Source organism: Urtica dioica, chromosome 11 (assembly GCF_054948205.1).
Source record: "Urtica dioica subsp. dioica isolate 48M chromosome 11, U.dioica_male_clone48M_v1_H2, whole genome shotgun sequence".
In the NCBI taxonomy this organism is placed as follows: domain Eukaryota; kingdom Viridiplantae; phylum Streptophyta; class Magnoliopsida; order Rosales; family Urticaceae; genus Urtica; species Urtica dioica.
Genome location: NC_142766.1, coordinates 23,556,953 through 23,697,484, shown reverse-complemented (window position 1 = coordinate 23,697,484; position 140,532 = coordinate 23,556,953). Strand labels below are relative to the sequence as shown.

The following is a 140,532-nucleotide window of genomic DNA, read 5'->3' as shown; positions in this document are numbered from 1 at the left end:
AGTAATGCATATTAATGGTAGTTCTTTATTATCAATATTGTGCATTAATGTATTGTTACTGTATGTTTACTTATTCTTTAAAACTATCTTACATCAAGGTTCTAACAATTTTTTATTTATTAACCCGTCCCTCAAATCTGAACTACAAAGGCTTGATCCTTCTCTCTCTCATAAAGAGGAGAGAGAGAGAGAGGGTATGTAGGCAGCTCAGTCTTGACTCGAGTGCAGCCACCCAATCTACTTCTTTACTTGCAGACACAACGGACAGACTACATAGCATTCCCGTCAGCTATTGCAGAGACAAGCCTCTTTTAACTTACAGTGGAAAAAAACAAGGTTTCCAAAACAAAAAGCTCCGATCTTTTAACTTTTCTTCCAATAAAGTTTGAATCTTTGGACTAATTTCACGCAATTGCTGATCGATAATCTAACTTTAGTTGCAGGGTGGTACAACAACTTGTTGGGGGACTTCTTGAAGATGACAGCTTTTGCAATTGGGAGCCTAACAAGAGAGTTCCACATGTCAGATTAGGGTTCAAGAACGCTCTGAATCGGGTACGCGACTTGCTCTTTCCCTGACATCTCTTCATATGTAGTTAGGTTATGCATCTATGCATAGTTTTAATCGGTATTCTCAGCCTTGACCTCCTGATTTAGTTCCTACATTAAGTACAAAAGGGAATATAATTTCATATAATTTCTGGCTTTCTTATTTTTTCATATATATATATATATATATATATATATATATATAATATATATATATATATATATATATATATAAAATGATTGGTTATCTTCCCCTGGCTGTTTTGACCGACTCTAAAAAAAATTATTTTTTTTTCTCTTTTTTTTTCTTTTTTCTTTTTAAGTGCCGGCCGGCCAAAATGTTTTTTTTTTAAATTTATTTTCATTTTTGGTCAGTCAAAATACAGGGGAGCATAAGCAACATATGATTTTCAAACAAAACTATATATATGTACGATTTTCAAATAAAACTATATATTTTTTTTTGCTGGAAGTATGTGTATTGTTATATTCCCCAAAATATTTTCTACCGAAGAATCTAATGTTGGAGATTGGAGTTGAAGATATTGATTAAAACTATGCATAGATGTATTGTCTTCATATATGTTGTATATTGTTTTGGCATCAGAATTCTAACATATTTTACTCGTGTCTTGTGAATATATGAACTACAATGGCTTGATCCCGAGAGGGTATGTAGGCAGCTCAATTATGAGTGCAGCCACCGTAGAAATTTCGATGTTCATGATCCATGCTGCTTGAAAAACAAGGTACCGAAAACGAAAAAGATTCCATCTTTAACTCTTTTAAACCATAAAGTTTTTATCTTTCAACTAAATTCACATAAATATTGACTTACCGTTTGATTGTTGAGTTGTATCACTGCAAGTTATAATTATGACCATTTTTTATTTCCATTTGATTTTCTTCTTTTTCTCGAATACCTATTCATCTAAGCTGATAATTTTGCTATTATGTTTGTTGATTGTTACAAGGATATCTTGACTGGAAGAGAAGTTCTAGCATAGCTGATATCTCTTTTCCTGCCCAAGCATGATGATATTCGATTTTCGTGAGTATGAAGACAATTGGCATGCTCTAACTGGAATTCCACAGAAGACCACGATAAGGTAGCTCATTCTTTTTTCCAGTCATTTTTTTCGAATACATCTTCACATCAGTACCATATTTTTTAAAAAAATTATAATTTATATATACAATAAGATTTCATATAAAAAAAATCATTGATGCATAATCTTACAACTATATTCTCCAACTTCGATCTCCTAGTTAGATACTTTCATATATTACTAAAGCGGATAAACTTTCATATAACTCAAGCTCTATTATATTTTCTTTATTTACCAAAATTTTATGAAAATTGTGTTTTTGTATTTATGCAAAAAAATATGCTTGGCTATCCTACCCCAACAGTTTTCGCTGGTTCTAAAAATATTTGTTTAGGATTTTTTTTTTAAGAGTAGAGGGTCTTAGGTTGTTTGGCCGGCCGAGTGTTTAGAGACAATTTTTAGTTTCAGCCAAAACTGTTGGGAGAGCTTAATCAGCATCTAATATTTTCCTTATAAAACTGTATGTATAAATTTTTTTTTTAATTATGCTTGAGTTATATGAAGACATATTCCTTTAAGTACTTTGTATGAAAAAATGCTGATTATGGAACCTAGTTGAAGTTATATGGTTGTTTCATTATGATTATGCATTGATGTATTATTTTTTAAAAGAATTAATTTTTTTTAAGAAGAAAAAGCTATTTTCATCAAGAATGTGCAATGATGTATTATTTTTTAAAAGAATTAATTTTTTTTAAGAAGAAAAAGCTATTTTCATCAAGAATGAGTGCAGCCAAACAATCCGAATCTCTGTGTTTCCCTTTCCTTACTTGCACGAGAAGGCACTTCAAGTCATTGTTTCTACACCTTTTCTCGGTACCTATTTTTTAACTCAACTATCTTTTTTCTCTCTATGTATGGGTTTTGGTGGGAATTTTTTGTTTGAACGATTTGTAACAAAGCAACTTCCACATAATGTGACATAGGGATTCAACGATGAAGCAACATAGGACAAAGCCTGCTTGTTACTTTTATGTTTGTTTTTCTTTTTGTTTCTCAGCACTCTATTTTGCATGGATCTCTCTCTCTCTCTCGTAATCTTTTTGTTAATTTTCTTCCTGAGAATGGTTTAAATGCCTTTTAAAGTTTAGAACTTGTCGCATTGAGATGGTAAAACAGATAAGACTTTGAAATTTATGTTATGGGTATGTTGACGGATTGCTTCATATATTCCATTGTAAAAAGAATATATGTGTTCCGTTGCCTAGTCTCCCATTTAGGAAAAGATTGCATCTTTAAGAATGCTTTTTTTTCACAATAATATAATTATATGACCTATACTGTTAAGAACATAAGAAAAAGTGTATATTTCACCAGCGAATGGTTTAAATGTGTTTATTATTTGTTGTAACGGCGCTACTTTTTCTCATAGCTCTTGTGTATGTTAATTGTTTCTTTCTTTTGACATTTGTCCGCAGGATATGATAAAGTTTTGAGATGTTGACTCCGGACTTGATTTTTTTTTTTTGAAACAATAATTTTTTTGTATTAAACAGAAGCAGTAAGCCTAATTACATAGAAAAAGAAAGAAAGGAAAACATGGTGCTCAAAAATAGGACCGAAATATCCTCCCACAAGCCAGAAAGACGGTCGAGAGCAGAAAAGAGAATACGAAAACATGATTGGAGTCAAAAGACCCTTTCTTCTAATAAGTCAAAGCTTTCAACAAATGAAGCCTCTCTTTAGCTCTTTGAAGTTACATCAAGTGTTGGATTTTCTTCGGATCGCCCGTTTTAAATTGTTGTCCGCGATTTCTTTTGAATAAGACAAAGACTTTAGGCAAAAGATTGGGTCTTGATGATAGAGACTTTATTTTGTTTTCAACTGAAAAAAGACAATAATCAACCAAAATCAATGCATCCATCTCCGCCACCTCCGTCAACTACGCTATCCCCGACACCTACGCCATCGCTTGCACCTCTGCCATTTCCGATACCTCCGCCGTCGCCGCCACCTCCGTCAACGTCGCCGCCACCTCCGTCAACTACGCTTTCCCTGACACCTACGCCATCGCTTGTACCTCTGCCATCTCCGATACCTCCGCCGCCGCTGCCACCTCCGTCAACGTCGCCATCTCCGCCACCTCTATCAACACCACCATCTCCGAAACCTACGGCATCTCCGTCAACGCCACCATATGCGACACCTCCGTCACGTCTGCCACCGCCGCCAGCATCGTCAATGACATCATCTCTAACACCTCCGCAACTGTCGCTACCTCCGTCAACGCCGCCATCTCCACCACCTATGTCAACGCTGTTGCCGGTCGTGTTCATAAATATTTTGTAATGGCGTTGACGTGAAGCAATCCTATAATGATAAATATAGAAGTTGCATGTGTAGCATAGTCCATAGAAATCGACGCAAAATTCATGTGTATGCAATGTGATATTGAAGTACAATAATTGATTTTATATTAGCAAAATACTAAGTTAATATTGGTATTGACAAGTCTCTGTCATATAGTATAGCTCGTTAGAGATATGAAAATATGTTTTCAAGTGCCTTGAGTTGTATGTCAAAGTGATCCCCACTCTCAACAAGTCAAAACTCATATGATCATATAGCTAAAGAGACTCAATAGTATAACCTTCTTCGGTAGATTTCTATGATAATTCTCGTATCCAACTTCACTGCTTCCTGCTCGCATTTAACCACCAAATGGTTCCCTACTTCGCGTGGCTTCGATTTCTGCCATTTTTTCATGTGGTCGAGTATCGGACGCAAACTGCATGCACCCTAAGAAAATCGTAGATGCTTCTTAGAGGCCTTCAACCTTTCGAATTCCTAGTAGCATCTGCTTGAAATCGGCATATTAGATATTTTATTTAGTTTTCATCTTAAAAGGACAACAATCAACCATAATCAACGTAGCCATCTCCATCACCTCCATCAACATCGCTATCTCCGACACCTTTGCTACCATCGACACATCCGCCGTCTCCTATACCTCAGTCGCCGTCGCCACCTTCATCAACGTCGTCATTTTTTCCATATCTGTCAACACTGCCATCTGCAACACATTTGTCACGTCTACCACCGCAACCACAACCGTCAACGCCACCACCTTCGCCATCTCAGATACATCCGCCGTTGCTGTCACCATATTCGCCATCTCAGATACCACCTTCGTCGGAATCGGCACCTCCATAAACGTCGCCAACTCGGACGCTACCGTCAATGCCTCCATAGGAATTTACGCTAAATTTATGTGAATGCACTGTGGTATCAGTACCGATAAGCATGTATCGTTTAGTATAGCTCGTTTGAGATATGAAAATGTGTTTTCGAGTGTCTTGAGTTGTATGTCAAAGTGTTTTCCATTCTCTACAAGTCTAATCTCATATAATCATGTAGGTAAACAGACTCAATGGTAGAACCTTCTTCGGTACATCGGCTAGGACAATTGTCGCATCCAACTTCACCGCTTCCTCACAAGCTACGCGTATCTCACATCCCTTAGAAAAGTATATTGGTAGCCGATTATAAAACTCATTAACAAAAAGAGAGAGAGAGAGAGATTGAAAATATTATGTTCAATATAATATTTTGTTCAATGTATCTAACAAAATGTATCACAATCCTCAAACAAGTGATACTACCGTTTATAAGGTTCCAAAATGGTATCCAAACAGACTTGTTTACTTAGTAAACCGCAATGATACTAACATTTATAAGGTTCCAAAATGGGAAACAATCAGACTTGTTTAGTCACTAAAAGTCATCCACATTAAAGCAAACAAAAACATTTTTCACATTAAAATGAAATGAAAACACCATTGAAAATCCAAAAAGACAGTTTTCATCGTTTCCTGACGGCACCGGAATGATACTCACATTTATAAGGTTCCAAAATGGGAAACAAACAGACTTGTTTAGTCACTAAAAGTCATCCACATTAAAGCAAACAAAAACATCTTCCACATTAAAATGAAATGAAAACACCATTGAAAATCCAAAAAAAACAGTTTTCATCGTTTCCTGACGGCACCGCAATGATACTCACATTTATAAGGTTCCAAAATGGGAAACAAACAGACTTGTTTAGTTACTAAAAGTCATCCACATTAAAGCAAACAAAAACATCTTCCACATTAAAATGAAATGAAAACACCATTGAAAATCCAAAAAGACAGTTTTCATCGTTTCCTGACGGCACCGCAATGATACTAACATTTATAAAGTTCCAAAATGGGAAACAAACAGACTTGTTTAGTCACTAAAAGTCATCCACATTAAAGCAAAAAAAAACATCTTCCACATTAAAATGAAATGAAAACACCATTGAAAATCCAAAAAGACAGTTTTCATCGTTTCCTGACGGCCCCTCGTCGATGTTGTACGCGTCTTCAATACTCTCGATCGACATCCGAATCCTCGTTGATGCTTACTATTTGCTCCTTCGAGCATTTGGTAATGCCTTTGACGTGAAGCGATCCCACGATGATTATTATAGAAGTTGCATCTGTAGCATACTCCATAGCAACCGAAGCAAAAATCATGTGCATGTATTAAGATATTTAAGTACTATAATTAATTTTAGATTAGCAAAATAATTAATAGGTTAATATTGATACCGACATGTCTCTATCATCAAGTAACGCTCGTTGAGATATATAAATGTGTTTTTGAGAACTTCGAATACTATGTCGAAGTGCTCCTCGCTATTTAGAAGTTCGAACTATATTAGTATGATAGTCATGTTAGTAGGGTGAATCATATAGTCTACAAAACTTGAAAAATACAAAACTTACCATTTCGAAAATTTTTGTGTTCGTCTCCTTTGAGTGAAAACAAAAATCGTATAAGAGCCATTTCGGTGGCTTTTATCCGTAGACTTGAATTCTAAACTCTCTAAAGAGACGAGCATAGCATATCAACGGCACAAACGGCAATGTCATATAATCTCAAATGCGCATGTAACGGAAGATGTTCAGTAGGATAACCTTTGTAGGATAGCCATCTCCGCCACCTCCATCAACATCGCTATCTCCAAATCCTTTGCTACCATCGACACATCCGACGTCTCCGATACCTCAGCCGCCGCCACCAGCTTCATCAACGTCGTCATTTTTGCCATATCTGTCAACGCCGCCATCTGCAACACATTTGTCACGTCTACCACCGTAACCACAACCGTCAACGCCGCCACCTTCGCCAGCTCACATACATCCGCCATTGCCGTCGCCACCTTCGCCATCTCAGATACCACCTTCGTCGCCGTTGGCACCTCCATAAACGTCGCCATCTCGGACGCTGCCGTCAATGCCTCCATAGGAATTGACGCAAAATTTATGTGTATGCACTGTTGTATCAGTACCGATAAGTATTTATCGTCTAGTATAGCTCGTTTGAGATATTGAAATGTGTTTTCGAGTGTCTTGAGTTGTATGTCAAAGTGTTTTCCATTCTCTACAAGTCTAATGTCATATAATCATGTAGGTAAACAGACTCAATGGTAGAACCTTCTTCGGTGGCTAGGACAATTGTCGCATCAAACTTCACCGCTTCCTCACAAGCTACGCGTATCTCACATCCCTTAGAAAAGTATATTGGTAGCCGATTATAAAACTCATTAACAAAAAGAGAGAGAGAGAGAGAGAGAGAGAGAGAGAGAGAGAGATTGAAAATATTATGTTCAATATAATATTTTGTTCAATGTATCTTACAAAATGTATCACAATCCTCAAACAAGTGATACTACCGTTTATAAGGTTCCAAAATGGTATCCAAACAGACTTGTTTACTTAGTAAACCGTAATGATACTAGCATTTATAAGGTTCCAAAATGGGAAACAAACAGACTTGTTTATTCACTAAAAGTCATCCACATTAAAGCAAACAAAAACATCTTCCACATTAAAATGAAATGAAAACACAATTGAAAATCCAAAAAGACAGTTTTCATCGTTTCCTGACGGCACCGCAATGATACTCACATTTATAAGGTTCCAAAATGGGAAACAAACAGACTTGTTTAGTCACTAAAAGTCATCCATATTAAAGCAAACAAAAACATCTTCCACATTAAAATGAAATGAAAACACCATTGAAAATCCAAAAAGACAGTTTTCATCGTTTCCTGACGGCACCGCAATGATACTCACATTTATAAGGTTCCAAAATGGGAAACAAACAGACTTGTTTAGTCACTAAAAGTCATCCACATTAAAGCAAACAAAAACATCTTCCACATTAAAATGAAATGAAAATACCATTGAAAATCCAAAAAGATAGTTTTCATCGTTTCCTGACGGCACCGCAATGATATTAACATTTATAAGGTTCCAAAATGGGAAACAAACAGACTTATTTAGTCACTAAAAGTCATCCACATTAAAGCAAACAAAAACATCTTCCACATTAAAATGAAATGAAAACACCACTGAAAATCCAAAAAGACAGTTTTCATCGTTTCCTGACGGCACCGCAATGATACTCACATTTATAAGGTTCCAAAATGGGAAACAAACAGACTTGTTTAGTCACTAAAAGTCATCCACATTAAAGCAAACAAAAACATCTTCCACATTAAAATGAAATGAAAACACCATTGAAAATCCAAAAAGACAGTTTTCATCGTTTCCTGACGGCACCGCAATGATACTAACATTTATAAGGTTCCAAAATGGGAAACAAACAGACTTCTTTAGTCACTAAAAGTCATCCACATTAAAGCAAACAAAAACATCTTCCACATTAAAATGAAATGAAAACATCATTGAAAATCCAAAAAGACAGTTTTCATCGTTTCCTGACGGCCCCTCGTCGATGTTGTACGCGTCTTCAATGCTCTCGATCGACATCCGAATCCTCGTCGATGCTTACTATTTGATCCTTCGAGCATTTGGTAATGTCTTTGACGTTAAGCGATCCCACGATGATAATTATAGAAGTTGCATCTGTAGCATACTCCATAGCAACCGAAGCAAAAATCATGTGCATGTATTAAGATATTTAAGTACTAAAATTAATTTTAGATTAGCAAAATAATTAATAGGTTAATATTGATACTGACATGTCTCTATCATCAAGTAACGCTCGTTGAGATATAGAAATGTGTCTTTGAGAACTTCGAATACTATGTCGAAGTGCTCCTCGCTCTTTAGAAGTTCGAACTATATTAGTATGATAGTCATGTTAGTAGCTGTTGCAGCAACAACAACACCGGAAGAAAAAGCTGTTGCAGCTTTGGCAACAGAGAACAATCCGCTTCAAGCCGAGACACTGAGCGCTTGGCTTTGGCTGCGAAGCAGCTAGTCTTGCCACCTTGAACCGCCTTCTCGGCCTCCAAAACCAAGACGCCACCAGGATCGTAAATCATAATGTTGATCCCTGCCATTGCCAGACCTCTAAAGTACATGAAAATTTTCTAACAAAGGTTCATGGTGACAGAGTGGAAGGTGAGAGATTTTTCCCGGCCATCCAGATCCAAGCTTGTTAGAAGGTGTAGAGCATAATATAATGTGATTGAAAAAAAGTCCCACATGGGAAAGGAAGAGCAACTTTGTGAACTCCAAGAGTGTATATAGGGGTCCATATAGTGTAATCTATTCATCCCAAAATAAGAAACACTTGTATATTGTAAACACTTTCCAAAATAAGAAACACTCGTTTTCTGTCTGGGAGTTGGGTTTCGCCGAAGAAATCCCAATAAAGCTCAGGACCAGTCTCAGTTTGCGAGGATCGTCTTCCACCATTGACATCCTCTAAAGCCCCGTTTTCTCTGTTAATCATACAATGCTACACTAACGGAAAGCCATCACACACAACGAGAGAGAGAATCCTTGTTTTTTGTGTAGCTCAAACCCACTCTACTAATTCTAGTCACGCAAGTGCGACCAATACAATAACGTAGATCCGGTCTTGACAAAACACACACGCACATCAAGCACACGAGAGAGAGAGAGAGAGCGAGAGAGAGAATCCCTGTTTCTATTGTAACTCGTACCCACTCTACTACTTCTACGACACGCAAATGCGATCAATACTATACTTCAGAGCTAATTCACACAGACAGACACACATAACAGGCGAGAGAGAGAGGAGGGGATGGAGAGATAGAGCTTACCGATTCGATCGCCGCGGGAGATTGAGGTTGTTGGAAAAGTTACGCAAGAAAGAACGTTCTACGAAAGCAAGTGCTGAAAGGAAATGTAAAAGCAGAGGAGCAGAGAGCGAGAAAGATATATAAAGCTTACCAATTCGATCGCCGCGGGAGATTGAGGTTGTTGGAAAAGCTACGCAAGAAACAACGTTCCGCGAAAGCAAGTGCTGAAAGGAATTATAAAAGAAAGGGAGAAGAGAGTGAGAATGTGAAAGCAAGAGAGAAGAGAGTGAGAACGTAACAGACGGGGAAAAGAGGAGAGACATAGATAGAGCGTGCTTACTATCGCCGGATATAGAGCGTGCTTACTTCGTCAGATCGGCGATTCTACACGAATTGGCGCCATAGCACATAACCAATTGGCGCCCCAATAGAATGACGACACATGCAACGTCTGTGACTTGCTGAATGGAAAAATTTAAAAACTAATAAATAAATTTTAAAAAAAAAACAAATTTCTCTTTTGGACTCACACACTCGCTCGCTCTAACTCTTTTTTTTAGAAAGGTCCTTTGTATTGAAAATAAAAAAACATATATTTCTTATGTAGTTATTATTCCTAATTACAAATACATAGGGTTATGAAACTTGCTATGTTAATCTAAATATACAATAGCTTGGTTAATACAATACGATGAATCTTTCATTTATTTATATTTATTTGACACGATATTAGATGCTATATTAGTTTATTATACAATACATCTTTTCTTTTAGTATGTCCGCCATACTAATATAATCGGTAATATAATTTAGAAAGTTAGAATGTGGTGTTACATATACTGTTGGCTTATTTTTCTAGGCAAATTATTATTGATAAGAAGTCTCTTATAAATAAGTTCATGGACCTTTAATGCCTAAAACGTAATTTTTTTTCCAGAAAAGTCTATCCAATCAATCAAGAAATTGGTCTCTGACTTTTTCTGTCGTTAAGGTTTCATTAAGAAACTTATGATTTGTTGTTATTGATTCATGATGAATAATGGAACAATGCTATGTGTTTAATAATGATGGATAAACGACTTAATGAGTATGGCAGATATTGGTATCATGGTGAACTGTATTCAATCTTTCTTCCTTCAAAACGAACTGAGCAATTGAAATAGCTATCTCAAAGTGTTGGTTCTAGTCCTAAAAAAGCGTTAGATTCGAGAGAGTTGGAGACATATTTGATTAGATTTTAGGTCTACAAACTTATTATTATTATTATTATTATTTTTAGTATAAGGGTTAGGCCTCAAATTAGTTCGTGAATTTTAGCCACTTATAGTCTAAAAGTACTAATATACTCATAATTATTTTAAAAATAATTAATCTAAGTTTCCAAAATTTTATTCCACTGTACTTTCTGCATTAATCCACTATTCGATAAACCAGAAGAAGAAAAAGACGCCAAAAAATTTATTTCTGCTTTCAAAAAATTTAATCTACTCTTCAATAAACTAAAAGTAGAAAAAGAAGAAAAATAAGATGTTAAAAAAGTTTTATCCTACTTTAAAAATATTTAATCCACTCTTCGATAAACCAAAAGTATAAAAGGAAGAAGAATAAAATGTCAAAAAGAAGAAGAAGAAGAAGAAGAAGAAGAAGAAGAAAAAGAAGAAGAAGAAGATGTAGAAAAACTCGACGATGATCTCCGACTTTCGATCTCCGGCAGCGATCGAACACAACAGCCTGCTTTGCGACTGATACGAAGAAATCAAAATGATGATAATGATGATGACAAGACAGAACGAGATATTGAGCTCGAATTGAGGCGTTGGAGCTCTTTTCAATAAGATCATGAGATCTTCATCGGTGAGAACGGAGGTAAGAGATTTGAGATCGTGAATCGGAAGCTGGTATTTGAACGTGACGACGAAGCAATCTCGAGGCTGGCGTTGAGGTGAGAGACCAGCGACGAGAGACAGAGGTCGGGTTCAGGGAAACGATTCTGGTCTCGCCGGCGACATAGCAAAAGCACTTCGTTCGCGGATGTTGTATGATGTACCCGACATAGTTGCACATTACCCGAAGCTTCAAAGGTACACCCATGGTGATTTCTAGGGTTTGGAGATATGTTTGGATCTAAGGGTATTATTTAGTTTTTTGAGGTTTGGACTATTTTAGCTCAAATTGGGAAAGGTTGGCTATTTTGCCAAGCTCAAAATTTCAAACGGCTATTTAGCCACAAGGCCCATGTATAGCCACAAAAAATTGAAGTAAACGTTAAAGAGGGTCAAAAATTGAAAGAGTTTTCAATTTTCAATTTTCTTACTAAAAATAAAATAACAGTTCCTAAGTACATCATTCATTTTCCTTCCTGTTATTTAACATATTTCTTCTCCTTGTAGTGACATTATTCATTTTCAAATTTGTTTATTTTAAACTTCTAATCGCCTCAAGCCAAGCAATCTTTATGACCTTAGTTGGAAGATTCAAAAGCTCAATTTAGTCGAGCAAAACTAAGTCGACCAAATAACATTACTTTTGGAACGAGCATATTACCCAACTCAATTATCCACGCAACTGAGATTTGGTACGGAAAATAGAAGTCCGTGGACTTCAATTACCAAAATTTACATCAGATATTAACATTTAAAATGGCAGATAATAAATAACCGATCTAATGTGATGATGATGATAATACATGTTAAAGAAGGACTCTCTTTAAGTTTCACTCCTTGCTTCGAGAGGACCGGTCTTTCTTCTGTCCTCCGAGAATACGGGAAATCTGCAAACCTCTGCTGAAGGCTTGGTTGAAGAGCATGCGAGTTTGGAATTCCGATACAAATGGGAACCAAGCCAAGAAGGCGACCGGGGTGAAGAGTAGCAAACCCATGATGATCTCGTACCCGCGAGCAAGTGTCCGAATCGATCCCCAGAACCCCGCGGTTCGGATCACCGGCTTCACTGCCTGTGCAATCTGAGACACATACAAAAGGTGTTATTATAGCAGAAATAAACTCTCCACTGTTGATGTGTCCATGCGAAAATTAGAGAAGAGGACTCACCAGAAGAATTCCCCATCCAGTGGGCATGAAAGCGAGGATGCACACAATAATGTCCTGCACTGACATCCGTGCAACCGCAATGAGAGTGACTATAATCGACACAAATGTCAAGAATATCAACCCTTTGATCAGCCGGAACATGAGTTGGAAGTTTGCACTGAATCGACGCCGTCCCACCGAGACAGTCTACAAAAAAAAAATGAATATTCATGACCACGTGCATATGTCATAATATCTGAAAACAAAACCGCAGATTTTATTTTCTTCTACTGAATGAAAACATTCTGATATTTATGGAGGTTGAGAAGAATTGAGACTAACCTTCATGATAAACAATATCACCAAAATCACCAGCCACGAGAAACCATAAACCTGTCAGCAGTAAAATCACGGCGATAAGGAAGTAGACCAGAAGCACAAAATAAACCCAGAATGTCACATTGTGATGAAAAATGTAGAGTGAACACTAAGGTTAGGACTTACGAGGAAACTTCTGGTTTTCTCTGAAATGGACAGGTGATAAACAAGGCCATACTGATAGATGAAAAACCGCACAGCCAACAATATCTCAACTATGATACCACGCTTTCCCGAATGGCGGAGATGCTCTTGTTCTTCCTCCCACCACGACTCCCAACTTTTTTCGGGCGGAACACCAATTCCGCCTCGGTTGCTTATCCACTTATTCCAATCACTCCAATCGTCAACGATCTTTTGCCACTCAAAGCCAGAAGGATTGAACAGGAAAGGTGCGAAAAGCCACGTGCCGACCATAAACCACATAGAGATAGTGATCAAAAGATAGGCCACGGCCCCTCTATACGACTCTCCAAATATCTGGTACACGACCAATAGAAGCATGAGCTCTAATCCCTTGACAAAGTGACTGCGAGAGTAGAGTCGATAGTTATCAGCGAATTTGGCGTGGAACACCACAAAGCCTCGCCCCGTAGGCCTGTACTTTGCACCTCCGTGGAGTAACGTCCTTCCGTAATAGTGGGTCTTGGTTCCAAGAGAGAATGTGAAGAACACCGGCGCTAGTTGCAATTGCATCAGTATGAATTCACTGAGTGCCGTTCGGAAACCTCTTTCCAACCCGATTTCCATCAACATAGGTAGTGCCATCAAAAATCCTATCTGAACAAAAGATTGAGAAGCAAGAGCGACTTGAAGAGGTTTATTATCCCGTATACCCGGTTGACTACTCAAACCTTGTTCAAGTCCACTAAGAACTAGATAGAGACGACCATAAAGGAATACATACACCGTAAGTACAGTAATCTGCAAGTAAAAGATAAAAGTTGTAGCTTGGTGCCTTGAAATGCAAAATAATAGTCTGAAAGAAAGAAAGGAAAAAAAAAGGAAATAATACCAGAGTACTGAAGTAAAAACCAATTGTTGTAAAATAGCAGGACATCATTCGGAAAAAATCAAAACGATGTCCAAGACGGTATATATCACGACTCAGTGTCTGCTCTCCGTTGCCATTTGCTATCTTCGCTTCAAACATAGATATCTGATTGAGGCCCACATCTCTGCCCTTCCCGACTTGTATGTACTCATGATGAGTTACATTTCCTTCACGCAATGTTGAATTGAATCCTGAAAAAAGACCCCATTCAATAAGCTATCCAAGTTGGAAATTCACGGGATAATCTTCAATGAAATTCATGCATTTAATATGCTGTATTTGTACCTGCGAATATGTCTTCACTCAGATTGATAACCTTGGACGCTTTACTAATGCCTCCTCTAGTAAGATGGAAGAGCCTATCGAACACATCGGGATGGCCATAGTGGAAACGAACCCTAAAGTACAAACAAACCACCGAAGTTTAAAATAGCATCCAAGCGAACGTAAATGAGAAGGGAAAAAAAAATTGAAATGTTTAAACTTACTTCAGAGGGTTGGCCAACAGTCTCTGACCAATAGTCACAAAACTGGTCTCCTGATTTGACATGAACCAAGCTAGAGAGGAAACACTGCAGTAACAGCAAAACAATTTGGAATTGTTGCATTATAAAATTTCTTCACAATCCAAAACTCTCTTCTTTAATGTAACATAAATACATACCTGCCAGTAAAAATATGCTCTCTCAGTCCAAGAATTGTAGGATTCCTAACACCATCATGCTTTTTAAGAAATTCTTGCAGCAAATTCCTCATTTTAAAGGCCTCTTCCATGTAGTTATCCTGAAAAAAAAATTAAAAATTAAAAATTCTAATACATGAGGAAAGGTTACTACGTTCACCACTTTGTAACTGGTCAAAATTATTGTACCTGGTTCATGTCAATTGTTTGCAAACCCTCTCCGCGAGTGAAAATGATCGAATGGTTCTGGTTTTCTGGCTTACCCTCACCCAAAATGGCAGGCCCGGGAAGCCTAATTCGATAAATGATCTGCGGAAACAGAAAAATTGAGTCAAATAGTTTACAAACGGGTGCCGTGGAGTATATTATCAGGCAAGAGTAATATAGGAAACCAGCCACTTTGTTACAATCGCACCACCCCAAACAGAGAACTTGTACATTAGGAGTTGTTTTGAAGCAAGGACAAAATCTCTCACCTGGTCCAGATTTTGAACTGGTTCCTGAGAATCAATTGATTTGGTTGGCAAAGCTTTCACGAGCGTTGAGTAATAGAGTTTCGGGTTGCTTCTTGAATTTGATCTCTCTTTGCTAGGTTGCTCAACCTCATCAATATACGCAACGCGAAGTGATGGATATCTGCCACATGAAAACACTGTGTTAAAAAGAAATCGATAAACCGAGAATGTTGAAGGAAAACTATGTTAGTCACGTACGATGTCATGAGCCTCAAAGTGTCCAATGCACGTGGGTCACCAGATCTCTTGTGAATACCATACTTTTGACACGACACAACATACGTGAACTTCATATCAGCGACTGCTTGACATTGCGCCCAAAGTGATCTATCCCCTTTTTGTTGGTCCTCAGAATTCTCCACGGCCTTGTACCCCTCCATCAAATCTATTCAGTGCATCGATCAGACGAAAGATACAACATAAAGAAGAAGGGGCACGAGCAAATATAATAAGGGACCAAATGAAAAGATAGATTAATACCCTCATCTCTGGCCATATCAAGGAAAGCTTGAAGCTCCAATGCTTTTCGGTAGTACATCATACCCCGCACTGCCATTTATAAATAAGTAAATTACTTGTAAAGAAAATAAAGCACATGGAAATCAATAACATGAATATTTTGTTAGGAGTGAATACCAGTCCTGGTTAAAGTCTGCCCTCTGTATGAAGCCCACAGTCGAAGTTCTTCCAAATCATCCGATTTTTTTAGTTCCTCCTCACTAGTGCAGCTCACTCGCTCAAGGAAGTTCTCCCACTCATCTGGAAGTTTAATTCAATTAAATTCGTAAAGCATGCTTGCTTTTTTAATGTAGTTAATTTTTTCTCTTTAAAAGACAAGACATTTATTTTCAACGAAGGAGAGCAAAAATTAGTAAATCCATTGTGTGCTTCACTGGATACCTGGGAAAATTTTTTGCAGGTAGAAGAGAATCGAGACTCCATCTTCATTTGGCACTTCCAAATCATGCAAGGAGAAAAGGACCTCCTCTGTGTAGTATGGAGTCAAGACGCTGAAACAAAATGAAATTCAAGTTTCATCACAAGGAAATAAGACCATCACAACTTCTATAACGATTCTATTTGAAAGAGAAAAAAATAAGACTTACGAGAAAGAAAGCATATTGCGAACTTTTGGAGCATCAGGCATATCCATAAACAATGAATTGGAGAAAAACGAAATTCTCCTTCTAGCTTCTAAATTGGATGGCACATCCATAGCAGATTCCTTTGTGGTAAGCAACAGATAAAGCCTTTTTATCTGAAATATAAATTAAATATACGCATAGATCAACATAATTTTCAAACATGCAAAACAAAAAAGGAATTAGAATGTTATTGATAACTCGAGAATTTTGGAAACAAATATTGCAAAACTAGAAGAAACTAGACCAGGCCTGACTGTATCATAAGGCGGTACTAAGATTAACTGTCTGTATATGCAATCAAGCATACGTGTTACACATCTCATGGCTAACTTGATAGAATTACCTTCTCCTTCCATGCCTCTGTCAGTGGATCGATAGGGAAATTGATGGCTCCAGCTGAAGCAAAGAGCTGATATTGCTGGTCTTCAAGCGGAGTCATCCCCTCGTGACCATCACCACCGTGTATTGAATCCACCAAACTAAAGAAGAAGAAGAAGAAGAAGAAGAAGAACAAGAAAATAAAGTGTCATTTTAAGATTCGAAGTGCATTTAAAAAGAAACAAATAGCGATCTGAAACCTTGATATGTGATCCTCCATCATAATGTCTCTCGTCACGGTTTCCAACATGTCTTGAAAAATAAGGACAACTGCATTGCTGTCTTCTGCTTTATTTTCTAACTGCAAAATTTGTGCATATGTTAAATCCTAAGCAGCTGCAATGACAACCTATGCATATAACATGCTCAAAGTCTTACCAACAACCGTGTGAGCTTAACAAAATGCTCATAAAGGGTTGGAAGAAAGATCATCTTAAACCCAGACCCATTGAGTAACGAGCCTTCGTCTATGTGTTTGTCAACTTCAGAAAATATGAACTCTATAACCCTGCGAAGTAGTACAACATGTTAGCAACGCAGGTAGGTATATCAATGTAAGATAGACTTGACAAGTATTAAGTTTTTGCCATACATTAAACTAAGAAAAAGAGATGAAGAGATATCAACTGTCACGGAACTTTTAAAGCACAAACTTACACTTTCTCGCGTCGCCCTTGAACCAGGTACTTGATTATGTTCCTAAACGAGGCGTAACTTTCACGAATAGCACATGACATGTATACATCAGCCTCGATTCTCTTTTTCAATTCTTTATCTTTTCCATTGCTGTCCTTGGCCATGTCTAATGCTATCGGGATCTAGAATAAAATACACACAGTCAAATGAACAAGGAAGTTGAGGATATCAAATTTCTTGCGGAAAACACGCAGAAGCGTACCTTGCTAGCAAGCAAAAAGGGAGGCCATTGTATAAGATCCAAATCACGATCCGCCCAGTAAGGCACAAGCAAAAGATCCCTTTCCCTGTTATTTACAATTCGTCACTTAATATATGGAGTGCTCATTGTTTAAACATAGTAAAGTCATGACTCAGAAATCGCCACCATGCTCAATTCACTCAGAATACCTATTGCTTATAAGATCTTCCTCTCTAAAGTTACTGATGATCTTGTTCCACAGCTGGGCAAACCTAGCCGCCCCCTTCTCTTTATTAGATGGTAATGGTATCTACATCGCAAATAAACAAAATCCAAATTAAAAAATAAGAGTATTTTCTATGCATTCATAATAAACAAAAGTAAAAAAATAAATAAATAAATTGTAGTACAAATAAATCATCCCAACTTCAAAAAGTACACTACACTTCTATGCATTCATAATAAACAAAAGTAAAAAATAAATAAATAAATAAATTGTAATACACATAAATCATCCCCAACTTCAAAAAGTACACTATGCTAACCTCCACAAAATTGCGAGAGAGGGTTGCCCTCAACCCCTTCTTCTTTGGTTCATCCTTCTCCTCTGGAACCAAACGAGCATTAAACACGCCAGGAAGAGAGTCAAAACGGGACCTTAGCATACCCAGTGTCCGAATCTGAAACAAATTACAAGCAAATATAAGCAAAGTGATTTCACAATTACGCAACTGGCAATCATTGACTATGCAACTCCATATTGGCAAATGCAAGAAAAATACTCTCACAATAGGTCGAATTCATAAATCGTCGACAAATCAGCAAGTGATGAAACAGTTTTAACAAGGCAGTATGCATCAGATATTACGGGATCATAGAGAACCACTGGACATCTGGCCATGTCTAACCAGATTTTCCAGGAATAACATAAACCAAAATAAAGGCTAACATATTAAAGAAGTAGCCATTTGTGAGAGATAATCATACCTCTCCCAGGCGACGGAATGCTCCATAGATACCTCCGAATAATGTAGAGAATATTGCATACCAAATCTGGGTATCCATAAAATAGACCTACAAAAGAGCAGTTTATTAAAACATGCACTCCTGGGAACTAGATAAAGAGCAAATCGTTGATCAGATTAAGATAACAGAAAACATACCAAAATAATTGGAGACCAAAGAGCAACTACCACACCAATATTGTTTTTCGCTGCACAAAAATAAAAACAATAAATCTCATGTAATAAAATATTAATGCGACAACATTTAGAATATCACGGATATGTTCACTACCGCGGGGAAAGAACTCGTGCCACTGAAAATCTTTAATATGCACTTCCATTATAGCTTTTGTTGGACCCACCAGAGGCTTAATCTGCACGAGAAACGGAAACAATGTGAATTACATGGGTGAATAGAGTACAATTATAAGAAATAATGTGAAGTCCATGGGAGATTATAGTACAAGTTAAGGACCTCTATATAGTAACTGAAGGCCAACTTCGTGGCTATAAGAAGAACCCAAAACATAGTATACCTAGAATTTAAAAACAGGGAATATCAGTCCTCCCATTCAACATTCAAACAAAGCACGCCAATAAATAATTGAGAAATAAACTTACTTGAAAAGGGAAAACGCACTCTCATGCATTCCCCTGCCAACATAGAGGCGAGGCTGAAATGGCACAAACTCGTACAAATGAGCGCAGACTTAAGATTTAGGCACAAAATAGAGTGTAAAATAGCAAATATGAGTTTGGAAGTGACTATCCCCTATTGCTTTTATAAGAACTGCACCTGAGACCACCACATCATCAGCATCACAATTCTATAGTTTGATCTCTCAAGGAAGCGTCGGAGGAATGGAACAACAAACAACACGCCGGCCAGCATATTTGGAGACAAGTAGATGACAACAGCCAAAATAAACAGGGACGGTGCGTTTGAATTGTTTCCAAACCAGCCTTTGATGGTTTGAGCAAAGCCAGGAGGATTGTCCCATGTGTAAGCGTAAGTAACAGGTAGAACTATCACCCACGCAGCAGCGGAAACAACCTTCCAGATGTATCTGAGCTTGACATGGAACGACATACTTCGCTGGGATTTCCAACTAAGAATCACATCAAGAACAGCTACACAAATTCAAACCAATCATCAATTAACAAGCCCTTCTTCAGCGTACACCTCATTAATTTATTTCTATAACCTCCTAAATGTGATCCAATTAAATTACGTACAAAAACTACTCAAGGTCTCCATGCAGGCATTGTTGATATATCAACAACTAAAGCTCTCGCTTTATATATTTTGCTAGCTCAGAATGTAACCTACGGTTAATGTGTGAGAATAAATATCAGAAATACCTTTAATCTCAGTTATTTCTAAGACGCACGAGACATAGCAAGTCAGAGGAGAGTACCACCTCTGACACCAAACCCTATTGAATTAGAATATACAACATTGAACCAGGTTTACACTCACCTTGACCAAGCTTCAATACTGCCGCCGTAATGAATACACTCAGTACTCTCTTGAATTCATCACCACTGAACACAGAACCAGGTTGCCCCGAGCCATTCCACGCAATAATAATCATAGCCTGAATTTACGATCCAACTTGGCATTCTTTAACATATATTTGGAGGATTTCTAAGGAGCAAATTTTGTTTCTAATATTGTACAAACTGGATACCTGTAAACAGAGGATAAAAAAACTCCACATGCGGTCAAAGCTTCTAAAAACATGCCAAAATGACCGTATCTCAACAAAGTTCACTTTTCCAACCCATCGATCCTTCCTCGACTGTTTGCTATCCTGCACGTCAATTACTACCATGGCTGAGCATACTCATTCATTGAGCATCCAAGAGAAAGAAAGAAATATTAAATTATCTTTTCTATAGATAAGCTCTATAGAGAACATTTAAGAGAGAATTATATAAAATTACACAGTTGAACATTGATTACCCCACTACTTTCATGTTCTTGACGAGACAACAAGCAGAAGAAATCAGCATCTGCACGCATAGGCCAACCTAACCGGAAACAATCAACAGACCTGTAATGGTTTTTAAAGAATTAGTTGCGGTTTAAAAGACAATCGAGAAAATTCCAAATTGTCCCGTATAGAGAACATATTACCAAAAGTACTCGTTTAAATCATCATAATTCCTCCACTGTGAATGCTTTGATCTTGTTTCTTGACTTCTTTCAGCTTCCTGCAAATGCAAAGTCTTGTTAATAAAATAAAATAATTGTTTTATGACATAGACTAACGATTTTCAGTCAAACATCAGAAAAATACGTAGAAGAAATTGCTTTAAACACCTTTGCAATCACTTCATAAATAGGCGTGACAACTTTGTTTAAGAACGCCTCTTCTTCGCCCCCATACGCTGGTTTCACATTCTCACCCGTCATGGGACTGACATTACCAGCCAACATACCATACAATTCAAATGCCATCTGAAAAATGAAATAGCAAGTCAGAATTGGTTCCCAATTAAATCTTTCAGATCCGCCATTGCGAGACCAATTTATGAAAATAAAAAACAAAACAAAAAAGTAGTTTATGAAAAAAGTCGAAAAATAGCTCTCTATACTTTGCTTGCATTTAAACAAAAAAACACGCACACATTCGGATTACAAAAACAGTATATAGCCTTCTCAATTTCAGTCAAAACATTTTCCTGTTTAACAAATGATTCTATGGTATGCCTCAGTTCTTGTACATAAAAATTAAAAAAAAATTAAAAAAAAAAAAAACAGTCAGAAGTACTGCCATATGTTTAGAAAGTGATATCTGAACATACATGATGGTATATATAGCAAAGACACTCTGGCATGAATCTTAAATTTGCAGCCTCCCCCCAAATTAAAAGATAGAGTCCCATATAAAGGAGCTTGCGCTGTTGAACTTCTTGTTGTATGGTCGGCAACCTGCACTCGGGACCCGTTAATCGACACCTCATACTCAGATAGCATACCAAAAAAATGCAACAATTATGTATACCAATTATTTACCGCAAGAAAAATACTCACCACAGGCTACTTTTCCGGCCCAAATACTTGCACCATTTTTTGTAGTTCTTGAAAAGCTTCTTCATCACTTCTGTCAGTGCACGATCATCCAACTGGCATAACGAACAACACGAAGAAAAAAAATCAGAAAAAAAAAAATCCCAGACATATTTCTGCAATTTTCAAAATATTCACGACCACCAAATTAGTTAAATATCCGATAAGCCCTGCGAGAAAATTCTTCAAGTTCTATTATATTCTATATGATGGGAAGACGGACAGACAATGTATATGCAGGGTTTTCCTATGTCCTGTCCGACATGCAGTATCCTAGACTGGGTTATGTAACCATTAAGATTCTTCCTCCTTTGGAAGAGAATCACCCTCATCAAGCTATGTTCTCCGTATACAAAAAGTAAAAATATTTACTTTCATACTTCTAAATGGGCATAAAAAGAACAATTACAGCGTTGGTAATAGTTGGCGACAAGTTACTCAAAGCAAGAGAACTATAGTGCGTATTACTCCGAAACATGAAGTTATTGGAAGTGGCACGTGATGCATGCAGTTATTATTGATCAAACAGAAACAACATTTATTCATCTATGAAAAATAAAAAACTATACTTTCCAACTATTTCCTTAAGAAAGAGAGAAGAGAGAGAATAGAAGTATAGTATCTGTATATATGGCCTAACCTTGGGTTGTTGATCAGGCTTCGGAAACTGCCTTATGTGCACATTTGCAAGTAATAGGATGAGGTGCTCTCTTTGGTTTGCCACATTGTCTTTCTGTAAAATATAATTACAAAATTAAAGTACACGAGTTTCATAACTCTGGGACAGCCAAGAAATAGTTACGTGTCACAGAAGAAAATCATGTTTCATGAAATTATATACCTGAAAACCAAACATGGCGAGAAGCCAATCCAGAATGTCTTCATCTTTTTTTTTATTATATTCCTTCGGCCAAGGAAGGCCTCTAGTGTTACGAAGCGCGACAACAGCAGCTTGAATCTGCAAGTGTAGAATAAAATTGAATTAAGAAAAATAGAAAGGAATTGGATTTGGAGCAATATAGGTAACATTTTAAGAACATACCTCGGGGTATCTCATAATTGCTTGATTTGCACTATCAGGATCTAGTGGAAGAATGTTGTAGGGGACTAAAATCTGCGTCTTCTCTGCAACTTTGTCTTGCGCTTCCAAAATCTAAAGCATTTGAGTTTACAATTAAATGGGGTATAAAAAAATGACTATAAAAGAATGATCATTGTCATCAGTAAGATAATCAACCTCTCGATCGACTTCCATTGATTGAGTCATGTTAACAGCCTTTAAGACTTCAAAGAGAACGTTGGCAGTCTGGTACGCTTTGGTAAGCTGTGCACTGTCAAACATTTGAAAGCATAACATTAACTAGAGTAAACACTGAAGAGTCCCTCAAAATATAACCTACTAAGGCTAATTAGCTAGTGCGATCGTGTACCGGTCAGCTTTATCAGCAGCATTTTGCAAAGCTTGGATGTATTTTTTGTAGTAATGCTGATAGAAACTCTGCATTTCCCGCGCATCACTTTTTTTAACCCTACCCATAAGAGTTGGATCATTTTCCTGAAAATATTAAACACAAAATCAGCCAAAGGTAATATTTTTCTACTCTAAGATGACATAAATAGGATAATCAACATTGAAATCATACCCTTTCAAGACGTTGGAGGAGGGCAGTTTTAAATTGCCTAACTCCACGCCCGTTTGACGAGGGATCCAACCTATGAGCTTTCTCAAAAGCATAAAATCGGCCTACAAAAGATGCACATACCAGACATGACCCACATTTCGCACGACCAACGATCATTGCCATAACGAGAGGGAAAAAAATTGACACATTTCATTCAAGCAACAGAGTCCAAACCAAGTAGACAAATAAGAGCAACATAGAAAGCATTATTCTTCCTTATGAAACGACCAAGTGACTAATCAAACGCTAGTCCATGCATATGCACTGAAGCAAAGTCTGCACTTCATTATTTCCTAAAATATTTCCAGATAAGGAAATCATGCAACCTGTAACACACTTTCCAATTGTGCAAATCCGAAATAGAAAAAAAAAAATTAACAAAAAGAACATGAGGCAGTTATTTCTACTGAACCAAGAATAATCGAACTCAAAGCCAATATTTTCTGACAATATCTAGTGAGGATTCTGTACCTTCAAAATATAGAAATAAGATACATTTAAGTTGAACCAAGAGTACTTACAGAGATATGCAACCCTGGGATTGCTTGATTCGACTTCATTGGCGACACGGAGAATTGGAGCGATCTCGACAAGAGAGGAAGGAACAACCTCACTGTCGAATATCGACTCCCCGAGGTTCCCGGCCGTCTGCGTCCGCTGCAACCGGCGCTGCGGCTGCGGCGGCTGGTCGGAGGTCTTCCCTCTCGACGTCGACGCCGACATTGCCTTATTTCACCGCCACACTCCGATCAAAACCTCAGACCGCCGATAAACACACAAGCAAACGAACGCTTCTCTTTACCCTTCAGAACAAACAAATGCAGATTCAGAGAATCAGTATAAAACAAAGAGCATTCCAACGCCAATGGAGCGCGAAATCGCACCTTTGTAGGCACAAAATCTCGGATCTTACTCCTCGCTACCGCGACCATGCACTGTTCTGGATGAGAAATAACAGAGCAAAGCTCACTTTGCCGAGCACAGAAACCCTAGCCGAGAGCAAAATCACACTGACCTTAACACTAACAAACAATGCACTCAATCAATCACCATTTGATGTATATACAGCTCGAGTGTCTGGATCAATAGCCGTTTTGGCTGGAAGAACAAGACCAGTTTAGATGTGAATAAGAATCAAGAACGGAACCAAAACCCTAGGAGAGAGAAAATCGTATGCACCAGAGACAAATTGTTCTCTCTCTATCTCAGTAGCAGAGAAGAAAGAGAAACACTCTGCTGCAACTTTAAGCTACTATCCTTTACTTGCAAAAGAAAGAAGGCGAACAAAAGGGTACTTTGATGAAATGGAAATGGTAAATTTGCTTAAATTTCGCTGACGTGTCAAACTCCATTTCGTCCAAAGGGACCGAAAAAACTTTACCAATCCAGTGGGTCCCAGTCTCGATGTTCGGTCCATCACAAGGCTTGCTTTTTCACCAAAATAACTATTGTGCCACTGAGCGCGTAGTATTGCTGGTGCATATTCGATTTTTCGCGACTTAAATGACGGATGTACCCTGAGAAATACTGGCAACTGGACGTATTAAATGGGGGTACTTTCGTAAGAGTACTGGTTTCCCGCTAATAACGACTACAAGTGTCGTTTCCGTGATAAAGCCAAACCTTCGAGGGTGTTCTGGGAACAAAATTGAAATTCAAAAAGCAACATTCGAAAATATCCGAAGCAATTAAATCGGGTGAAGAAGTACCCGTTTGAGAAAAACAGTAAGACGAATATAGCCTTAGAGTGAGCCAAAGCACCAGCTTCACAGACTACACTGTTTGAGGTTGAAAAAGTAAATGCGCAGTCGCCGTTAGTATTTTTATCGCCATTGCAACCGAGTCTAGTGTTCTGCAGTTTGGGTCAAAAATAAAATAATGGCTTTTAATTACTACTAGGCTAGAACTCCCGGAGATGATTGTCGGTTTGTTTTGTCTTTTTGCTATTTCTTTTTGGTGCGTGCGTGTAAAATAAATAATCGATTCACCCACATTCCATGCAAATCAAAAGCGCTTCACTGATTAGGCTTTGGAACGTGTTAGGATTTCGCTATCCGCGTAACCAAACAACCCCTAAATCATCCCATGTTCTTTTTATTATTAGACCATCTCCATTCGATCACTCTATTTCTCACTCTATTTCTCATTCTATTTTTCAGTAAACAGTGATTTCTCTCCGACCGAACCCTATTTTCCACTCTATTTTTTCCCCCTTTATTTCCTATTTATATTTATACCCTTATATTTTTTTATTATTATTACTAATTAGATAACTTAGAATAATTATAATAATGAGTAAAATATTACTCTATAAATTAATTATAATTATAAATATAAATACACATTAAATAACACAACTCAATTGTCTTTCAAATTGCTAATGTAATTGTGTTTGATATTAGTTTATTATGACCGTTTTAATATTATAATTTTCTTGCAATGTGCAAAATATCATTGTTGTATTTTAAAATATTGTTGTCTTTCAAATTATACAAAATAATAAATTTTATATAAATTAAATAATTTTAGGGATAAATATTTAATAATTATATGAAATTTGGGCATTTAGACAAATTTTAAAACTTACAAAAAAAATAAATAAAGCGGCTTAACAATGCAGCACTACTAATAACGCTACACTGTTGTCAAAATACATCCTACGCTATTATAGCGTGGGGAATGGAATGAAGCTCCAGTGGAGCACTTGCGCCAAAATAGGCACCGGATAGCTCTCCATTGGAGATGGTCTTACTTATCAAAGAAGTAAAACTTTAATAAAAAAAATAAGAGGTTGAGATTCTAAGAATGAAGTATGAAACTATCTGATCTGAAAATAAAATGGCCTTTAATATTAAATATTAAAGTATTTGAATTGAAAATGAAATGGACTAACTACCTTGGAGAAAGAGAATTTCCCGTACGTGATGTTACGTCTTTTCCAGCGAACCCCAGCATGCTCATTGCGCAGCACTAAAATGTTTATTTATTAAATACCTATATGGTAGGACAAAGTGTTGCATCGCATGTTTGAATACTTATTAAATACTATAAAAAAAATTCCGATTATGACTCTTGTCTTTTTTATTTGAAAGATACTCCGCTATATTATATATATATATATATATATATATATATATATATATATTTTAGTAAGACGTTGTTATCAATTGTTGTTAAGGTCGTCAACGTCGTGAAACTTTCCTCCAATCTTTTGATCATGTTCTTATTACGAATGGGCTTTTCCTATATAGCTCACCAGATTCTTTTGGTTGAATTCGATCCAAACAGTAGTCCTTCGGGCCTACATGAACTGATAGACCTCACACTCATAATAGTCCTTTGGGCCTATGTGGATTGACTTGTAAATAATGTGGAAATCACATGATATAGTGGTTTATATAAATTAATCGCAAAAATAATGTGTTTAAAATTTTTATTGCGAAAATATCTAACTACATGAAACGTTAGAAATCTATAACTAGCCAATGTTTCGTTAATTTTTTGGTAAATAATCACGTAAATCTATTTACGCACAGTATACGTCATTTTTTTTTACTATTTACGAAACATTTATGGATATTTGCGAAAAATTTATAAAACGTTGGTTAATATACAAATGCTTATGTTTTTGTGGCTGCTAAATATTTGTTTTTATATTGTATATGGTTTTTTTCTTGATGTTTCCCAACTTTTAAAGAAAATTATTTACTATTTTGAGCTGTGTTTAATTTTGATATTTAATTTATAAATAATATAAGGGCGCTCTAGCTTATTACCCTTTTTAAAACTTAGAATTGTGAAATAGCCAACGTTTTAGTAATATTTGGTAATTAGTCAATCTTTGATGCAATAAGACATAATTCCCCTTATTTTTCCCCCTAATTCTTGACCAAAAAAAAAATTAAACGAAAATAATTTATTTATACCTAAATACTCTCTCTCTCTCTCTGTTACATTTTTAGGCATAGCAGAGGTTAAAAAAAACAGCATCTCGCAGTTAATAGTCGGTAATAACTGTTAATAGGTTTCTGGTAGAAACCTATCAACAATTATTACCGACTATTAGTTAAAGCATAAGCCTATTAACAGTTATTAACGATTATTAACTGCGATTTTTATGATTTTGACATTTATCCATGGCTAAAAAAATGTGACGAGAGAGAGAGAGATAGAGAGAGAGAGAGAGAGAGAGAGAGAGTGAACATGAAAAATAGAGAGAGAAAGATAGAGAGATAATTGAGATCCTAATAGTTAGGGATTTTGAATAATAAATTACATTTTATTAATTTCGAAAATAAATTATATTAACTAATTAATAAGGGTAAAAATGGTATAAACAATGTGCCACATAAGCAGAATGGCTATAAAAAAAAAATTGAAACGTATGACAGAATGAAATTCTTAGGTTTGAATTGGCTTAGTTAGTTACAAAACTCATAATATAATTTCAAAAACTTTTACATTTTATTAGAATAGTACATATTAAAATAGGCAAAAATAATAGTTTTTTATATTCTTATTGGACTAATACTCTATACATTGGGGCAAAAAGATATTTCTTTTTCAGCCATTAAAAATAGGGGAAAATTGCAAAAAGTAGGACTAAATTAAGGCCAATTTCCATTTTTCTACTTTTTTCAAAAATTTACCAAATCAGGACCGGTAAAAAAAAAGTCAAATGAGAGATACACAAAATTCTACCAATTATACCATCATACTAATTACCAACCTACAATCTTCCCCAATAAAATCTCTTATTTTTTTCTCTTTCTTTCTATTTTCCCGCTCAGCCCATCGAGAAAAATATATATTTTTTTTTACTAGTCCTAGTTTGGTAAATTTTTGAAAAAATTAGGAAAATGGAAATGTCCCTTAATTTAGTCCTAGTTAAGGAAATGTCCCTTAAAAATAGACTCATGTGGGCTTTCTTTTGCATCAATTATTTTTTGGCCCAACAGGACAACTGTCTATTTCCCCTATATTACTGCCGCATAAAACCATGAGAACAAAAACAAACACACAAAATACAGTTACAGGTGACTTCGATGTGAGACAAACGACCAAGTGCAACGAACGATGTGAATTACACGAGAGTCGGAGACGAACAACGAGATTTAAATGAGTTTCGAAGATCATCGGTGCGAGGCGGCCGGAAGCTATGAAAACTTGCTCGCCATAAAATTTATTTTTCCGATTTTTCTCGACTTTCTCCGATTTCTTTGTAGAATTGTTTTTTATGGAGGAAATAATAACGACGGTCATTTATATATGAAATGACGTGCCTTTTCTCCGATTTTCGAACGAAAAATAATGACGAAATAGAAAAATACGTGTTCGTCATTTAAAAGTAAAACTAATGACCTTCTAGAACATCATTTAAGAGGAGAGTTTTATTTGTCAAACATGATAATATGTTATGGTATACCGTATACGTAACCAAATATGATTTATTAATACAAATCTGCTTATTTTTCTTATTTGTAGTCATGTAAAAATAAAATATTAAAAGTGGAAAAACACATTATTCCGATCCGGGCCCATCCGTGTCTCTCTCATTTCATAGTCATAGCAGGATCGTAGGATCTGCGCTGCTTTCTTTCCATATATACGGCTTTATTCATGTAGAAAATTTATAGGTAGTCAGATTCAATTTCAAAGCATCTTTCTAAAATATATATGTTAATTTCGACTTTGTAAGCATATGTGAGATCCAAATTTCTAAACGACACCCTTAATCAAGATTACCTATCTATATAGAATTTTCAAGTCTATTGTAGTTTTAATATAAAGAAGAAAAAATGGCAACAGAAATAGACAAACGACATAATATAATTATTAATTATGTTCGAGGTTCAAAACACAGACATAGACACGTCAGACCAACCCAAAAGAAAAAGAAAAAAAACACAGAGAGACATACTTAGCCTAGTCTGGGAAAACAACCGATTATTACTACTAATTATAAATATAAAGACCCCAAAAACATTTCAGTTCATTCATAGTAGTAGCGCTAGCCGTTGTTCAGTGGACGCGGATGCAGAGGATCAGAGCTTGTTGTTGTACCAAAAGACGCCCTTGTCCTTACCCTTGTCGAGGTCGGGCTCGACGTAGAGGCACTCCCCGGCCTCCCTCCACATAGCCTTGACGATGGGCGTGGTGTCGAGCCGGTAATAGTCTCCGAGGATGGGCTTCACCGCCCGCGTGGCTTCCTCCGCGTGGTAGTGCGGCATGGTGGAGATCAGGTGGTGCACCACGTGGGTGTCCGTGATGTGGTGGAACACGCGGTTCAGTACGCCGTAGTCGCGGTCGACCGTGGCCAGCGCGCCCCTCAGCCAGTCCCACTCCTCCGCGCCGTAGTGCGGGAGAGCCGGGTGGGTGTGCTGGAGATAAGTGATGAGGACGAGGAACCCGTTCACCACCATGAGCGGGACCCCGTAGAGGCACGCCACGTAGGCGAGCCCGTGGGCCCGCGCGAGGAAGTACAGCCCCAGCCCCGCGGCGAGCACGCCCAGGTCCGAGATCAGGATCTGGGCGCGCTCGCGGGGGCTGTAGATCGGGCCGTACGGGTCGTAGTGGCAGGCGAAGCGGTCGTACGGGCGACCCGAGACGTTGAAGGCGAGGTACAACGGCCAGCCGAGAGTCAGGGTCACCGCCAGCGAGAGGAATCTCCCGGGCGGGTTGTTGAGGTACTTGGAGAACCAGGCGAGCCCGGATTTGGGCTTGGGAACGAAGACCTCGTCGCGGTCCAGCGAGCCCGTGTTGGAGTGGTGGCGGCGGTGGCTGTACTTCCACGAGAAGTACGGGACCATGAGCGCCGAGTGGAGGATCAGCCCCACCGTGTCGTCGACCCATTGGTGGTCGCTGAAGGCGTGGTGGCCGCACTCGTGCGCGATCACCCACACGCCGGTGCACACGCAGCCCTGCGCGATCCAATAGAGGGGCCAGGCCGCGAGGCGCAGGGGCTCGGGGAGGAGCGGGATGAGGGAGGTCGCGGCGTAGTAGAGTAGGGCCGCGAAGAAGAGGTCGTGGGCCACGTAGCCGAAGGAACGGGCCATCGAGCGCTTGAAGCAGTGGGGCGGGATCGCCTTCTTGATCTGGCTCAGTGTGAACGGCGGGCTCGCGTGCGGGACCCGCTCCATCTTACCGGAATTTGTCTCCTTATCGCCGTTCTGCTGCGCCGCCGCCGCCGCCGCCGTCGTCATTCGTCCCCCGCCTCCCATTGTATCTCCTCTCACTGTAATCACAACAATGTAAGCTTTTATTATCTATTATTAGTATTAGTATTACTATCAATCTACCTATAAAGGTACGTGTGTTGTATAACGTTTTCGTTTGTTTTTGTTCAATTTAAAATAAAAACGAATACGTTGTTTTTTCTTTTTTTCCTGCAACTTGGTATTTTATATAAAATTTAGTGGGATATTTTAACTATAAAAAAAAAAAGACAAACTCACCTGACAAGTGCGCTTAAAATTTAAATAGATGCCAAAAAGCTATGCACCACATGAACACGGGCCAAAATAAAATAAGAATAAAAAAAAAAAGATAAAACAAAACAAAATACTAGTCCACCACCACACAAGGTGACTCGGAAAATGGAGAAGCTAAAAAGTGGAAACACTTATCACAAGCAAAGGCAATATTAGCCAGAGACTGAACTCTTTCTGTGAACCCAAGGCCTGTAATTATTGAGAGGCCCGCTCTCTGACTACACTGCTACTATTATTAAGTGTAAAAATTAAAAATAATAAACTTGGACCATAGTTCTTCTTCTACACACACGTTACTCTCTTTTTTTCGTAACGTCATTTCATTGTCAGCGATCACAGCCGTTGCTTTGATCTGATCAACATTATATTTTTTTATGTATAAAAAAAAAAAAATAGTATAAGTTCATGTGGCTGCATCTGGGTGAATTTTAATATATTTGTTTGACCAGGACACCAGGTGTTATTTTGCAATGTACAATTCAATTCATTAGAAATTTATAGTATTAAAAAAAAAAAAAAAAGCAGAGATCTGAAACTGAAGAAGTGAAGGGAAAGTTCAAACATATTTATAATATTATTGCCGTCACGACCGAGGTTTGATTTTCTACTGATTTTCCTACGCATATTGTTGCATAAACGACAAGCGCTTTAATAAGGAAATAATAACAAGTGTACGACAATGTCACTGCTAATGCATGAAAACAATTAAAATATAATTTACTGATTAAATTAAATCTATCATTGTTGCTTCGAATTTCGATACAATGTAAACAAAAAAACAAAAACAAAAAATTGATTCCCTGGTTCACGCACTCAGACGGCTTTTTTTAATTACTATTTTTTGTTTTTTTATTGTTTTGCTTTAATTTTAAAGAAAAGCTATAATATTAATAAGCATAATATATATGTCATCATTGAACAATGTCAAGTGAAATAAAAAAAAATAATAATCATATAGAACGGGTTGCTTAATTTTCAGATTAAAAAAAATCATGGAAAACACAAATACAGTATTTCAACTTTTTCAATTTCCTGTTTTATGTTTCTCCTTGTTTATCCAATTCCAATAAAAATCCATAAATAAATGACATGCAAATGCATGTACTATATCGTACCTTGGAAAAAGGTAGAACGTAGAATCAGTAAAAGGGGAAGGAAAATAAAACCGACTGCTTATTGGAATTTTGAACTGTCAAAGCTACAAAATAAAGAAAACAGAACAGACTATTCATCGTTAGTTTTATGAATACTATTCGTATTATTCTCAGATCCAGCAACAGACAATTTTTTTGAAAAAAAAAAAAGAAGCTTAATCATCGAATGCTTCGAAACACACAGTCAACGCAAAAATAAGAGTAAAATAGCTGCATTAAGAAACGATAATTTATGAACAACTACAATAGAAACGAACAAAAAAAAATCGCAGACTTGGCCAACAAGAGATTGAATAACATTATACGTATATGGATGAAATTTTCCAAAGGTGAAGGAACATAATAGGAAAACAAAAATAGATGATTAAGAAACACAAAATTATACCTGAGAGAAAGATGAATTCATAAATCTGTGTCGGAGAAAGTTTTTTTTTTCTTAGAAAAGCACTTTCGGAAGGAAAAGTGCTTTTCTTCTCTCTCTCTCTTGCGCCGAATCACTTGCTCTCTGTTTCTGAGGTTTTGTTTTCTCTCACTCCGTAACGTGATGCTGTGGTTCCAAGACTCGTATTTAAAGACCCAAAATTTCTATTTACTAAACTAAAATTAAAAATTAAATAATAGGCTTTGGAGTTGTGGGTCCCGCAAGAGATTCTCACACGTATACTTTTATAAATACGAAAGAATTATTATATTTGTTTCTCAACGTGCACACGGGTCCCGCAAGGGAAATAAATTAGTAATCCATGATATCCAAAATAAATTTATATGCATAACTACTAAAAATAAAAAATAACATGATATAGCATAGTGTTTGAAATTCCGGGAAAACCGGACGGAACGCAGTCCGGGAACCTTTTTTCAAAGTTCCGGTACTAGTATGTACAAAATCGTTCATTTTTCATATTTTTCTTGGATTTTGAGGAAATCGTTCAGGTTTTCGGTGTTTTTCGGGGAATCCGTCCACTTTCTAGTTGTCTTTAGGTAAATTTTCACGCATTCCGACGAAAACTTACCGGTAAGTGGTCAAATACCGACAATTCTTAAAATCTGATGATATTTAATAATTTTCACGAAATTTATCGTTAGTTTTTTATGATTTAGTTTAAATTCTTAATTTATAACTTCATTATTGTGTTTAATTGGAGTTTTTATCCAAAAATTTTCAATTTTTTGGCTACATTAGAAAATATGATTTAGATTTGAATGTGTTTTTAACTTCTTTTTTTGTTAAATTAGTTGTAGAATATGAAATTTTATGTACAATTAGTTGTTTTTTAACATGAATATCATCATTATTTTAATTTTGTACTTTGTATTGAACTATGTCATTAACTTTACGTTGGATTTCTGTTGAGCTACTATTGTAGATTTTTTCTATTTTTATCCTATGTTATGCATGAACTTTTTTAAAATATTTATCCACTACATTCATCATCGACGATAAATGTATTATCAACGGTACAGTTTTTTTTTCCTTTTATGCTTTTCACGGTATTCCTTTCGGATACCAGTGATTACAGTAAATTTTGAACTTCGCAACAATAACGGTATTTCGATTCTTGGCTTGAATCAACTGAAAAAATTGTAACAATCTAAAAAGTAAAAATTGCACCATATATATGTCTTTTTCCTATTTGTTTTAACAGATTGCAACTTCGGTTATTGAGCATAATTTGAGAGATAGCTCTTTGTTTATTTAAGAGACTTATCAATGTTCTCGATGTGCGTTCAAATCTGAACTTATCGATCCAATTATATATTAGTGTTTGTCGAGTGTAAAAAAATCCATAATTTTGTCCCTTGAATAAAAAATGTTTTAAATGCAGAAATTTAATTTTGTAATTGTAAAAAAAATGTATGTTGTCATTTTATTAGAGCGTGTCCTACTCCTACGTGATTCACAATTCGTGTTAAAATGTTGTCATTTTATTTGTAAACTATATCATATTTTATAAGTATTAGAAAAAAAGGGTCAAGCGGCTATATAGCCACATAGAACTTAAGTTTTTGCAAAATAGCCATAGTTTGTCAATTATAAGCAAACTAGCCAAAGTAAGATTAATCTAGGCTGGATTAAATTTAATCCCAACGAACTATAAAGACATAATGTAAGCTTTATGAAGACTGGATTAAAATTAATCGAGGCATGATTAAAAGTCGTCGTACTCTCAATTGGCTATTTTGCTATACCTAATGAAACTATGACTATTTTGCAAAAGTCATAGTTTGAATTGACTATTTCATACCATTTTTCCTAGAAAAAATATGTATCATAAAACACACTATGAATTCGAACTAGTGCAACCTTTTATAACTTAAAGTTTTGGTGATTTTTTTTTTGTAACTAATTAGGCCACTTTAAACTCAAGGTTTGAGATTTAGTCCACGTTTTTTTAGAGTTTTAGAAAAATAGCCAATTATATTAGGTGATACTAGATGTAATGAGTTAAAATTTCATATTTGTCCTTAAATAAATATAACGTTTTTTTTATAGATTCATTACTTTTTCTCTCTTATTTTTTTTAATTCGTCACTTTCTCTCTACTACTTTTTTTCAAACATTTTTTTTTCATCAAAACTTCAAAAATCCATATATATCTCATTCGAGCTCGAAATTAAGTGATTCAAAATCCTACAGATTCGTGGCGCCGAGATCTTCAAAATAGACCTATTGTGTTTGATGAAAAATCATGTTTAATGCATCATGTTTACGTTTCCATTTATTTCCATATGATTTTCGAAAATTTTCAGTTATTTCCATGTCTAAGGCAGTAACGTGATTTTTCTACATCTATGGCATTAAACATGATTTTTCATCAAACACACTGGATTTATTTTTTAAGATCTCGGCGTCACGAATCCGTAGGATTTGGAAACACTCAATTTCGAGTTCATATGAGATAGATATTGTTTTTTGAAGTTTTTATGAAAAAAAAAATGTATGAAAAAAAATATGAGAGAGAAAGTGACGTGTTTGTTAATAAATAATGGCAAATCATACTCTCTTTTTTTTGCTTATCAATCCTTTGGCTATATTCATAAAGTTTGGCAAACATTGGCTAAAACAAAAAAACAAAAAAAAGATTTCGGCCATATTTCTAGACGCCAAAAAAAATACTTATGATTTAACCAAAAAAATAAATTACTCTTTCAAGGTCGTCACCCAACTTCCGGTCTCCATCCTCGCAAAACTCACCACTATTATGATACTCAATCGTTAATTTTATTGTCTCGACTTTCTACTACAACAAATCAATTGAGCACCATGGTCTATCTTGATAGGTTGGAGGTATAGTGTGAACCAAGGTTTGAAATACCAACGGCCGATTTTGTGTCGATGATCTTAAAATCTGCAAATTGCGGTGGCCGATGAAAATTGTGACGAAAATAATATGAAATTTGAAAAAAAATTGTATCAAAGAAAATTGTAATAAAATACGGAATTTGTGACAAAAATAATGTTGTAAAATAATTTATAAAAGAAAAAACTAAAAATAATTAGATTTTATACTTTTAAAATTATTTTGGGCTAAACATTTTGAAATTATGGTTCCTTTTATAGTGGGCTTATATATATATATATATATATATTTTAAAACCTGATATAATTTTATATATAAGGTTCAATAACATCTAAATACATCATTTCCCTTATAATTGCAAATATAGAACATTTGCAAATTCCCACGTTAACACCAAATTGAATAATAAACACAGAAATTTAAATCATTTGTAAGACCTAAAACAAGCCCAATCTCATAAAGACCTAACACATCTAACTTTCTACCATTTTCAAACTCTAAAAAAAAAGCCGTTGTAAAAGGTAATGTAGAGAAGAAAAAAAACGCAAGCGCGTATTCTCTCTCTCTCTCTCTCTCTCTCTACCTCTATTGATTTTCTTCATGTTATTCTTTTACTTTCATCTACCTTTCTTTGATAATGGAAGATTCGACCGACACAACAACGACGACAAACGACAACAAAAACGATGATTTCATGACGAAATTGTTGATTTTGAATAGACCTTGTCGAAATTATTGGGGCTCAGCCGAAATTGTGATTCTTGTGTCCTCATTCTTGATTGTATGTTTCAAGGTTTTTTTTCCTGCGAAATGAAGCTCTCTTCTCCTGATTTTTTTTATTCGTACGCTCGTGTTTGGACGAAACGACAACGAAATTTTGACGATCAAAAAACACAATTTCGATGATATTTTATGACGAAACGACTAATATGACACATTTGTGCCGAAATCTCCAAAATAACGCAATTTCGGTGACATTTCTCTGAAATACCCTAAAATTTGAAATCTTGGTTTGAACTTAATTTAAGTGACACTACTTTTTTTTCACCAATTTTATTTTTGTGTGATAACATGGGTTTTATGTGCCTAATTTTGTAAAAAAATAAATTGTACATAATTGAAGTTTTAAGGATTTTTTTTATAATTTGTATTTTAAATTTCTATAAGTGATTCTAAAATGAAAAAAATAAACTGATATGATGAATTTTGTCCATATTATATTATAAAAAAAGAAAAAACAAATCGTTGTGTAAGTATGTAAAACAGAAGACTCGTGTACACCCAATCTAAGCTAGTTGGCAAATGATGTAATTGCCCAGCTTGCATGGCTTTGTTCGTTAGTGCAACTAAACCACACACTCGTCAATGATTCCGGGTTTAAACTTAAAAAAAAAAAAAAAACGGTGAAAACAAATTGGCTTCATTCAACTGTATTTATTTAAGTATTTATTAAAATTCAGTTTTTTTCCCTTTCTTTTTTATTCGGTATATAATAGCAATACACGTATGACTCTCACGACTTGCCTCGTGAAAGAGAATATTCACTTAAATATCTCTGATCGCAATTAAAGAGCACTTCTGTTCTGTGTCCATTCATTATCGTTTTAAATTGCAAGACCCATAGATCTAGGCATTTTCCCCAGGGAGATGAGGAAAAGAAGCCATCTTTATGTATAGCAACAAAAAATCACATAGGAAACAAACCCCAAATTATATAATTAAACTACTTTACTTTGTTGCTTATGTAAATCAAATTGATTTTGTTAATAACATTTTGAAGGGATTAAGGACACCAAATGTAGTATTTTTAAATCGTTACATTCCTAGAATGTTAACCTGAAATAAAAGATGGGGGCCGGAGTGAATATAGATCATGGAACTAATTCTAAGAAATTCTTATGAATGTAATATTTTTCAGAAGTATTTTAGAGGTGCTACTACTTATACACGTGCCATTTACTGATTAGGAACATTTAGATTCATCATGATCAGCTTAGCAAGAACATAGAAGAAGATCGAACCAGCCAAGAGTACGTGAAATACTAATCTTCACATAGTTAATTACAAAAAAAAAAGGATAAATATTTATGCACCAATACTAATCTTCACATAGTTAATTTTCAATATGATCACACGATTTGTACCGAGAAGTGATCGTTGCTTTGAATCTCTGGAATTTCAAGGTTGTGGCTCAATATCTTAAAGAAAGTCTCTTACCACCCCATTTTCAAGGAAAGCTTTGCGCTCGAATGTTCTTCGAAACATTGGTAAATTTTTTTTTCAGGTTCGGGATAACGCACATTGTAGGCTTGTTCGTGCACTTGCGTATTAGAATTGATTCTGAGAGCAAGAAAAAAAACACATTGAGAATAAAATTAATAATTTTAAAATTGTTACTGGATCCTAAAATATAGGAAATTTGGATTAGTTTTATTTCGAAAATAAAAAGGTTACCCAAATAATGAGGGTATATTAGGTATAAAATAATTATCACATCAGCTTGAAGGCTATTTTTAAAAAAAAAATTGAAAATGAAATTGGTAAGTTTCAAGCGGCTTACTCGGTTATATTTCCCAATATTATTTTAAAATAAATTTATCAATTAATATTTATGATTACCACGTACGCACGTATGCCCAATATCTGTTATATCCTAGTTGTAGAAGAAATGACAACAAAATAAATATTAGAAATACACTTTAAAACACGATATGCTCAAATGATGGACAACTCCACCAACACCGATTTGAAGTCGTGGTTTCAAACACAGTGGGACAGAGTTTTCTAAAGATTTTTTTTATATATATATATATATATATATATATATATATATAATTATATATTTTTTAGTCTTACCTTCCCTTATCTTCTGTGGAAATTACCCGAACAGTATTTTCAATTTTTTTAAAGAATATCCCGCTTTTTATCTTTATGTTGAGAATGCGTTGTGTGTTATTACGAAAATACCTTGTTTTAATATTTGTTTCCTTTTGGTTTTTACAGCTTTATTAGATTTTTTTTTACGTCTTACAGTTTCATTTTAAATTTGTATTATTTATTTACAGTTTCATTTAAAAGATCGGCAAGATCATTTGGAAAAAAAATAATAAGGTATTTATGATATTTATTTTTAAATTCGAGGTATTAAAATGATCACTCTTCAAATAAGGTATTGGTGAAATTTCTTCGTATCCAATGACAACAGTGCTACATTAAAGCCCATGTAGCCCATAGCAGGCCAGTAAATACTGTAAAGTTAGGCCTGATTTGTAGAGCGGGAATGGCTTATGGATAGATGAATTTGTTATATTATTATTATTGATGTAAGATCTGCAATTGATTAGTAGAGAGGAGTGAGATAATGAAGGTAATATGTGGAGGGATTCCTATCAAATGAAGATAAAGTTTTATTTTAATTTTATTTTTTACCCATTACCTTCTCACGAATCCAACGATTCATTATTCTCTCATTTCTATCGGACACAGACTAAAATAATATCTGATCTTTTATTTTCCCTTGTAAACTAACCAATATACCTTCTAGCCGTCCTATCAAATTAAAGGAAAACTTATATGCCAATGCCGTTGAATGTTGATATACAACATTGGAAATAAAAGTTTAGGGTGCGGGAAAGGTAAAAAATACCCTCAAATGACATTAAACCAAGGATTGAAACGTCGGTGGTTGTTTTTGTTTCGGTGACCCTGAAAATCGAAAATTGCGGTGGTCGATAAAAATTACAACAAAAATAATATAAAAATTTGAAAAAAAACATGTCCACATAAATTACGATTACGGTGGTCGACGAAAATTGTGCTAAAACATAAAAGTGCGACGAAAATAATGTTGCACACTTACAAACATAAAAAATAAGTTTCATACAAATAGAATAAGTTCTAAACATACATATTAAGTTTTAATTATAAACTCACATAATATACAATCATAATAAGTTCAAACTCCAAAGTCAAACACATATAATGAACACACATAACAAGTTGAAAATATCAAAGTCAAAGGCACATAAAAAATACACATATAATATATTTTAAACACATCATAATTTCATGAACTACCCCGAATAGGAAATTCACTAACAAGTTATCATTTTTAATATTTTCAAATACTTGTTTACAAATACATATATTAAACTACAATTTTCTAGTGGTACCTAGGATAGCCTAGTGATAATTCAACACCATCTCCTGTGTGGAGGTCGTGGGTTCAATCCCCACGGCAGCTGCCTTAAAAAAAAAAAAAACTACAATTTTCTAACAATTAATTCCAAAAAAATCAATTTAAAATTCGTACCTCTAAAAAAAAACAATTATATGTTCACCATGAAACAAGTACAAACAATATCCAATGAAAAAAATGAAAATAAAACCTTAAAAGTACAATTTATAGGCTGAAAGACACAAATGTACACAAATAAACGCAATTTCGGCGCAATTTCCCAAATAATGTTGAATTTGCACTAACTTGGTCTTCTTTTCGACGACGCAACCGGAATTGTTACATGGAATGCGACGGAAATTGTGGCGAAATTTACACGATTTTTTGTGTTTTATACCATGGGCTAAACGACATTAATGGACGCAACGACATGAAAATATGAATGCAATTTTCGATGTAATACTCGCGATATAAAAAATGGCAAAATGCACAAATAGTCATAAACGTGTCGGACTTCTCAAAATACTGCAATTTCGGCGCAATTTTCCAAAATTTTAAACCTTGCATTAAACACATAGCCACTTCAATCTCAAATACAACGGACACTCTTTTTTTTGCATTTTTGTTGAAAAATTTCAAGTTTTATTAAGTATGGATAAGTTTCAAGCACGTGTTTAACATTTTTTTGGTCGAAAATATTTATGCTCGAGAAAAAAATGTTTATGCTCGTAATATTTTGTTCCTACAGTTTTGGAGTCTATTTCAAAATTCAAAACTCATATTTTGAAGTTTTACAAAACTAAAAAAATGTTAAACATATGCTTGAAATTTACTCGTATTGAAAAGAAAAAAAAAATCGAAGCCGATCTTGATTTTTTAATGATGCATATGATATGTACAACGTTTGATTTTTCAAATTTCCAACTAAAAGCCGAAACTCTTTCGAGTACTATTATAAAAAACACACTTTTTTTTTTGTAGGGTTAGTAAAATAAACCCAGTCGTTGGGAAAGGTAATGGATTATAAGTATAAAACTTTTTAAAATAAATTTGCCCACACACAATTATATATAAATAACTTGCTGAAAAACTTATTTAGTTTTTTTTTTTTGTTATTTATTAATTTGTTTTACGCCATCTGAGTTATTTGATTAACGAGTTACAAAATGAAACGTGCATGCATGGATGGACCAACAACTATGTGATTGATTTGCTATATAAGGCTAATGGTATTCACATTTTCCATTGAAATTTGTTTTGCACATCTTTCTTAAAATGAGCTTTTAATCTCATGATAGATTTGTCATTCGGGCTCCCGAAATCAGTGGCATGTTTATGCGGTGAACGCTAATATATAATTTTCAACAAATTAGACTTCACTTACGACTATATAGAGTACTAATTTAATTTAAAAAGTCTTGCTTAATTATTAGAAAATTGCTGATAGAATTTATGTAGAGCAATTAGGAGGAAAATAATTAGCAATATCCCGAAGTGCGATGATAAAATTTAAAATTGCTGGATACGTACAAATATGTTGAAATATTAAAATTATAAATTTCAGAAAATTATCCAAAATAAAGGGTCTTATAAACTTTGGATGTTTTTTGTCATTAGAATGAATTGTTTTTTGTTCATAAAATTGGTCCACTCACCAAACTATATGTGTTTGGTGGTCTCTATTCACATCTAGTGAGGCTGGAGAAGTGATAAGGTTAGAGTGATATGATCCAAACTGAATTCCCTTGAATTTTTTCAAAAAGTGTGACTGATAAATGTAAAAAATTATAAGGAAAGGCAGACAAATAATAAAATTAATTAACTGCGAAACGTTGTATTTTTTTCTTTTTCTTTTCTTTCCTTTGAAAAATTAATTAGGCATTACCATATTTGCGACCACTGAAAGTATAAATACAGTGCATGAATAAAATAATAAGCAAAAACGACGACTCTTATCGCGAATTTTAATACTTTAAATAAGCATAACAAAAAAAAAATTATTAGAAGGATTAATAAGGAGAAAAAAAAAATAAGGACACTAGTTTTATATCCTAATATTTCGTCTTAATTAATGACCCCCCACAATGGGTCTAGAATGTGATAATCCTGATCGTCCAATTTGTAATCAGATATGGATGATCAAGTGATTAGTGTATTGTGAGAATACAAAGTACAAACACACTACACTGAGTGAGTGCAATGCTCTTCCAAAATCACTATAAATATGACTGTGGTTCTCATACATCGCAAACATATCTCAACTCTACTCAAAACATCGTTCCTCAGATATATTCTCTCATCATTTCATATATTATTTGCTGCTACAGCTCTCATTTCGTAAGCTTCTTTCTACTCTTTCTCTTTTACTTATATATATATATATATATATATATATATATATATATATATCGATTTTATTTGTAAATCTAACACATGCACACTCACATATGACATATACAACCATCGATCTTGATTTGCCTGCACTGATTCAGATAAAGGTGCAAGTTTTACTAATTTATTTTCCCGTTAGATCTAGAGTGTTTTTTTTTTCCCTACCCTTTGGTTTATATTGTATTACTGTTTGTTTGAGCATGTATTAGCTTTGGTTGTGCTTGTGCTTTCCTTTTACTCTTCTTCTTCATCTATATCACCGTCTTCATCACATTGATACTTGTCTTGGCTGTTTGATGATCTATCTTGATCATCAGATTGAAGAAAAAAAAGAGGTGATTATGGTCTGTTGTCCCTTATCTAATGAGGTTCAAGACTGAGTCACGTTGAGTTTATCGTCTAATGAAGTAGCTAGCTAATAAGCGTGTGTCATATTTGTCCGTATCTGAGCATCGTGTCAACAGTACATTCATTCATTTTCACACCATTTGAGTACTTCTTCTTTCACTTTGGTAACGTCAAATATATTCACTCCAATTGTCCTAATTAATCATGATGTTTTGTTCTTTGTTGTGCGTGTGGGTTTTATTAATAAAACTCTTCTAGTAAAAATGAATTAATATATTTGCGAAGTAATTTTCTTGCGAATAGATCGTGTGATTTATAGTCGATAATATTGTCGTCGCATGAAAAAAATTCGTTATCTGAATCCGATAATCCAGAATGATTTATGATAAATTTTTTCGCAGATGGACGGTTTTCGCGATTTCATTCGGCCTAATAATGAAGTAGGATCTGTGGATCTGACTCTTAGGCTGGGCTTGCCGGCTTTTCATGCGAATGAGAATCGAAATCTGATTTGCGAATTTGATCTCAATGTGACTCCCTCTTCTAATTGTCATCTTGATCAGGTACATTATTTTGCCTTTTTAATATTTAAATGATTAAGCAATGAATAAACAAATGTTGGCCGTGTAACTAATAGCATGAGTAGTGTTGGATTGCTTACCTAATCTTTGTTTAATTATTTTATTTCGAGAGCTTATTGTGTGCCCTCATTTGGGAAGAAATACCTCCGTCGATAATAACGATTGATACTTTATTTCGACTTAGAGTATTTAACGAAGATTGAAAGATGTATAACAATTTGGTAAAAGATTGTCCTTTTCTATTTCCTTTTTTTAAAAAAAGTGTCCTATTCCGTTTGAAAATTCCCGACAGGTTTTTTTTTTCTTCTTCTTCATATTCTTGTGTACTGACCTATATTTTACCATGTACAAATTTTGCATAAGTATAGTCCTATCTTTTTGTATAAACGGAAAATAAAAAATACAGTCCTATCATTTAAATAAAACAAAACTAGATAAATATAGTTGGTGTTCCTTATACTATGATAAAAGTCGCCAACATTTCAGAAAAAAAAGAAGAGTAATTTTAGGATACCTTCTAGAAATATGTTCTTTTTTTTTTTTACACATTTTTCGATTTCCTTTTATGTTTAGTCATGTCGTTAATTCCCAGACTCTAATTAAATACAATATTTTCTAAAAGAGGTACAAACAAAAACTACCTAATAATTTTGTTACTTTCTGTTACAAATTAATTTTACAGTGGAGATAACACGAGAGACACACGCACACACCATAAATATGATCAACGAAACGAGTCAATTAAAATAGCGTCATTACAATAAAGTTTACAAATATTCACAAACATAAATAAATATCAGAAGAACATGATAGCTAGAATCTTGTATACAATATATATATATACACACACACACCAAACATTTTGATGTAGCAAATGTTTTAATACACACATATAATGCTATGAAACCAGATCGTTCTGCATCAAATTCATTTTTCCTATAAAACTGCATATTACTGATAAATAAAAAGTTTTTAAATGTATGTAATTAGGTTTTCAACAAACTAGACTACTTGTAACAAACCATAAATTAATTATGTACAAAGACGTGTTGAATTTGATAATTGTTTATGAACAGGCCATGCAACATCATACGTATGGAGATGGATCAGAAGACAATAATATGGGTTACAACATCAATACTAGTGGCTACCAAGCATACAATAATTATAATTATAATTATGTAAATTATTATTACCCACACAACATCGGGGCCGGAGGGGTATTCAGCCGAAGTGGAGTTAATTTAGGGACAAACAATAATAATAATAATAATAATAATAATAATGTTAATTACAATGGCGGTGGTGGTGGTGGTATCAGTATAGGTCGACCGGCCTCTAGGCATAGATCGGCGAAAAGGGCGCGGAATCAAGCTAATAAAAAAGATAATAACGATCACGAGGAACCTAATCGTTGCTGTTCTAATGGTGATTGTAAGACATTCACTACCCCGATGTGGCGTAGAGGTCCTCTTGGTCCCAAGGTACGAACCATAATTTATTTATTCGATTCATTAATTAAAATTCACAAGATTAAGCCATATGAATATAATATTTAAATTCACATTTTGAAGTTTGAGCTTTGAGCATCATAGTATTTTTTTAGTAAATTTTATTAGAGATTTTTGTCCTTAATAATTATAAATAATAAATTTAATCCATTACAAAACTATTTAAGTTTTCCATCAATTATTCTAAATTAACTTTACGACGCATTAATTTGATTAGTAGTTTTTAATTCTCCCAAACATTAAAATTAAATTGTTTTTGTTGTCGTTTTTGTCTCAGACACTATGCAATGCTTGTGGAATCAAGTGGCGTAAGCTAGAGGAGAAGATGGAAGCTGAGGCCAATTATCGTTGAAAGAAAGTGTTGTCGTTTTCTCCTTTTTTTTCTTGGAATAATTTAATAATAATAATGCGATGCAGTATTACTATTAGGAACCATTTTGTTTTTTTTAAGCGGATTTTGAGTTTTTTTTTTTTTTTTGAAGGAAGCGGATTTTGAGTGTTGATCGATACCAATTTTTTATTATTTAATAATGGGGTTTATCAGATCCTCACTCTAGATAAATTGATGTCGTTTTTCTTTAATAATGGGATCTCTTGAGTAGAAAATGGCATTTACTGCCCATATTTTCACATTGATAGGCTTTTATGCCCCTTTCATATTTTTCTCCTAAAAATGCTCTATTTTTACATAAAATTTTACAATAAAAAAAGACATGGATTTGAAAACAAGAAAAAGGGGCATAAATACCTACCACTCAAAAAATAGGCCAATTCAATCTATTTCCCGTCTCTGAGATTCTCACTCTAGATAAATCGCTGTTGTTTTTATTCCTCAACGACGTTATTGTAATTTGAACATTTAAATGTGTTTTTGAATTTCTGAGATGAATTTTGTGCTTATCTTTGTGTTTGTTTTACGTTAACTGCTTTTCTTGTGAGCTCTATATAATTAACTAATCAAATATTTTTTTAATGACTTAATTATTCTTTGTTTTATGTCCACTAGCAAGTTAGAAAACAAATAATATTCTAGCTTGTTTAATATGTATTTGGACAATTTGATATATATAATTAACTAATCAAATATTTTTTATGATTTAATTATTCTTTATTTTATGTCCACTAGCTAGCAAGTTAGAAAACAAATAATATTCTAGCTTGTTTAATATGTATTTGGACAATTTGATTTATTATTTCTAAGTTGCGCAGCAAAAGAGAATGTGAGATTATGATCATAGTTTTCTTTCGGGATGTTTTGGGGTTTTACACGTTTTGTTGGAATAAATTGAGAATTTGTGTCGTTTAGCTTGCCTTAACAGGTAATTAATTGATATGTTTTAGGGTTTAGCGCATTAGTATGGTTTAAATAAACTTATGTCGAGTTACGCACAAGTTAGATATCCATGCATAAAGCCGTAAACTAATTAGAAGTCACTTTTTCTATTTCTATGTTCTTTTAAAAATGATTATCGTTTACCAAAGCTTGGGAGATGAACATAGGTCTAAACTTTTCTTTAATACTCTAGTGAATAATTTTTTGCAAGGAATTAAAAGGTGGTATGTATATCTTTATGATTTTATGGTAACTACTCATTCAAGATTCAAAGAAAACATTCAGAACTTTTGATAGAAAGAGCGTGTAATGTTAATAAAAAGATTTTTTTTTATATATATAAAAAGGCTAAAAATAAAAGAAAAAACTAATGAATGATCTAGATTATGTTCTCATCTGAACAATTTAACTCGGTATCATTTACCAAAGAGAATTAGAGGAATAGCTAAACTTCCTAAGGCTATTTAAGTAATAATAGACATGCATTTTAGTTAACATGATCAAATTTACGTAATATATAAAAAGTACATATGAAATGTTCGAATAATTTATAGGATATATCTTCTAAATGACTATTACTTCATTACCAATTCATATTTTTTTAATGGTTTAGTTAGTCTTCGTAAGTTTTTCATGGAATTGAAGATGGTATAGATTTTATGGTATCTATATTCTTAAACGATTAACAAAGAAAACATAAGGAAATAATCAAACAAAGAGCGTGTAATAATATATAACTATACTAAAAGACACACGCAACAAATAATAATAAAAAAATCTAATATTATTGACAATTAATTAAATAATGTCTACACCAAATAGCCTAAGCCCTTTTCTCTCCTGACCACCAATTACAGTCTTGTGATTACAACTATCGAAACCTCTGTTGGTGGTCTCAGCAGTGGCACTGTGGTGCGTCACATCAATGAGGCAAAAGCTCCGTCTGATATTATCAATATTATTATCGGTGATCTGGTCACGTGAGTAGAACGTGACGACGTCGTTTGCCTTGAGCTTGTTATCCTTGACAAACCTATTCCAGCCTCTGGTGAACACGTAGCTCTGGCTACTCTTCCAATAGCAGTACCTGAACCGCCACGGCGTCATTTCCTTGTCGTAGAACACGAGCTCAACGTCGTCGGAGTCGATTATGAAATTCTCTTCGCTGATGTACGGAAAATACTTGACGGCGAACTTCTTCGGAATCACCAGCCTGTTCAGCTTCCCAACGTCGCTCGGAGTCAGCTCCTTCTGGAACAACAGCTTCGTCGCGAAATGATGATCCGATCCGGCCCTCGCGTAGTCGGAGATCGGATCGGAGGAGATAATTACCTCTTTTGCCATCGTCGCCGTCGCCGTCGTGGTGGATTGCGATCTCACGAAGTGGTGGAACTTGGAGTGGTAAGAGCCGTCTTTGATCATCGTGAGGATCGCTTCGGCGGAGTAGCGGGACTGGAATTGGGGCTCTTGGAGGGTCACGGCGGTCCACGGGAAGTTACGGTGGAGGTCTCCGGTGCGGAGCTTTATCGCCGCGCTGTCGTACGCCATCGCTGCCAGGCTGGCGGTTTTGAACGTCCCGAGCCACACGCGCTGGTGGTTCGCGTAGATTTGGGCGCCCCAATTCCCGTTCTGCTGTGGGACCACGCCTTTGAATTTCGGAAACGACGACGCGGTGGTGCTGTTAATGCTGTCGTTTTTGTTCTTGTTGTTGTCGTTGATGATGACCACTTCTTGGAATGAGAATTCTTCCCTGGACCGCTTTTTGCAATTGTTTATGGTGTTGGAGTCTGAGGTTTGTGGTGATGATGACGAAGAGTGGTCGTGGATTACGACAATGTCGTTTTTCGGAGCAGTGGAGATTATCATGCTCGACGAATCGTTGTCCATTGTTTGTTGTTTTGGAGAACGAGCGATATAATTAATCGAACGAGAGAGAAGAGAGGATTATGGTTGATAATCAACACAAAATTAACTGTGTTAAATAAGAGGGGGTTAGTGAGAGAAGATCAACGAGATGGAATGGATTTTTTTTTTATTTTTTATTTTTTAAATTTAATTAATATATTTTTTTTGAGCGTGTCGCAAAAGACAGATGTACGTTGTTTTGGGAGAGATTAAAGGAAAAAGATCTGGCAATAAAGAGATAGAAAATTTCCTGTTGCATGAAAATATGGCATTATGTTTTGCATTTGGAAGGCCGAAAATTGGAAGACTGAAACAAATTTAGGTAGTGAATCCCAAACCAAATTAAAATTCTAGAAACTAAAAACATGGCAACAATAATATTATTTTTTTCCGCTCTCTCCAGTTAAAAGAAAGAAAAACAAGTTTTGAATGAACAGCTTGCAGTACTGGCCTTTACTTATTTTAGACAAATTAAGTTTATCTCTATCACAAAAAACTAATTAACCTATTTTGTTATCAATACCATAAACTCAATTTATATTTCCTATCAGTCATGGCTTTGCAATATCAACAGTATCCGTGTTCACTCTTTCTCTGCTTTTCTTCATCAATATTTTCACGCGGTAATAATAAATTAAATCAAGTAAATCTGAGATGTATATCTATTATCTAAGTAAACTACTCTTTTTTAAAAAGTTTATATCCAAAGTTTATGATACGAAATTATATATTAGGTACAAAAATCAGTAAATATATGTGCTAAATTAAGAACCAGAAGATTCTCATACTCAATCCGTGTAACCAATTTAGAAAGAAAATCTGATATGCAGTTTGGTTTGGGGTTTCAGATATACGCCTTAACAAACCATCCATATATAATATATTATTAGACATTAATTATATTCTCTATGACTATGTGAAATAGTGTGCTGTAATGCTGTAGAGGAAGTTACCGTGACTTCATTTTTTTTCTCCTTTTCCAGTGTAGTTTTAAGAGCATATTTAGATGTAATATACGTGTATTCTAGAGGAAATACGCATAATTATAGCAAAGTAGTAGTGAAATAAACAAGTGACAGGTGTTATTTACAACTCTTGGAGTTGGAGAGAGTCAATAGAAGTGAGACGTGTGTTTTCATCATTTTATTTAAATTCGAATATAAACTAATCTTCAACATGATTTCATCGTGACTAGAACCAATAATATCATGATATACCCAGTAAAAGATTTGAGAAAATATGGGTTATTAACTACTATTAAAACAGCATTAATTTGTATACTGAAAAAACGTAATTTGTGATTTTGCGGAAAGTTTAATAATTTCTTTTATATAGCCGGAAAGTTTAATTTTGATAATCAGACTAAAAAGTTTCCTTCCTAAGGACCTAAACATGACCCAAATATCTGCTTAAATTAACACATTTATATCGGTCTTCTCGGATTTTATTTTATTATTATTATTATTTTTTTTAAGGTCAGTTTCACATTCTAGTTTTATGCAACGAATTGAATTCTGGTAATAATGATATTTAAAAAAAAAAGGAATTGGGAAATTATTTTGATTTTCTTTCAGGGATTGGGTGACTGAGATTTATTCAAAGACGGCTGACATGAGAGCTCTCTAGAAATAATAATACCGAATAAGTAATAAGCAATAACATTTCCCTTAAAAAAAAAATAACATGGTTTACATTGTATAGCAGTCATTAGTTTGCTTTATTATGCCTAAGAAAATGGTAACAGCCCAACAAGAATGTGTTATTTAATATACAAAATTATAGCAAGTCACATAAACATAAGCGTTTGCGTTTTAGCCAATGTTTTGCAACTTTTTTGTAAATAGTCAAAAACTGTTGTAAATATTTCGTAAATAATCATATTTACTAGAAATTTACTTTGCGTTTTTTGTTATTTTCATAGCGTAAATAAATTTACGTGGCTATTTACAAAAAATTAACGAAATGTTGGCCGTTTCAAAATTTCTAACATTTCATATGACTAGATAACAACATAAGAATGAATGGGTTTGAATTTTATAACAAAGCGGACATTAACATCTAATTTGTTAGTCCTGTAATATCGAGTGAGCTCGAACAAATATATTTTCTCATACATAAAGTAAATTAAAAAAAACATTTTATCTTATCTCATCTGAATTGTTTCACAGATTTTTTCCCCCCTCCTCATTCTTCTAATTGCATTTCCATTAATAGATACTCCAGCTATTTCCAATAAATTATTGTCACCATTTTTTATAAACTCTGTTATGTCGTCATTTTCATATCGTGAACAAAAATGACGCTTGAATTTTAAAAAACGACGTCGCAAGAAAAATGGATAACCCAGTCAAACGGTCCAAGAACATACTTGACATAAACTGAGGCCCCGTGAACATCCTTGCAAGCTTATTATATGACGGCATTGCCCATCCGCTACGCGCTACACGTCATGCATCATGCACATGTTCCATGCGCCATGCTTTCGAGATCAACTCGGACAAAATATATGACTCAGACAAACCGGAAGGTAAGTCATTTCAACTCATAATTCTCTCGACTTTTAATTCTCCGAACTCTCGTTTTTTAACTCAAACTCTATGATAACTCTCAAATTCTCGAGAGAGCTCTAAAACTAAAAAATGTAGAGAAAATATACAAAATACTCTATTTCACTCGTCACTTTTCCGCCTTTTCATAGTCACAACTCTTTCGAGCCCGACAGATAAACGACATTATAACATCACCAACCCCTCATTTTGCTGACTTTCCTAAGGCTCTTTAGAGTTCGTGACATATCGAGTACGACATTTCATAGTCAGGCCCTCTCGAGCCAGATGGAAAAATGACAAAATCGACTCCTATAGTGCACGTGGCATCTCGGGTCCGCCCATTGCATCGTCACGTGCATTGTTGAGTGTTAATAAAAAAAAAACGGCATTAACAAATATTAAATTAATCAATCTATTATTCGAAATTGCATGGCTTCATTTCCAAAATGAATTTGATTTATAGCATTTTTGGAACAAGAGTTTCTATTATAGATTTTTTGTGCCGAGATATTACCGATGCTTGTATCAAATTAATTATTCTGCTCAATTTATCAAATAAACTCGCGTTAAATATTTTAACGGAGCTTTTGTGTGAATGAAATTTTGAGAAGTTCATATTTAGTATCACAATTATAGATATCCACATTAATTATAATCAGTGCTCAATTTTCAAAACACAAAAACATGTTACATTTTATTTTACAAAAAATGTTCTACCACAAAGCCAGACAAAAATTTTGGACAGAGGTCACAAATTGATAAATGTCTTTAACTGAAAATGAAAGCAGAAGACGGACAAAGCTGACAAATGAGACAAGGGTCTATTCTTTCCGTGAATGTCAATACCCGTCTATAACTACTTTGGGCCCCTTCAACCGAGATCTTTTGCCTATTTCTAAACCGAGCAAATCACTGCCATGACACAATCGTGCTTTCGGTTACATAGCCTACTTCGACCGCTCGAGCGACTTGAACCTAGCAAGATTTTAAACACATAACTTAGTTTCATAAAATAAAAAACACAACGTATTTTATCCAAAATTTTAAACAGATATAACTTAGTTTCATAACATAAAAAACGCGTCTAAATCCATAAATAACATACCAACAAAACAAAAATACTCGTTGTCATGGTGACACGTTATTTTTGTTATTTTTCTTCTTCACCTCTCTGTTCTCCACATTGTTAATGCCTTTTTTCTTCACTTGATTGAGTTCTAAACTTCTTTTGCCTCTTTTATTTTGGAGACTTTCTGATTGTCCGCTTTGACATACCTAAAATGAGTTGTTTACACTCACGAAGCAATATATGCGCATGCACTTGAATATAATAATGTATGAACATATGTAAAATCGAAGTAGAGGATTGCAATATATATGCATTTCAACTCTAATGCAAGGCTTTTTTTGTGGTTTATTTATTGGATTTTTAAGGTTTCGTAAGTGCAGAAAAGTAGTGTTGAATAATTAGGTACGTGTGGTTTTAGGTTTTAAATTCATTAACAAAACAATGGTTCATTGTCTGTATTACAGCGGTTGCCTTAAAAAAAAAACTTATCGTTGCAAAGTTAATTTCATCTTCTTCATTAAAGAAGTTATTAAATTTACACTGTTTCGTTGTCAAACATCGATCTGACAATATTTATATTAGCCCCACAACCATACAAACATGAAATATTGACCAATGATGTAACGAATATGAGAGAATCCTATCCAAAAAATCATTAGCGATTCAAGGATATAAGATATTTGCATTTGATATCCGAATCGAGCGAAATTGCAACGTCAAATGAAAGCGAGGATGAGATAAAGATGACGATGATAATGGAAGAAAAAAATCAGCGTGCTCTTTGAATTATCAATTTTTTAGGTTTCGTTTTTTGAAAATCAGTACTAAGATAAATGCTCGCTTGATGAAGAAGAAAGAATCGATCTCGAGAAGATGGAAGTTTGTATAGAGAAAGAAGGTTGACTGTTTATGGAGAATTATTTATATAATTACTGCCACAACTAATTCGATCAAAATATTAGACGAAACAATAAAATAATTGATTTCATATACGAATCTAAAAAATAGAAGAAAGGTACTTTACATAGAGTATTTTAAAACTTAATTACTGCGGTACGAAGTTAAATATTTTACTTCATATTTTCCGTAACTTCATTAGGAATTGTCTCATTTACCTTTGGTAAAACGGTGTAAGTTTGTGGATAAATCTAAATAAATAGAAACATCTAAAATATAGACGAGATTTGTGGAATTGAACAACTAGTAACCGGCATCGGTATACCTATCTAGAAAAAATATGAGACTATTTTATTTTTTTTGAGGGAAGATAGAATGAAAATTGCATATGATGTTTTTTAAATTAGTCGCAAAACATGTCTAAAGTTGTCATCACGAAAATGTATATAATTTTTGAAATGAACGAAAATAATATTTTGAAGTCGTAAACAATTACCTTTTTTTTTTGGGTGTTTAAATTTGTTATTGTGTAAAAATTTCTTTATAAAGATAATAATCTCACATAGATGTTATACAGACAATAAGCCTTTAGCTTTTTTTTAGAAAACCCAGTGTTGATTCAGTCCAGGTTACAACAGCATGGGCTTAGTGCTTGGAATATCACAAGTTTTAACGGCCCGAGTGGTCTACTACGTATATCTAGATTCCTATGCGCTCGTGTCACACGGATGGCACGTGACTTGAGTCATAAATACATCATATCGTATATAATAGTTTGTTATATTATTATATACCCATATTTTTTTTTATAGGCCGCATTTAAATCTCTCTTTCAGTTCCGTCCTTTTCCCCTCTCTCTCTCTCTCTATTTTCTTGTTCCACTGTTTCCCTCTCTCCTCCCCCGAACCCTAGGAATCTCTCTCGCTCTTCAACTATTTTCTGAGCCACTTGTTCGGTTATCGGTGAAAAGCTGTTTACTTTTGCTTTTGCTTTCTCTATTTCTTGCGTTCCGTAATGGAGTTCGGAAGTGGCCGCAAGAGAGGCAGGTACGACGCTTCCTTGAACGGCAATGGCGGTTTCAAGAAATCCAGGCCAGGTTCGTACTTTCTCTTCTATTCTCTTACTCCTATGTTACTGAATTTTATTTTATATTAGTACATCCTTGATTTTTCCGTGCTTTTTTTTTTGTAGTCGCTAGGGTTTCTAGATTTCTGTGTCTACTCTTATTTCCATACCTTACTTTTTTTAAGGAATTTTCGATACTATATGCCTTTTTTAATAGAAATAATTAGGAATCAGACTACGCAAGGTTTTGCCGGTTTGATTGTTTTCTTCTGATTTATGCAAGCAATTTTTTTTTATAGGTTATAAGTTGAATTGGTTGTGTTTATACATTATTATACATGGTTATGAAATTTGGTGGCTGTATTCTGTTAATTCTGTTGTAGTTCTATTTTCTCATGACACTTTGGGACCAAGAATTTCCATATTTGGAATTGTGACAAAGTTCTAAGAGGAATATAAATTACATACTTTAATTGTTGCTTGTTAGGTATCCTTTATGTTTCTTGAGTCTTGTGAGATGTGCCACTGGTTTGAAACAGTTTCGAAATCCCACAATAGTGGGAAAGTGAAAATCAATACTTGTTCCAACTCTGTGAAGTTGAAAGCTTGAGCCAAATCTCATAAAAAGATCTCTTGATTTTTGAGTTGATAGATCGTTTCCCTGATAGATACGAAGTGAGACCCATATTTTTAAAAAAAAGTTATAGATAAGAGTTCACAGTTCAATATCAAAACACTAAAAATAGTAATTCGCATATTTTCTTCTTTAATTTATTTATTAACAAGATAGTTCTAAAAACTCGTGAAAATTTAAACAGAGTTGGTATTTTTACATGACTATACTAGGATAATAATATGATGTTAGTAAAGTGTGAAGATTAATAATATAATGTAATTAACTGAGGAAAACAATTAATGTTTCAACAGAAGTGGAGTCCTTATCATCTGGTATAGGAAGCAAATCGAAGCCATGCACAAAGTTTTTCAGGTTCAAATCTTAACTTTTCTAAAGACAATAACTTAATGCGAATTTCCAGTTTGTAAATCGTAATTCAGTGGAATGTAATAGAAGTTGTTCCTTACACCGATTTTGCATGTAAAATGTTGTGATGTGGACTAATGGAATGAGCATTTATAGTTGTGATACAGGTATACTCTTTGTTCTAATCATGATAACCAAGACTACAAACCGATATTATTGAATCACAAGGATGTCTTTGGTAAATTACTGGCTGAACTATATGTAACTGTAAAGAAGAATGCAGAAATTACCCTTCACATAATGGACACATAGTCTCTAATACAAGAATCCTTGCAAGTAAGAGCATTGCGTCATTGAGCTACTTTGCTGTGGTAAAAATTGTACTATTTGTCATTGAGGAACAAAAGGTAAAGGGAAAAATCCCGGGGTCAGGGCGATTGAAGGACCACAAAATTGTCGGTCTGTAAACAATGTGGTAGATTATTTGGGTTACAATAATTTTTTCCCATACAAAATATTCTTCTTGACATTTTAGCCCCGATGGTGCTCTTTCCAGTCGTACGGTAGAACCTAGAAGCTCGCTCGCTGAAAGAACACTCAAGTTCCGACGAATCAATGATATCTAATCTAACCCATTGTTTTTATTTTTTGTTGCAGTACATCTGGGTGCCCATTTGGTGAAGGATGCCATTTCTTGCACCACGTCCCCGGCGGCTTCAAAGCCGTGTCTCAGATGATCGCCGGAAACCAGCCGGTCCCTCCTCCGGCGAGGCACGCTCCGGCGCCGCCTCCGTCGTTCCCGGACGGCTCGTCTCCCCCGGCCGTCAAGAACCGCTTGTGCAACAAGTTCAACTCGGCCGAGGGCTGCAAGTTCGGCGACAAGTGTCACTATGCTCACGGCGATTGGGAGCTCGGAAAGCCGACCGCCCCGTCATCGTACGAAGATCATCGCCATCATCATCAACATCAACATCAACATCAGCATCAGCATCGCGGCATGGGACCGATGCATGGTCGGATGGGCCACGGTCCTCCGCCGCCGGCCCACGGGCCCGCGGCCAGCTTTGGGCTCTCATCGACGGCCAAGATCAGTGTGGACGCTTCGCTCGCCGGAGCCATAATCGGGAAGAGCGGAGTGAACTGCAAGCAGATATGCCGGGTCACGGGGGCCAAGCTGTCCATAAGGGACAACGAGGACCCGAGCCTGAGGAACGTGGAGCTCGAGGGCACGCTGGACCAGATCAATCAGGCGAGCGTGATGGTGCGCGAGATCATCGCTAATATAAGCTCGGGTGCGGGGAATCAGACGAGGAACCACCACAACCAGGGGAACCACGCAAACCCCGGCAGCAACTTCAAGACCAAGCCGTGCGACAACTTCAACAAAGGCTCGTGCACCTTCGGCGATAGATGCCATTTTGCCCACGGAGCCGAAGAGTTGCGAAAGGCCGCTATGTGATGGAAGATTGGTTTTGGGGGTTTTTTTTTAGGGTAAAACTCTTGTAATAGAATGTAGGCTTTTCTTTTCTGGGGTTTTTTTGTTACATTTATTTCAGTATTTTGCAGCGTGTTGAGTTTGGATAGAGAAGGTGGTATTTTTGTCTTCGTTTGAAATATTCTCGAGTTTTAACATATGGCTTACTTTGAAATCTCACCGTTCGATTTCTTTGAATAATTGAAATAATCAAGCGTTTAGTTTCCATTTATTCTTTCTTTTTGTATCGATACGACATCGTTTCTGTCGGAATGCAAAGCCCGAGTCAGTACTGAGGCCCACTTGGCCAAGCCTAGCTGTAATTGTGCACTATAGGAATGGTGCTATAATTCTCAAAGCACATTATTAAACACCAAGAAGAAAAGAAAAACAAATTTCATTTAGAGTTCTTTTTTCGATCTGAGTTAGTGACCTTCATTTATATATTATTGACTATATATCGAAGTGCAAATATACAATTATACAGTAATATACCATTGTTCTCATCGTCACTCTCTTGTCTTCCATCGAGTGAAGAAAAAAGAAGAAAAAAAATCTCTCTTCTCTGGAAACTATCTGCAGTTTCCTTTGTACACATTGGCACTTCTTTCTAAAGCCTTGTAACGTAAGTGTCTTTTCTTCTCATTCGTTTCATTTTCATATATTTATATATTGGGTTGGGGTTTAAAGGGTTTAGCTGTTTACGCAACTTAAAATGCTTTTGGGTTTATCAGAAGTGTAATTTTTTCTTCTCTGTGGTTACTTGGTTATGCCTTTTGTTATTAAACGGAGTTAATTGTTCAGTTTTCACCTGAGAAGAGATTTTGTTTTAAAAGGATATCAGGATTTATAATTTTTTTGCTGTTTCTCTGCTCGCGCATGGGTTTAGCTTATTGTTGTAGATTTTGGGGCGTTATTCGGCAATGTAGCATCCCAGAATTCAAAATATAACTTGGCATTCAAATTCTGGACCTGGATTTGTGATATAGTTTTAAAATTTCTGTACAATATTTTATATATCTTCCTTCAAGGATTTAGTTTTAAAGCCTTGGTTACTCTTGGCTCTTGCCTTATCCAATTTTTCTGAACAAGGACACCAAGATCCTAACTCTTCAACCAAGTTTGAGGCCTGTAATGTTTGGATGTTTCATTTACATAGCTATATGACTCTGTATAATTTGTGAATGTGAGTGAGTGTGAGTTTGTGTAATCTTTTTTGTGTGATAAATACAGAGTAAAGATGGCAGCGACAGCGGCGTCGAGCCTGCAAATGGCAGCAACGACGAGACCTTGCATTTCTTCTGCTCGCAGAGCTGTGGTGCGTGCCTCGCTGGCAAAGCTTTCCAGTGCCTGCCACGTGTCATCTTCTGCTCAGCTTTTCCACCGCAGCTTCTCTTCTTCTTCTGGAAAGACGGTTGTTGTAAAGGCAATGTCCGAAGGCAACGAAACCACTCAGCCCTCAGGCTTGCCTATTAATCTCAAAGGTTTGCTCTTTTTCCATTCCATCTCTCTTTTTTGTTTTTTATTTATTTATTATTTTGTATAGGCAAGACGGCGTTTATTGCGGGCGTGGCTGATGATAATGGATATGGATGGGCAATTGCGAAATCCCTCGCTGCCGCTGGTGCTAAAATTCTCGTCGGCACTTGGGTTCCTGTATGTTTTATTTTAAATTTTTTTTTTTTCTTCATATAGATTTGAAAAGTTTTATTTATTCATTTTATTTTAGAAAATCATGTGCTGGATAGATGGTAAAATAGTAGATATTTTATGGAGGAGTTTTCTTGTGTAGGCTTTGAACATTTTCGAGACCAGTCTGCGACGTGGAAAGTTTGATGAATCGCGAGTGTAAGATGTTACAATGTTGCCATTTGGTTATAACTTATTATCGAAGGCGTTGAGGTACTGAAAAAAATGCGATTGATTGTTGTTCAGGCTGCCAGATGGTTCTCTGATGGAGATTACCAAAGTTTATCCTCTCGATGCCGTTTTTGACAACCTCGATGATGTGCCTGAAGATGTGAGTAACGAAATACGCTCTTTTTTCCGGGAGAAGCTAAAGAAATTAGAGCATTTTATTATATTTTTTTTAATTTTATTTTATACGTTGGCGCAGATAAAATCAAACAAGCGTTATGCAGGATCCAGTAATTGGACTGTTCAGGTCTGAATCTTTTCGAGCGTGAATTTTTTTTATGTATTATATTCTATCGGAACAAGGTCTGATTTTGCGGGTCGATCTTACAGGAAGTCGCGGAATGTGTGAAGAATGATTTTGGCAGCATCGACATTCTAGTGCACTCACTTGCCAATGGTCCAGAGGTGTGACATAACATGTGTGGCATAACATCTTCTCGTTGGCTTTCTATCGTCTATTTATTTATTTATTTTTTTTTTTTTTTAATAGGTGACTAAACCTCTGCTTGAGACGTCAAGGAAAGGATATCTTGCAGCGATATCGGCGTCAAGTTATTCCTACGTATCCTTACTAAAGCATTTCGTTCCCATCATCAATCCAGGTATCACGACCCGACACGCTTTCCTTTTATTCTCAATTAACGTTTTTTATGTGTATCTCTTGACACCTTCTGATTTCAGGCGGTTCGTCTCTCTCCCTTACCTACATTGCTTCAGAAAAGATCATCCCCGGGTATCTTTTCTTCAGTACCCGCTTTAGGATTATCACCTTTTTTTTTCCCTCTCATGCAACGTCACACAATTTGAAATACTCTCATCAGATACGGTGGTGGTATGAGCTCCGCAAAGGCTGCTCTCGAGAGCGACACCAGGGTTGGGTTTTTTTTTTTTTTTTTTTTTTTTTTTAAATTAATTTCGGGTCCATATAAACACATTATATTTGTGTCATTCCAGGTGCTTGCTTTCGAAGCGGGTAGAAAGCACAAAATTAGAGTAAACACGATATCTGCCGGTACACTCTTTTATGACCCGAGTTGAACCAAACTCTGAAAATGTCGATGATTGTAATTGTAATTATATTTGTATTTATGATCACCAACCACAAACAAGCAGGGCCACTTCGAAGCCGGGCTGCAAAAGCGATCGGGTTCATCGATATGATGATCGACTATTCATCCGCCAATGCACCTCTCCAGAAAGAGCTATCTGCAGGTAATTCTTAATAATACCAAAACTTTAATTTGCAAAATATCGAAATTCAAATAAATAAAAAAATAAAAAATGAAATGGAAACAGAGGAGGTGGGTAACGCGGCGGCTTTCTTGGCGTCGCCGTTGGCTTCAGCGATAACGGGAACGGTGTTGTACGTCGACAACGGCCTTCACGCTATGGGCGTCGGAGTCGACAGCCCAATCTTCAAAGACCTCAACATTCCAACCTCCGATCACTGATAATTAATAATCCACTCTCTTTCACATTTTCTCTACTTTTTTTTTTTTTTTTTTTTTCTTTTCTTATTTTGTATGGATGAACTATTTGGATGGCTTGGCCAGCGGCCCGCGTTCTTTTTTCACTGAGATTTTCTACTTTTGAAGCAAAGGAAATCCTGCTCGTCAGCTCTTTTATTTTTAAAATTTGGGTTGCCTAAATATTGGTTAATAAATTCTGAGATTTTCTCCAACCTCCTTCTGACTCTATACTCAATAGACTATAGTAGTTTTTGAACTCCAACCTGAGACTTGTAATCTATATTTCGAGTTCAGTAATGTTGAATAGTAGGGTTATACTTTTAATTGAACTAAACTATTTGACTACTTTCTACTATTTATTCAAAGATATAAATTAACTACAGTGATGAATTAACTTGAGGGTGACCTTTAGATAGGCTAGTGTTGATCGAGCTCATAAGCTATTCTTACCACCAAAGTTCTGCTATGCAAAATCAGACAAGGTATGTCACCGAAAACGACTCAACAATACTAGTTATTGTTATTACAAAAAATTGGCTGCTTAAGCCACGTAACGTGTAGCAATTTAAAATTGGCCAACCTTTCGTTAATATGATGTAAATAGCCTAGATGATTACGTGGCAGCTCATTTAAGAAGGATTTTTTACTTATTTGCCCTTAGTTGACCGATTTTGTTAATTATTTTTTAGGCAATTCTTTTGTTTGAAATTTGAAAAAAATTTCGGCAAGTTTTAATTATTCAATATTCAAGTTGGCGAGATTGTAGAAAGTTTTGATTCAAAATTTTAAATTTGAATTCGTGCATGTAGTTATTTATGAACGCATATTTTTAGGAAATTAGTTTCTAATTTTGTTACAAAATATATTCTGAAAATCTGTTAATAATTAATAGCCCATTTATTGTTATGTTTTTGGAAGTTTTTAGCGTTGACTTTAGGTAATTAATATCTATTTTCGTGGTTAAACTCTGTAAATATATTCTTCATTTATATTTATTGTTTTGTCTTCCATATATTCATAATTTCCAGAATTTTCGTGCTCAAAATATTTCCAGAATTTTTTTTCAGTTCAAATATACTGTAAATATATTGTAAATATGCTTCTTATTTACAATGAATATACTGTAAATATGTTTTTGTATTTACAATGAATATACTGTAAATAGGCTTCTTATTTACACGAATATACTGTAAATATGTTTTCTATGAACACCAACAAAAAAAAAAACTGTTCTTCGCGGTGTCGCAGATCGGGACCTTGGACGCAGATCGCGGAGACGAGGACGAAGTGACGCTTTGACGGCGGTGGTGACGTGATGGTGGTCGTGATTATTAGTGGTGGTCGTGAAATCAACTCTCCGGTGCTCTCTGTGTCGTTTCCCGGTGTCTCCTCTCAGTCCGGCATCCTTGGCGGCTCGTGGCTGTCCTCGTTTTCTCGGCTGGAACACGCACGGGTGGTGCTCGGTCTCAGCCATTGATGGCGCGCAAGGAATGAAAAAGAAGATAGGAGAAGGAGATGAAGGAGACGGTTTTTTAACCATGCAAAGAAAATAAAAAAAGAAGAACAATACGATTCTAGGTATTCGATTTATATACTAACCTCGGTTCGTCCAATTTCTTCGTCGCTGTTTTTGATGCTTTCTTGTCTGGGTTTCGATTTTGTTTGTAAATAAAGGGGTTGGATTTTAATTTCGGTTCAAATTTTGGCAGCTGCGTTCTCGCGTTTTTTTTGGGTTCTTCTTTTTTTTTTTTTTATGGAAAGTATTAATGTGGGCGGTTTTAATTACTTCCTTAATTTTCGCGAGCATTGATAACGAAATATTTGAGCTGATTACGTTGACTAAGCTGATAGAAACTGGGCGGGAAAAAAAAATGGTAGTCTAGTCAAATTTTGGCTGTTAATAAATCATCCGGGCTATTTACCACTTATTTACAGAACGTTGGCTAAAAATAAATTGGCTATTTTCAGGAGGCTATTTAGCTTAATTACCCTTGTTATTAAAGAGCTAATTAAAATGTTAATATTATATTTTTCATGTTAAGTGTTATGGAGTCATTTTCTTCGTCCATAAAAAATGAAGGCCCAACTCAAAAACACGATGATTTGGCTCACAAGGCCCAACCCAAGAGGGGTTAGGACAACACGGAAGTGCATGTTCAAATCTGACTCCAAAAACCCTCACATGACAAGACCAGCCTAAAATCGTCTTGTCTCAAGAAAGGACCGGTCTAAAATCCTCTCATATAACAGGACAAGACCTGCCTAAAACCGCCCCGTCTCAAGAAAGGACCGGCCTAAAATCACCCCGTCGTATTAAAGGACTGGCCTAAAATCGCCTTGTCCCATGGAAGGAGTATGCCAAAACCCTCACACAATAGGACCGGGCCAAGGTCATCTTATAACAGGAACATTCCAAGGGAAGATCCTAATGACAGCCAAATGACGGAACTACCCCGACACACATCACTTAACTATAAGTACATATAATCTCATCATTAAGAGGTAAGTTTATATCAACTTAACAAAACTAATGTTGAGCGTCGAAGGAAATCCCCCGCGCCCCTCCAACTCACTCTTCTATTTTTTCGATGACAAGCCGCCGAAAACCTCTTTCCGCAACGGCAAAGGCAACGAGCTTTGAAGTTTCTTCATCGTTTGACCACCGCGCGATCATAATGGAACCGCGGCCGGTTCTAAGTCTTGATCAATTTTTCGGCATTAACATTAAGTATAGAGTAATCAATTAGTGATAAAAGTATTATTTAAATCAAATACACCGACGAGAAGTCTGACAACTCAATTAAGATTGGCTAACCCAAAGTATTATTACTGTCGATAACTTGGCAACATAACAACTTATGACTTCGTGGTGTCATAACGGGCCTTATTGGCGAAAGCCCGTTATCCTTCCAATGAGACTGAAATTTTCATTGCTCCGTGCGAAGCCTGTCTCACGCGATTCTTTATTTTTTTGAGGTCATGAAACTTGAGGCTTCGCCCATTTCCCACTGTTGTGAAAATCTTAGCAGTGCTTTTTTGAACTAATCGTAAAATAACGTTTCTAATTTATTTTTTCTCAGAAATAGTATTTTTTTTTTAAGTATTTTGAAAAATACAATGTTTGAAAGAATTTCAAGCTACTATTTTGAACATGGCGCACTTCTAATATGGTAATTTCATTTAGAAAAATAATAAGAATAGTGTTCTAAAAGTAAAAAAAAAATTCAAAAGTAGTAGGTTAATTTGCATAATAGCCAACGTTTGGTTAATTGTAGTAAATTAGTCACTGATTTTGATAACAATTAATTGATAATTTTTTTCCAAATAATTTCCGCCCATTGATACTTAAGTTGCGAGAGTTATTTGGGCAATATTGTCAATTAATATTTATGGAATCAATGGTTAATTAGCTGTAATTAATCAAGCGATTGCTATTTTTTTTTAACTAATTATGTTTTTTTGAAAAATTAAAATATTAGCTATTTAGCATATAATAAATTTGATGTAACTCAGTTTGCTTATAAATTTCATTATTCACTAATGATGTTTTCTTAAACGGAAAACATTAATTTTTGGTAGAAATAAATTTTAAATAATAAAAAGAATTAAGTAGAGCTAAACTAATAAATAAATTGAAAGAAATCTGTAAACATAAAATAAAAGACTATTTATTAATTAAAAAAATACTGTTTTTACAATTAAAGTTTTAGACCAGCTATTCTTATAAATAGTTAAGGAAAGCAATGCCACATGCAATTTCCTAGTGTTTTTCACTTTGTTTATGCTCTACATATTATCGGGCTGTTCTATTGGGAGTTTTGAGGTTTTTGAAACCAAAAGTACTGATCTGTGATTGCACTGATTCAAATCTTGGCCCAATAACAGAAATATGTATAATAATTAAATATTGAAAAAAAAGGCCGGACAAGTGTTGGGAGAATGGAAAAGCAAACCCCGCCAGGAAGAAAGAGAGATAAGGGAAGAGAAAATACGACCCAAATCAAACGCAGAGAAGAATCACATATGGGAAGAGAACCATAAAAGAAAAACATATATATCTTTATATTATTATATTTATAAATACACACACAGAGCACAAACAAAAAAAATAAAAATTAGTAACCTTCTCAATCTATTTTCTATAATACTATAGGGAAGAGAAAGGGAAACATAACAAAACAATAATACAAAAAGAAAAAAGAAAAAGAAAAGACATCCATTATCGAACCCCAACCAAATCATATATTTGTGAAGCGAAAACAAAGAGATACACACACCCATACACATACATATACACATCATAAAAAAGAAAAACAACTCAAAAACCCTAATCTTGTTTCTTTGGTTTCGTTTACTAAAATTTATTTGAAAAAAAAAGCAAAGAAAGAATGAGGACGATGACATGAGGGAACACGAAAGGAGCGTGCAGCCTTGGGGCACGTTGGAGGAGCTCTTGCTCGCCGCCGCCGTCAACCGCCACGGCACGGCCTCTTGGGACGCCGTCGCCGGCGAACTCAAGTCTCGTATCTCCACCGGCGACCACTCGCCGGAGAACTGTCGCCGCCGGTTTGACCATCTCCGGCGACGGTTCTCTCTCCAGACCGACGGCGAATCCACCGCCGCCCTAATCGACCGCCTCACCAAGATTCGTGTCGACGAGCTCCGTCGCGACCTCCGCCGCCGCGACTCTTTCATCGTGTAACGGAAATACAGAGTGCCTTTCGGAGAGATCTGGAGGTTTTGACCAGAGATCTAAGCGATTGTTATTACGTACAGGTCGTTGGAGTTGAAGGTGCAGAGTTTGGAGCAGGAGGGAGAGAAGAGCTTGAAGCCGGAGAAGGAGGAGGACGGCGATGGCTCCGAGAAGAATCCGAAGAAAGGAGCGGCAACGTTCGGGAATCGGAGAGGATCCAAATCGGACGGTTCGAACCGATCCTTCGACGAGTCAAATTCCACGACTCAGAGGCGCGACTACTCCGACTCCGACTCCAAGCGGAAGCGGAGCGTCGCCGCGGTGTCTGTGAAATCGGAGCCGAAGCCGGAGAGAGACGCCGACGACGAATCGGATCGCGGAAGAGAAGAAGAAGAAAACGCGAACAATAACAGCGCTAAGCACAGCAGCGAAGTTCAGAGCTCTTCGAAGCGGCGTCGCCGCGCCGGCGAGGAGGCCGAGGAGGTTTCTCCGGCCACTGCGATCACCAAACGAGCTCCGCCAATCAAATCTGAGCCGTTGATTGCTAAGCTTCTCGGGATGGTTCGCTCTCACCGGCTCGGCTCTGTTTTCCAACGACGGCTTCGAAGCCAGGTATATGTTTTTTGATTTTTGATTTTTAATTTTTTTAATTTTTAATTTTGTTTTTGGGAATAAGAGGCAAAATGCTGAAATAAAACACTTTTATCAGCTTTGCTGACGAAATTTATCTTCTCATTACAAAAATTAACGTATAACTCAGGTAAATATATATTTTTTTTAAATTTATAATTTTATTTTTTGGGAATAAGAGGCAAAATGCTGAATTAAAACATCTTTTTCAGCTTTACGCTTAGCCGAAAAAAATTATCTTACTATTACAAAAATTAACGTATAACTCGAGAATATAATTACGACTTTTTATTACATTTTTGTTTTTGTTAAAGTTTTCAAGTATGATTGAGAGTTTGTCATTTCAGATAATAAGATACTCATTTATCCAAACCAAAATCGTTTCATATTTTACTTCAAAGAAATGAATGGTGTTGGTCGTTTTTGAGAGGTCAAACGACGGTAGATATTTTCTTTGTTGTCAAGGCGGAGGCAAAATATTTAATTTTCTATTGTGGAATGAGAGCGACCAACGATATATTAAGAAAACACTGACTTGTATTTCAAAACCTGACAAAGGCTAAAATATAATACACGTGCGTGATGGGGAATAGGATTAAGCTTTTTAGATTGTGGGCTGAACCGACAGTAGTGAGTCCATTTCCCACTAATTCAAACTCATTAGGCCCAAAATTAACAAATAGGCCCATTCAATTTCAACCACCTTCGTATCTTTCTGGAAATAATTACTGACGATATTTCTTTTTCTCTTTTTATTCTTTATTCGTTTTTTTTTGTCTTGTCTTCTGCTTCTTCTTTTTCTAAATTCTAGAAAAAAAAACTACGCTATTTCTTGCTAGAAGTTTTTACCTTTGTAGATTTTTTTTTTTTTTTTTTCCTCCAGCATCACGAATAACGCTAAATAAAATCATCTTTCAAATGTTATCGCGAGTCGCTATTTTTATTTGCAAAAAATGGTACAAAATAACTATTTGAAATTTATTCATTAGTCAAATAATAAAAAATTTAATTTTTTGAACGAAGTAATCAAATTTACGTTTTCAAAATTTTTTGATAGTCAAGATTAAAATTTGTGACGACTATCATAAATAATTTATCAATTAAAAAAAAATTAATCTTGTGATCAAATTTTTTTTTAAAATCAGATTAGCACACATTTTGACTATTTCACTGAATTAAAACAAATCTTTACTATTTTATAAATTCATAACTTTAAATTGACTATTTAGGTGCATCATTCTCTAAAAATTACTCTATAATTGGTAAAAGAAAAAAATAATTAAAATAATTGATTTCGTAAACAAAGAAAGTCATTCCAGAAAGCGACTCATGAATTTTATTCTATTATTTTTCGGCGTATTACGCGGTTTCTTGTAGTGCGATTCACGTACGTTGGTCAGGAAACTGATATTTACTTTTTTTAGAAATTAGCCACGTGTTGATGATCTAACATAATTGGTTTTGATTGTTTTTGAAGGAATCTCAAAGGTATAAAAGCATGGTCAAACAACACCTTGACCTCCAAACGATCGAAGCCAGGGCCGAAAAAGGCGTCTACTCGGAGTTCGTAAACAAGTTCTATCGCGACCTACTTGTTCTCTTCACAAACGGCGTCGTTTTCTTCCGCAGAGGAACCCAAGAGAACTTGGCTTCCAGAGAGCTCCGATCGATGGTCTTGAAAGAAATGAAAACCAACCACAAAAGAGTTGGGAAGACCAAGACTTTGACGGTCATCACTAAGCCATCGGAGCCGAAGAGGGAAAAACTCGATGGTCCTATTCACGCAGTTCTTACCAAGTCCAAGAACAAGTCGCCCATCATAGTAACTTGTGGGAGACGCAACAGTGCTTCCAATTTGGCTCCCAAACCAAGCTCCAACAAAAAGGCTAGCAGTGACCACCATAAGAAAGGAAGAGCCGTACTTAAGCCGGTGAAGAAGGCAAACGGGTCTGGTTTCGGTGAAGAAGACAAGGGTGTTTTGAGAAAGAAGAAGAGCCAAGAGAGTGTTGTTGGAGTCGGACGAAAAGGGTCGAAGAACCACGCTAACAATAGTAGTGATAGTAATAGTAATAGTAATAATACTAATACTAATAATAATAGTAATATTAAGGACAAGGGTAATGTTAAAAGTAGTGGGAGTACTAGCATGGCGAGCAGCGAAGAAGAGCTGAACGAGCGGGAATTCGGCGGGAACGAGCTCAGTTCGCACGACACGACCGCGGTGAAGTCGAAAAAGGAGACTTTGACGGCGGCAACGAAGAAGCAAGGCGTGGCTAGCTTCTTGAAAAGGATAAAGCAGAACTCGCCGAAGAAGGACGAGGACAACAGTGATGTCTCGGACAGAGAAGAAGAAGAAGAAGAAGAGGAAAGCGATAATGAAGACAGAGAAGAAGTCGGAGAAGAAGAAGTGGACGAAGAAGAAGAACAAGATCAAAGGAAGGTCGAAAAAGATGAGGAAGAGGATGAGAAGACGAAGAATAAGAAGAAGGAAAAGGGAAAGGGAAAGAAGGCGATGATTAGTAAGGATTCTCCGAGCAAAGATCAGAGAGTGACGAGAAACTCGACGAAGAGCAGTCGGGCGGCGAAAGAGGAGAGTGACCGGAAGTCGAGGAGAGGGATCGGGCGGCCGCCAAAGAAGCCCGAAAAAGCGGGGCCGGGCAGGAGAGAGAGTAACGGAGATCATCAGCCTAGGAAGCGAGCTAGGAGATGAGTAGATACTTACACATACATATCATCATCACCACTTTTCATAGGTTTCCCTTTTTTTCTTTTTTTTTTTGGGGTGGTTGTGTAATGTATATTTAGAGTGTGGGCTTTGTTTCTCCTTTTGATTTTTTTTTTCCCCGTCTCTAGGTAGTTATTAGGGCTAGTTTCAGATTTAGTTGACACACTTAGAGATATGTTTTGGTCTCTCAGAGAAAGAGAGAGAGAGAGAGTTTGTTCGTTGTGGAAGCCATTTTGAGTACACACACATGATTGTAAATTTCGATTAGCGTAGCTCTTAATTACAGTACATGTGTGTATGATTTATGCATGAGCTTCTTTTTTTTCTTTTTTTTTTTAATAACTTGAGAGACGAGAAAAGAGCCAACAGTCAAAACCAACATAACGGGAAAGTGAAAGGGGATCGGAGATTCATGGAAATGTGAATTTCTAATTACACTCATTACTTTCTTTACAATGAAGATACGATAAAAGACATCGTGACTGTCAATAAGATGGTCTATGAGTTGGTTAAGAAGCCTTGACTTTAGCACTAAGATGCTCTATAGTTTTCATATATCTGCCTTTCAAGTCAATGGTGCGAAGACAAATGCCAATCGCATTTTCCTTGAACTATATTATGTAGACAAAATTGATTGAAAAGGATAAAACGACATGAGGTTTTATAGATTCAAAACCACCCCGTACTTTTAAATTAAAAAAAAAAAAAAAAATTAATCCCTCAACTTGAACGGCAATTACGTCTAAAGGTTTCCAACTTGACTCTACTTTTTTAAATACCTCCAAATCGTGCAATTTGGGTAGCAGTATTTTTTTTTCCTTTCAGAATTTTCATCTAACCATAGGCAAATAATTTTGTTATAATTTTATTTATTTATTTATGACTTTGACGTTTTTTATTTGTGATTTTGATATTTTCTACGATTTTTTTTTTTTACACCATACGTACATTATTATTATTATTATTATTTGAGTAGTCATGCATTGAATTGAATAATATATACCACCTTACTTTACTCGTATTGAAGGATATATAAAGTTTGCTTTATTGCGTATTTCCTATTACATATACCATTGATTCCAAGACAAAAGGTTGGGTATTTACTTTAACATATTCTTGTCATTGATTCTTTAGTCCATAAAGATTATCATGAAGTTTTTTCCTTTTTCATAACCACACTACACTAGTACACCACCACTAACTCATCGAACCAAAGACCCAAATTGATTTGTAAATGACACATATGTAGGTTATGATTGTTGGGAATTTTCAATCTTTGTTCTTATAAAAATTATTGTAATTGTTGGAAAGTTTTTATGTCACCTGAACTTACTTAAATGACATTCATTGTCCTAAATTATATATATATATATATATATATATATATATATATATATATATATATATATATATATACAACAATATCTCACGAAAATATATATACTCCGAGTACACAGGCTCCGAGTACTAATATGATTTAAGCAAGACTTTCTCTTTATATTGACGAATCTAATACAAGAGAGCGATGTTGAAATGGGTCTTATGATAGAAGAAAGAAGAAAGGCGTAAGTAATCTCCAAAATCAATCCGTCCCCTGAGAATCCTCGTAGCTTCCTATTTATACCCGTCTGGAGTTGCTCCCTTCATCATGTAATTGTGGGTTCTGACGGTTATTCTAGTGAACGTGGGGTGATCAATCCCACGTTCTTGGTGGTTTTCTTTTCCTGGGTAACTGTCGCTTTCCTCTCGTAGGGGTGGACGGTTACCAATTTCTCTGTGTGGTTTGAAACCGTTGAAGTATACGTTTTAGGAGTTTGAAACATGTTTTCTTTTTATTTGACTAGTCTTTGACCTACGGTCTTCTCTTCTCTCCGAAGTTCTGATCGGTAGGTTTCGTTCTTGTCTTATGAACGGTTCGTTCCTATTCAATGGGCAGCCCTTTGGTCTATTTTACCTGAGCTCGGTGCTGGATTTCTCTTACTGCTCGGGAGTCCGACTAGCCTACTCGGTGCTTGACTAAATTATCCCATAACAATATATATATATATATACATATATATATATATACATATATATATATATATATACATATATATATATATACATATATATATATATATATTAAAGACAGCTTTACTGTGAGTGGTGATTGACCTCATGACCTTTAGTTTGAAAGTGGTGTGAAATTAATAGGAATGATAGTTTTACTCAATTTCCTACGTATCTGTAAGATCTTACCCGTCACAGATATGATCTTACCCGGATACATGAGTAATATGTAAGATACGTGTATTACCCGTTAAAAGTATATTAGCGTGGGTATGTTATGATTTTTAAGTACTCTACACGCTTAAAATTATTACTATATTAATGAATTCTATGTAAATTTTTTAGTGTATGTATTTATTAATTTAAATATATTTTTAGATTTGTTTCTTTTTTATTTAAGTATTTTTTTTTTTTGGATTTGGTTATTTTTATTAATAAATCATATTAAATGGATAAAAAAAAATAATCATTGGTTACTCTGACCCTCTTACTAAGATTCAGATACATTAAAAATAAATGGATATAAATAGTGTAATTTTAAAAAAAAAAATATTGGATAGAGTCTGATTTTAAGGAGCCTACTCAAACATTTGATTCCTAATAATTACCAACTTATGCTAAGAACCACTAACATTTGTTATATTGATGTGTTATTTATACGCTTATTTTGCGTTTTGTTCTGATTTATAACCCCAGACCCCAGTTAAATATTCAATTTTAAGAACCACCATTGTAAACAAAAAAAAAAAGGGACAAGCAGGTCCAAAACCCCGAAAAAGTGATGGTGTCATTTTAGTAAGAGTAAAATGATTCCAAATGGGAATAAATATACAATGGCATATCAATATTCCAATCATCCAATCCCACAATGGTCTTTATTCAATAAAGTTAACCAATCAAAATAAATGTGTTGCCGTTGGGCTAAATTGGGAGGTTAATTATCCAATAAATACAAACCAACTACTTCTTTCTTCATCAATCCAATTTCAATTATCCAACGACACACCAAACTCTAGCTCCCAAAGATAGCATAGTCTCTATCTTCATCATCATCATCATGTCGGGCTATACGGCCGAGTCGTTCACAGTGGAGACGAGCGATGGAGCGAAACTGCACACGAAGGTGTTCAAGGCCAGAGAAGAAGAGATCGAAGGAAGGAGAGAAATCGCGGTGGTTCTGGTGCACCCATTCTCGATCCTCGGTGGTTGTCAAGCTCTGCTCAGAGGGATGGCCAGCGGGTTAGCCGAGAAAGGTCACAGTGCTGTCACTTTCGACTCCAGAGGCGCAGGGAAGTCCACCGGAAGAGCCTCCCTCACAGGATTCCCGGAAATCAACGACGTTATTGCCGTTTGCAAATGGGTCTCCGAATCCCTTTCCATCCCAAAGATCATCTTGGTCGGTTCTTCAGCAGGTCAAATCTTTTTTTTTTTTTTTTTTTACTTTCTCTTTCTTTCTTCTGGATCTGTTGAGTTATCGCATGGGTTTTCATTGCTCACTGAAGTCTCGATGCGAGGGTTTTTTTTAGCTGCCCAAAACAGAATTAACTATTCCTTATTCTTGTTTATGTATTCACTTTGATCAAAGTATTGAACTTTCAGTTTCTTTTGTTCTTCCAATGAAAAGGGTTGGAGTTTTGTTTTGTTTTTTTTTTTTTTTTTTTTTTTTTATCGAAAAAAAGGTTGGAATTTTGTTTGCAGTGTCCACAGTTTTCTATATAATTTTTTTTTTTTTTTTTTTTTTTTAAAGATAGAAACTTTGTGGCATCTACAGAGTGACCCGGGGTTGTTTTGAGGATTTCTATATAAACTTGGTTAAAAATTAGAATTTTTTTGTTTTGTTTTGGGAAAGAAATCTGATCAGTTTTTGGATCTAGCAATAGAGTATATTTATGAACACAGTGATTGAAATGAGTCATTTGATGAAAAGGAACATACTTTAATTGAAAAGAAGCGATGGTATGATTGTGTTGTTGATGTACAGGTGCACCGATCGCGGGGTCTGCGGTGGATCGGATCGAAGAGGTTGTCGGGTACGTGAGCCTCGGATACCCTTTTGGAATGATGGCCTCGGTGCTCTTCGGACGACACCACAAAGCCATAATCGATTCGCCGAAGCCAAAGCTGTTTGTGATGGGAACGAACGACGGTTTCACGAGCGTAAAGCAGCTCAAAAACAAGCTGAGCCGCGCAGCCGGGCGAGTCGAGACTCATCTCATCGACGGAGTCAGCCATTTTCAAATGGAAGGCCGTGATTACGACGCTCAAATGGTCAATCTCATCTACCATTTCATTTCATCTTTGTAGGGTATTATTAATTAAGCTTTACTTAACAAAGCTTCTTGTGTTTCTTTCTTAATTGAACACACAGTTAGAAGAACAATCTTTACAGGAATGGTCTTAACCGTTGTGATTTTCGTTACACAAAATTCTTTATACAAGCAAGCATTCCTTAGCCTTTTAGTTAAAATAACTGGATTATGTATGAGAAGAAATAATCCTACTAATGACGAAAACCTAATCCTAGGAGAGCAAATGGGAATAATCCACCAGGAGTGACTAAATTAGCATATGACACACAAGACACTACTACACCAAAAAAAAAAAGAACCAATGTAACTACAACCAAACCAAGCCCATCTTTTTGTTCTTCCTAAAAAGTTACATATCATCTGCCTCGTAACGCCGATGATGATGATCGTCCGATGCAACTCTCGCCATCTTATCACCGTTCGATCCTTCGCCTTTTCTCCACCCTCGATCGTGGTCCATTGAACGACCGCCCTCGTCTGCTTATACGCCAAAACAAATGCCCATAAATAAGCTTGTCCCAATCTACTTTGTATTTTCAAGATTTCCTCTTTTTTTTTTTCTTCTTCCCTCGAATGAAAAAAACATACATTGATAATATGATGTTACATGTCCAACTAGTTAATGTCATTAATAATATGGTGAGCAAATTGGCACAGCCATGACAGATTACTAAACTACACATTTGTGAGAGGAGTGCCCTTAATCTACAGTGGAACCAAAAAGAAAACAAACAAGGAGACAAGTTAAAAACTTTTTTTTTTTTTTACAGAATCCTCACTAGTAATTTTTTTTTTTGTTGCTTAAACGTACAACAAAAGGGTGGGAATAGCTTGTTATATGTAATTAGTTATTACCACTTTCACCGTCAGACGCATCTTCTAGCTTTGCTATGGCATCAAGAAGAGCTTGTTCATGGTCCTGCGATTATAGACGACAAAGGTCACATATCCCAAAATAAAATCATTACCAAGGGAAGGAAAGAAAAAATGGAAGTTTTCAGTTTTTATTTTTACCCTGAGCACTTTCTTCGCCTTCTCAATTTCCATGGAATCGGGATGGCTTGCACCGAATACTTTCTCGACCTGTATCGTCATCACCACGTGACAAAGGAAACAAGCAAATCATACACTCATCCGGTGAATATATGAAATGAGATTTAAAAAAAAAAAAGATTATAGTTGGTTCTTTACCTCCTTAATCAAAGTGTCCGTGTGAAGTATTTCGATATCACCCATGGCCTTCTTTCCAATGCCGTTTTGTTGTTGTAAAGGTAGATCCTTTTTGGATTGGGTCTTTGTAGTACCTCTGCCCCGACCCACGCCGGGTTGAACCGCACCGCCACGTGTCATGGCTTTCTTGTTTCCTCTACCAGGTCCCGGACCCGGTCGTCCTTTCCGTGATATACCAGGATCCTCGCCTTCCCATCTTATATCTTCAGGAGATATCTATCGATGAAAAAGATTTAAATAAAATAAAATCAGTTCAAAGGTTATAAAATATGCTTGTGTGTGTTACTTACGCTGTGCTCCTTATATTAATAAATATACGGTCATGATGGACCATCACACAAGATCATACGTGTTGAATTCACCGAATCATTGCGTACTAGCAATGGGTACTTATCTAACTAAGGGATTCTCTCAAAATACTGACGATGGTACTTGTTATAGTAAAGAAGCATAAAAGGGGAAACAGATTGGTCCACAAACGTCTGATAACTAATTAAGAAAAGGAATCAATGTCTTGGAATTGAAGTCCTAGACGGCCATTTACTAATACATTATAAAACACTCGAGTCTCTTACCTCTTTGAGATTAACCCATTCCCAAGTCTCATCCGGGGTATTTATATCATAGACAAGAGCATGCCGACCCTGTCAATAAAACTCGTAAAGACTAAATGATAGGTCAACTATGGATAATATGACCGAGGCAAGACATTAGTGCAGGCATTCAATTCATTACCTCTGCAGCGTTACAATCAGTGATAACAGCCTCGTAGAAGTGATTGTCCTCGGGCCATCTCGTCCAAACCTTCCTTCCTATCAACGGATCAAAAGCCGCTCCTTGAGGAAGCTCGGGCGGTACAAAAGCAGCGCCTGAAGAAACTCGATTATTTGGCTGAGGCCTCCCAGTCACACCACTAGACGGAGGGTACTGCATCGACTGCACATTCAACAATACTCGAACGGGTTAATAAATAAATTATTTCGATTTACGACTGTTTAACTTTTTCCCCTCTAAACTAGAGTCTCCTTATAGAAGTATAGGACATCGATTAAATATGGAACAAGCTACTTATCGATGCAAACGGAGTTAAAATTACTAGGGTCGAGAGTGAATTACGAGTCAATAATGGAGGTTCTCTAAAACTTACTGCTTTAGGTTTCTTGGTCCGAGCTCCAGGTGGCGGGCCCGGGCCTCGTCTTAGGGCTGACGAGGATGGTTGCATAGAAGGAGGTAATACTGGTGAGGGAGCGTTCATGGACTGCGAAGCTACGGACTGTGAAGTTTTCGGCTTTTTGCGCGAAGCTGAAACGGTAGGACTTGGAACCGGGTCGTGAACGGGTTGTGGAGCGCTACCCCTACCTGGTTGAGCCCCGCCCCCGCTTGCCTTTCTCCATTCCCTATCACCAAAAATTATCTTAAATACTAAAAAAAAAAAAAAAAAAAAAAAAAGAAGAGAACAAATCGATTGTCATTTTACATACCTTATTCTTATGATCATGTCATCAGCGTTGACCCTGGATAGAAGCTCTCTATGTTCCTCGTCCGATACTCTTAACTCCTTTCTTAGTTCCGTTATTAAGCTTTCCTTATCCTGAATTTTACGACGTTAAATGTTACACTTACACCACTAACAATTTTATTCCAAGAAAAAAAAAACGTACCCAAGTGATGGCATCAGATTGAGCTTTAAAGGCTCGGAGAACCGAACAATACGCTTCTTGCTCGATGAGGTGGATCTGGGTTTCCATATCGCCATGGATTCTAGGCATAGGAGCGGCTGAGCCAACTGGTGCGGATCTTCCATTTCCAGACGCTCGGCCCGCCCTTTGAAATCTGTTTTGATGAGACGGAGGAAGATCGTCGTCCGTACCTGCAGTGCACAAAAAATTCAAACAAACAAAAAGAAGAAAGAATGAAAACTGCAATATCATTAAACTAGTACATCATTTGTTTGTTATATTATCATTTGTTTGTGTAGCCCAATTGAAATTATGAGATTCCCAATTCATTCAGGTTAGTATTTGCACATCATATGCACTCAGACTGCTCTCTGGCAAAGAAAGTCACACACTTTATGGGAAAGGAAAATAGAGTAAGAACACTGACGACTCAGATCAACTATGTTCCTTATTCTCTAATTTATTTTAAAGCTTCTAATTCTCTTTTTCAATCCACTCTTATTTCAGTTTTTCTAACATCTAAAGTTCAGCTGCTATGCAAGATAAGAAATCATCAAGCAAAAGAGGAAGAACAAACACAAAGAACTCCAATTATGTATCCATCAAAGAATATATATACAAGTCGCACCATAAAAATTCTGTCAATGTAATATATACATTACACTGATTCGGTGATGACTGTTCTAAAATTTCTCATTCACAATTTAAAAAAGAATTAGAACATTAACCAGCTCCCAGAAGTATGAAGAATCTTGAAATGTAGTATAAAAAAGAAGTGGTCCCTCGACTGTCAAGGCTTAAACTTTCTTTAGCTTTCTTAACAATTTTAGAGGCGAGTGGTGAACAGGGTGTGCTTAATCTAAACAAAACAAAAAAAGATCAAAAGCCTTTTTCAGTGAAGAATACCCAAATTTTTTTGTTGAGCAACGTTAAGCATAGGAAATTACAAGGCAAACTATGCTAAAACTCAACTCAAACCAACTCCTAGATTAGCTTCAGAAAACGAAATCTCACAAACTCAATTGAAAGAAAGATCTTTACTTTACCATTTGCACTGTCATAGAGCTTTCATGTAACCAATCTCAAGTTCAAAACTAGGAATTCAGTTCAAATAAGCTTGATACCAGAGTAGCTGGTAGTACCGTCGACAACCATTAGAACAATAATGGGTGACAAAAGATTGAAACAACGCCTTCAAAATCAGTACTTGAATAGCGAGGTACCGGAATTTATGGCAATAAAAAGTTCCATCGAATTCAACAGGAAAATAAATCACTTGATAGGAAGTAATGGGAAGAAGAAAAGAAAAAACTCACCACTGCTATCGGAAAGCCCGTAGTCCATTGAACCTATCAAAACCCTAAAGCCAGCAGAGATGTTGAGATAGCGAAAATCGAGTCAATCTCTACAGAAAACTGAATTTGGAGCAACACTTTCACGAGCGCTTGCCTCAATTCGATTCGAAATCCTGAACTTAAAGGTCAGAGGAGTTGAATTCGAAGTGGCGAGTTTCGCAGAGAAAGTCGATCGGTTCGCGAAGGCTAGGAGGCGAATACTTAGGGTTTGACAAATATCTGGGAATTGAGGGGTCAAATTCTACAAAAATAGAAAATTTGGGCCTAGAAATGATAGCTTTTTCGGTGTCGATTTGGAAACTAGGTCAAGAAATTGATGGAGCGAGTGAGTGTGTGAAAAAAAAATCTGCAGAGACATTGATGGAGAGAAGATGGGGCTCCAGAGAGGGAAAGGCGGACGTGAACTCTTTCTTTTTCTTCAGTTAATTCCAACTTTGAATTCCAACCAGGTTTTTTTTTCTGAAACGCGTTTTTTTCCTTCTTAACCTTTCCGTTTCTTGTTCTAATTTCAATTCCTTGTGATTTGTATTTTAAGCCTAGTTATACTTATTACTACGTGATTTTTAAATTAATCCTATGCACAATTTTTTTATTTTATGAAAAAAAGTCCTCTGCACAAAATTATCCGTTATATATAAAAATATATAATTGGTCAGATAAGCCTTAAAAACAGTGGCAATTGTGTTTTAGCCAACGTTTGGTTAATTTTTTGTAAATGGCCATTGCGCCTACGTGGCAGGAAATTAACTGTTTTTTTGTTACTGAATTGCCCTTATTAATTGCGCATTCATTTTTAAATTGAGGCAGTTTTAATTTGAAATTTGAAATGTACCGAAATGGTTTTTATTTTCGGAATAAACTTTTTTTGGAAAGCAGTTATTGCATTTTAGTTATGCTGGACGTGTGTTTTGGTCTGTGTATATCGGCATTAATGGTAATGATTCCCTGAAACTCTGGACGTGTAAATGGAAATTTTCACGTTAATTGATTTGTCAGCTTATTTACAGTACAAATAACCTGTAAATGAATTTAGTATTTATTGTCCATTAACATGACTAGTTTCACAAATATAAGCGTATACAAGAAAAAGTAAAAAAAAAAAAAACAAAAAGCCAACTTCCAAACATAAACATATCATACGTAGAAGCCATTCCAGTCTCATAACACCAATATTTCCACAAAAGATCAGGCCAAATTTATATCAACTTCCAAACACAAAAATAACATTAAATTGATTCCAAAGTCTTACACAGAAGCCATTCCATCCAGTATCATTATACCAAAATCTCAATAGTGTATTTCGAAGGTTCCACAAAAGACCAAGACAAATTATTTTGAGAAAATTCACAGAAAAAAGCAACAATAAACAAACGCGAAGGAGATGATTACAAAAAAAAAAAAAAAAAAAAAAAAAACCTTATGGGATATCCCAGGGCTTGGCTTCAGGGACCGCGACGACCATACCTTGAAGCTCCGGAGTGAGGATGACCTGGCATCCGAGCCTGGAGTGCTTCGTAAAGGTCTCAGGCCTGGCGTTTCGCTTGAGGATGTATTCCTCGTCGTAGGTCCTCGGAGGTAGCTTTTCGAGCCACTCCTGAGCGATGCTGACCTCACACTCGGCCGAGCAAGCGTCGATTTCCTCCAGCCGGTGCGAAGCCGGGTCTATCAGCTCCGCGTCGATCAGCGCCTTGAGCAGCGTGTGGCCGGAGAGCCCAATCACCTCTCTTTTCTTTCCTTCCGGATCGATCGCGAAGGGCTTCACGATCCGGTCCGAGACCTTCCTCGAAGACGACGCCGGAGACGCCGCGGTGGCCGAGGACCGGGAGATCACGAACTGCGAGTGGACGGAGAGGGGCGGGAGGCGGTGTATTTGGGCGGCGATTCTACGGAGATTCGCAACCGCCATTGTCGGGGGATTTTGGGGCTTTTTTTGTGTGTGTTCGTTCTGTGAAAAATTAGGAAATTGCAGTTTCGGATCCACCACGCCGGTCTCTGGTTCTTCTGGTTCTGCTCTTTTTTTTTTTTGGGATTTCGTTTTGAATTCGTGGTTGAATGAGAGAGAATATTTGTGTATCTTTGGTATTAATTAAGGAAGAGCGTAATTATGGCAATGATAACTGCGGTAGTTATTAGCCGAAATATTGATTTAATTAATTTATTTTGTAGGTTGTATGGGCGGGAACGGTTATGAGGACATTTTGGTATATTTGTACGTGTAAATAAATTGGGTTGGCCATTTACCCAAAATTAACAGAATGTTGGCCATATCCAAAACTGTATATTTATAGGAGGCTATTTAGCTATAATACCCAATATATATATATATATAAATCAACAATCATTTTTATAGCGGACCGCTAATTTTTCATATGAGTGAATTAAGGGTTATTTTTCTCTTTATATCTAATTTGGTTCCAAATTTTATAAATACATCGCGCACACAGACTTTCTTGGTCGTCAAATCACAAGAAAAATATTGTCTAGCATTTTAGAAACCATTTCAAAATTAAAATATTTAGTTTTTATATCTAACGTCAAAAACCTGATTTAATAGAACAATTGAAATAATATGTTGATTGACAAGCATGCTAGCTCGCTAATAAGTACATCCATCTAAACCTGGAATCCCGGTTTGTTTTAATACAGGCAAGAATTTAATAAAACATAATAGTTTGGTTCAAATAGTAAAAAATGGTGGCCAAATTGAAATGGAATACTTTTGTTCCTATTAATTTCGGCACTATTCATTTAAAAAAAAACTAAAATATGCTTTAATAATAAAATTTAAAAATTTCAATGAACAATACCAAAATGTTATTGAAAATTTTGTTATATGAACATCGGAACAACATTTTGGTATTAAAATACGATTATGAGACGATAAAGAGTACTACTTTCCCCTCACAAATGAATAGATATGTTTGAGTTTGAGTCACATAAATGAAAAATTAATGATTAAAATGAGGCAGATATGTAGTGTAGAGTAGACTAGATTGTAGTGTTTGTACACATAAGCGAGCGTGAAACAAATAGTCTTTATTGAATAGAAGACTCGTTCGTAAGATATAACATTGAATCAATGGAGTGTTGTAAGTCACCAATAAATATAAATTGTATGGGATTGTGTGTATTACTTCGGAGTACTACGATGGTCTATGGTCAATGATAGCGTGAGCGAATTAAATCAATTAATGTTGACAAATTGGAAATTGAAGGAAGTCAACTAAATTGAATTGAATGGGAATGAGATTAGTTTGTTGCGTCATGAATTAGGCATCGATGCGTGTTTGACAGCCTAGTCCCATGTTACCATCAATTTCAAGCTCTGCTGACATACCCACATGCTTATTTCTCCACAGAATCTTTTTTACCCACATGTTAATTTTATAACCAGCTTGATCACATCATTCTACTACATTTTCCGTTATTACTTTGTCAGTACAAATTCATTTTACTCTGTGCTAGCTAATTCATACAAAATTACCAAAATCTGGGATCTATCTTTCTAAACCAAATTAATACAAGTGAAGAAGGAATTTTTTTTTTTTTTTTTACGTCTTGTGTCCACAATTGACGCATTAAAATAATAGCCAAAAGAAATATGGTAGTTGAAGGCCCTATCATTTACTTAGCTGTACTTTTTTCTAACGTTATTATCTCCCTATCATATGCAAGCAATTATTCAGTTAGTTATTTATATTATACAAATAAGTACCAAGGAAACAAGGTCACCGATTTGGTCTCATGTGATGAATCTTATTGAGAAATCTTGCTAATTATTCAAAAAGTTTTGTGTGGGAGTCAGAGATATATTATAGTTAAATTTAGCATCACATGATCACTGGTTTCCGAGCTCTAACACTACTCATACTCGAATATATATGTATATAACATGCAAATACTACACACCGTTTTTTTTGACATATGACTCTTATAGACGGTTCTTCAATTCCTTCTTAAACAGCCATGAAAACAGGCCAAAGATCTGTGTATGTCATATTCTTCTTGTTCTTGGTATTCGTTGCCACGAGAAGTTTTACGTGTTCGTCTTCGATCTCTCTCCGACCAGAGAGACGAGTTCATTCGAGAAGACATTTAACTTCATTTGTTTCGTTCTCGGTCAACCCGAAGAAGTGGATCGGCAAAAGCTTCGGAGAACAAGCAAAGAGATCGGCGGAGACGAGTTTAAGGAATGCCCCGCATAGCAAATCAAATCCTATACAGAACTAGTAACCGCAAAAAAAATCTGTGCTTATGACTGTATAGAGATCTTCAGAAGGAAAAAGAGAAAGAGATTATAAATATCTGGTTTCTCTTTTCCAATTTTTTGCAGTTTTATTTTATCTATTGAATAGGTAGGAGAATTGCATCTCTATACATTCTTTAATTAGTTCTCCAGATTTTTGGCTTCGTTTTATCCTTTTTATTTTCTTGTTATAGATTCAGTTTTAGATTCAGAGAAAAAAAAAGCATTAGAAAGCAATGTGTACCACCATGTATGGCATTTGTTTTTTTTTTTTTAGCATTTATCATTCTCTTGGTCCTTCTAAGCTGGTGAATGTGAAAGAGAAATCATTCAAGCGACAGATTGGCAATTTGGGTTTTGCTTGATAAGAGTTCAACTTCATTTATACCAAGATAACCACAAAATCAGTACATAATCTACCAAAGATCCCGGGTCTAAGTAGTGAATCTCAGAGTTCTAATCTGTCTCGTTACATTGTCAATGATTTATCAGTCCAGAAAGTAATTATTAAATTTGCAATAAAACCAACAATGGCAACATCATTGTCGGAGCTTCTTCTCTCTTTACAAGAGCTGGGAATTCTTAACGGATCTCTTTCTCACCGAGAGACTCGAAATGCCTTTTTGAGGTCAGAGAAATAAGTATCTGCGAGCGGTATTTTTAACGACAAGCCTCCTTTTTTAACAAAACCCCAGGGGTTGTAAAAGACCGATGGTCAAGAAAACCGGTATTTTTCAATAATCTCTTAGACAATCTCAGATTATGTGTATGTATATCAAAGTACTCATGTTATTTTCCGAACACTAAAAGTAAGTTTAATATTACCTCCTTCCCTCATCTTTCCTCAACCAACTTCGCGCGCAAAGTCAATGAGTAGCTTCCACCCAATACTTCTATTCAATCAAACTCTGATGCTTTGAAAATTCTTTGTCATGGATATATGATAAACTATCCGCGTGCATTTATTAACTCTAGAATAGTCCAGTCTACTCTTTCAATTTAACTTCTCCTTTATGAACTTTCAAGAGTTCAACGTCTATATTAGAGAACAAATGATAATTCTCCACAGGTTTTTCCTACGTAAAAATCTCCGGTTCTCATAGCTATGGACGTACCTACCAAAAAATCAATGGCTCTTTCTCTCTCTTTGAAAACCCTTCTATTTCCCTTTCTACTTCTTCTTCTTCTTCAGTTTCCATTGACGGTTATACTAGCTCAACCGACCACCAACAACATAGCCGTTGGAGCTTCCATCACCGCGGCGGCCAATTCATCTCCGTGGCTCTCTCCCTCCGGCGACTTCGCTTTCGGTTTTCAAAAGCTAAACGACAGCGGCGATAATGATCTCTTCTTGCTCTGCATTTGGTTCGCCAAACTCTCCGACAAGACCATCGTCTGGTTCGCCAGATCAGGCGATTCTTCTCTATCTCCAGCTACGACAACGAGAGGGTCAAAGCTCAGCCTGACCTCCGACCAAGGCCTCGTTCTCACCGACTCATGAGGCAGAGAGGCCTGGAAAACCACATCCATTCTCGGCACCGTTTCCGGAGCCGCCATGACCGACGCCGGAAACTTCGTTCTCAGAGACGGAAGCTCCGACAGTGTGTGGCAGAGCTTCGACTCTCCCACCGACACTCTCTTGCCTTCGCAGAGGCTGGAGAGAGGAGGCTCTCTCTCCTCTCGGCGTTCAGAGACAAACTTCACCAAAGGAAGGTTTCGGCTGCGATTGGAAGAAGACGGCGATCTCGCTCTCAGCACCGTGAACTTGCCTTCGACCTTCGCGAGACGAAGCTTGTGTTCAACGAGACTACTGGTCTGCTGTACGTTCTGAGAGAGAACGGCACTACGGTCGGAATCGGCGCAGACATTTCAGATTCCCCGAACGAATTCTACTTAAGAGCGACCCTCGAGTTTGACGGAGTTTTTATTCTGTATTCGCACCCGAAAAGCGGGAACGGAGGTTGGGCCGTGGTGTGGTCGATACCGGACAATATTTGCCGGTCGGTATTCGTGAGTGCCGGCGTCGGAGTGTGTGGCTACAACAGCATTTGCAGGCTGAGGCAGAACGAGGCGAGGCCGTTCTGCGAGTGCCCGAACGGGTATTCCCTCGTCGATCCAGCTGGCGGCGATCCATTCGGGGATTGCAAGCCGGACTTTTACCACGGCTGCGAAGAGGACGGGAATTCCGACGCCGCTGAGCTCTACGATGTCGAGGTTCTGACCAACACCAACTGGCCCGGCTCCGACTACATGAGGCTCAGTCTTTCTAGTGCCGAAATGTGCAGAGCGTGGTGTCTCGAGGACTGTCTTTGTTCGGCGGCGGTTTTCAGCGCCGACGGGACTTGCTGGAAGAAGAAGCTTCCACTCTACAACGGCCGTCACGACACTGCCCTGACTTCGCGAGTCTTTCTCAAGCTCAGGAAGCCCCGATACTCGAGATTCGTCGCTAACGGGACCGACCCGCCTAAACTTCTGGAGAACAAGAAGAAGAACAGTGACCGGAAAGGTCTGATCTTGGGGGGCTCAGTGTTTCTAGGCACCTCTGTGCTCGTCAACATCGTGCTTGTTTCTGCGCTCTGCGTTGGATTTCACTTAATCTATCGGACCAAGAAGAATAAGAAGACGGAAAATAGCCCGAGGGAGATGAATCTGCATCGCTTCGGTTACTATGGTGCCTGGTACTATGGTGCGCCAAAACTTTGTTTCCCAGTTGCCTGGTACTATGGTGCGCCAAAAAATAAAAGATACTAAGCCAAAAAAAAATAATCCGGATAAGTAAGCCATAGCCAAAACGTCAATTTTCTTCAATTCATCACAAAACAAGAGCTCGGCGTAAGAATTTGTCATTTGGTAATTCAAAAGGCGATCGCCATAAATTCATCGCCTCTAGGATCTGAACAATATTAACACTATAGGACACAATTGAAGGTAAATGTAACTAGATATTAGATTGGTATACGATTTTAGAACCTGATAACCATTAAAACAAGGCGAAGATCTTTGATTTCTCATATGCTTCTTGTTATTCGCCTTCGTTGCCGTGAAAACTTTAACGTGTTCATCTTCGATCCAGACTTAACGGAACTAATTAGATATATATTGGGGCACTTAAGAAGCATTTCTGAGGTTACAGAGCATAGAAATAGCGAGACAGACAACAAGCCAGTAACGAATTTACAGTTTTTGATACAGTACATTAATATTTTGAAAATAATATTTTAGAGATCATTTAATAAAACTTTTTTTTGAACAACATAATTTTGGGGTTGATGCTAACAAAAGTTACTGCCTCCTTTCAAACTGAGAATTTTTTTGGTTGCTGAGACCAAAGGTAGGTTCTTTGAATGTAAATGCATTGTTAATTTATCTTTTATCTATCTGAATGTGTAATTTACTAATTATGGAAAATGGATCAGCAAAAGAATGAAATGAACATTCTGTTTGGGGATTAGTTGCATTATTGTAGTTTTAAAGGGGACAAGAAGATGAAGCCATGGAATATCAAGCACTGGTTTCTTTCATCTCTCATAATTTAGATTCGAGAGATAATGAAAAGAAATGAGCCTTAAAGTATATATTCTATTGGACATTTGCTTGTGAACAAATACATCCCTTAAGACTTAAGACTAGGCTACAAATTGACCTTCTTGTTGTTACAACTCTTTTGGTTGTTTTCTTTTGATCATTATATTTGATGCGAGTACAGTGATTATATATCTCTAATCACGTCTCTTTTCTTTTTCCGTATTTTCTTTCCTGTTGGTTGTTAAAAAAAGTTGCGTTCACATTGGATTCACTCTGATAATCAAATATGACCTACATAAAGTTGAATCAAAACAATTTATGCATGTGATATTATATTGGATTTACGTAATGGTCGTTTTTTATGTTGTAAATCAATTTTTTTCTCACCTTGCAAACACCACTGCATTGTCTTTCTTACTAATTCCTAATGGCTTTGTAAGTAATGATAGCATTAGTAATATATATTCTTATTAACGGAATTACTTGTAATTATTATATAAGTTGCAGAAAAATAAATTTGAGTCTGAAACCCCAATAGAAATACTAATAATTTAACGGCGATTAATGACAAGAAGTGCTTGAGGGCAGGCAAAGGTCTAAATTTGTCCATTCATCACCGCACATATTGATTGAACTATCCAACACATATCATGACAAAATTCATAAAAATCCAAACTTCAAAAAATTACATACTCTAATATGTATTTACATATCAAAATATACGAGCACATGATCGATGATCCTATACACATTACACACACAGTGAAATGATATTTATGTCCGCAAATAATACAGAAACAAGTTCCTAGAATTTATTCTCATATTGGTTAAAATAAAATTATTCACAATAATGACAAATAAAATGATCCTATACACATTACACACACAGTGAAATGATATCTATGTCCGCAAATAATACAGAAACAAGTTCCTAGAATTTATTCTCATATCGGTTAAAATAAAATCATTCACAATTATGACAAATATAACTTGCGTATAAAAAATATATGTTCTAATAACAAAATTAAATCCCGAGTGATAATAATTAATGGAGTAGAAGCAGCTAGAGGGAAAAAGGCTGAATGAGTCACTTCAACACCCCCATATTTAACTCCCAAACACATGTAAAGATAAAAATCCATCTCAAAAGCCTAAAAAGGCCAAACTCCAAAATCACATCCAATATTATTAGTAATTTAGTATTCCTATATATATCAGCACATGATCCTATAAACATACAATAATACAACGATGGAGGAAGCCTCAACAACCATAATCGCAGCACTGTCCACCCTCACCCAACCGGAGCTCGCCGCCGTCACGGCCTCCATCGCCGGAGACTTCCTCCGCCGGCGCCGCCGCCTCGCCGCCATCCTGTCCTCCCCGGCGCGATTCTCCGCCACAATCCGGCGCCTCCGCGGCCTCTCCCTCCCGGCCCTCGTCGCCTCCCACCTCTTGGGCTGCCTGCGCCGCCTCGTGGGGTCCGCGGGGCCCGCTCCGGCGAAGGACCCGGACGCCGCCGCGCTCCTCCTCCTCATCTGCGACGTCCGGCCCCGCCTCCCGGAGAAAACCCCGCCCTCCGAGTGGCGCGAGGCTCTGATGAAAGTCTACGTGGACGACATGCTCGTGGGCCCGCCCTGCACCTCGCTCCTCCTCCCCTGCCTCGAGGAGGTAGCCAGGTGCACCCGACTCGTCTCCGCCGTTACAGACTCCGACTCTGTGTCGGAGTCTGCGGCGGCGGCGGCGTGGGCGGTGGTGGCTCTGCCGTCGGTGGAGGTTTCCGGCGGCGGCGGAGGAGAGTGTGTGATATGTAAGGAGGAGATGAGGGAAGGGAGGGACGTGTGCCGGCTTCCGTGCGGCCACTTGTTTCATTGGAAGTGCGTGCTGACGTGGCTCTCCGGCAACAACACGTGTCCTTCCTGTCGTTTCCGTCTCCCGGCGGAAGACGTTTTCGCCGAGGTTCGACGGTTGTGGGACGTCCTCCTCCGCATGGCCGGCACCGGGAAACGCTACTCGTAGTTGTTAATTATTAGATCATATTTGTTGTGATTTAGCTAATTATTATTGTGGATCTTTGTATCAATTAATTAAGGTATGTAAATGAACAAATTGGGATTACGTAAAACGACAAAGAAATTAATTTAGTAGTGAGTGGTGTGTAAATGTGAATGGACCGCCTTAATGGGGTTGATGAAATTTGGAGTGGAGAGAGTGAGATTGAATGGATTGGTGGTAATGCCAAATCAGTATCAGTATCGTCTCTGCGTTATTATGACAAGGACTCGTGTGGTCTAACTAATCCAAGGCATTGTATTTGGGGGTGTTGTGTGGATGTTATTTTCATTTTAATGGTCAAATAAATTTGACACTGCTGAATGACATGTGTAAAAGATGGACTATGTCATGTGGATTGACTTTGAAGCCATGAGAGCCCAACTACATAAGCCCGAACTAATATTGGGCTTTATAAGAGCCCGTATCGATTTGGACCTATTAAAGCCTGCTAATGTTTATCACTCTTTTTTGCTCGAAGCTTATTGTTTAATACACTAGTCGATAGGGAGTTCAGGTAATTTAGTCAGTTTTTCCATGTTGCTGCTGATTGAAAAGCAAACGAAAACGTTAGTAAACTTCTTCAATTCATCAATATAACAAGTGCCAGGATCTAAAAATCAGTCGTTTGATAATTCGAGAAATAATCACAAAAAATTCACGGCCACAGCAATTTGAAGTAATATTATATCAAAACGGATGAAGTAACCAAAGGAAAATCTAACTAGACATTAGATTCGTAATCGATTTTACAACCAATAGCTGATTTAGAAAACGCAGATAAAAGTGAACACTATTCAGATCTAGACAATAACAATCAAACAAAAACAGACGTTCCACGCTCCGATCTGAAACCCTAAGCCCTCTCTCCTCTGATGCGGCGAGCGAGCTGGATGTCCTTGGGCATGATCGTCACGCGCTTGGCGTGGATTGCGCAGAGGTTGGTGTCCTCGAAAAGTCCGACGAGGTACGCCTCCGCCGCCTCTTGAAGTGCGGCGACGGCGCTGCTCTGGAATCGGAGGTCGGTCTTGAAGTCCTGAGCGATCTCTCTGACCAGCCTCTGGAACGGAAGCTTCCTTATCAGAAGCTCAGTGCTCTTCTGGTACTTCCTGATCTCCCTCAGCGCCACCGTTCCCGGCCTGAATCTGTGTGGCTTCTTCACTCCTCCCGTCGCCGGAGCAGACTTCCTCGCCGCCTTCGTCGCCAGTTGCTTCCTTGGAGCCTTTCCTCCGGTGGATTTCCTCGCGGTCTGCTTGGTACGAGCCATTTCGGATTTGGAATTTGAAATTTTTTGTTGAGAATGAAAGTATATGTTGAGAATGAAAGGTTGGTGAGAGTCTAACGGAGAGGTGTGTGGTATTTATTCAATGGCCAAAATGAGAAAGCAGGTTAGAAAGAAAGCGGGAATCGAAAATTTTAGGGAGATCTGAAGTCCAATTTGAAGCGTAGATTTGTGTTATAATGAACGGTGCAGATACAGTCTTAGTTGTAATATGGATCACGATCCGCGTGAGTATTTCCTAGCCAATGGTATTGTTTCGCTATCGCGCTCCGAAGGCTGTGTCGTTTTATCCGGAAATACAATATCCACCTGTCGTTTTACGGTGTAGCGACGTGTTTTTTTTTTTTTTAATAGAGTAGCGACGTGTTATTACATTGGTTACCTTTAGGTCAACTCTAATGACTAATCACGGTTTCATATTGTTTATAATTCGTCTTGGGCCTCTTGGCTAATTTTATTTTCAATAATTAATCAGTGTACTCTGTATAATTCAATAAACAAAAGTATAGAACATCTTTAATGGTTTAGCTAAATCTATTAGCTCCATTTGCTATATAGATTTTTCTAGAGCTAAATAGTTAAGCAACTAACTTTATAGAGTTAATTTGTTTAGCCAAATCAATAACCAAATGTAAAACAATAGTTAAGCAACTAGCTAAACATTTTTAATATTTACAAGTAAATCCCTGAATTTGTTAAACCATAAACCATTAAAGATGCTCTAAGACCTCTATTCCTAAACCATTGAGTCCAAGGCCAGCCCATGAGGCTTAAACAAACATAAATAATTAGCTCTTAATTTTTCTAATGAAAATAGTCTCTAACATTTTATCACTATAGCATTTTAGTCACTTTTTTTTTCTTAATAATTTTAGTCTATAAACTATTGACTTTATAGCATTCTGCTCCATTTTATATTATTTAATAACAGCTTAAACGTATTTTCAAACTAAAATATCTAATTATTTTATTAAAAAAAAACTAATAATTCATATGTTAACCATTAAAATTTAAACACTGCATAAAGATTAACAAAATTATATTCTTAGAGCACTGATTTATTTTGATGATAGTTATTAATATTATAAATGAGCTATTTTAGTTTGTATGCATGTTTTACTTTGAACTTTAATTTCATGTATATAATCTCATTCTTTAAGAAGAAGACGACGAAGAAGAAGAAAAATAGGGACGTATGCGATATGGGTATTTGGACGGTGGCAAGTGTTATGAGGACATCACAAAAATTTGTCCTTTACCTCTTTTTTAATAAATTTTGTTCTTTGTCTCGTTTTTTTTTTTTTTTGAAGAATGTTCTTTGTCTCGTTATTTAATAAACTTTGCAAAGAGTAGAGACCATAATTGAATTTTTCTGGAAATGGAGATGACTTGACAATGGTGGTTTCTCTTTCTTTTAACTTCTTTTTTTTTTCTGTGTGTTGAGAGACGGAGAGAGGACGATATTTTTTTGTTTAAATAAATATTGGATAAATTATACTCATGCCCCCTGAACTCAGAGGTCGGTAACAACTCACCCCCTGAACTTGAAATTTCCACAAAAACTACTCTGATCTTTAAATTTTTTTGAATTGCGCCCCTTCCGTCTATTATTTGCCGTTACCATCCATGACAAACCCACGTTTTCGACACGTGACCCATCAGCGAGGTCAAATTATGATAATACCCTTCAGTAACCAAATTATATATAGAAATCCCTAACCCTAAAATCAAAATCCCGAACTTGGATATGATGTGATCTCTGCAAACTCAAATCGATGGCGTCTTCTTCGAAATGTGGAGGTATCGGCTTCGATGAAGGAAAGTCCGTCGATAAACGTCGGATTCCTCGCTGCTACTGTCGTGTATTGTGCGTCGAGCGAACGTCCTGGACGTGTGACAACCCAGGAAGGAGATTTTATGGCTGTTCAAGGTTTGAGGTACGTTGTTCTTTGTTTGTATTCGCCGCTGCTATTCCTCGCTGTTTGTTTGTATAAAGAGCAAATAATGTTGGAGGTTATTTACAGAAGAACAGGGACAGGAGATGTGGTATGTTAGAGTGGATTGATCCACAAATGTGTAAAAGGTCTTTGCAAATTATACATGGATTATTGAAGAAAATTAACAAGCTAGAAGCACGGGAAACAAAAGATGTGTCGGAGACGAACATGAATAATGAAGTTGACATTGAGCTGAAGAAGCTGAGGGAAAAAATAGGGGATGAATCGCGCAAACTGAAGATGTATATGATGGTATTATGTATTGGTGTAGGTTTTATTTTGATGTTCAAATAAATCATGTTTGTACTTAACATTTTGTATGTATGCAATTTGGACGAGTTTTATCAATGTAATATGTAATGTGGACAAGTTTTATCAATGTAATATGTAATTTGGAAAAGTAGCATCCGATTCCTTGTAATTCTGCATTGATGATATTGTGCCCCTTCTTTTAACTTATGGTCACGGTCAACCAATGTCTGATCTCGTTTTGGCCACGTTACGTACTTAATAATATGATTGATTTTAAACGTAAGAGTAGTTAATTGGTATAAAAAGAAAGAAGGACATTTATTTGACTTCCACGTTTAATGGTATTATCCATGATTTTTTTAAATAGCCGATATAAAAAAAAAAATAAAAAAAATAAAAAGAGACAAGGTTTAAATTGTTAGAATTTTTTTTTACTTAATTGTCACGTCAAATAAATTAGCTATTTTACTAAAATTATTGAAATATTTGTTATTTCACAATTTCAACGTTTTAAAGGGTTTATTTCGTCTAATTTTTATTGTTTTTACGCTAAAGTGTACATTGTATAAAACAAATAATATAGTTAAAGATTTTAAAGAGGCCTTGGTTCAAAATCATTTTTATTTCATTGATCATATTTTCCCAATCGTAGACCAGACTCCTTTTTCTCAAAAAAAAAAAAAAAAAAAAAAAAAAGGACCAGAGAAGAAGACCAGACTCGTCATACAAGTCAACGATCAAATTGGCTACAAAAAGTCTAAAACTCATTTTGTAAACCACGAAAAGAGAAAATATCACATACCCACCAATCAATGATGCCTAATTATCTCTCTATGAAAGTTCTTCTATTTCCCTTCTTTCTTCTTCTTCAGTTTCCGTTCACGGTGATACTTGCTCAACGGACCAACAACAATGGCAACATAGCCGTTGGAGCTTCACTCACAGCCACCGAAAACTCATCTCCGTGGCTGTCTCCCTCCGGCGACTTCGCTATCGGTTTTCAAAAGCTAAACAACAGCGGAGAAGCTGACGATCTCTTCTTGCTCTGTATTTGGTTCGCCAAACTCTCCGACAAGACCATCGTCTGGTTCGCCAGATCAGGCGATTCTTCTCAATCTCCGGCTACGTCAACGAGAGGGTCAAAGCTCAGCCTGACCTCCGACCAAGGCCTCGTTCTCACCGACTCAAGAGGCAGAGAGGCCTGGAAAACCACGTCCATTCTCGGCACCGTTTCCGGAGCCGCCATGACCGACGCCGGAAACTTCGTTCTCAGAGACGGAAGCTCCGACACTGTGTGGCAGAGCTTCGACTCGCCCACCGACACTCTCTTGCCTTCGCAGAGCCTGGAGAGAGGAGGCTCTCTCTCCTCTCGGCATTCAGAGACAAACTTCACCAAAGGAAGGTTTCAGCTCCTAATGGAAGAAGACGGCGATCTCGCTCTCAGCACCGTGAACTTGCCTTCGACGTCTGCGAACGAAGCTTATTTCTCGGTGCAGACTAGCGGCGAGTCGAGTCCGGGGTCGAAGCTTGTGTTCAACGAGACCACCGGCCTGCTTTACGTTCTGAGAGAGAACGGCACTACGGTCGGAATCGGCGCAGGCGTTTCAGATTCCCCGAGCGAATTCTACTTGAGAGCGACCCTCGAGTTTGACGGAGTTTTTATTCTGTATTCGCATCCGAAAAGCGGGAACGGAAGTTGGGCCGTGACATGGTCGGAGCCGGACAATATATGCCGGTCAGCGCTCGTGAGTGGCGGCGTTGGAGTTTGCGGCTACAACAGCATTTGCAAGATCAGACAGAACGAGGCGCGGCCGTTCTGCGAGTGCCCGAAAGGGTATTCCCTCGTCGATCCAGCTGGCGGCGATCCATTCGGGGATTGCAAGCCGGATTTCTTCCAGGGCTGCGAAGAGGACGGGAATTCGAAAGCCGATGAACTCTACGACGTCGAAGTTCTGATCAACATCGACTGGCCGTTTTCCGATTACATCATGCTCAAGCCTTCCACGGCCGACATCTGTCGAGAGGCGTGTCTCGGGGACTGTCTGTGTTCGGTGGCCATTTTCAGGGACGGGACTTGCTGGAAGAAGAGGCTTCCTCTCTCCAACGGCCATCTCGACACGAATCTCGACTCCCGGGCCTTTCTCAAGATCAGAAAGCCCGAGTACTCGAGATTTGTCGCCAACGGGACCGCCCCGGGCGAGCCTCTCCCGAAGAAGGGCAGTGACGGGAACAAGGACGGTCTCATCCTGGCGGGATCGGTGATTCTGGGCGCCTGTTTTCTCGTTAATGTCTTGCTCGGGATTCTCTGCGCGTTTCGGAACAAAAAGAAGACGAGGAATATAAGCAGGCCGATGGAGACGGGCCTGCATCGCTTCGAGTACAAGGAACTTGAAGACGCGGCGGTCGGGTTCAAGGAGGAGCTGGGAAGAGGGGCTTTTGGGGCGGTCTACAAAGGCACTCTAAGCTCCGGACTCGATGTGGCGGTGAAGAAGCTACACGTCGTGGGGCCGGACACACTGAAGGAGTTCGAGAACGAAGCGAGCGTGATTGGCCAGACCCACCACAAGAACTTGGTCCGGTTAATTGGCTTCTGCGACGACGGTCAAAATCGCATGCTCGTCTACGAGTACCTGAGTAACGGGACTTTGGCGAGCTTCCTTTTCGGAGACTTGAAGCCGAGGTGGAAGGAGAGGATCGAGGTTGCGTTGGGGATCGCGAAAGGCCTGCTCTATCTGCACGAAGAGTGTACGACTCAGATCATCCACTGCGATATCAAGCCACAGAACATTCTTCGCGACGATTATGGAAACCCCAAGATATCGGATTTTGGGTTGGCAAAGCTGTTGATGATGGACCAGAGCCGGACCAACACAGCCATCAGAGGGACCAAAGGCTACGTGGCTCCTGAGTGGTTCAGGAGCGTCTCAATCACGGCCAAAGTGGACGTGTACAGCTTCGGAGTCGTGCTCTTGGAGATCATTTGTTGCAGAAGAAATGTTGAGCAGGACGAGATATTGACAGACTGGGCTTACGACTGTTTCACGGATGGGGCTTTGGACACTTTGGTGAACTGGGAAGCCGAGGCTTTGGAGGACAGAGAAAGGCTCAACAGTTTTGTGGCAGTGTCAATGTGGTGTATTCAAGAGAATCCCTCTCTCAGACCACCCATGAGACAAGTCGTTCAAATGCTTGAAGGCGTCGTTGAAGTCCATGTCCCACCGTGTCCGTTTCCATATTCCATTACAACTTAATACAATATACATATGAATCTTCTAGTTCTCTAATATTGTTTGGTTTAATAGTGTGTAATGCAAATTCATTGTTAAGAAGATACTCGCATTGTTTTTACATTGTAGATTAAGTTTTTCAAAACAAACAGCATGTAAATTAATTACAAAGACCACACGTCTTTGGTTCATTTTATTGCGGACTACTTTTCTTGTATTGCATCAAGCACTGTCACTCTATTCCAGTTTTCCAAGCATTTAATTTTCGGTGTGAGAGACGAATGCAGAGGTGTGTGGGATTATTGAATGGCCAATATAAAATAAAATAAAAACAGGTTAGACTTAGAAATTAAAGCGGGAATCGAAACTTTTTAGGGAGATCTGAAGTTGAATTCGAAGCGTTGATTTGTATTATAATGAACAAGGCAGATATAGTCTTAGTTGTACTTGTATCCGCATGAGACTTTTTTAGCCAATTGTGTTGTTTCACTATCGCGCTCCGAAGGTTGTGTCGTTTTGGAAATACACATGAAAACAATTATTTGACATGTCAAACTCAAATATACAACCACATGTCGTTTTACGGTATACCAACGTGTTAATTAGTTTTTTTTTTTTTTTTTTTTTTTAACCTTTTTGTCTCAAATCTAATCACGATTTCGTATTGTGTATACTTAGTCTTGGCTAATTTTATTTTCAATTATTATACTGTATATTAAAATAAACAAATATTCTATAGCTATTACTTAACTGTTGAGCCCAGATCATAAGGCTATACTATGATCTAATTTATGACCAAAATTATTTCGTTCCATCATCTGAGACAGTATTGAGTGTGTTGTTCATCGTCTCAACATTCTTCCGGATTTCTAATTTTTGCTCTTCCTTAAATGGCCATGCTCATTGAAAGATTTTTAGTTATATATAATATAATTTATAAACACGCGTTGTCGCTGAAAATTGAACAACATGAGAAAAAAAAATAAGCAAATTTTTTATCGCCAATCCGGATTTAGGGTTCGATCTCCCTCGCCTTCCCCTAAATGAATCCCGTAACTTATATTTTTTTCTCTATTAAGATAAAAAAAACCCTCGCCTCTCTCTGCCTCCTTCAACTTATCTTCTTCGTCGGTCATTGGTCTCGTCATCTGTCGCCTCCTACTGCAGCATCGTCTCCTCTTGAGCCGTTGTCAGGCGTCGTACTCAACCGGTCCAGCTTACTAATTTGTATTTTAATTTTTTTTTTTTTGTGCTCAAAATTCAATTCGAGAGAGCAACCACTAGAGATGCATGCCATTAAAACAATTTTTTAAATTGAAAGTTGTATTGTTGTACAGTCTAGAGAGTAAAGAAAAATTAACCACCAATCTCTTTGAAACAAGCACAAGATTGTAAACCGAGTGTATGTGTTATTCTTGTTCGTGTGGTTTGCAGTTTAGTATATACATGTATGTGTTGTTCTTGTTATTAGGCCTAATTTTTATGCAATAATATTGTTGTCTTTATATTTCTCATGCTATGGTTTGTATAATACTATAAAGAATCAAGGATTTATAAATTTTTATATGTTTTGATATTGTAAATAATCTTTAATTACATCAATTCAAAGAAGTGAATTTTATTTGTTGTGTGTGTGTGTTCATTTGTGTTCGCACTTTCAGGAAGCGAGAGAGATGTTTTTTAGCGGAGCAACGGAGAAGTACGTTGGGAGTCTCTACATTTTACTTAGTGTTCTATATTTTGGAAGACAACATAACTGAAAGAGAACGAAAGCCGTGTATTTCCAAGTACCAAACCTAGAAAGAAAAAAAATATCATGAATTAGTGTTATTTCTTTAATCACTCACAAATTTAGACTACATGAGTTAAAAATGTCGTATACAATATACAAATATGGTGAAGGCTCGCTGCTCTGGCTTTTTGAAACATACAAGTTAATGTGTGAAAACATAAAAATTATGTCAACAAATCGTGTCATTTGTTGACATGTATATCAACAGATGCCAACAAATTGTGACATTTGTTGATATATATATGTCAAAAAATCGTGTCATTTGTTGACATGACATATATATGTCAACAAATCATCAAACAAACCCAGATTTGTAGACTTACGAGACTCAAAGAAAAAATAAATTAGAAAAAAAGTATAAAAAAATAAGAGGGTAAAAATAGATACAAAATAATATATCTCCTCTTTTTACTAATAGAATTGTTCAAATTAATATTTTAATCGATGAAAAATGGATTATCAAAGACTAATAGATCCGTCCACCTCCCTTATCATGTCATAAAATTACACCAATTTAGTATTATGAGTTGGAGATGGTCTCAACAATTTATTTAGTCGGAAAACCATCAAATGAAAGTCGTATGAATTTTAGTCAAAATTGATCATTTTATAATTTCGAGAATTAATTGGTACATTTGTAATTCATACTTTTATAATTAATAATTTGATCATTTTTCAAAAAAAGCTCACTTATATGTTATTTTTTGGGCATAATTCTAAGCAATTACTCATTGAGAAGCAGTAAGAAAATAATTTACTTGTGCTTTTCACTTTTCATCATCTCTTTTTTAACTATTTTTTGTTTGATATATATGGTATACAAATCATCGATAAAACAAAGTACATAGATACTGATTTTTCATGGGATAGTATGGTCCTTTTATAATGTTACATAGTGATTTGGATTTGAAAAACAATGGGCTAATATAAATACTACCAAGTTGAGTCCACAGAAGATTTTACTTAAAAAATGCAACACGGTTTGAAGCTAAAATCGGACAGCAGTTGTGGACTAAAGCCAATGTCATAGTCAGTTGGCTGTCAACCATTATTATGGCTTATTAGTTAGTTTTTTTTTTTTTTTTTTTTTTTTTACCCTAATTGGGAAGAAACAAAATATTTTTGTGATGGTACAAAATACGCTGGAATTTGGGTGTATCTTTTTTTCGTAATATTCATTGCTTTGATAAAATAATATAATGCCAATCTACTGGATCTGACCATATAATATGATAATCTAGATAATTCACTGTTTTGTTCACATATTCCCTGATTGGCTGTTTCACTTTTAATTGCTTGTAAATACAAGATCAAAAGTGGACATTGATATATTAATCAAGCTTATACTTATTTTGACTATAAATAAACTGAAAAAGCAGAATAGAAGGCATAAAATGTCTGTTTAAACTGCTTGGATATATAACTACAAGCTTGAACTGCTTTTGTTAGTTGCACGATTTCTCTTCTTTTATGAAGATTTTTACTTAACAAATTCTATGAACTATTTATGATGTTGTTCGGTTTTCTTCTTCATAACTTTTATTTGTCCTCAGAGTATTTAAACGCTGAACAAATTCAATTAATGTCTAATTTTTTTTTTTGCTCAGGAATTAATGTCTGTTCAATGCTTTCCAACACCATTCTTTCTCAATTTTATTTTAACTAATTGTACTGTCCATATTGACATTAAAACGCTTGTTCCAATTGTAGATCGTCATCTTTATCTGCTATACATTTTACCAAAAAACAAAAACATTATAAAAAACATAAAATAAACAATTAATTGAGTAACTAAATCACTAAAATTTAAAGATTTGCTAAATAGTTAACCTTTTGTAAATTTTAAGTAGATAACCATTAAAAATTTGAGTTTTTATGTGATTATATATCTAGAGAACTCTAAATTATAACCTTCCGTAAATCTTTTTACCTATAAAAAGAAATAAAAAAAAACTATTAAAAGAAAAGGATTATCACGTAGTAACTTTCTTTTAATAGCACATTGTAATCAGTCATCTCATCCCATCCCAAATCAATAGAAAGTAAAGATCTGGCTCTAAATAGCAAATTCCGAATCCCAAAAGTGCCCACTTCAAAAGTAATTTATTTTATTTTTATCTTCTAGTTACAGCTCTGGTCAAAAGACTCAAAAACTTTTTCTTATTTTTATATTTTTTAATATTTATAAGTAAAAGCAAAAACGCAATAAGAAGTATAACGCTTTGGGTTTGTTTGGGTTTAAGACACAACTCAACTACAGCTTGCCGAGTTTTCACTCATAATAAAAGTCTTTAAAACCTTTTTCCAAATTACCAAAATGACCTCGCTTCTCACCCGACGAAAAAAATACAATAACAATACATTACCCCCACATCGCAGTTGTTTGTTAAGACTTGAGAGAGAGAGAGAGACTTTGTAGAGAAGAGATACAAAGCCAATCACCAAATATCTCTATCTCTTTCACTCTCCACAGCTCTCTTTCTCTGCGCTTCACTTTGCCCTGGCCGTTTCTCTTCATTTCGCAACAACTCTCTTCTCTTACTTTCGTACTTTCCTTTCCACTCTTTTTGAATGTGTTTGAATCTAATAACCGTGTTTGTCTTGATCTCGGCATCCAATTTTTTTATTTATAATTTTTTGTATATGTGAAGATCGATAGACTTTGCCGTTTATAACTGTCGTTTTTCTATCTCTTTTTAGCTTTCTGTGTACGAATCCGCTGAAAAGAAATCCGCACGGGCTTTTAGCAGATTCAGAGTCATGGTTTTTTTCTCATAGAACAAGGTCAGTTACTTCTCCTATCTATTGTTATTGCTTCGATTTTTCCTCTTTTTTTTTTATTTGTGAAAATATGCGTTTTTAGCATCGGTTTTGTGGATTCAAGAATTCTATGGACTTTAGTATCGTTTTTATATCTTATAATCTCAGTTCTGGTATGATATCAAGTACATGCATGTTTACTTGAATTGAATCCGATATTCATTTTTTTTTATCGATCTTAGTGTATATATGCTTCTGGGAAAGTCCGCCTCATTCAGAGAGAAAAAAAAAGAGTCTCAGTTCTGTTTTTTTGTCCTTATGTATTGGGAATTTTATGTTCAAATTTCTAGTGATTCTAATTCTTCTTACTTTCGCTTCTGGATGTTTTGGAATTGATGAAAGATTGGATCTTCAAGTTATGCATGTTTGTGCTTGTTTTCATGTGAGGACTAGTTGTGACATGAAATTATTGCTTGGTGTTTGTGAATGTTTGAGATGTAAAAAAGAACAACAAAAACAAGTCTCGCTCAGAAAACAAAATCTCATCCTTATCTCAGCTGGTCATATATTTGCAACAAAAGCTCATCCTTACTTTAATAATCTTCAATAACACCGAGCCACACGAGGTTCATGACAGAACATAAATGAATTTCCGAATTCCTGAATCTATAGTCTTTGACCGGTATATAACAAGTATACAAAATCCATTGTTTGTAATACCTTGAAAAACCCTATCAGTCTGTTTTTGGATTTCAACAGAAAACAGCGAATTCAGAGGGAGAGATAGAGAGAGAGAATGGGAAGAGGGAGGGGAAAGGGAAAGCGATCGAGCGCTTCGAACAACGACGATGGAGGGAGCGGTGAAGAGGAAAAGATTCCGGCCCAAAAGAGACGCGGGAGACCCCAAAAGCCTTTGTTGAAGGACGAGATCGACAACGAAGAAGAGGAAGAAGAACAACAAGAACAAGCGGTCCTGAAAACGGAAGAAGAGGACGAGATCGGAAACAAGAGGAAGCGCTACTCTCAGGTCAAAGACAAGTCCGAGCTGTCGGTCAAACCGGAGGACAACGGGAACGCCGGTGAGACGATAAAGTCAAACGGGTTCAGGCACAACGGAAGCCGAAGGAAAAGCAAACCCCGCCGCGCCGCCGAAGCCGGAGTCGAGTGCCGGTGAAAGAGACACACACAAATATCTCTGCTGTTTTTTTTTTCTCTTTTCTTTTTATTTTTTTCTTGTGTTTCTTTGGTAATCATTCACTTGCCATTGATTTGTTTCTAGTGTTCAATTTTTGGGACTCCATTTGTTGCTTTTGTTGTAGTTTTTTCTTCTTCTTTTTAAGAGATACTAATACCATGAAATTTTGACTATTTTTATTCCATTTCATTCTTGGTGTATAATTTGCAAGAGAGAGAGAGAGAGAGAGAGAGAGAGAGAGAGAGAGAGAGAGGGGTTTATTTCCGGTTGAGGATAAAGCTACTAATTGACCTTCAATTTTTAAGGTATATAATCACAGATTGAGATGTACACAAATGCGGGGCAATTGATTACTCTGACTGTGTTACATTCAAATATGCAATGATAAAAAAGAGTGTTAAACTTGAGTGTTGAGATTGATCTCATTTAAGGTAGCTCAACTACTTCAAGTAACCGTGATGTGGCATCATTCGGAGGCTCGGGAATTCAACGGTTGGCAGATCATATCTAAGGTTAGCTTAGGAGGTAGTTCATTTGTAACCGACGCGCTATGTAACTATAAATACGTATAGGGTGTTTTAGATGACTACTACGACATTATGAGGGAGAGAGATTCAATTCACAGATCGGGAAACACTTGAAAGAGAATTTGTGTCGGAGAACTAAGGGTTGAATGAAAGATCCATGAGTTGTATTGAATGAATAATAATATGTTTCCATTGGTTAGTGAAGAATACCCGAACTCGGTGTTCATGTCCAGTTCTCATTTTTTAAAGAATTAGAAGAAAAAAAATCCTATGCATTGATCAGATTAGAGAATCGAACACAAATATTAGTAACTGAAATAATATTTACAAATTTTTCTAATACATCTATTATCAAAGTCGTCATCACAAAAGACTGAATTTCGTGACAAATTTGTTATCCAATAAAAACGGGAAATTTGTTATCTAATAAAAACGGGATTTTATGACAAGTTCATGGAATTAATCAAAGATTTGATAATAAGTGTAAAAAAATCCACGAACTCCACTTTAGAGATGGTGTGGAATTACCAACTAAAAGTAAAAAAAAAAAATTCACAAGTCACAACCCCATTTGCAGCAAAGCTGCTTTAAAAAAAAAAAAAAACAAATTTAGTTGATATTAATAAAAAAAAAAACATCATAGATAAACACAACTCCTCCACCGTGAGATTGTATAGCCACAATGCCACCAATATCAAGTCGCTCTCCTTCCGAAGCTAAAAGAGAAATTTGTCCAAGTTTCCAACGCCTTCCGTACTTTGCTGAGCACTGCCACGGCCAATCGGAGTTTTGGAGATCGCTTTCGCGAGCAAAACACACACACACACACACACACAAAAGTTCAAACACGTTGAAGAGCCAAGAAGATTCTGTTCTAGCTTCGCAGTCCAATCTTAATGAACTAGAAAATCAAACTTTTCTCAGCCACCATAGCAGAACCACAATATATCTCTTAAGTTTTGAAACATGTTTACTGGCAATAAATAATCAACGTACGTGTGATCATATACCAATCATAGAATATCTTCAAAGTCATCATATCCATATGTTTTCTTGCTTGCGTAAGTCAGATACACAGGGATGAATTGATAGTGAACAAGTAATAATATAAAGTTAGAAATATATGTGTGCATTGCATGAATATAAATAAATAAGTGTTTCTTTTTTACAGAATGAAATCTGAAATGTCTGCTACAAGATCATACAACTATTGTATTTTGCCTTAAAATAAATAGTATGAGGCAATATTGGATCCCCAGCTTTTACAAAACGAAACAATAAGACGCGACACGACACGACACGACACTACATGAGGGTCTAACAAAATTTGAGACCCATGTCATCAAACCAACCGTTGCGCAAAGAAACTGGAGATTTTTCAAAAACAAGATGTCGTGGAATCGGAGGCGGCTCTTTGCAGAAAAGTTCGAATGCAGACATTACTCTTGCTTCTTCTTCTTTTTGTTGATGTTCCTCTTTGTCCATCTGGAAAATAAGAAGCCACACACACACACTATATTTAGCATAAAATAAATTTAAAAATAAATAAATAAATGCATAGAAGATAAAGAGATTGTCGGCTCACAGCAATAGACTCGTCATATTCAGGTTGAGGCTGGCTGGGTGGCACTGAATCGGAGAGCTCGAGTGCGTTCACAAGCCAGGCATCGTCTTCTTCTTCTTCTTCTTCTTGATTCTCGAGTGCGTCCACGAGCCAGGCATCGTCTTCTTCTTCTTGTTGATTCTCGAGTGCGTCCACGAGCCAGCCATCATCGATATCATCTTCATGTTGCTGTTGAGACACCACGGTTGTTGCTTCTTCTTTTGGCTGACCGTCATCAACTTCCATCTGAAAAACAACCATGCACACTAAATAAAATAAAAAAAACACAACTAAATATATACATATAAGTAGAAGATACATATTAAGGAGATGGAGATTATAGACTCACAGTAGCAGTAGCAGTAGAGTGTTCCATTATAAATGTTGCTTCTTCGGGCGGTGGAGTCAGATTCATCCATTGTCGGTCATCGTCCGGAAGTAGAAGGCTTTCACAGAGGCTGTTCCAGTAATTGTAGGTACCCTCATCCTCCATCATCAGAGCGTATGTTTCTTCCGGCGTCAAAAATTGAAAACCCGATTGTGGATCCGCTTCGGGCGGTGGAACTGGAATTATCGCCGGTGGTTGAACAATCACTTCGGGCGGTGGAAGTGGAATTATCGCCGGTGGCTGAACAATCACGTCCGGTACTGGGAGTGGAATTATGGCCTGTTGTTGGACCGCGTTCCTATGCACTTTGTACTTGACAAGGCAAACCACCCAATCTGTAACCTATATAGGCACAATTATAATTAAGCAAGGGCTGTATTAATGTATCAGATGGATTGTGAAACAATGATATAATTAATTAATTGAATTTAAAAGGAATGCTCACTGTGGAATCAGCGAGATAGAACTCGTGCATAAGGAAGTCAGTCTTGAAGCTGTTTTTGGCCGTCTTGGGCTTGCCGTTGCCTTCGTATTTGTAAAAGTTCATCAAGTCGTAGCACGCGATGGTAGCGGCGCCTTCTTTGATTCTGATTTTCTTCGACTTTTTCCAATAACCTTCCCCGGTCTCCACTCTGCGCTCAACGTTCTTGGCCTCTTCGAGGTCGCGAGACAGCGGTTTCCTCTTCACAAAGTAGTACCGCTCGTTGTCCTGCAACCTCGGCACGGGATTCCCTGCAAACGCACGTACACGATTACTCGATCGTAAACACTAGCTAACGATTCACATATACCAATTACATTAATTAATTAATGGTCTCGGTCGCAACTACTTACAATTGAGTGATTCGGGACTTGTGGTGTAGATGTTGTGTTCGACGATGACCTCTCCTTCTCCGGGGACAGCCTCGCCTCGGACTTTCGGGTCAAGAAGCGTTTTGATCACTTCCAAAGCACTCGGCCTATACTTGGCCGGGACTGGGTCCCGCTTCCTCTTCATGATTGCTTCGATTGACTTGAACGATAATTAACACTTAGTGCTTCGACTTGGGTTGACTTGAACGTACGTACGTAGTCTATAACAATACACAGATAGCACTCGGCCTAATAAGTGAGTGAGATTCGCTACGTAGTCTATAATCAGCCCTCAATTAACTTCAGAATAATAAATACTTGCAACACAAATAACTAGCTAGATAACATAGTCGTCTATATACACTTTTTCTTGGTACGTAGTCTATATAGAAAGTCTGAGTTAGAAGAGAGTCTTACGATATATAGTTCTTGGAATACGATTCGTTGGATGATAAACTTGAACACCTTTCTCTTTCTCTGCTCTCACACTTGCGTACTTACTGTTTGATCAACTTGAACTTCAGAAGAAGATACAAATAAATCACATGAATCGTGTATATGGAAGTCTGTGATCGAGAATGCTCAAACAATAAAATAGAGAAAAGTAATGACCTGAATTGTTTGAGGGATATTATACGAAATCAAGAATGGCCAGAGCTTCGGATGTCAACAATAATATGAAAGTCCAAATATTTATAGAACGAATAATATTTCCACCTGAATTTGATTTGATTTGATTTTTATTTTTTTTATAAATAGTTTCAAACAAGTTATGTGATAATAGGGGCTTTGTTTATTTCGTCGTTCTAAAGACTCACGTACCAAATAAAATCAAATATTTTCTCAAATAAAATCCAATTTACATAAAACGAATTGCTTAAATATGTCATCCAATAAGACCTCACTTACTACTTCGAGTATGTACGGAGTAATGCGATGACGTGGCGTAGGTATTCACGACGGAGACGGAGCCGCGGATTCCGTCGCCGGCGACATGCACGGCTGAGATTACCCGAGTTTGTCATTGGATTGGATAGAATATATTATGTGGCGATGATCTCATAACTGAATTGAAATGCATATTCTTGGCAGTGGTATCGAAAAAGAAACTGGAGATTTTCCTAAAATAAAAAATTTGAATGAAAATTACCGTTCAAACAAACAAATTGCTATAATATTTCGTATGAATATTATGGATAAGTTCGGTTAATCACTTTCGTCCCCAAACGAAGAAATGAGTTCGAATAAAACTGAAAAATGATCAATTAATCATTTTTTATTTGGGCCTTTTAAATAAAGTTTAAACGAATTTTTTTTTTATTTCTTCTCTCTCAAAGTTTTTTTTTTTTTTTTGTTTAATATATTTCGCTTTTTAATTTTAATTTCAGAAGCAAATTTTAATTTCAGAAGCTGTATCAAATAACGTATAAAATAAAATAAAATTAAAAAAATAAACACACGTATCAAATAACAGAAAACGAATCGGATATTAGCTCAAATAAAATTCCAATATACATAAAACGAATCCATAAAATAAAATAATCATCCAATCAGGCCTCACTTACAACTTCGAGTATGTACGGAGTAATGCGATGACGTGGCGGAGTTCTTCTCGGCGACGGAGACGGAGCCGCAGATTCCGTCGCCGGCGACATGCACGGCTGAGAGTAGCGGAGTTGGTCATGACAGAGAAACAAGAGTGCTGTGTAATTTGTGCTCTGTTTTTCTCTTCAACAACAAGCAAACCAACTTCAGCTTCAGAGGCAAACACAGAAATGTGGGACCCACCTTAGTCCCCCCCATTTCTTTTCTTTTTTACTTTTTAAATCAAACAACTTATATTTTCTTGTTTCGAAAATTTTCATGTTCATTGAATTGATGTTATTTAAAATTAAAACAAGAAATAAAAACAACAATTTTTTTATTAACTTTAAAATCAGTATTTTTATTTTATTTCCTATTATTATGTTTATCTTACTTTATAAGCTATGTTACGTAGTTTCCTCCATTTAATTTTAAACATTTTATTCCTAACAATATAATTTCTACGGACATTCTTCAATACAATTACTTCATTTAAAAAAAAAAATCTTATATCTTAAAAAAAGACATATCTATATCATAAAAAAGGAGATATCTTAATTATGTTCGATCTTTGTTAAATATAATAATTAATTATAAAAGGGCTAACTCATAACATTACGATAAATATATTAATTAATTTATTTTTGTAATAAGGTCTCGTATAAGATTTCACTATCATGCTGCTAGCTACTAAAAATAGACACGACAAGCACTTTGTACTACATAATTTAGAACCTGCTATTTTATTTATCGTGGAAATTGCTCCTCGTAACCCTTAGTGTACATATATATATATATATATCAAAAATAATATATCTATCTAATTTATTTCTAAAACGATTGTCTTGTCTTGCAAATAGACTTTTACAACCCGTTAATTCCCTTTCTCAATATTTGACTTCGTTCAAGTCTTCTCCGGTCTGTCGCGGTGATATTGCTTCGGCTTATTTTTTTGTTTGTTTTGCATTATAAACTCATTGCTTCTTTGCTTTCTTGCTTCACAATCCAATTCAATCATGATAACATTTGAAATTGGAAATAATATTGATAACAATATATTCAAAGATTTATGAGTGACATAAAAGGTAACAAATATGAACTTAGAGACAAAATACCGCACACAATGTAAAATCAATGTCGATGCAGCCTGGTCCACGTCCTCCAAGGCAACGGCTCTAGGATGCGTCATTCGCGATGACGGAGGGGTGGTGGTTGGCGCGGCTGTCCATTTCGAGACGAATATCGACTCGGCCTTGCTGGCGGAGTGCTTAGCGGTGAGATCTGGGCTCAACTTCGCGAGACAACTAGGAGTTCGGGTCTCAGACGTCGAGTCCGACTGCACGAAGGCAATCCAGCTGATCACGGCCAGACATACCCTGGGGGTGTTAGGCGGGGTGGTAGAAGACATTGGGCGCCTGTTAGATTTGGGGAACACTGCTTGTAGGTGGATTCCTCGCAATTGTAATCGAGTGGTTGATACTATCGCTAAGAGGGGCCTGTCCCTCTCCTTTTCTTTTCAATGGGTTGACTCCTGCCCTGCGTGGTTAGGTTCCCCTGTTTTGGCTGAACTTTGTCCCTCCTTCTCTTAGTTGGAATGAAGTCTGGTTTTCTAAAAAAAAAAAAAAAAAAAAAATGTATGTGACAATCTGTTTGATGCAATAGATGGATAAATAAAAAACAGTACGTAAAAATAAATGACACAAAAACTGGTAATCCTGTTCGGTGCAACGTCACATACTTTCGCGGATAATTTGGACGGTAAAAAAAATAACTAATCAAGAAGTAGTTACGATGTAGAGTCAATATACGACTTGTTGCTTGTAGTTTTCATGATGACACGTTAACGTATACAATAATATAAGTAAAATTGTCTTACTATCGCATTTGCATTGCCCAAAGATGGAAGGAAAGGGAATTAAATACATGGGCTGAGAGCAGGGCGGCGGAGAAATAAATTGAGCACAAAAGTATCAATTTAAAACTTATTATAATTAAAGGTCATCATTATAATAAAACTATAAAGACACAAACAAACTAATATAAAACTTAATTATTTGGGAGTTGAAAATTTCAGCAAAAATGTTTATCAGTTTGATGTTTTTCTCTATCTTCCTCCCCCCAAAAAAATAGTTGCTCGAGTAGAGTATACTATATATGTGTACTTTTTATTTTTATTTTTATTTTTAATTAGTTAATGGTTTATGTATCGTCTTCATTGATATGATGCGGTTCTTGTAGATAGATTTCATATACTTGTACAATGAAAAGTCTTTATAAGTTGTGTCTAGTTTTTATGTAAATTAATGATATACAAACTATTTTGGACAATGGATAGCCTTGTTGATATGTAATTGCTAATTGGGTGTCTTTTTTATATACAAATATTTTCAGATGTATTTAGATTTATTTAGTATTTTAGTATACTATTTATATGCGGGAAGTGGAAAATATAATACCTTTATTGGGTGCCATTTGAGTAATTTTCTATTTTGAAAAGTTAGCAGACTCGCCCTGGTTGGGATGGGACTAAAGCCCGACTCTGCTCTTTATATTCATCTCATTTTTTTCATAAATAATTTTTTTTTTTGGTTAAAATTTAGGAAGAAATGTTTTTTCTTTTAGATTTATTGTTTTGCCCAAAATTTCTTTTACCATTTAAGATAAAAAAAAAACCATAACAATAATAAAATGAAGAAATAATAAACAAAAAAAATTGGTTGCTAAACTTGGTCATAAAATACAAATTTTATATCTCTTTTGACAAGTTCATATATATATATATATATATATAAGTTGTAGTTTACGATCATTTTGATATCAATTTATTCATTTAAAGACGACACCACCATAAAATGAAATATTGATTGTTAATTAAATTAGATTAAAGTTTAAGATATCGCATTATACGCTATACATTTGTTATTGAAGCTTTTATGATAACTTCGTCATACAATCAACTTTGGGATTTTATCAACTTTCATTTCATTTTGCTCTCTCGCTCTCTACTCCCATCTCACATCGTAAAATAAAATTAATTAAAGGAACATATATGTGTTTCTATTATTTATATCAAAGAACTGTATGCATATATAAGACAATGTCTGGTGGTTGAGCTGGCTCACAAGAGAGACTTCGGTCCTCACACGTGCTTATAATATAGAATATGTTTATATTATCATATAATAATATCGCGAGGCATTAGCGTTTTATGCTCTAGACGTTATATGCACCCAAAATGACGAATAAAACAAGAGCAACATGACTGAAGAAATGGCGAGAGATATAATCAAAGCACAATCATTATACTTTTCGTGATAATTTAATTTATATGAGTGAAATAACTTGTCATGATTTTGTATACGAACTTAACATGAATTGGGGTATCGGATTATACATGTCTCCTGTGGTAGGGCAATACGAATCGATTCTCGTCTTTGTTAGAAAAATATATATAATTGTATGATGCTGCAAATCAACCAATTATTACAAATAAATATAGGTTCGAAGTTCTCTATTCTTGAGTTGTTGAGATATATATGCACAACTATAATAAAATTTAAGCTCTGATATTCTGCTTCTCCTCTCATCAATTTCCATTTGGCTTGTCTCAAATTATTTTGTTATTTATAGTAGTTAAACCATATATAACAAAGTACAATTTTTAAAGTAGGAAAACAGAAGTAGTCTTCCTACAAAAACTCTAACGGCTCTCCCTCTCAAAAAATTAAAGCTTAGGATTTCAATCTTTGATGTTGTATTATCTTTTAGAATATAAAAATTTCGATAGTCTGGACTAATAGAGCTGTACTCTCGATCTAAATTTTTTTTTAATTTGTTTGTTTGTTTTTTTTTTTTTTGTTTTTTTTCGTGTTTTGCTTTCTCTTTTCATCATGTTTCAATAATCTAGACTGATAAAATCATGTTTTTGTACCGTCCAATTTTTAATCGGAGTGGTTTAGAATTTTTCTACAGATCTGAATCTCAGATCTAAGAGATGATTTTTTTCTTTGGACGTGAATTTCGGTCACACAAAACTCCTAAAATAGCAATCAACAACAAGCGAAGATCGACATTTTCACTAATTACCAGTATAGACGGATAATACACATGTTATTTTTTTTGTATTTATGATTGCTTGTAATTCATTTTTCATCTTCTTCTTTTAGAAGTTTTTAAATTTTCTTTGCACTAATTTTATAATATAAGTTTTTGAATTTTATAAATATATTTCTTGAGAAACTTATATATATATATATATATATATATATATATATATATATATATATATATATATATAACAAAGTACATGTGATCTTTAAAATTTTAAACATGTATCACACAGATAGATATTAACATACTCGTTTTTAAATTAAGGAAAAATGGCATGAACTAGCCAATTCAAACTATGACTTTTGCAAAATAGCCATAGTTTCATTAAGTTAGCCAAAATAGCCACCACTCTCTGCAGACCCTCGATCGCCTCGCCGCCGGGGATTCTGTCGACCGGGAGGACCATCTCGACTTGCATGCGCAGCACCGCGGGGCCCGGTCGCGGGCGGTGGTCGGCCATGTGGCGGGCGGCGGCGACTATCTCGCCGGCGAGGGAGGGCAGGAGCTCCGGCGACGAACCTTTCCAGCGAGAAAGCCCGCCTCGTCGCCGTAGCGTGACGGAGAGTCGCGAATCTCCGTCGATCTCCTCGCCTTCGCCGCCGTGACGGAGAGTCCGACGGGAGGTAAGATCTGTGCGATTCCGGTGACTGGAAGGAGGTCTGAGAAGAAGAAGATCGGAGAAGGTCGAGGATTAAATTTTAAGGCTGAATAAAATCCCTGGACTAAATTAATCATGCCTGGATTAAATTTAATCCCGATATCTTGTCTGGATTAAATTTAATCCTGCCTGGATTAATAATCGCAGCTTGGCTATTTTGCTTATACTTGATAAACTTTGGATATTTTGCAAATCCTTAAGTTCTATTTGGCCGTTTAGCCGCTTGACTCTTAAATTAAAAGCAGTTACGCAAAATGTTAAACCAGCAAAATAAATATTTATTACGAAACCAGTCAAACAACTTTTAAAGTCCTTAAAATACCATGGATTTTTTTTTCTTTCTTTCTAAGGTATCCTAAATTCCTAACAGCTAGTATAAATAAATTGGGGATACTTTTAAAAATCGAGTTTTAATTTAAATACCTAATTATTGACGTGTCAATAGTGTTATTATTTTCATGAGTCATGACTCATGAGTCACGTGACACAGTATCCATCCACTACTAGTTGACATTAACGCAGGCGTTTGTATTTTTTTATTTTTTTTTAAGATAAACGGATTTTCATTAAAAGTTGGGTAAAATACCAATTACCTCTTAATACAAAAAACACAAGATATTTAAGTTTAGGTCGAAGTGAATCTAACACTAACTTCAGATAATTGCACAATTTTGTGCACGCATTTAGAATTATAGTCAATGGTTAATAATGAAGAAGTCGTTGGCCAAAGAACTAGGCTAACATAAAAAAAAAAAAATTTACTAGACTAACTAATACTATTCAAGATCGATGGAAGTTCTTCTTCTTCTTCTTTTCTTTTTTCTTTTGGTTTTTTTTTTTTACCATTCCAACGTCAAAGATATACAGTCTACGAATCATAATGTAACATTAGACATACAGAATAATAATAAATAAAAAAACCATCCTTTAAGATTCAATATCAAAGACATTTTCTATAAATATAACCTTTTACGGAGTAGACCCAAACTATAAATGATTGGCAACCCCGTGTTTGTTTCGATCATAGTGCTGAATAGTAAAAGCTTGACACCTTTAATAAAGCCATTGATTAGTAAATTATTATTAGTTATTATAGACGGTGTCGTATCAGAAAATTTACAGACGCTATCAAGTTTTTAGTAATTTGCTAACTATTCTCTATTAATGAAATTATATTGTTAAAAACTTACGACACTTGAAAAATACAAGGCGAACCAAAACTCGTTTCAATAGTGCTGAATAACCGATAAATATATTAAAGGAAGAAATTATGAGTGAACATTCCAAAGATTTAGCTAACACGTACTTTTCTTGTAAACCCAATAAACTCTTCATTTTTCAGTATCTAAAACCTACCTTTCCTCTTTCATAATATATTAAAAAAAAATAAGATACAAAATTCCCTAACTGCCCTTAATTTGTTTCAATATAAAGAGCTTGGTGGAGAAACCGAATCACTTAGAAAAAGTAGCCAAAATCATGGCATCTCATAATCCAACCCTTTTATTATTTATCAGCTTTGCAGTTCTTCAAATACTTGGATTTTCATCGACAAGCATTTCAGGCACTAAAATTACACCAAGCAAATATGATCCCATTTTTCTTAATAGAACCAGTTTCCCATCAGGTTTCATCTTTGGAACTGCCTCAGCGTCTTACCAGGTAAATTAATATATTAAAATATTTTGTCTCACACATCGAATAAATAATTAATTATCATATGTCATTCTATAATCATTTATAATTATGTTTTACGATGGCCGCTAATATATAATTTAACCCAAAAAAAAAAAGAATAAGAAAAGAAAAAAGGAAGATCATATTAGTGAGTTACGAACTCATGAACAAGACTGTTTTTCAATGTCTCAGTACGAAGGTGCTTGGAAAGAAGATGGTAAAGGAGCAAGTATATGGGATACGTATACACACAAATACCCAGGTTTTTTTTTATATTATAATAAATTAATATGCTGTGATCGATCAATATATGTCTTTCCGTTATTCACGTCCATGACCGTGAATTGAAAACATATATATATCTCGAACAAAGTGAATAAAATTTGTCAATTAGCTTTCTTGATTTGTGCACTACACTTGATGCTCTTTTTTTTTTTTTTTTTTTTTTTATTATTTGTCTCCATTGGCAACTTGTTCAACATGCACATGTAATTATAGTTTTGTAACGGTTAGACAGTTGTTTTTTTTTTTTTTTTTCATCTCATAAATTTTATGTACTATAATATAATAACAAAGAAGAGTCCATATTCCATAAGGATTTACCCAGCTGAAAAAAGAAGAGCAGTCGGTATTTTTAATCTGTTTTTAACCTGATCAAATAATATTATCATGAGATTACTTTTTACCTCTTATATATTTGTTAAAAAAGATAACTATGGTATTTAGATGGGTCAGATCCATATATGAATTGTTTTATTATAAAAAAAAAAAAGAAAAAAGAACGAGAGCACTAATAGAAGCAAGAAAGGTCAATTAATGATGAGAGGTTTAAGACGAATTTACGTTGTTATAGAATTCCATTTCGAACAACTATTATATATATATATATATATATATATATATATATATATAACACTATAGTCAATTCTCATTTAAAACGTTCCAGGAAGGATAGCAGATCGCAGCAACGGTGACGTGACTAATGATCAATATCATCGATATAAGGTGAAACATAAATAAATCAGTAACATCTAAAATATATATATCAACATGTTGCTTAATTGTGGTCATTCTAATTTTGTTCCTTGTATTGATTAATCGCGCTCATTATATTTAGGAAGATGTGGGGATTATGAAGAAAATGAATATGGATGCTTATAGATTCTCAATCTCCTGGTCGAGGATGTTGCCAAGTAAGTTTTTCGTTCAATAATTTCATCAACTACTATATATATATATATATATTTATTTACTAACCATTTCATATTTTAAGATGGGAAGGTAAGTGGAGGAGTGAACAAGAAAGGAATAAAGTACTACAATAACCTCATCAATGAACTCATAGCCAACGGTAATAATTGTATATTAATTTTAATTGATCAAGTTGATGTAAAAAAAAAAGCCTTATAACATGTGTTAATTAATGAATGAGTATTTTATACATCGTGTAAAGGTATGACACCATTTGTGACCATATTCCATTGGGATCTTCCACAATCACTACAAGATGAGTATGGTGGTTTCTTAAGCCATCAAATCGTGTAAGTCATCATTGATTATATAATTTATATTATATGTGCGCGCATATAATTTGCGAAAATAATAGCATATTTATATTGTTGTAATGTAGGGACCACTTTAGGGACTATGCTGAGGTGTGCTTCAAGGAGTTTGGGGATAGAGTGAAGAATTGGATCACACTGAACGAGCCGTGGAGCTACACTATGGGTGGGTACATGAGCGGAATGTTTCCACCCGCACGATGCTCCACGTGGCAGAATCTCAACTGCCTAGGTGGAGACTCATCCACCGAGCCATACGTGGTCTCCCACAATCTCATTCTCTCTCACGCCTCTGCCGTCAAACTCTACAAAGACAAATATCAGGTCAACTGAATAATAACTATATTAATCATAGAGTAATTTAGTAAAATATCTAGTTTCTACTTGGAAGTTTAGTATAATTCATTGGACTAAACTATTGCCTCTGGCTTTCAACAAATCATAGATTATTTTAATAAATTTAGCCTTCAAAAATATTTTGGTCAAACAAATATATTTTTCGAATTTTGACATTATTTGGATAGAAAACAGATTTCATGTATTACGTATTTTTTTTCATCAAATCAAATAGGATATATATATATATATATATATATATATATATATATGTATATAGAGTTTGGTTTAATACCTTAATTTTTTTTTTTTTTCTAAAGGCGGAACAAAAAGGCGTGATAGGGATAACATTGGTCACATTCTGGTACGTGCCTTACTCTAACACAAATCAAGACAAACGTGCTGCGCTGCGAGCCCTTGATTTCATGTTTGGATGGTACGTATATATATTTAGTAATAAATTATTACCCAGAGATTACTAATTAATAAGATTGCTTACGTTCGTGTTTTTGTGTAATCTTTAAATTAGGTATATGGACCCGTTGGTAAGCGGTAACTATCCACGTAGCATGAGGTCTCTTGTAGGAAATCGGTTGCCAAAATTCACACGTGACCAAGCTAAACTAGTCAAAGGGTCATTTGACTTTTTGGGTTTAAATTACTACACGGCTAATTATGCAACCTATACACCTAGTCATAATGCTGTTAATGTCAGCTATTTTACAGATCAGCGTACTAATCTTACAAGTAAGTCCTTATAGTTATTTGGCCAAGAAATTAATAACAAAACAAGTAATTAAAATTGAATATCTTTTTAATTATGCATGCATGGTATTCCTTTTGTGTTGGCACAGCTTCGAAGGACGGTGTTCCGATTGGTCCTCCGGTACGTGTGATCAATTTGTTTTTAAATAAATACTTTATAATTAATAATACTTCGATATAATTAAGTATATATATGTTCAATACGTACGTTGGTGCAGAGTGGGTCTGCTTGGCTATATGTTTATCCACGTGGATTTTATGATCTTCTACAATACACAAAGAGAAAGTACAAAAATCCTCTAATTTACATCACCGAGAACGGTAATAATATTTCTATCAATGCAAAAAAAAAAAAAAAAAAAAAAAAAAAAAAAAAAATTATTTGTTTCTAATTAATTTGGCTACGTACCTACAGGTGTTTCTGAGAAAAATAATCCTAAATTGACCCTTCAACAAGCCCTAAGTGACAACTACAGAATTGATTACTACTTTAGACACCTCGATTACCTCCTTAAAGCGATCAAGTGAGTCATTCTTTAACTATACATAAGTAATATAATCTTCTCTTATCTAATTATAAACTGATTTATATTATGGCAGTGACGGCGTGAATGTGAAAGGCTTTTTTGCATGGTCACTGATGGACAACTACGAATGGAATTCTGGTTTTACAACTCGATTTGGAATACACTACGTGGACTACGAAAATGGCCTAAAAAGATACCCCAAACATTCAGCTAACTGGTTTAAGAATTTTCTCAAAAAATAGGCCCAGGAATATTAATATAATAAGTAGCGTGCATGGCTTCAGTATCTATATAAAATCATAATAATAAGCGGATGTATCATGTATGACATGTACTACTTAACGTGCCACAATGTTATATTTGATATAATAATCATAATAATAGAAATGTTAATTCCGCAGTATTGAGGAAAATAGATCTAATTTTTACATAAATTTTTGGGATTAAAATTTAAATTGATAAAATTTGAGGGAGATAGATCTAATTTACAAAAGGTAAGGTGGTCCTTAGCTGGCCCCGAAAAGTATAAAGAAATATTCCAATGAGGGAAGGCCAATACACGCATTTTGAAGTTTTATCCAAAAGAGTAATTTTTTTTTTACTATTACTTAAGTATAAAGGATAATATCTTTTCTAAAAACTAAAAAAAACCTAAGAAAAATACTACAAACATCATAATAAAATCAAATATAGTTAAGCTTATGTTCTATATTCAAGTCGTATTTAAGGTATCCTTTAGTTTTTTATCCAACAAATATTCAACATATATAATAAAATACATATAATGTTTTGCGAAAAATAATAGCTGAAATGAGCCTGACCGCACCAAGTTTGGCCCTATCACACCAAATGTGGTCATGAAAGGGTCGGGCTGTGCTGATCCATTTTCTAGTTAATTGAGCAAAGTGGGCCAACCCGGCCCACCCCTTCCATAATATATGTATTATTTATTTAAGTTCTCATGACTTATTTGTTAATGACCTCCCTTACGACGAATATTACTAAAGTAATGGTTTGACAAAGATAAAATGAGAACAAGATATAAATTTGAGACATGACTAGTGTAGGGGCGGTTCTTTTACTTTGTTGAGTAGTAAGCTCATCATAACTCAAAATTATCAAATTAGTATGATATTATTTATTTTGGGTCCAAACCGTACGATACCATAATTTTAGTTTATTCCAAATCACACGTTTGTATTTATTAATAATATGTAGTCCCGTCTTTAGTCCACGACAGATAGATAAAGATTAGGGTTTGATAATTATATGGATTTCAAATGGAGATGCTGTAGGGAACGCCTTTTCCGGTGACGCCAGGGTTCGAAAACGGCTTGAGAAGCTCGTACGGAATAATTCCTGCGCCGCTCCGGTTCCGCAGCTCCGGGTCGTTGTTCCTCCGATCAACGATCTCCTCCAACTCCCTGAGCCTGCCGTTGAACCTCTCGAAGGCCTCGCTGAGCACCGGATCGTCGGCCCAAGCTCGCTCCATGGTCTCGCCGACGTACTCCTCGTCCGGCGAGTGGTTCGACAAAATGTCCAGCACCGCCATGATCCTCGTCGCCTGAAGCTTCGACGGAAAGCACCGCAGCAAAGTCGCCTCCGGCTTCTTCACGAACGCCTTCCACTCCTCCTCCGTCGGATCCTCCGTCGGCACGTTCGTCCGCGCTATCGTCGGCCGGTTCGGAAAGTACCCACCGTAAGTGTACTGCCCGAAATTCACGGCGGCGTGGTAGCCCGAGGTCACCCACACCATAATGGCCAAGATCTCGACGAGGTCTTGTGGGGTCTCGAGCCTCGGCCACCACGGCTCGTCCTTCTTGTCGGCGTGGCCCACGGTGCGGATCTCGGTCCACCACGCTTGAAGCTCGGCGTCGGACCCCACGGAGGACGCGTCGGCGTAGTATCGCGCGACGTAGTCGGTGACCCATTGCTTGAGCGAGTCCCACAAGACGAGGCCGTCGTTGGCGTAAGGGTAGTCTTCTACGTTGAGTTTGAGGCCGTGGGGGGATTTGGGGTCGGGGACGGCCATGCCGCGGTGGATGAGGTCGGCGGGGAGGGCTTGGAGGTCGAAGCGCCAGTCGAGGGCGTAGGCGGCGGAGCTGACAAGGCCGGCGAGATTTCCGGGGGAGAAGGCGGACTCGATGATGCCGTCCGCGTTGATTAGGGACTCGCGGGCCAACGCGTTGATCTCCATTGTGTAACGGAAGTGGGGCCGTAATAGTTTGTGGATCGGGTGCATCGTGCTCAGCTGACGGTTCGTCGCTATGATGTATGGTTCCACCACACAATGTGTCTTCAGCCTGTCCAACAAAATCACAACTCATCAATAATAATAATAATAATATGTCGAGTCGTGGAGTCTAATTTATCGATAACACTATCAAAATATTTCTTATGCATCGAATTCACCTTTTCGAACTTTTTTTTTTGGAATTTTACTTGATGTATTACTTTCTCCAGAGACGAAGGCAGAATTTCACTTTAGGGGACTAATTTGTAAAAAAATATTCAGGGGGTTAATTTGTAAATTTTAAAAATAAAAAATTATAAAAATAAAATGAAAAATGGGTAAAAAGTGCAAAATTTTTTTTTTGCATTTACACCTGGCTTCGTGCCTGACTTTCTCCATTGTTAATTTTCTTCGTACTTACATATGAGTACGGAAATATTTCTATTTTGATTAGTATAACACAGCGATAAAACAGATGTAGTTCTCGAATCGAGATCCTCTAAGCTAGTTTTCGTGCTTATTCGGTGTCCCTCCAATTAAAATAAACAACATAATCTATATGTTTTATTAAACTTTTTCAATGTAGAAAGTGATGACGCCATTTTTTTTGAAATTTGGAGGGATACCAATGACGAGACTTTATAGACGATTGCGTTACCACCTATTATTTGGTTTATAAGATATTTTTGTCTAGGTTAATTAAGAGAAGAAGAGTGTATTTTACCAATGGCTAACTAGTTGATGATAACCGGTGTCGTGGGCGAGGACGTGAGCTTTGGCGATTCTCCAGAGCCAAACTCCGGTGGAGTGCCAGCAAGGACTGAAAACTTGGCGCCACAGAGGCTTGTCTTCGGAGGGCGGTCGAGTGAGCTCGATGGCCAACGGCCTCAAAGTCCCGTCCGGATTTAGGAAAAACACCGTCCTTGATCCGTACAGCGTTGTGCCTTTCTGCTCTCTCACTTTGTGAACCAACGGCAACAGAAAGTCGTGGTAGTCCAACATGAACAGCTTCTTTTTCTTCACCGCCTGTTTCGGTTGATATATACACACCATGATTCATTAATTAAGCTCTTAATTTCTTTACATTTATCTGATATTAGTGATTAGTTTATTATTACCTCGTCGACCCTCATTATGCCGCCGATTTCTTGCCTTATCATATCTGTTGTGATTGCTGACTCTTGTGGGCCGTATATTTCTGGATCCAGTTTGCTCTTAATCGGCCATTCCTGTATATGATAAAACATGTTATTTTTATATACAGTTGTTGTGTTCAATTGTATATACAAGGGTAAAATATGTACCGTGATGAGTTTAATACAACAAGGGTTAACCCCAGCAAGTGTCTGTCTCGCGAACTCCTCATCCCTAAACCAGAAAAACTTGTCCCCTGAAACACAAACCCTCACACGTACTTAAATAATATTAATCTAATTAATAAGTTATAACCTTCGTTATACAAGAGTTGTATTTCTTGGTATAATGTTGTGGGGTCAAGCGGAGACCTGAAGACTAAATCTTAGATTTTTTTTTATTTTTTTATTTTTTTTATTTTTAAGTTGGATTTTGTCTTTGACGCAAATAGGCTTCAATCTTTTGTGACTGTGAGTGGTTATACTAGTTCCATTTTTTTGGACCATTTTGATCCCTAAACTAATAATTTTGTAGCATTTAGATCCTTTTAAAATTTTATTCTTTAAAAAATTTCCCTAACCAACTTAAAATATATTTACAAATAAATATCCTGTTTATAATGTTAAAAAGTATCATAATATTTGCGAAATCAATAGACCAAAGAAAAAAGGGTTAGAAAACATTATGGCCCACAAAACCCAAAAGCGAAATCGAAATAAAGAGAGACGTACTGTTCATGGTTTCGGGGGTCTCGAAACGCAAGACGTCTTTTCCGGTGTCCTTGATGGCTTTGACGACACGAGGCATTGCGGTCCTGAGAATTCCTTTGGCGCCAATGGAAGGAAGGTCAACGCCTTGGGTGAAGAGGCTGTCTATGGCCGTGAAGTACGGAAATCCGTGGTCCTCGTCGGACATCACCGACGCCAGCGACGGCGACAGCGCGTGAAGCACCGAGTAGAACGTCTTCGCCGAGAACGTCAGTTGCTTTATCTCCGAAAAGCACTCGTCCCTCGGCACATAAAACCCCGCTTTCTTTTTCTCCGACCGAGGATCTGCGTCCCCATATCAGTTTTTACTAATCATTGATATAAAATAACTTTTTTCATAGACTAGCTAATAATCATAAGAGTCCATTTTCAATATGTCGATTTCTCTTCCTGGGACCATGTTCAGGTATCGATTATTTCTATTATGCACCAAATACAAACAGTCGTAACGTGATTCTAGGCCAGAGCAACGAAGTCACATGACACTAGGACCACGTACTTTTCGAGTTTCACGTTCTTAACTTTAGGACTGTATAGGTATTTAAAACGAAACTGGTGACATAAGAATGACATATATATTAATTCATGATAAAAATGATACTCACGTTCACGAGACAAAGGTAATTAAAATTATATTATTTAAAACGACTGCTTGCTAGATCAAGAAGGTTTTGTTCCAATAAATATTAGGATCTTACAAAATACTATTTTATGATGGCTTAATTTATGTTTATAAACACCATCAACATTGTTTCCACCTATAATAATTAGAAATTGTGAGTACTTCCTCAAACCACCTCCCTCTTAATCTATGGACTTCTATTGTATTTTATTAAACTAGACTTAGTTTTTGTCCAAAACAAAATTAAAAAAAAAAAAGAGTTTATTCTCAACGATGTATATTCTTGAAAACTACCTCGTTGGAATACAAAAATCTCTAGCTAGATTTCTTATGAAAGATCTACCATATATGACATAAATTTCGTCACCAAAAAAAAAAAAAAAAAAAAATTAATAAGGGGAAATTAGCTTATAGAGAAGATTTAAAAAAAGAAACCTATTTCGCAGGGCGGTCTTCCGGTTCTGCAACGCCTCGGGTAAGGGTTTTCTCGACCGCCGAGAACGGGCCTGAGGAGGTCCCAGTGCCTGTCGGGTTCTCCGAGGTCGTTGTACACATCGTAGTCGTATATTCTGTCGATATGCTTCCTCTCTCCTTTCCCGTCCCCTCGCAATTTCTCGAGCTCGTTTTCTCTCAGCTTTTCCACTCCCTTCGGTGTTTGTGATGGCAAATATGACTGCTTTACCCAAATTAATCATGCATAAATTATACTCAATATTATAGAGTACAAAATGAAAATAAACTAATTAGGTTTAAAAAAAAAAAAAAGACAACGACGTAGTTTGACTCTGGCATGGCCATTGGAATGAAATTCCTTTTTTTTTTTTTTTTTACTATGAAGCTCAATTATGAATTTTCAAGCTAATTTAGCTAAAGGTAAAATTTATTCAGCCAATAAAGGTAGTTACGGACTCTAATCTTTAGAAGTAAATAGATATGCTGACCTTGGTGGTGAAAAATACTCTCTTCTCAGGATTGTCAAATTTGGAGTGAATCCAAGAGCCACAAACGACATTGACAGGCTGGTCGGAGAAGCCTTTGAGGACTATATCAGAGAGATACATCTCTCTGTGGTGCTCATTCTCAACCAGAACTGCCCCGACTTCTCCGAAATCAATCGGAACCTTGAAACTAGTCTCGTACTTTATCGACCCATCTTCTTTCTTTCCTTTCTTTTGAACATACGCTTGGACTGTTTCCTTCTCTAGTCCCGTCTCTAGTATTAGGGCAGATAGTAAAAAAAAAAAAAAAAAAAACACGTTATCAATACTTGAAAACCATTTTGAAAGAGTTACATCATATGACATCTGCAAAGATTTGAAAGACAATGGGAAAAGACAGAAATTTAATTGCTGTGTATGCTGAGTAATATTGCTTACTGGGATCAAGCTCGGCGCTGACTAGCTCGATAAGAAACGATTTTCCGAGCAAGTCTTGTATGTCATCAAATCCTCGGTCGATGCCTAAGCTTTTGAAGAATCCGGTTATGGTTGGTTGTACGGTCAACACCGCTTTCACTTCTATCGTTTCCACGCCTTCCTCAACACCACTCAACTCTAGATCAGGTTTATATTCAGTACTATTAGGAGTACTCGCAACGGCTTTTATTAACCCAATCCCAGTTATCGGACTTCTTTTGTTGTTCTTCCTTTTTGGTAACAAAGATAGCCCGTGAATGAAGCTAGGGTTTATAAATGAGTTTCTAATTAGGGTTTGGCAAGAGCTTTGGTTGCGGATCTGATGAAGCCTCATTGTTGGGTTAGATAGCATGGCTGTTTGCTGTGTGTAAATATTTTTTTTTTATTATTATTTGAAAGTGTGGTTCAGTGAAAGCCTAGTTGCCCTAAAGTTCTACTTATCCACGTCCTTATATTTTGATGACAGCGTTCTCACCGTGAAACGCATGCGCTATTTTGGTTTTTGTTTTTATTTTTATTATCATTCTTAGTTTTTATTAATATTACAGAAGTTTGTTTCTTTTTCTATCAAAGTATATATGTTTTTTTTTCCTAGCAAAAAAAATAGTAAGACGATGTCAATTATTGTTCTTTATTGAATATAAATACCAAGTAATTCACGACAAAAATGCAATAATTGCCGTTCAAGAAAATATTAAAATATTAACATATAGTTATTTTAGATAGGAAAGTATTTGGCTTTTATTAAAGATCTGTGGAATGGATAAGTTGCGTAACAAAACCGGAAAATAAAAGGAAAAATTACACGGACCAAAGCCACTTAAAAACGATGTAATAGTAATCTAGCCAACATTTCAGCTAAATTTCAAATGTAACCACAATTGATGACGTGACTTTATTATTCATATAGTAAATTACCTACTTATCATTTATGTAAAATTCGGACATATAACACAAACATGTAGCCAACGTTCATTTTGATACACGTTATTAAAACTTTATTCTATAATATTTTATTTATTTATTTAGTGTCCAATTTGTTGCTTTATAAATCGGCTGAAGAACAAGTAGCCAACGTTTTGTTGAAATAACCTCGCTTTAATATTTGTTATATGAAGTTATCTTAAGGCAATTTTGTATCCATCGTTAGACTTTTCCAAATAAAAATTTATAGCACTCCTTACTCAAATTACGTATATAAAAAAAATCTTTTGAATATCTCTCTTAATACTAGGGATTAGTTTAACTAATTTTAATATCTAATAATCAATTAAGGATATTGAAGCGATGATTTTGTCAAACTACTGGATATATAATCATTTTTTTGTTGTTTATTAGAAGCAATATGAATGCCTTGATTTTAGAAAAGTTGTTAGTTACCGTGAATATGGTTTCAATTTTTTTTTGAACTGTTGAATGCTTTTTCACTGGCCTCGTCATATTCTCAAACTTTCGTTCAAATTTTCTTTATGATAAATTTTCTTTCGTTCAAACGTTGGCTAGGGGTTAATTTTTATATCTTATGTTATATAAAGGTATTTTCAATATTTTTGATCAGTTTATTTATGTATATGATTAGATTACAAAATTTATAAAAAATTCACTAAATCTTTAAAATCATGTTTGATATGGATTACATTATTATTGTTGTTAGATCGCCCAAATAAAAATCTGTACGGCCGATGAATATGAATACATGTGTTGCGTATACTAACTTTTTAGCAAAAATATTATACATGTAGTAACTAGTAAGAATATTAAGTATTACATAGCGTGAAAAATGCATTACAAAGAAGTCATGATTTTGGTACCCTTCTCAATCAGCCACACAATTATACGAGTGGAGCAAAATACTAGGGGCCAAATACGTACAGCACGATATTATCGTTAGAATAACTACACGTGTACTTTGAAGATAAGGAGATTATTAACTGGAAATGTTTTTCATTGCTGTTGGGTTTGCTGTCTAAGAACGTGGAATTAAGTCAAGAAAGGAAACAACAAGAATGTACTAGAAAATTATTGTATTCATGATCGAGAAATAATGAAGATCAGTATTCTATTCCAAACTAAAAAAAGTAATAAATAACTGGGTATCAACGACGTAAGTTAATTGTATATGTTGTGTGGGCTACGTACCTATCATCATTTTACACGTACCTATCATCATTAAGAAGTCATATACCCTATCCTGTAAGGTGTTATTTTTGTAATTCCAATGAAAGACTAGTTATCAATGAGTAAACCAGGCAGATGTATAAATCATATTTATGAATACGCATGATTTTTTTTAATAAAGTAAAAAAAAAAAAAAAAAAAAAAATCTATATTTGAGTGGTCTGGTATTTACACAGCTCCTGGTCGGAAACCCAACCTTAATTAGTTTTACTTTAGTATGTTTTGTTATCTTGTTATGATTAGAACGTGCCATGCATTTAGTGTAGAAAACACCAAATACTTCACGTGGATCAACCGGACCACCTTAGACAGTAGATTTAAATCAGCCCAGCAAAGCTAGTTTGGGACCATTTAAATTGACCATTTATCACTATATTTTGACAAAGTATATAATTATATACATATATGTGGTGATGATGGTCCTACGTTGGCAAACAAAAGATAGGGTAGAGACAACAACTTTAACGTTACAAACTGAGCGATGGAGAGGTTTCAATTAAAGAGGCTCATTTTAATTTCAAAAACAAATATAAACATCGTACAAACATTTGACTGTGTAACCATGTGCGCGGGTAAGTAAACAGTTCATAATTGGTAACCAGGCGTTTTTTCAAATAATGTTGGGCTTTTGAGCAACGTACATTTTTTACATTGGTAATGGGTATATGTGGTGATGGTCCAACGTCAGACATAAGAGATATATGGTAAACAGTAACGTTAACGCGTGACAACAAACATCGTACAATATGTTAGTGTATACCGTTAAAAGTACATAATTGATAATATACCTAAAAAGTTACTGAGCTAAAGATTCTTAACCAAGGTTTGAGTTGCCTTGGTAATTGTATGGTTATCTGTGAATACCGGTACGTAATGGTATTATTTCAAGTAGCCTTATGACCTAATTTTTTCAATTTACTCGTAATTTATCCGTGCGGTAGATTTACGAAGAATATTTTTTTTCTCAAAATGAAACAAACCTCAAGCCCTAGTCATCATGATTTCTCTTAAAATAATGATTTGAATATTGACATGTTATATTATTTGTTAATGTCAATATTGGAATATCATTAATTATATTATTTGGTCCAATAATGTTAACATATTACATAAACACATACTACAGCCAGCGAAATCCGTAAATGTAATGTATCAAATGGAGATACTATAAGGGACACCTTGGCCGGTGACACCGCTATCAGAGAAGGGCTTCAAAAGCTTGTAGGGCACAACTCCGGCGCCGCAGCGGTTCTTGAGACTCTGGTCGACGTTTCGAGCGTCGATGATTCCTTCGAGCTCCTTGAGCCTGCCGTTGAACCTCTCGAAGGCGGCGGCGATGACCGGGTCTTCCCTCCAAGCTGGCTCGATCACGTCTCCGATGTACTCCTCGTCCACCGAGTGGCTCGACAGGATGTCCAGCACCGCCATGATCGTGGTCGCCTGAATCTGAGAAGGGAAACAGTCGAGGAGCGCGAGCTCGGGCTTCTCCATGAACCGCTCCCAGAACTCGGGCGCCGCGTCCTCCGTCGGCATGTTGGTGCGAGCGATGGTGGGCCGGTTCGGGAAATAGCCCGCGTAAGTGTACTGCCCGAAGTTCACGGCCGCGTGGTGGCCCGAGGTCACCCACGTGATGGTGGTCAAGATTCCAACCAGGTCTCGTGGGGTCTCGAGCCTCGGCCACCACGGCTCGTCCTTCTTGTCGCCGTGGCCCACCGTGCGGATCTCCGTCCACCACGCTTGAAGCTCTTTGTCGCCCTCCACGTCCGCGGGCCCCGCGTAGTAGTGGGACACGCAGTCGCTGATCCACTCCTTGAGGGTGTCCCACAGAATCAACCCGTCCGCCGCGAACGGGTAGTCCTCGATGGTTAGCTTCAACCCGTGGGGACTGTCCGGGTCCTCTACCGCCATCCCTCTGTCACACAAATATTATTATTGGTTTTAAAACTATTTCAATAGGTCTAAGAAAATTAAATAGATCAGATGAATGAAAGATAATTTTATAATATGACGTACCATTGTGATATCTTCCGTTAAAAGTAAGGGTTTATATTTGATACACTTTTTTTCTTTTATTTATTTATGAAACCATCTTAAAATTGGTAATTCTTAATTTTATTATATAATATTAGAAGGGTAGGCATAATTCAAACTCAAAAGCTAGCTCAAGGGTGTAGGGATGCCGAACACTTACAAGGAGCACATTGCTCAAGTATCCGATCAATATGGAACATTCTAATACATATAGTAAAATTTAATTTAATTTCTTTAATAATAAAAATTAATATTACATAGCTTATTAGGTGTAATTTCTTTTTATTTTTGCTATGTTCACTGCCTTTGAATTGTATATATTAGGCAAATTAAAGATAAAATTAAACCTGGAGATCAGGTCACCGGGGAGGGATTGGTGGTCGAATCGCCAAAGCTTGTCGTAGGCAGCGGAACAAAGCTCCATGGAGTATTTTCCGGGGGAGAAAGAGGTCTCGATGATGCCTGCGGCGTTGATGAGAGCGTCGCGTGCGAGAGCGTTGATCTCCATTGTGTACCGGAAGTGCGGGTGCAGCAACCGGTATATCGGGTGCATCGCGCTCAATTGCCTGTTCGTCGCAATTATGTACGGCTCCGTCGCACAATGCGTCCGAAGCCTACAAATGCAAAAAAGCAAAACCAAAACCAAAATTATTACTAAATATAGGGTCTTATACATAAAAACCAATAAATAATAATTGTCTAAGGATAGCAAATAGTTTAAAAACTAGTTCATAGCGCACCTTAGCTATTTATAGACCCCCAAAAAAATGTAAAACATGACTACTAGGTAGCAATTTCTTAATAAGCATCATGTATGAAGTAATTAATTAATTTGTGTTTTGTGGATGATTAATTAGAAATAGATCACAATAATACCAATGGCTGACGAGTTGGTGGAACCCGGAGTCATGGGCTAGGACGTGGGCTTTGGCGAGCCGCCAGAGCCAGAGCCCGGTGGCATTGAAGCAAGGGGTTCGAACCTCCCTCCAATACGGCTTGTCGCCGATTTTAGGGCGAGTGAGTTCAATGGCTATTGCCCTAAGTGTCCCTTCGTTCGTCAGGAAAAATAGTGTCCTTGATCCGTACAACGTCGTTCCTTCTAGCTCTCTCACTTTGCTTACGTACGGTAGAAGCAAGTCATGGTAGTCTAACATGAACAGCCTCTTTCCTTCTAATGCCTATGTTAATTATATGTATGTTAAATAAAAAAAATTAGTTGATATTTTTTAATTACTATTACCACAACATTAATAAATAAATAAAATGGCAATTACCTCTTGCACAGACATGAGACCTCCTATCTTTTCCTCAACCAGTTCGGTAGTGATTGCAGATTCTTGTGGTCCATATATCTCCGGGTCAAGTTTACTCATCAGTGGCCATTCCTTTACGTACACGAACTCATCATTAGTAATTAAATTGAACACACACACACACACGCATATATACTCACCGTGACTAACTGGATGCTACATGGATTAAGACCTGCAAGTGTCTGCCTAGCAAACTCTTCATCCCTGAACCAGAAGAATTTGTCTCCTAATCAAAACACACACCAAACATTAGTAAATAATTATTAGTTTAACTATTTTAATAAATTTGTGTGGCTTTTTGGTGTTTATTGTAGTCTCTGAAATTTAAGCTCTGTATTTGTGGTATTTTAGTAACTGTTTTTTTTTTTTTTTTTTTTTTTTGCATATTGGTCGCTGATAGCTACTGATTTATGTAAAAAAAATTTATAAAATTCAATACTTAAACGACTCAAAACATATTTACAAACTAAAATATCTTGTTTCATAAAATAAGCTAATTATATTATATTTATTTACCCCTAAAATACTAAATTAGCGTATTATTATATTTTAATTTTTTTAAATATAAATAAATAATTTTAGTTTGTATATGAACCGTTTTAAAAAGGGAAAAATTAAATGCTAGTGAATCAATAGGTTTATGGACCAAAATATGCAAAACTATAAACTGTTAGGCCAAAAAGAATGGTATATAGAAATATAATAATAATAATAATAATAATAATAATTAGTATCCTTACTGTGCATGGACTCAGGGATCTCGAACTGCAAAGCATCGTCGAGGTCTCCGGCGGCCTTGACGAGCCTGGGAAGAACAGTTTTGAGAAGCCCTTGGCTCTGGTTCACATTGTTGCTCGGCATTCGAATCCCTTCGTCGTAAAGCAAATCGATGGCTCGGAAGTAAGGGAAACCCAGATTGCGGTCCACCAGAAGCGTCTGAAGCGAAGGCACCAGAGCGTGAAGCCCCGAATACAATGTTTTCACGCTGAAAGTCAACTGTTTGACTTCCGCAAACGCCTCGTCTCGAGGCACGTAAGCGATTCGGCTGAACTCCTCCGACGTTGGATCTGTACACGTTAATACGATATCCTTTAATTCAATGTTAATTAAGTGTCCATGTTTATATTTAGGCCTTTTTATTATTTATTGGATTTATTATAAAAAAATAAGAAGAAGAAGATGATGTCGATCGAGTACGTTTTTTCCTTGTCAGGTCGTTTATTGACGGCACGCCATGTTAATATGAACCCTACATATATATTTTTAATAGAGATATATGTATTGATTTAATTATTTTGTCAGACTTTTTCAATCCTGGGGCTGCGTCGATGTGATATATTTAACTTTTTCTAACAAAGTAAATAAGGAAGATGCTTTCCACCAGCGCGACGAAGCGCACAGTACTTTTATAATTCGTACCATTGCTCGTTAGCCATTACTCACACTGAGTGTCTTCAGCGGTATAAAACAAACACCTGCAATTGGTTGTTCCCACCATACATATTGTTTTCTACAATTTTGTCACATTAGTGACTATCACCGCTTATTCGCTGTTAAATATCATTAATGTTAGGGAAAATAACATATTTATAGCTTGTGTGTTTGAGTGAAATGTCGACTATAACATTTGATTTTAAAAAATGTCAAGATCATACATTTTGTTTAATTAAAATGATGAAATTATACCCTGAAATGGATAATAGTGTCACAAATCTCCCTTTCATTGATATTAACTCTTATATTAAAAAACATAATCAAATTAAAAACAGTATCCTAACTTTCAAATTTTCAATTTTGAAATAAAAATAGCCTTAAATTGAAATTAAATAATAAAATTCATATCTCCCAATAGATGACTTCATTATGTGTTCGAATTGCAACTCTAAATCATGGGTTCTCTGTTCGAATCTGTAATTTTGATGACTATCAACTGTCGATTTTTACCCTTTTACCTCTTTTTGCGTTCTTCACAATTAAGAGACTGTTGTTTATTTTTTAGTTTTTAAATAAATTACATATATGACGCGAATGAATAAAGATAATTGGTGTTTACATATAAATATTATAGTCAATGTCAATGAAAAATCAATAAAAATAAGATTTGTGACACTGTTGTCTATTTCAGGGTATAATTTCGTCATTTTAGCTAAATAGAGGGTATGATCTCGACATTTTTTAAAACCAAATGTTAAACTCGATATTTCACTAAAACACAAGGTATATATGTGTCAATTTTCCTTAATTGTTACTCAATAAGAAATGTCCATCTGCCAGCTGCTACATAGTTATGTACGAATAGCCACAAACAATAAAACATTTAATTTTTTATAAAAAAAATTAAAAAGATAATTCGGCTAAATAACTTATTTAAAGTTAATGATTTGTAAAATAATCAAAATTAGACGAATAGTCAAAATGTGCAATAATTAAGTTTCAAAAATAAAATGAGTCTTAGGATTAATATTTTTTGAAGTGATAAATTGTTATAATAATTGTCAAAAAAATTAATCTTGGTATTAAAAGATATTCGACAACGTAATTTTGGTTATTTTGTTGAAAATTTGAAACTTTGAATATTTTATTAATCAATTAGTTTCAAACGGTTATTTTGTACAATTTTGTTAACAATCAAAGTTAGCCTCCCTATATGTATATAATTTTCATGTCGTTACTAAGAATTATACATCATAATTAGTGTTTTTTTTTACGTACTTAGTGAAATACATACCTATTTGGCTACGAGGACGTCCGGTCCTACAACGGCGAGGATAGGGATGGTCTTTTCCGCCGAGAATAGGTCGCCGGAGTTCGACATTGGTGGGGTCTCCGAGGTCGTTGTAAACGTCATAATCATAAATCCGATCAGATTTCTGTCTCTCTCCTTCTCCGTTCCCTCTCAGCGTCTTTAGCTCCTCCTCTCTCAGCCTCCTCAACCCACTTGGGGTTTCCGATGGCAAATATGTCTACTCCAATATAAATTACATTAATTACGTTTACGTACGTACCTTAATTCATGTATAACTACCGACCGCTGCTTCTATATTATTATATTATAAACAATCAATAATATAAACAGGGTTTATGGAGCACCTTACTAGTGAAGAAAACCCTCTTTTGAGGGTTGTCAAACTTAGAATGAACCCAAGATTCACAAGGGATTCTTATGGGCCCACCAGGGAGACCATCAAGGATTATATCAACCACAAACATCTCACTCCGGTGCTCATTCTCCACCAAAACCGCTCCGATCTTCCCAAAGTCTGGACTTATCACAAAATTCGCTTCGTAGTTGACCTCGCGCTCTTCGTCTCGCAGGATTTTCCTGTGCGCATACGCTTTAATAGTCTCCTTCTCTTTTCCAGTCTCTTTTAGTATTGTAAAAAAAAAAAAAACCAAGATTACATGTACATAGAATTAGTGTAACGTTATATATTAGCATAATTTAATGTGTACATGGAAATCTTCATATATTATTCCAATAAAAAAACAATTGTATATTGTTTCAAAAAAAATTCCACGAGATAACAGTTATGTTTTTTTGTTCGTCGCTTTGGCTTCAGTTCTCTTCTGTATATTTTCTGAATGAATTGGGACCAGTTTCAAACCATGAATTGATTGATATGGATTCAAGTTCTTTAATTTACTAGAGGTTGAACGAATCATATTTTGACAATTTACTGAAATGGATGTACCGACGAATGAATCAAGATTTTTATATCCAAGCAAATCTTGACATGTCCACTCATACTGTTAAGTTAATCTGAACTTATCCGAGAGTTTAGTACAAAAATTTGAATACCACAAAATTAAGATTCTTATGAGACAAAAAAAAAACAAAATGAAAAATCCATAAGAGTAATTACGAAACATAAGAGATAATATTAGGGATAGAAAACAGGTAGGGACTGAATAATTGGTGTTAGAAAATCAGACTCTATCCATGAATTTTTCTTTAAAATCACGTTTTACTCATACTCATCTATTTTTAATGTTTTGAGTTTGGATAAAATCCTAAAAGGTGGATATTTTTTTTACCCATTTAACATTATATTTATTAATAAAAAATAAACAAATTTTAAAAAAATACTTAGTTTAATAAAATTTGCTTAAAATTTATAAATATAGTAATAGTTTTAAACAGGAATAGTATAATAAAGTCCGGATAGGGTATTTAAAAATCATACCATATCCATCTCCATATAATATTTAATGGGTAATACTCATACTCTATCAATTACTTCTTATCCGACTAAGATCTTACTCATAGCTGGTAGAATCTTACAGAAAATTTTCATCCCTAAATATGAGCCTACTAGTACCTGGAAAATCGCAGAATATATATATATATATATATATATATATATATATATATATATATTTAATTCTTTTTTTTTTGTGGAACGGTAAGACTAAAATAACTAAATAAGTACGATTTCAAATAATCCATGGTCCAAAACCTAGTCGTTAAAATTGCCCTACCACTTCTGATTATTAGTCGTTATATGTGATTATTAGCCGTAATATTAGAAAGAAGAAAATTTTCAGCGGGCATGTATAAAAAAAATTATATAATTTTTTGTTAAAAACAAAATAATAAAAAAATTGGTTAAAAATTTAAATTTAAAAATTTCATGATATCAGTCCCTAGTCATAAGGCAGCTCCGCCTTTGCATATATACTTACTAGGATCAAGATCAGCACCAACGAGTTCAAGGAGGAGAGACTTTCCGAGCAAGTCTTGAATATCATCAAGCCCTCTACTTAACTTAATGTTTGAGAGAAACCCTCCAACGGTAGGTTTGACCGAAACAATGGCATTGACTTTGACCGATCTCTCTATCTCACTGACCACGTCTTTCACTTTGCCGGACGATGAGGCGAGTATAAGCTTTGTCTGCTTCGCCGGCCTCGGCACGGGAACCGAGCCAAATAAGCTCATGGGACTACTTCCATGGAGGAATGGCTTGTATGAAGGGAATAGAGCTTGGACAGGTTGAGATTGATGAACTAGCTGGGGTGATTTCAACATTTTAATTAGTTATTTATGTGTGTATATATATATAAAATAAAAATAACAAGAGTAGCTATAAGGCTTTTGAAGACTAGTATATATGTTGTTTGTATAATTTTATGGGAATAATCTTCGTGAGATTGGGATGTCTTTGAGGTTCTCACAAACCACTGTTTTTATAGGAGAAATTACTAGTTCAATAGATGGGAAACGTGATGATTTTGTCCGACGTCTCATATTTTACACGTGATGGAAAATTAGAGTGTATAAATGTGTGTGTGTGTGTGTGTGTGTGTGTGTGTGTGTGTGTTAGGTATAAATAATGCATATTACAAACTAATTTTTTTTTCTTTTGACATCCGGTTTGTCCTCCTTCAGACGCTCACAAGAATGGCTTCACTTCTCGTCGCCGAGCTAAAGATTTATCACGCGATAATGCTTGTTCCCACCGATTTAATTAGCGTTCTAATCCTCCAAAATATCGGTGTATCACGAGCGTGGATAAATGTGAGAGAATAAGATGATTAAAATATGACGATTTGGCAGACTATAAAGAGGCAACGAAAAGAAAGAAAAGACATCCCACTGACTAACAATACATACAATTCACATTTGAGCTTTCCTTTTCCTTCAATTTATTGTTTTTTAGTTGTATCGTATTTGTTTTCCTATTCTTCTAATTGTATAATTACAAATCATTTCTCCATCTTTATTTTTCACACAACTTTGTGATTCTATACACAAATTGTTGTTTTTTATTTTTTAAATTCTTAATTTGTTTTACTTCTATTTTTTCTTAGTATTATCAACATCAATACTAACAAATAATAATGAGTGACAAATTTAATTAAGTATAAGAATTTTTAGTTTAACTTGATATTATTATTAATATATATATATATATATATATATATATATATATACATGTCTGATATAATTATTTGTACATTGCATATCTCTTAGTAAATCCGATATTTGTCGGTTTATCACATCGGTAACAGTAATTTTATCAGTACAGTTTACATTACTCTCACTGGATACTTCGATAAACAATTGGTATCTTTTGGAATGCGAGCAAAATCTGAGTCTTGATACAGTATTAATAACGGTATTTTAATCTTTGTTTTTTACATCTCAAAAGCTTGTGCACTTAACACTAACACGCACTCGATCTCATCGTCGATGACGCGGATCTTAGTTATACAAATATTTTACTTTATACATTAAATAATTTTATTTTTCAATTTGTATTGCATAGACGACGTAGAAATCTAGGAGCTGGCCAACATCAGTGCCAAAATAATAGGTCTGGGTGAATATCATGTTTATAATAATAATGCTGGTCCAAATGATTATTTGAGTAGTCAAATTCAAATGATATGGCCAATTTTCTATAATTTATGAGAAAAATAATATAATAATAAATGTAGCAACATATAATTACGAACGACAAATCAAAACATAGTGATTTAAACAAAATAATTAGTGGCCAGATAATATTCCTAACAACATATACATGTTTTAGTGGTCAGTCATAACCTTTCACCTCTACTTTTTTTCTTTGTTTTTTTTGTCAAATAACATTGTGCGGTGTCCCGAGGTGCAATAAGTGGATTCTATTAGTTTCGAAGATAATTTTGTAAAAATGCGCAATATGCAATTGGAAACATAAAAACTTAATTTAGCCCACTATCACTCATATATAATGAAATGTTTCTTCCTTTTTGTACGATAGAAAAGCAATAAATGTAATGTTGAAAAAAAAAAACCATAAACAAATATAGGAGTGAAGTGGAGTAATGATAGGAAAAAAAAAATTAAAATTGTGTTGGCATGCGCAAAATGAGAGAGAGACCATGACGGAACTACGATCGAACTATAAAACATGCGTCATGGCAAAAACTAGCTTGAATTTCGTTCATATTAAATATATTTGTCAAATGTCTGTCAATTAAGCCGTTGCGGAGAAGATAGGTATTTGTATAATTTCGCCCGTGGTCCAAATGCGATAAGATGACGCTAATTACTATTCTACGTCTCTTTCTCCTTCTTTTAGTAGATAAAGTATTTCTCTTTCTCTCTTTCAATAAGATATTTTATACGATAGTATAGTACCATAAGATAAGATAAAGCTGAATTGTTAAACAGCTATTGATTCTTCATAGTGGCTCCACTAATATCCCCAAGAAAGATTGATAGAAGGAATGGGAAAGGATCTATATAATAAATAAATAAATGCGCGTGAGCTTTTATCAGAGCACCTTTTGTTGAATTCAGAGTTTTGTGCAACACCTCAAAGAATTTAAATCAAGTTGTAATCAAGACATTTCTTATCTTGATCGCGATCAGTTGGAATTAATTTTATCATTCTTTTCAGTTTGTATGCTGATATTATTATTTTAAAATGACTAATAAATTATAAACCTATTTTACGAGTATCTTGGCAAAAAAAAAAAGAAAAAAGAAAGAAAAAAAAGAAGCGATGGTAGCATAAAGGTCAATAAAAACCCACATGTGAAACTAAGTTAAATAAATAAATGTAATCATGCTGTTGTTTGCAATTGTTTGAAAATATCAATAACTACAAATGTAATACCGTTGGCATTCATGTCAAACAGTTTTTTTTCTATTAAAAAAAAAAAGACGTCGTTGTCATTGATACGAGACGACGTTCATGCATCTGTTAACTGGACATCCATGATATGATATACACATACATACGTACATTGCCGGCCGTTTAAGTGTGATCAATCGTAATAAACCTTATCGTAAACATATATATTTGTTTGCTCATTAAAAAACATATTAATTTTATTCAAATATATATATATATATATATGTATATATTAATTTAGCTTCGCTGTAGCTGCAATAATGCAATAAGTAATAAGTGATGGACAGTCTCACGTAAACATTAAAAAATCCGTATATTTTTCTTTTTGTTATGTCTGGAAACTCGAAAGATGCGCGATATTTAAGAAATAATTTTTCTTTTGGGAATATGTGCATTTGTCTTGTTTTGTTTAAAATTTTAAATTGCGAAATTGTTAAGTTCCAAAAATCTGTGATAGAAAATTAGAGGGAGATATTTAGCTTGTGGCTCATTTTTTTTTACTTTTTATCTGAGTTTTATTTTTCCTAGTTTACTAGACACACATCCAAAAAATTAATTAGAAACTTAAAGTATTAATCTCTATATTTTTTTCCTAAAATTTTCCATCACTTTACAAGCCCTTCCTTTCCATCACTCATTCTTACATACTTACATTAAATAGACTGAAGTTGAACAATATATATATATATATATATATATATATATATATATATATATATATAATGGTATTAATCAAATGGAGATACTATAAGGGACACCTTGGCCGGTGATGCCCTTGCCGGAGAAGGGCTTCAAGAGCTTGTAGGGCACAACTCCGGCGCCGCAGCGATTCTTGAGACTCTGATCGACGTTGCGAGCGTCGATGATTCCTTCGAGCTCCTTGAGCCTTCCGTTGAACCTCTCGAAGGCGGCGGCGATGACCGGGTCGTCCCTCCAGGCGGGCTCGACCATGTCTCCGACGTACTCCTCGTCCGACGAGTGGGTCGACAGGATGTCCAGCACCGCCATCACCGTGGTCGCCTGAATCTGCGACGGAAAGCACTCCAGCAGCGCGTGCTCCGGCTTCTCCATGAACCGCTCCCAGAACTCGGGCGCCGCGTCCTCCGTCGGCATGTTGGTGCGAGCGATGGTGGGCCGGTTCGGGAAATAGCCCGCGTAAGCGTACTGCCCGAAGTTCACGGCCGCGTGGTGGGCCGAGGTCACCCACGTGACGGTGGTCAAGATTCCGACCAGGTCTCGTGGGGTCTCGAGCCTCGGCCACCACGGCTCGTCCTTCTTGTCGCCGTGGCCCACCGTGCGGATCTCGGTCCACCATGCTTGAAGCTCTTTGTCGCCCTTCACGTCTGTGGGCCCCGCGTAGTAGTGGGACACGTAGTCGCTGACCCACTCCTTGAGGGTGTCCCACAGAATCAACCCGTCCGCCGCGAACGGGTAGTCCTCGATCGTCAGCTTCACGCCGTGTGGACTGTCCGGATCCTCCACCGCCATCCCTCTGTCGTAGTTAATAGTAATTAGAGATTAAATTTATTTTTTTCCGCGGCCCTAAATTATACAAAAATGATAAACACCGTTTAGCGGACCCGTTGATGTGATACACGACACGAGTAGGTTCCACCGCCTCCACCTCCTATCTCACATCAGCGTTTATGTTTAAACACGACATCTTCGGGTGGGGGAGTATATGACCCCTTCCCTAAAACCTTATCTTCTTACAATTAATGTTTTACCAAAAATATTTTCATTTTCAGCGAATAATTATATATCTTTTTTTATTAATGTTCTTCCTACAAAATTTCTCATCATTTATGTCTCTATTCAAACGAAATTAAGCAGCGCCCGTGTCTCCTAAACGAGGAGATGGGTTTGAGTCGCCTCAAAATCCATAAACCATATAAACAAATTAAATTGATAATTTGGCACCGGACAAGTAAACCATGAAAACTTAAAAGAGAAAAATGAATAGGGTTCGCAAAAGTAAATACCTAGAAATTAGGTCGGCGGGGAGGGATTGGTGGTCGAATCGCCAGAGCTTGTCGTAGACGGTGGAACAAAGCTCCATGGAATATTTTCCGGTGGAGAAGGCGGTCTCGATGATGCCTCCGGCGTTGATGAGGGCGTCGCGAGCGAGAGCGTTGATTTGCATTGTGTACCGTAAGTGCGGGTGCAACAGTTTGTATATCGGGTGCATCGCGCTCAATTGCCTGTTCGTCGCAATTATGTACGGCTCCATCGCACAATGCGTCCGAAGCCTGCCAAAAAAAAAATTTATTTTAGGTTAATTAGTAGAATAATTAACTAGTTGCAATTTACGTTGTGAAAATATGTATATATTTAGCTCGTATTGATATTGATGTGCTTTTAAAAATAGTGTTGTTAGGAAAAAGTAGAAAGGTTTTTTTTTTTTATGCATATTTATAAAATAGTCGTTGCAAGTAAAATCAGATTTGGAGTTTGGTAAAATCAGTAAAAATGAAAATATGCATATTTTCAATTTATTTAAATAACATGTATATATCTTTCTAAGAGTATCATAAATATATTAAAGGAGTTCTACATTACAACTTTTGTGACATTAGAAAAATTATTTGATGTGTATATATATTAGGTTAGTTTAGTATTGATGTACTTTTTAGTAAAAAAAAATTGTTGTTGAAAGTAGAAAGGTATTTGTTAATTTTTTATAAAATAGTTGTCGCGGTAAAGTAGAATCAAATTTGGCGTTCGGTAAAAATAGATTAAAACTAATTCATACCTATAATAATCAATTATAATTGTGATTTGAGAAACCTTAACTAATTAATTAGCAGCAATTGTAAATGAGATTAGTTCGTTATAACTATATAACAAATAAGATCAAATTTATTTGTTTGTGAATTATGATGAATTAGTACCAATGGCTAACGAGTTGGTGGACCGCAGAGTCGTGGGCTAGGACGTGGGCTTTGGCGAGCCTCCAAAGCCAGAGTCCGGTGGCGTCATAGCAAGGGGTTCGAACCTCCCTCCATTGCGGTTTGTCGCCGATTTTAGGGCGAGTGAGCTCGATGGCTAGCGGTCTTAGCGTCCCTTTTTCGGTTAGGAAAAATAGTGTCCTTGATCCGTACAACGTCGTTCCTTCTAGCTCTCTCACTTTGCTTACGTACGGTAGAAGCAAATCATGGTAGTCTAACATGAACAGCTTCTTTTGCTCTAGTGCCTATGTTAAATGACACAAATCAAATTTATATATTTTATTATTAATTTTGTATAATTAATAAAGACTTTTATGAAATTACCTCTTTCACGGTCATGTAACCCCTTATCTCTTTCTCAACCATTTCGGTGGTGATTGCTGATTCTTGTGGTCCATATATCTCCGGGTCAAGTTTACTCATCAGTGGCCATTCCTGGAGTTATCATCAGTAACTTGATTTAATTGGTGCAATGCAAAGATTTTTTTAAAAAGGTATTTATGGAAGTTTGGGACCGTTGTCTCAGTGAATTTAGTGGCCGAAAACATTTTTACAGACAAATTCAATTTTTCGAAAATTGTTTCTTATTTTTGGAAATTTTCGGATATACTGCTTTTTTTTTTTTTTTTATCTTGATATATTGACTTATTTTATTCTTTGTTTATTTCTGGGTAACAAAGATGCAATTTCGGATAACATAGGCTCTATAAAAAGTCTTGTATATCCTTTATTTTAATGTCAATTTTGAAGAAAACAAAATGAATGTAATTAAACAAAACTACAAAAATATTTTTATACTCACCGTGACTAACTGAATGCTATATGGATTAAGACCTGCAAGTGTTTGCCTAGCAAACTCTTCATCCTTAAACCAGAAGAATTGGTCTCCTAATAACACACATCAAAGTACGTACATAAGTAAAATGATTAATAAATATAAATGATTGAAGGAATGTTGGTGCTTACTGTGCATGGCTTCGGGGATCTCAAACTGCAAAGCATCGTCAAGATCTCCGGCGGCTTTGACGAGCCTAGGAAGAACAGTTCTGAGAAGTCCTTTGTTTTGGTTTTCATTGTTTGGCATTCGAATGCCTTCGTCGAAGAGCAAATCGATGGCTCGGAAGTAAGGGAATCCGAGTTTGCGGTCCACCAAGAGCGTCTGAAGCGAAGGAATCAAAGCGCGAAGGCCCGAAGATAAAGTGTTTGCACTGAACGATAACTGTTTCACTTCCGAAAATGCCTCGTCTCGTGGCACATAAACAGCTCGATTGAACACCTCCGACGATGGGTCTGTATTTTTGTTTAGTTTAATTAATTATATGTTAATTCATTGTAGTATATGTTATATTATAAACCCCATGCTAATTAACGGTTGGATTTTTTTTTTTTTTTTTAAAAAGACGACGACAATATTGTGTTAGGGCTGAAAATTTTAACAGAAGCTGAAATACGAAAAAAATAAGAAGACAATATTATGTTAGCGTTGAAAAATCTAACACAAGCTGAGGTGAGGATTGAAGGCTTTTGTACGAATTAGAAATGTATATGTCAGTCACGACTCACGAGAACAACAAAACATTGATATAATCGAGTATAAATGATTTGTCCCTATGATATAAATGATTTGTCCTATGATTTATTTTAATTCAATGATACCACATATAATTACAGACCTGCATTACTGCGAGGACGTCCAGTCCTGCAACGGCGAGGGTAGGGATGGTCTTTTCCGCCGAGAACAGGTCGCCGGAGATCGGCGTTGGTGGGGTCACTGAGGTCGTTGTAAACATCGTAATCGTAAATCCTCTCAAAAGTCTCTCTCTCTCCTTCTCCGTTCCCTCTCAGCGTCTCTAGCTCCTCCGCTCTCAGCCGCCTCAGTCCACTTGGGGTTTCCGATGGCAAATATGTCTACTCCAAAAAGTTTGAGCGTACATTATTAGACATTCCTTGTTTTTCTATATGTTCAAAAAGCACATTATATGCAAGTAAGTCCTATTCTTGGTAAGGAAGGCAATTATTCGGAAGAAGATAAACCCCCCAATAAAGGCATAGATAGATAGAATAGTAATACGTTGAAAAAAAAGACCACGGTCGTCACTTGATTGATGTACTCACTCACGCTTCCTTTTTTTTTTTTTTTTTTTTATTCCTTTGATATTTTCATATTTATCCCAAACTTATGAAATTAGATGTATTTCTATGTATATGCATATAATGTCACGCACTTGCGTAGAACTTTGCTATGAAAGCGATCCATCGATAGAGGTCCCCTTATCTTTTTCTTCATATAAATGGTATGTGTGTGTGCACAACTTTTTAAGTCATCAAAAGCCCTCTTGACCACAAAGACTCCAATATCATTCAATTTTGGGAATTTTTTTTTTGCTTATTCTCTTGCCTTAACAAAAGAAAAAAAAAAGAGTATATCTAATTCACATATCACGATTTTTCGTCGTTAGACCGTGTCAATTTTTTTTTTTTCTAAGTTATACCAGTCAAATCTTTTATACATAGTCAAACTTTGATTTTTCTAAAAAAACTTATAACTATCTATTTTGCTATCTAAAAAAAACTTAAACATTAGTTATTTTTTAAATAGAAAAACTTTGTTTTACAAGAATCTTTTCTATAATAAATATATATATATATATATATATATATATATATATGACTCGTTTGATAAGTATCGCATGTGCCCATATTAAATATAGCTAAATAGTTACTTTTAATTAAAATTATATTCTAATTACTAAAATATCAAGGATATAGTCCAACTCACACGTTGTCCAGGCCATGCCTCACTCTCTCTATATACATATTATTTCAAGTTAGTTAGTTAGTAATTTTATGTAATTAAAAATAGAAATCAAATATAAAAATAATAATAATTTTGTAGGTTCACCTTATTAGTGAAGAAAACTCTCTTTTGAGGGTTGTCAAACTTAGAATGAAGCCAAGATTCACAATGGACGGTGAGGGGCCCACCGGGGAGACCCTCAAGGATGATGTCAACGACAAACATCTCTCTTCGGTGCTCGTTCTCCATCAAAACCGCTCCGATCTTCCCAAAGCCTGAACTTATCACAAAATTCGCTTCATAGTTGACCTCTCGTTCTTCGTCTCGGAAGATTTTCCACTGCGCGTACGCTTTAATCGTCTCCTTCTCTTGTCCCGTCTCTTTTAGTATTGTAAAGAAAATGGCGATGGTTAGTGAGATGATCACATTTCGTTCAAAATAAGGTAATCGATATATGTCACGTTATTAGTATGATTAAATGTGTGTACATATGTTCATGTAGATTTTTTTATATAATATTTAATACTTTTCAACTTTTATTCCAGGAATATTCTTATGGATACATAAAGTCAAACGACGAGAACTGACAAGGCCTTTAAACAAAAGCATACGACATCAGACCATTTGGAGTGTATTTTATAATGGCATTTATCAGATGGATGGTATTTTCTTCTATAATGATAAACATAAGTCTATCATGAATTCCATAAAATAAAAATTTAAAAAAAAACTAGCTAGTGATGAGTTTATATGGAGATATATAGTTTATTTCTTAATTTTTTGAATGTTATAGCTAAACAGCCATTTGAAATTAATAGATTTATAAAAAAAATAAAAAAGATAATGTTTATTTAAAATTAGTGAAATGGTTAAAATTTATAAAAACAATATGCCACTATCCATTTTCAATGGTTTTTTAACCCTGCGCCATTAAAACGTGATAAATTGTTTGTAAACAAAAAATATAACGATGGTGTTTAATTTTTTTTAAAACATAAATTTTTATTATTTTGCTAAAAATTTAAAAGTTTGTATATTTTGTTAATCAATTAGTTTTAAATGATTTTGTATAATTTTTTCTATATTAAATTTCTTTGTTGGAAGGGAGTTATGGGTGGGTTGCTTGTAGCTATTAAACACGTTAGATGGCTAGACTATTCTCCATATTTTCCGAATGTTCTTATTTGGAGCCATTTTCATCGGTAAAAATTCTTTAAACTGAACGTCTCAAAAAAAAATTTAAGATTTACTGAAACATGTGGACCATAAACATGAATTAAGATTTTTTTGAGCAGAGCAAAAAAAATATATATATATATATATATAAATGAAAATCCATAAGAGTAATTATGATACATACGAATCCTATCTGCTAAATCTGAGGCCACTAATTAATAGTATAATACTTGGCATTTCGTAGAAAAATACGGTATATTATATCAACGGCTCTTTAAAAAACATCATCAATATATATATATATATATATATATATATATATATATATATATGTATATATGTAGGGTGTTAAATTATTAAAGCTTAGAAATAAGATGATGTTAATTTATTGCAAATCCACATATCAGATGGTCAAACTACCTTGTTAAAATTGCCCTATCACGTGTGATTAATATAATATTATTAGCCACAATAATATTGAAATGTAGATTTGGTTTGTTAGCTGTTAGGGTTTTGTTGAGCTAAGAGTCCATATACTTACTAGGATCAAGATCGGCAGAAACAAGCTCAAGGTGGATCGACTTTCCAAGCAAATCTTGGATATCATCAAGCCCTTTATTGATCCCAAGATTTGAGAAAAACCCTCCAACGGTAGGTTTGACCGAAACAATGGCCTTGACTTTGACCGACTTCTGATCAGTCTCGCCAGCCATGGCTTTTACGGTGCCGGACGATGAACCGAGTCTAAGCTTCGTCTTCTTTGCCGGTATCGACACGGGAACCAAGCCAAAGCTCGTGGGACTACTTCCGTGGAGGAATGGGTTGTACGAAGGGAATAGAGCTTGGACAGGTTGGGATTGATGAACTAGCTGAGGTGGTTTCAACATGTCAATTAGCTATGCCTATTTTTTAACTGTTCGTAGGCTAAACCAAGAAGAAGAAGATTTGGCTCTCAAAGACTAGTATGTAAGCTGGGTTTGTATCCTAATTGGAAGGCAAATAATATTCCTTGAGATTGGGATATCCATATTAGGGTCGTCACAAGCCCTTTTTATAAGAAGAGAATTGCTTATTAGTTCCATAGATGTGAAAACTCTAATAGCTTTCTTTACCATATTTTACACGTGAAAGAAAATTATTACGGTGTTCTTCAAATATTAGTCAATAGTATCTACTATTCAAAACATATACGCGCGTGTACATGCATGTATAAACGCACATATATATAAATTGTACGTATGCTCCTACTTGCAGCGATACACATGTACACACTTATGTAATATATATATATATATATATATATATATATATATATATATATATATATAGTGTGTGTGTGTACGGCTTTGTTCGTAGTATTTTATTTGAGTTAAAAAAATTAAAGAATTGAATGAGTAATCTTTCTTTTTGATGTCATTAATTCTTTAGTTTAAACACAAATGGAGCAACCATGTCCCTGCATGTATGTATTATGTATATATATATAATGGTATCGACAAAATGAGAGAAATAACATGATGAAACTATATATGAACTATAAAAGCATACGAACGTACGTGATAAA

General features: G+C 36.0%; 16 protein-coding genes and 2 pseudogenes across 21 annotated transcripts; 9 read left to right on the top strand and 9 right to left on the bottom strand.

Annotated features, from left to right (window-relative positions):
- Positions 1-12,194: 12,194 nt before the first annotated feature.
- Positions 12,195-24,806, bottom strand: LOC149382697 (callose synthase 3). Of its 2 annotated transcripts, none has more exons than XM_089601755.1 (43): positions 24,413-24,806; positions 24,050-24,331; positions 23,490-23,590; positions 23,277-23,401; positions 23,084-23,177; positions 22,889-22,999; positions 22,688-22,804; positions 22,487-22,579; positions 21,811-21,902; positions 21,582-21,708; positions 21,097-21,234; positions 20,911-20,987; positions 20,737-20,827; positions 20,462-20,584; positions 20,251-20,368; positions 19,567-19,901; positions 19,392-19,444; positions 19,246-19,306; positions 19,063-19,144; positions 18,930-18,979; positions 18,754-18,840; positions 18,312-18,446; positions 17,976-18,076; positions 17,788-17,872; positions 17,547-17,707; positions 17,268-17,397; positions 17,090-17,190; positions 16,855-16,990; positions 16,473-16,624; positions 16,267-16,376; positions 16,003-16,125; positions 15,847-15,915; positions 15,565-15,751; positions 15,328-15,487; positions 15,041-15,160; positions 14,834-14,952; positions 14,658-14,741; positions 14,455-14,567; positions 14,131-14,360; positions 13,242-14,039; positions 13,080-13,130; positions 12,759-12,944; positions 12,195-12,670 (listed from the first exon to the last, which is right to left on the bottom strand). In XM_089601755.1, the coding sequence occupies exons 2-43, from the start codon at positions 24,249-24,251 to the stop codon at positions 12,422-12,424; spliced, it is 5,877 nt and encodes a 1,958-aa protein (XP_089457881.1). In that variant the 5' UTR covers positions 24,252-24,331; positions 24,413-24,806; the 3' UTR covers positions 12,195-12,421. The 2 variants fall into 2 exon arrangements, with proteins under 2 accessions (XP_089457881.1, XP_089457882.1); XM_089601756.1 differs by having other exon boundaries at positions 24,442-24,787.
- Positions 24,807-29,339: 4,533 nt separating this feature from the next.
- LOC149382696 (delta(12)-oleate desaturase-like) lies at positions 29,340-32,734 on the bottom strand. 2 transcript variants are annotated; one of them, XM_089601757.1, is made up of 3 exons: positions 32,558-32,734; positions 32,134-32,216; positions 29,340-30,762 (listed from the first exon to the last, which is right to left on the bottom strand). In XM_089601757.1, exon 3 carries the CDS (start codon positions 30,746-30,748, stop codon positions 29,573-29,575), a length of 1,176 nt encoding a protein of 391 aa, XP_089457883.1. In that variant the 5' UTR covers positions 30,749-30,762; positions 32,134-32,216; positions 32,558-32,734; the 3' UTR covers positions 29,340-29,572. The 2 variants fall into 2 exon arrangements, with proteins under 2 accessions (XP_089457883.1, XP_089457884.1); XM_089601758.1 differs by lacking the exon at positions 32,134-32,216.
- Positions 32,735-46,613: 13,879 nt separating this feature from the next.
- Positions 46,614-47,702, bottom strand: LOC149382695 (AP2/ERF and B3 domain-containing transcription factor At1g50680 pseudogene; annotated as a pseudogene).
- Positions 47,703-53,054: 5,352 nt separating this feature from the next.
- LOC149382694 (zinc finger CCCH domain-containing protein 14-like) lies at positions 53,055-55,984 on the top strand. Its single transcript, XM_089601636.1, has 3 exons — positions 53,055-53,331; positions 54,228-54,288; positions 54,940-55,984. The coding sequence occupies exons 1-3, from the start codon at positions 53,250-53,252 to the stop codon at positions 55,739-55,741; spliced, it is 945 nt and encodes a 314-aa protein (XP_089457762.1). The 5' UTR covers positions 53,055-53,249; the 3' UTR covers positions 55,742-55,984.
- A 193-nt stretch (positions 55,985-56,177) lies between these two features.
- Positions 56,178-59,354, top strand: MOD1 (NAD(P)-binding Rossmann-fold superfamily protein). The gene is made up of 13 exons (XM_089600672.1): positions 56,178-56,381; positions 56,990-57,240; positions 57,303-57,412; positions 57,549-57,604; positions 57,692-57,776; positions 57,873-57,920; positions 58,004-58,078; positions 58,164-58,275; positions 58,355-58,406; positions 58,495-58,546; positions 58,628-58,685; positions 58,787-58,885; positions 58,970-59,354. The coding sequence occupies exons 2-13, from the start codon at positions 56,997-56,999 to the stop codon at positions 59,122-59,124; spliced, it is 1,146 nt and encodes a 381-aa protein (XP_089456798.1). The 5' UTR covers positions 56,178-56,381; positions 56,990-56,996; the 3' UTR covers positions 59,125-59,354.
- A 3,711-nt stretch (positions 59,355-63,065) lies between these two features.
- LOC149382692 (uncharacterized) lies at positions 63,066-67,706 on the top strand. The gene is made up of 3 exons (XM_089630698.1): positions 63,066-63,840; positions 63,919-64,447; positions 65,943-67,706. The coding sequence occupies exons 1-3, from the start codon at positions 63,545-63,547 to the stop codon at positions 67,173-67,175; spliced, it is 2,058 nt and encodes a 685-aa protein (XP_089486824.1). The 5' UTR covers positions 63,066-63,544; the 3' UTR covers positions 67,176-67,706.
- A 2,318-nt stretch (positions 67,707-70,024) lies between these two features.
- LOC149382691 (alpha/beta-Hydrolases superfamily protein) lies at positions 70,025-71,691 on the top strand. Its single transcript, XM_089630164.1, has 2 exons — positions 70,025-70,651; positions 71,221-71,691. Exons 1-2 carry the CDS (start codon positions 70,297-70,299, stop codon positions 71,541-71,543), a joined length of 678 nt encoding a protein of 225 aa, XP_089486290.1. The 5' UTR covers positions 70,025-70,296; the 3' UTR covers positions 71,544-71,691.
- Positions 71,692-71,778: 87 nt separating this feature from the next.
- On the bottom strand, positions 71,779-76,217 carry EML3 (Emsy N Terminus (ENT)/ plant Tudor-like domains-containing protein). 2 transcript variants are annotated; one of them, XM_089630162.1, is made up of 10 exons: positions 75,774-76,215; positions 74,440-74,648; positions 74,260-74,369; positions 73,926-74,175; positions 73,514-73,714; positions 73,354-73,422; positions 72,740-72,994; positions 72,563-72,631; positions 72,404-72,467; positions 71,779-72,025 (listed from the first exon to the last, which is right to left on the bottom strand). In XM_089630162.1, exons 1-10 carry the CDS (start codon positions 75,799-75,801, stop codon positions 71,898-71,900), a joined length of 1,383 nt encoding a protein of 460 aa, XP_089486288.1. In that variant the 5' UTR covers positions 75,802-76,215; the 3' UTR covers positions 71,779-71,897. The 2 variants fall into 2 exon arrangements, with proteins under 2 accessions (XP_089486288.1, XP_089486289.1); XM_089630163.1 differs by lacking the exon at positions 71,779-72,025 and adding an exon at positions 72,030-72,253 and having other exon boundaries at positions 75,774-76,217.
- Positions 76,218-81,131: 4,914 nt separating this feature from the next.
- On the top strand, positions 81,132-83,594 carry LOC149382689 (G-type lectin S-receptor-like serine/threonine-protein kinase RLK1; annotated as a pseudogene).
- A 973-nt stretch (positions 83,595-84,567) lies between these two features.
- SGR9 (RING/U-box superfamily protein) lies at positions 84,568-85,951 on the top strand. The gene has a single exon (XM_089601821.1). The coding sequence runs from the start codon at positions 84,835-84,837 to the stop codon at positions 85,600-85,602; it is 768 nt and encodes a 255-aa protein (XP_089457947.1). The 5' UTR covers positions 84,568-84,834; the 3' UTR covers positions 85,603-85,951.
- A 341-nt stretch (positions 85,952-86,292) lies between these two features.
- LOC149382687 (histone H3.2) lies at positions 86,293-86,988 on the bottom strand. The gene has a single exon (XM_089601822.1). It carries the CDS (start codon positions 86,900-86,902, stop codon positions 86,492-86,494), a length of 411 nt encoding a protein of 136 aa, XP_089457948.1. The 5' UTR covers positions 86,903-86,988; the 3' UTR covers positions 86,293-86,491.
- Positions 86,989-89,754: 2,766 nt separating this feature from the next.
- On the top strand, positions 89,755-92,591 carry LOC149382686 (G-type lectin S-receptor-like serine/threonine-protein kinase RLK1). The gene has a single exon (XM_089601820.1). It carries the CDS (start codon positions 89,979-89,981, stop codon positions 92,415-92,417), a length of 2,439 nt encoding a protein of 812 aa, XP_089457946.1. The 5' UTR covers positions 89,755-89,978; the 3' UTR covers positions 92,418-92,591.
- A 3,968-nt stretch (positions 92,592-96,559) lies between these two features.
- On the top strand, positions 96,560-98,329 carry LOC149382685 (uncharacterized). Of its 2 annotated transcripts, none has more exons than XM_089601902.1 (3): positions 96,560-96,731; positions 96,886-96,969; positions 97,684-98,329. In XM_089601902.1, exon 3 carries the CDS (start codon positions 97,742-97,744, stop codon positions 98,117-98,119), a length of 378 nt encoding a protein of 125 aa, XP_089458028.1. In that variant the 5' UTR covers positions 96,560-96,731; positions 96,886-96,969; positions 97,684-97,741; the 3' UTR covers positions 98,120-98,329. The 2 variants fall into 2 exon arrangements, with proteins under 2 accessions (XP_089458028.1, XP_089458027.1); XM_089601901.1 differs by having other exon boundaries at positions 96,561-96,731; positions 97,705-98,329.
- A 1,655-nt stretch (positions 98,330-99,984) lies between these two features.
- Positions 99,985-102,474, bottom strand: LOC149382684 (uncharacterized). Its single transcript, XM_089601524.1, has 7 exons — positions 102,420-102,474; positions 101,928-102,010; positions 101,493-101,731; positions 101,104-101,390; positions 100,620-101,000; positions 100,253-100,516; positions 99,985-100,152 (listed from the first exon to the last, which is right to left on the bottom strand). Exons 3-7 carry the CDS (start codon positions 101,653-101,655, stop codon positions 99,985-99,987), a joined length of 1,263 nt encoding a protein of 420 aa, XP_089457650.1. The 5' UTR covers positions 101,656-101,731; positions 101,928-102,010; positions 102,420-102,474.
- A 6,876-nt stretch (positions 102,475-109,350) lies between these two features.
- LOC149382683 (beta-glucosidase 12-like) lies at positions 109,351-113,048 on the top strand. Of its 2 annotated transcripts, XM_089601678.1 has the most exons (13): positions 109,351-109,524; positions 109,732-109,801; positions 110,486-110,544; positions 110,657-110,732; positions 110,813-110,890; positions 110,993-111,080; positions 111,170-111,425; positions 111,758-111,873; positions 111,967-112,184; positions 112,292-112,323; positions 112,421-112,523; positions 112,618-112,726; positions 112,803-113,048. In XM_089601678.1, the coding sequence occupies exons 4-13, from the start codon at positions 110,672-110,674 to the stop codon at positions 112,969-112,971; spliced, it is 1,230 nt and encodes a 409-aa protein (XP_089457804.1). In that variant the 5' UTR covers positions 109,351-109,524; positions 109,732-109,801; positions 110,486-110,544; positions 110,657-110,671; the 3' UTR covers positions 112,972-113,048. The 2 variants fall into 2 exon arrangements, with proteins under 2 accessions (XP_089457804.1, XP_089457803.1); XM_089601677.1 differs by lacking the exons at positions 109,351-109,524; positions 109,732-109,801; positions 110,486-110,544 and having other exon boundaries at positions 110,665-110,732; positions 110,821-110,890.
- Positions 113,049-113,891: 843 nt separating this feature from the next.
- Positions 113,892-119,349, bottom strand: LOC149382682 (linoleate 13S-lipoxygenase 2-1, chloroplastic-like). The gene is made up of 8 exons (XM_089629806.1): positions 118,862-119,349; positions 118,427-118,698; positions 117,921-118,158; positions 116,828-117,148; positions 116,267-116,352; positions 116,081-116,191; positions 115,687-115,988; positions 113,892-115,032 (listed from the first exon to the last, which is right to left on the bottom strand). The coding sequence occupies exons 1-8, from the start codon at positions 119,250-119,252 to the stop codon at positions 114,006-114,008; spliced, it is 2,748 nt and encodes a 915-aa protein (XP_089485932.1). The 5' UTR covers positions 119,253-119,349; the 3' UTR covers positions 113,892-114,005.
- A 2,786-nt stretch (positions 119,350-122,135) lies between these two features.
- LOC149382681 (linoleate 13S-lipoxygenase 2-1, chloroplastic-like) lies at positions 122,136-129,602 on the bottom strand. Its single transcript, XM_089602034.1, has 9 exons — positions 129,106-129,602; positions 127,513-127,787; positions 127,151-127,385; positions 125,163-125,489; positions 124,563-124,648; positions 124,384-124,494; positions 123,986-124,287; positions 123,457-123,723; positions 122,136-122,990 (listed from the first exon to the last, which is right to left on the bottom strand). Exons 1-9 carry the CDS (start codon positions 129,449-129,451, stop codon positions 122,231-122,233), a joined length of 2,709 nt encoding a protein of 902 aa, XP_089458160.1. The 5' UTR covers positions 129,452-129,602; the 3' UTR covers positions 122,136-122,230.
- A 2,917-nt stretch (positions 129,603-132,519) lies between these two features.
- LOC149382680 (linoleate 13S-lipoxygenase 2-1, chloroplastic-like) lies at positions 132,520-140,000 on the bottom strand. The gene is made up of 9 exons (XM_089601955.1): positions 139,510-140,000; positions 137,898-138,172; positions 136,669-136,903; positions 135,962-136,285; positions 135,798-135,883; positions 135,320-135,430; positions 134,939-135,240; positions 134,030-134,296; positions 132,520-133,539 (listed from the first exon to the last, which is right to left on the bottom strand). Exons 1-9 carry the CDS (start codon positions 139,853-139,855, stop codon positions 132,780-132,782), a joined length of 2,706 nt encoding a protein of 901 aa, XP_089458081.1. The 5' UTR covers positions 139,856-140,000; the 3' UTR covers positions 132,520-132,779.
- Between the last annotated feature and the right edge of the window lie 532 nt (positions 140,001-140,532).

What these genes read in the sequence shown, in the direction of transcription:
- LOC149382680 (XM_089601955.1), bottom strand. Translation starts at nt 139,855, where the DNA reads ATGTTGAAACCACCTCAGCTAGTTCATCAATCCCAACCTGTCCAAGCT. An exon ending in TTCTGCCGATCTTGATCCTA is followed by an intron (nt 138,173 to 139,509) that starts GTAAGTATATGG and finishes CAATACTAAAAG; the next exon opens with AGACGGGACAAGAGAAGGAG. An exon ending in GATCCCCGAAGCCATGCACA is followed by an intron (nt 135,884 to 135,961) that starts GTAAGCACCAAC and finishes GTGTGTTATTAG; the next exon opens with GAGACCAATTCTTCTGGTTT.
- LOC149382686 (XM_089601820.1), top strand. Translation starts at nt 89,979, where the DNA reads ATGATGCCTAATTATCTCTCTATGAAAGTTCTTCTATTTCCCTTCTTT.
- LOC149382685 (XM_089601902.1), top strand. Translation starts at nt 97,742, where the DNA reads ATGGGAAGAGGGAGGGGAAAGGGAAAGCGATCGAGCGCTTCGAACAAC.
- LOC149382691 (XM_089630164.1), top strand. Translation starts at nt 70,297, where the DNA reads ATGTCGGGCTATACGGCCGAGTCGTTCACAGTGGAGACGAGCGATGGA. An exon ending in CTTGGTCGGTTCTTCAGCAG is followed by an intron (nt 70,652 to 71,220) that starts GTCAAATCTTTT and finishes GTTGATGTACAG; the next exon opens with GTGCACCGATCGCGGGGTCT.
- LOC149382681 (XM_089602034.1), bottom strand. Translation starts at nt 129,451, where the DNA reads ATGTTGAAATCACCCCAGCTAGTTCATCAATCTCAACCTGTCCAAGCT. An exon ending in GATCCCTGAGTCCATGCACA is followed by an intron (nt 124,649 to 125,162) that starts GTAAGGATACTA and finishes TGTTTTGATTAG; the next exon opens with GAGACAAATTCTTCTGGTTC. An exon ending in CCCGGTGACCTGATCTCCAG is followed by an intron (nt 122,991 to 123,456) that starts GTTTAATTTTAT and finishes TTTGTGTGACAG; the next exon opens with AGGGATGGCGGTAGAGGACC.
- LOC149382683 (XM_089601678.1), top strand. Translation starts at nt 110,672, where the DNA reads ATGAAGAAAATGAATATGGATGCTTATAGATTCTCAATCTCCTGGTCG. An exon ending in TCAGCGTACTAATCTTACAA is followed by an intron (nt 112,185 to 112,291) that starts GTAAGTCCTTAT and finishes GTGTTGGCACAG; the next exon opens with CTTCGAAGGACGGTGTTCCG. An exon ending in AATTTACATCACCGAGAACG is followed by an intron (nt 112,524 to 112,617) that starts GTAATAATATTT and finishes ACGTACCTACAG; the next exon opens with GTGTTTCTGAGAAAAATAAT.
- LOC149382697 (XM_089601755.1), bottom strand. Translation starts at nt 24,251, where the DNA reads ATGTCGGCGTCGACGTCGAGAGGGAAGACCTCCGACCAGCCGCCGCAG. An exon ending in GCACGAGTTCTTTCCCCGCG is followed by an intron (nt 18,980 to 19,062) that starts GTAGTGAACATA and finishes ATTTTTGTGCAG; the next exon opens with CGAAAAACAATATTGGTGTG. An exon ending in TTAAGCTCACACGGTTGTTG is followed by an intron (nt 17,191 to 17,267) that starts GTAAGACTTTGA and finishes CAAATTTTGCAG; the next exon opens with TTAGAAAATAAAGCAGAAGA.
- LOC149382692 (XM_089630698.1), top strand. Translation starts at nt 63,545, where the DNA reads ATGAGGGAACACGAAAGGAGCGTGCAGCCTTGGGGCACGTTGGAGGAG. An exon ending in CGCCGCGACTCTTTCATCGT is followed by an intron (nt 63,841 to 63,918) that starts GTAACGGAAATA and finishes TATTACGTACAG; the next exon opens with GTCGTTGGAGTTGAAGGTGC. An exon ending in AACGACGGCTTCGAAGCCAG is followed by an intron (nt 64,448 to 65,942) that starts GTATATGTTTTT and finishes TTGTTTTTGAAG; the next exon opens with GAATCTCAAAGGTATAAAAG.
- SGR9 (XM_089601821.1), top strand. Translation starts at nt 84,835, where the DNA reads ATGGAGGAAGCCTCAACAACCATAATCGCAGCACTGTCCACCCTCACC.
- MOD1 (XM_089600672.1), top strand. Translation starts at nt 56,997, where the DNA reads ATGGCAGCGACAGCGGCGTCGAGCCTGCAAATGGCAGCAACGACGAGA. An exon ending in TCGATGATGTGCCTGAAGAT is followed by an intron (nt 57,777 to 57,872) that starts GTGAGTAACGAA and finishes ACGTTGGCGCAG; the next exon opens with ATAAAATCAAACAAGCGTTA. An exon ending in CTCTCGAGAGCGACACCAGG is followed by an intron (nt 58,547 to 58,627) that starts GTTGGGTTTTTT and finishes GTGTCATTCCAG; the next exon opens with GTGCTTGCTTTCGAAGCGGG.
- LOC149382694 (XM_089601636.1), top strand. Translation starts at nt 53,250, where the DNA reads ATGGAGTTCGGAAGTGGCCGCAAGAGAGGCAGGTACGACGCTTCCTTG. An exon ending in TTTCAAGAAATCCAGGCCAG is followed by an intron (nt 53,332 to 54,227) that starts GTTCGTACTTTC and finishes ATGTTTCAACAG; the next exon opens with AAGTGGAGTCCTTATCATCT. An exon ending in CCATGCACAAAGTTTTTCAG is followed by an intron (nt 54,289 to 54,939) that starts GTTCAAATCTTA and finishes TTTTTGTTGCAG; the next exon opens with TACATCTGGGTGCCCATTTG.
- LOC149382684 (XM_089601524.1), bottom strand. Translation starts at nt 101,655, where the DNA reads ATGAAGAGGAAGCGGGACCCAGTCCCGGCCAAGTATAGGCCGAGTGCT. An exon ending in AAGTCCCGAATCACTCAATT is followed by an intron (nt 101,391 to 101,492) that starts GTAAGTAGTTGC and finishes GTGCGTTTGCAG; the next exon opens with GGAATCCCGTGCCGAGGTTG. An exon ending in AATATGACGAGTCTATTGCT is followed by an intron (nt 100,153 to 100,252) that starts GTGAGCCGACAA and finishes CTTATTTTCCAG; the next exon opens with ATGGACAAAGAGGAACATCA.
- LOC149382687 (XM_089601822.1), bottom strand. Translation starts at nt 86,902, where the DNA reads ATGGCTCGTACCAAGCAGACCGCGAGGAAATCCACCGGAGGAAAGGCT.
- EML3 (XM_089630162.1), bottom strand. Translation starts at nt 75,801, where the DNA reads ATGGACTACGGGCTTTCCGATAGCAGTG. An exon ending in CGGGCTTTCCGATAGCAGTG is followed by an intron (nt 74,649 to 75,773) that starts GTGAGTTTTTTC and finishes TGTGCACTGCAG; the next exon opens with GTACGGACGACGATCTTCCT. An exon ending in AATCTGATGCCATCACTTGG is followed by an intron (nt 74,370 to 74,439) that starts GTACGTTTTTTT and finishes CGTAAAATTCAG; the next exon opens with GATAAGGAAAGCTTAATAAC.
- LOC149382682 (XM_089629806.1), bottom strand. Translation starts at nt 119,252, where the DNA reads ATGCTATCTAACCCAACAATGAGGCTTCATCAGATCCGCAACCAAAGC. An exon ending in GAGTATTTTTCACCACCAAG is followed by an intron (nt 118,159 to 118,426) that starts GTCAGCATATCT and finishes TGGGTAAAGCAG; the next exon opens with TCATATTTGCCATCACAAAC. An exon ending in GTTGTATTAAACTCATCACG is followed by an intron (nt 116,192 to 116,266) that starts GTACATATTTTA and finishes TATCATATACAG; the next exon opens with GAATGGCCGATTAAGAGCAA.
- LOC149382696 (XM_089601757.1), bottom strand. Translation starts at nt 30,748, where the DNA reads ATGGGAGGCGGGGGACGAATGACGACGGCGGCGGCGGCGGCGGCGCAG.